Genomic DNA, 144,179 nt, shown 5'->3' with positions numbered 1-144,179 from the left:
AATCGATCACTAATTATTTTTATGCTCTTAATGAAGGAAAATATCGGGTTGACATGTACAATGATATGAGACAGCTTCATCAATGAACGTACGCCTCCCCCATTTACATTAGCACCGGTTGGAAGCGACATACAGTGTCTTCCGACGACCTTAACAAGGTCTGTCCACCTTATGGACGAACGTTCTCAAGGACCCTAAAGCTGAACCTTCTGCGCGCTATGTGGCCTACCTACTACCCCTTAAGCCTACCCAACCACTGGGCTTCATCGTTTGCTTTCCTTTGTCTATGTGACTACATTTTCTAAATAATGTACTAAAAAATATATATACATACATATCCTTTTACTAATAACATACAAATTTAAATACAAATGATATCATAAATAAAAACAAAATTAACTCAACATCAAACTACGGTGTTAGATCGACTTATAACTACACATAGTAACTTGAAATAAATTGTTTTTCATATAGAAATTCAAATGTTAAAGCTCATTACAACTTTTTTCTTTCCGGCGTTGTAGAGTAAATTTTCATTACATTTTTTATGTACATAGAATGTATTTTTATTTTGAATGTTCCACTCCCTCTAATTCGTCGCCAATGTCAAATTTCAAGCTGACATAATTTAATATTCATAAATCGTTTCCGTTTCTTCGTTTTATGTTTATTCAAAGAGAGTTTGGAGGTTTTCCTTTTTTTTTTTGTATAACGTATCTCAGTTCTAAGAGTCGATCATTACATTCTCATTACAGTTTCAGTTAAGATATATAACGAAGTAAATTGACATACTTTTTTCAAATTTTTTTACCAAAAAGCAATCATAATGTTGAACTTATTCAATAACTGACCCTTTTAGACCTTCCGCAGGCTTACGGTTCAACTATTTCTTGTGGTTAAGGCTCACTTAAGTTAATATATTCATCAACTTAACAATGTTTAATGTAATGATGCTTTAATTAATAAAGATGTAATTTATGACTAGATTCTCTCATTGTTCCTTTCAGTAGTCAACATATATCAACTTAGCTGGACTGAATTAAATGTAGACGTTAATAGTTTCAAAATTTTCATATTTTTCTTAAAAGATTGTTTACGTGTTTTATTAATTTCGTACAGTTTATAAGAAAAAGAAGATTATATCTCCATATTTATGTATCAATTTATTTTAATATCGACCTTTGTATAAAAAATCACGTTATATTTCATTGTCGTTGGAAGCGGCATTATCAAATTTTTAAGTATGTTATAAGAAGGTAACTGTCGTACAGTTTTGGCAAAGCAAATATATATCGGTTATAGTGAGCGGAGTCGAAGTGACCTGGAAGGGAGAAAGAAGAAATAAGTAGCGAAGAAATCGAGATAAAATAGTATATATAGAATAAGTTAGTAAGATCTCTGCGTCGAGTCATTTTTTGTGTGAGCGGTGATAGGTAATCCAGCGTTCCTTATCCGTCCTTTGTCAACTTTGTCGGCAATTCAGATCATTTTAAATAAAATCAGAATTTTCTCCGACCCTGAATCTAAATTTCTAACTATATTATTATTTCATTCCACATATGAATCTATGTATAAATGTAAATCTGCAAATATTAAAGTTTAATTCTCTGCAACGTCGCTCTATGAATGTATAACTTTGCTTGTCGTCTCCCAGATGCAACAGATAATTTGAATTCAAATTTGTATCGAGAGACTTATATCAAGATGTTAATAATAATGCATAAATATTGCATGTGCTTGTGCATGTTTGTCTCTGTATAAGTAATTTTTAAGATATTACTTACAGTAGTCTTTAGTAAGAAAATTATCAATATTTAGCCACTTCCGATTAGTGCCATACACAGAGTGTGCACTATCGGTGTAACATAACTGCTGAAGATGCCCCGTGGAGGGGTGAAACACGTGTTGAGTGAATTAACGGTGGCAGTTGTGTGATTCGCATTGTTTGGCGCATACGTATTTATCAACGGGCTGGCGGGCGATGTACTTAGTTGCACGACTGCCACTGCATGTGCGGAAGTGGCTAAATATTGGTCCTTTTCTTGCTTAGGATGGACTTCCGCAAGGTAACGCCTGATTCCATTAAATATTACAGTAGTCTTTGTAATAAATTTCAGACCTAAGCGACCGGCCATTTTTTTTCCTTTTGTGGTCACTGCCTCTTCAAATTGCCGATAAACTGGGCTACATCAACTATTTTCTATTGTTTAGGTGTCTTCTTATTCTCCTAATTAATTAGCTTGCCTATGACGCCTGGAGTAAGATATTATTTTTCTGTTTGGTATATCATAAGTAGTTGATACGTCTTTAGTGAACTGAATGATATTGTATTTTATAATTACTGTTCATGAAAGTGCCACATGATTTAAAATTATATCCCTTGCGACTTTAAAGGAACATTTATCAGATAAAGGTCAACTTAATAAGAAATTACCGAAATTAGTGATATTTCCGTCAAAGTGAAACTTCTTTACATCTAACTTTACCATTAATATTAATCTTGTCTTTGATCATAATATCTTCTCAGCCTATCTAAACGATGAGATTAAATCGCGAATTTACAACGAAAAGGGCAGCATTTTCAATTTATTTGTTGAAATAAATAATATTAATTCTGTTTTATTCATTAATATAAATAGAGAGACGAATAGACCTTTCTTTAACGTAACAGTCGACCAGATGCAAATCGTTCAAGTTGATTAATATAATATTCAAAGTGAATTAAAATATGCAAATACGATTCCCCAGGAGGTTTGCTGAAATATTATGCGTGTGAGGCGTGAAACAGGCTAGTGTGCGGCTATTACTCATATTATTCGCGAAATGATTTCTTTATTTTTGACCATACATGCTCTAAACGAAATTAAATTTAAATATGTATTTAGGTTTAAAAAACTACTTACAAGGTTTAAAAGAGTCCGTTACATTTTTTATGATAACGATGACTTTTATTACAATACGATTATTTATGTACAAGAAAATTATAATTGAGTAAAAGTTTTATAAAATAATTATAAAACTGTAGTAATAATCTTATTTTTTTTATAATTTAAGTCTAAACATGTTTATTGTAGATTACAAAACTTTATCTATTTTTGAAAACTTTAAATAGTCTTATTATATTTATGTTGTATTTAATTTAACTCTTCAAGTGGTCCAAAAAATATTAAAAAATTAATCTTTTGCAATGTTGCAAATAAAAGTGGAATTTCTTTCATATGCTCTTGGTTTAAATAAGTAATTAATTAATTAGCGCCTCTCGTTCGAAAATAGTTATCGTCTCAAATAAGGAAGTCACCATCGTACTAATTTAAAGGTAAACCTTCAAGTTGTCGCAAATTAATTAATTTAAATCTATTAAAACCTCCTTTTTGTAATTTGTAAAGCCGCAACGCGCCCATCACAGTATGCCATTGGGATCTTAAAGTTCTGGAGGAAAAAACATGGATTGACACAGTGTCGAACTTCAACCACAAGGTAGGATAGGGGACCTTGTTATGGTCGCCAGAAGACGCTGGATTCTTCCAACTGGTGCTAATCTTTGGGCGATTGACCACCATCCAGCAGCGGAGGTCTTTTGGCTGAATTTACGATAATGATAACATAAAGTATTAATTATATGGTTTCATTTTTGTGTAATATTCTCCTTCTACCATAAAATCTTATAACGATGTAAATTTACTGTATAGTTCAAATATCTATTGTTAAATCAAATTATTTAGATCTTAGATGTACTCAAAAATAAATTCAAAACTATTAATATACTTAGAACTGCTATTAACTATTCAAATTTGATTAAAACGTTTAAATTTAGTGGAATTTAGTTAACTAATAGATAGCGTTATTGTAGGAGAGGGTTCTGAAGGATTTATATTAGGGTAACCCTAGTTGTGGTCTCGGCCATACATAAATTTATCGCTACACGAGATTGCAAAACCTTGATGATATTTAGAGAAGAATCTCCCGACAGCTCCATACTAACGACACTGTTTAAAATTTCTCGTATGTTGACATTTCATTTCATGCGAAGAAAGAAGAAAGGAAATTTTTCTCTTTATTTGTCATTTTTTTAGAACGGAACTTCACATAGTATTTAGATTTGACGATATGTAAGTGCTGTTGGTATAACACGATTTTTTGATGATCCGTATATAAATATACTTGATGATTTATTCTAAAACATATCGCTTTTACACCACACACCAGTGTATTAATATATTTTATTATTATTTTATAATATAATATATTACATTATTATGTATATTATTTATAGTTAATAATAAATGTACATAAAAAAGCGCAGTCCAAATTCAGATCCACCATATAGCCCGGACATAGCGCCAAGTGATTACCACCTGTTCCTGTCCATGGCGAACGCCCTTGGTGGTGTAAAGTTGAACTCAAAAGAGGTTTGTGAAAAGTGGCTGTCCGAGTTCTTCGCAAATAAGGAGGGGGGCTTCTACGAGGGAGGTATTATGAAGTTGCCGTCTAGATGGAAACAGATTATCGAACAAAACGGCGCATATTTGAACTAAATCCGATCACTGTAACACTTTTTATAAAGCATTGAATAAAGAGCAAAAAAGCGGAAGAGAGATATTTGACAACCTGTTATTAGATTTGATCATTGTGTACTATCTGTTACTGAAAACGTGTATTAGTCTGGATATCGCATTATTTATAGCGATTTCTAATAAAAGAATTAAGGTAAAATTTTTAAGAATACTCATTTTATGCAGAGCGTTAATTGTAAATAGGTGCACATTTACTCGGTTAACTTTTACACCTAGAACTAATCATTTTTTATATATTCTACTACTTCTTTATAATTTAATTGAAAATTTAAATGACTAAAATACAACAGCGAAAAAGAAAAGGTAAAAGCATATTAATAATTTCTTAGTCTTATCTTCATCTCAATCTTAATCGGATTAAAATATTAAGTTCATTGAATCAACATACAAAAACACAAAACTTTATATATATATATATATATATATATATATATATATAATTATAAAAATTATATAAAAATATATATAATATAAAAAATTTAAATACTTTAATTAAAATCAATAATTATTATTATCATTATTTATTCAAATTATCTACATATGATCATTTTTTTCGGCCCCGAGGCCCACTGCAAGGCATGGGCTTCTCCCAAAGTTATCTATGGGGGTTATATCATAATCGCCACGTTTGGTAGGGGGGTTGTTGATCGAAGGATAGTATTACGATACGCAGAGGGCGCTGCTGCCTATCCTCTGGAACCTGGTTGGTAAGTTATGGATATCCTAGATAATTAATGTACTAAGTGTGAATTATGTAAGATTGTATTCTGGGATTCGAACCTGTGACCTAAGATTGTAAGTCTCGGTCCACAACCGCTGGCTCGGGTCCAAATTAACGCATACTAAAATCCAATTGAACTTTCCTTTAAAGACATTCTTCAGTTCAGTGGTAAGTGCCGAACTTTCCGTTATCTTAGAAGAGATGATCTGAGATTATTTTTAACAACGGTACCTGTCAAAGCGATTCTTTTAAAGATTCTTTACTCCTATATTATAAGTTACATACTTATCGTTATAATATCAAATATTTTTTATATATACACGTGCAAAATATCAATGTGTATTTCTTGAAGCATATAACTGTAGAATTTAAATAAGTGTCGATAACATTGGTTCGTCGTTTTGGCGAGTTGAAGTCATTCTGTTATGGAAACTTTTGTTATAACGTCGCGAAATTATTCAATATATAAGAGCTATTAATTTTACTGTTGCATTGAGTTTACACCCAGAAGTTATTTTAAAATGGCTATGACCATTTCATATTAAAATGGCCTAGTGCTTTTTTAAACAACTTCTGAGAGTTTTCCAATATTCGACTGACAACGTAACAACGTCTTGAGAGATTTGAACACTACAATAGTTCAAGCGATAACTCAAGACTAATAACTGATGCTGCCGTTAGTGCATTGTTATTTTTACCCAGTTACTAACAAGTTGTAACAAATTGCTCTTTATTCGTCTACTTTCAATATTTAATTGTTAACAATTTGTATTAACTATTATTATCATTAACACTTTTTGTACACTATAGACAATAAATAGAGTGAAAAAAATAAGAAACAATTCATATGGTATTAGATACAAATATTTTTGTCAATTATGTATCTAGCCGTGCAGTCTTGTTTTTTATAGCCTTCGTTACCGGGAACCTATCGTACACCCTCATCTGGGTTTGGACAGGGCCTTAAATTTTTTATAATTCTTTTCATGTAATCTTTTATTGAAATACTCTTTTCAATCATTATTTACTCTACAATTTCTCTATTATTCCTTTCCAAACCAATATTCTTTCCAGCATCACCTGTCTTCCTTCGCCTCGCTCCTCGACTATAACAGGTACATTTATTTATATATCACAGATTATTGCATCACTTTTAATAATACTATACTGTTTATTCATTTATTTTTTATTCGTTGTCACATTTTATCACACTTTACATTATTTCTATAATAATATACGTTTTATTATTATCTTCACGTTTTGTTATAGTTTTATTTTTATTTCTTCCTGTTTTACATGCCTACCCTTTTCCGCCCTGGTCAGTTCTGATGCCTCCGCTACTCTCGTTATGTGTCACCAGCCACCTCGGTGTTTGGCGGAGTGTGAGCATTTATTTACTAATAGTTTTGATGAAATCTATCTATTTTTAAGGAGCGTCCACGAGAGCGATTGCCTTATTTTTCAGTATCCTCATTACGGGTGATATTTCCAATTGACTTGAGAATTCGTATTTCCATGTTCTACGATAAACTCTATTTTATATTGAGTTCAATCTTCAATAACTACGCTATTTTAAAACGCAGTTATGACGACAATTTTTAACGAGTCAATACAATTACTATATTTTTTAAAAACAGAACTTTGATTATTTTCGAGAAATATATTACAGCAGTTATTTATTTAGTTAAACAATACATAATAATGTATTGAATTCACACAATAAAATCTGTTTAATAAGAAATGTAAATAAGCGATAAACACTAAATTACGCTGAATAACGTATTCTCGTTTTGAGTGTTGTGAAAATGATATACATATGAGATACAGCTCGATTATTCTGAATGGAACTGGGAAATTTCGTATTCATACATGCAGCATATTAACGCCTTGTGTTAACAAATACATTTGCGACGAGCTCTCTGTCTATAAAGATTATTGGAAGATTTAAAAGGAGGGCATAAATATCAGATATTTCCAAAGTAGTTAATATCGATCTCTGAATCGATTTAAGCAAAAACTGATTTAATAGTTGACAATTACTAAAAGTCGACTCTTATATAAACATCATACATAGTAAAAAGCGTGGTTTTAATTAGTTTATTCACATATTTATTATTTTTTGTACACCTTCGATTATTACTAAAAAAGAGAAATAAATCATCTAGAGGTACACGAGGCGGTTTTATCGTGGCGATCTTTACCAGACAATCTTTGGAAAGGAAAGGGCAGTTGTACATATACATACACTACACACGTTTATGTATTCAAAAATACTTATATGTATATATACACATACACATAGTTATGTTCATAAATATGTGGAAAAGGTATTACATAAATACGAATAAATAACAAATGATACACAATATCCTATTTTAGAGACCTAGGAAGTAATTTTTTACAAAGTGAGAAGTGATTTTTATAAATGCTGGCGGCGATTTAGCGCATCTTATTGGTTCTGGAAGCTCATTCCATAACCTGACAGCGACACCAGTAAAAGATTTCTCCATAAACATAGTAGAATGAGCAGGCATAGTCAATTTCAAGTTCTCTGATGATCTAAGCTATAAGATGAGTCACGTAAGAAAAAAAATCAACTGCACATATTTAACAACACACGCAGCTCATCATATTTAACAAGAACGGTAGAATGATTTAATATTATTTTGCTTTTTTTTAATTTCTTATTTTGGTATTATTACACAATTTGTATTAACCCGGGCAATACGGGTATTGTCATCCGGATTACCTAGTTAATACTGATTGTCCTGTAAACACTACATGTATAAGAATGAAGTGCGTTAATCCTTACGTTGGTACGTGTAGTTCTAATGCCTTAATAATTAATAATGCACAGTATCAAGTTTACTTTACGGATGGTTAAGCAAAATTTATAAAGTAGTAAGCATTTTGCTTTAATAGGAAATAAACTAGGCAAGGATTTTTACAGCAGTTTGGTTATACAGGTTTGAGCATTAGTTCATTTTGGAAAAGGTATGTCTTAGACAACAGTTTGCGAATCCTTGATTTTCACCACTTGACGATCACCTCTGTTACCTTAATCATGACATATGTAACTCGAGGACGACTTCGTCGGTTTTAATCATCTTTTTTATAAGCCTTAATACTTTGCAGAAGGCTGTTAAAGAAAAATAAAATGAAGTGTTTGTAAAAATCTCCGAAAATGCTAGGAATATCAATATTTTTATTTAAGAATTTTGGTAGTTTGACAGTTTGAATTGAATTTCGGTCGTTTATCAGTTCGATTTGAACGTGTGCCAGTTTACCGCTGCAATATTTATATTGTCGTTTCACATCTGCATAGGTCAGTTTTCGAAGAAAAGATTTATTTAAAAATTTAATATTTAATAAATAGTTAAAGTGGTTTGTCTTAAATATGTTACATTAATTTATTTTGTCTATAAGAATAAGATAAATCTTTTGATAGTACATAATCTGTCAAAGCAACTATTAAACAATAAAAAAATAACTGAAAAAACATTACACAGTGACGTTAGGATGTTCAATAGTCAACTTAATTATGCTTAGCAACGACCTATTTAAATATATTATTAACTTATCCTAAAGAAAGATATGGCTACTCTGTTATAATACTTGGAAGTTTCCCAAATATTTTTTTCTTACGTTAGATGTAATTATTTTTATTCATTCTTTTGATCAGTAATTCGGCGCTAGTACAGATATTATCTCTTTCGTATTCGATATAAATTAGGTTAGATGGTCTAGACTTACCTATATGGAATATGGTAGTAAATAAATTCTATAGAAAACGATTGTGATTTAGATGATGTAATAAGTGTTTTAAATTACACGCAGATAACAAAATAATTTTATTAGGTTTTAGTTAATCTTTATTGTTATGTGGCGTGAAGACAGTTGTTTTTATTGGGTGGCTATATATTATGAACTGATAGATGCAGTGTGGGTAGGTCATCTGGAGGAGACGACATAATTAAGGTTGCGGGAAGTCGAAGGAAGTCGCTGGAGATGGACAGCGTAAGACCGATCATCGAGGCAATCTTTGGATCTTTGGATGGCATATGCCAGATGGCATAGTAGTCGGCTTTCTGTCAAAAAGAAAGAGAATATTTGGCTAACTTAAAAGCTGCAAAGTTTAAGTAAAATATCATAATACTATTGCGAAAAGGTTTACTCGAAAGAAAATGAATGGTCATTTTCTTGTTCAGCTACACAATCTCTAGAAAAATATCCTTTCACCCCCTGCTGTGGACCGCTGGGTGCCTTCTTGTAATGTAATAAGTCACCGTGGCTTCTATTTTTTGTAATTTGAAATTGTCATGGAAATTGTTAATGATTTTCGTTTTGATTTCTGCCCTGACCTGTATGATTTATTCAATCGTGTGAATACAGTTCGAAATGTATCTCACCTTTTTTAGGTCATCCCAATCATATTTATACAATTGTATCATTCATGGCTGTCTTTTTAGCCTCCTGTTGCGGTTCATGGGACAATCCTTGCTGTCATACTTTTTTTAAGCAGTGTTAAAAAGAAATTTTGCGATATATAAATATTGATAGTAATTTAATAAAATCCTCCCAAACACATTAACAAACAAATAACATCGTCATTATTTCAGTCACAGGATGTTAACTGCAGGAAATAGGCTGCCTTCATTAATTATTAAAATGACATAAACAACAAGAAACGACCTTTTGTCGCAAGGTCTTATAGTTGTGGAGAAGAATCAGAAAGGAACTCCACAACAACACATCTTTTAAAAAGTTTTATAGTACCGTGTTATGTATGTATTTTTTCTGATAGATATAGAAGAATGGAAACGAAATAATCAAGCGACATCATTGCCAAGGATTCTTGTCATTTAAATAATTATTTATTGAATAATAAACCTTGCATATTTCGACATATGAAAAGAAACAATGAATATTCAATGGTACAGTACATAAATACTCTTTCATCTTTTATTTAAAATGTTTTGTTTATGTAATATATCCTGGACGAGCCCCCAAATTTGTGGTAATTGGGATGCAGGGATTGAATTTTAAAGCCCTTCGTGGGGCACAAATATTTATTTTTAAAAAGAACTCCTAACCTAAAACTGTGCACGCTCCTTCGTCGTTCAACCGTCGTCTGTCTCCCTTCCTCTTACACGCCTCTCTCTTGTACCATCTGACGTTTCTATTCACGCATGCTCTTTCGTTCCATTCCACATATATAGCTATTTGAAGTTCTCTATTTAAATTCATAATTTAATAATATTTCGCTGCTTAAGGAAGCGGCTGACGACAGGCCGTCGTATGCAACATAGTTTGTAAATGGTACTGTCGTCAACGATATGTCAGAAATAAATTAATGATAATTTATAAATTTAACCGGTTGAGTGCTGCGAGGCGTAGCAGAGCTTTTGTTGTTTGTTTTGTGATGTAAGGTGTTCTTCGTAGGAAATTATAAAGTAATGCAACGATGATGCTGAAGAATTAAAAGTATCTCTTATAACTCTATTTGTGATACGTTTTCTGGATACCCAAGAAACTAGATTTTTTATTCTGCATATAAATTAAAACAATTTTTTACACTCTAATGTTTAATTGAATAAAAAAATATGTATTCCTGCTCGTAATAATTTTATACTAAGATTATGTATACGATACCATCAAACGTCTACCAATAATGACATATTACCAATTTTTCAGTAAAATAATAAATAAAAATACTTAGTTTTTAATTTTCAAAAGCATAAAAAATCTTCTTGTTTAACAATCTCTAAAACCTAATAAATCTACTTGAGGGTTCGTTATCTTAAAGACTCTTAAATTTATTTATGGTAAGACAATTTGTACTTTTTGGTAAAATTCGGTGAGGTAAAAAGTGTAATTTCGTTGTCGTTTCATTCCATAGATGCCCACTGCAAAGCTTAGGCCTTTCCCACATATACCTTTGAGGGGATATACCACAATCGCCACGCTTGACGAGTGCGTTGGCTATCGCAGTATAGTATGGTACGCAGAGGTTAATAAAGGGTGAAGCGTGTATAAGTCTGTTTTCCGGAAATCGAACCCGAGACGCGCGATCGCAAGATTCAGTCCTCTATCGCTGGGCTACCACTGCTCGGAAAAAGTATAACGCATATAAACGTTTATCATTCATTAAAAATAAAATTATTTGTATCGTTTTCTTCTTTTAAACTCATAGATACCCGCTGCTATATATATCTATGCCTATAGACCTTCTTATAGATCGCTACGAGATCCTTATACAATACTTAACGAGATCTTAATTAAATAATCGGTTTACCTAGGAGGGAACCTTCTTTGTCTACCCGCTTCACCACTTGAGAACCTTTCTGTCCCAACGATCATCGGTTCTAGACGCAATGTGCCCCAAAAATTCCTACGTTAGGCTAGCAGTTGTTTGAGCCGGTAACCTTGATTTTTTGCGGATCTCCTCATTTCTTATTCGACCTCGCAGTGAAACTCGACATAGCCCTCTCCATTGCTCTCTAGGTGAACGTGAGCCTTATTGTAAGGCCTATCATAAGCGATAAAAAGTATATCATCACTAATAATAGATATGGTCAAATGTCAGTGCCTTCAAATATTGCAGGACTTTGAACGAAAAGATGTTTCGGAGCTTCCTAGACGCTGCTATTTGTATAAAATCATAGTATTCTTTTCTCTCAGTGAAATGTAATTCTGTAAATCACACAGTCTTTAAAAAAAAATATTCGAATAGAACATGTCAAATGTAAAAGTGAAATATGTTAAAAAAAACTGTGGGCAAACGATTTTCGGCTGCCGCTCGACACTACACTCTCTCTCTCTCTCTCTTTCTCTCTCCTATATATATATATGTAGAAGAATTTTGGTCGTTTACAGTATTACACCGTCGTAGTACACCGCTCTGTAATATTTATATTGTCGTTTCACATCTGCATAGGTTAGTTTCTATTTATTTATTTATGTGTGTATTTAAGAGAAATCCATGATGATCATAATTTTATATTCAATTCTGTTTATGTTTATTACTATATGACTCCAATTTTTATTTTATTTTATCGGAATATTAATAAAATGTTGTACCACGACCTAGTTAAACAAAATAATTCAGAATAAATTCATAGTTAACAATTACGCAGTAGAGTTACATTTGCGTATAAGAGCGAAAGGCATAACAGCGAAATCTATGTAACCTGCCATTGATAAGATATAAAATGTTAAGCCTATCAAGAGCGAACATCACTTTATTTCTGTACGAGTTGTAAAAGCAGCAAAGGATCATTTGATATCTGGTTAGGAAGAGACAGCAGTCTAGTCGGTAAAGGTGAACGTCAATGTATTGTAAGAGGCTTCATTAAACCTGCTGCTTGAGTCGTTAGCCCCGAGAACCGCAATCGGCTCTTCTGTCTATAATACGAGTATAACAGACCCGGCATCTGGATTCCGTCTGTTATATATTTTATTTTACGTAAATTTAATTTATAATTAAATTATCGATTTAAGGTACTTATTTCTCTATTACGCAAATAAATAGTAATATATACAGGCGTTATATTACATAGACAGTAAAGAGGGTCTGATTGTCGGTATAATATAAATCGTATAATTACAGTTGTAAGACCATTAATTATACCTTCAATTCTACATTAATTAATTGGTGCTGGGTCTAGGTTTTGTGACTTCGTCTTGATAGTAACAACGCCTTTGTTTACCAAATGGTAGTGCGTTAGTATTCCAATGTTTCAATTCGTAGATGATGTACCTAGCAGATTTTATAAGTTATTGACACGTAAAGTTTTATTTATTAAAATGACGAACAAAAATTGTTTTGTGCAGGGTTTTGTAATTCAAAAGCTTAATTGTTATCATTATTCCAGTAGTAAGTCGTCAACTGCTGGAAATAGGCCTCCTCATAGATTTCTAATACCGGTTAGAAGCGCTGTGAATCTAACGTCTTACGATGAACTAAACTTGTTCTTCTATTTACCCCTCCAAAAGTTTGCGTACGACATAGTTAAGAAAGCTTTAGTAAAAAATATACAGAGCAAAAATCGTTTAAAAAATTTGAGCAAAACTTACGTTTTTTTAAGGATAACCGTCCCACACACACGTCACACGACCAAGAAGGAGAAAAGCTCAAAGGTCATGGTTCTACGCATTGGCCGGATCAAATCCGCTCATATTTAGGAAGTAGTGGGGATTACAACTCTCAGCAATGAAGATAATTATGCGAGGAGAAAGAAGAATATAAATGCAAGAGCCCAAGATTCCGCGAGATCATTTTACACAGTTCGAACCAAAAATGTAACCATGTTAAAAAGTAACGTGGTATAGCTAAGACAGATATTGTTTCACACCTGCCCCAGATCTAGGACAGTGCATAGTACTCAAGAAGACAGGATTATAAAGAAAAAAACTAACACGCATACATTTTTAATAGGGTATATATTTAGACTAATCGATAATAATTTAGCTGTACAATCTCCAATATACACCTTCTATGCATATCTAATAAGCCTATACATAATTTGTTGTTAAATTAAAAATCAATTACATTACTCCACTTAAAGTTTTAGACTAAAAATTGAGTTTCTATATTTTTAAGGTGAATATAAAGAACAAAATATCTATGGCTAATTTACATGATTGTTGGTAAATGTATATTTGCAGTGACATTTACACAAAAGGTATCACCGGCATGTAATATAACAAGTAGTTCCTTAAATGCACAGCGTGACTTAAAATATAAAAGCATCAGTTTAAAAATACGTATTGTTTAACGAACACTCTCTCAACTTTCTTTGCAAAAAGAATTTCGTGAAATCCGTTTTAAGGTGAGCTGTACTCGGCAAAAGAAATATTTCGTCCAGATTCAAAATTGATTGTGATGATTATTATATCTCTTGTATATATTGTTTATACACATGATATACCAAAAATCCTTCATAATTGCGAATAAAGTAAACAAATTGTTTAATTTTTGCCCTTGAAACTAACCGAGCACATAGCGCATCAAAACTTTTGAAACCTCTGTTGCGAACAACGGTTAATTATGCAATAAAGCTTAATAAAAGTGTCTCCTGAACTTAAATAGTAGTCTCCCCTAAACTAAATTATAAACAAACTCACCTAATTTTAGTCTAAAAGGCTCTTAAAATTAAATTATGCCAAAAAATTGATGAATTTTAAATAGTTATTATATTTATATTTATATATATCTTTGTACATAGTGTATATAGTGTCAATTTCTTTACAAAGCCTGATTTATGGCCGCACGGTTTAAACAGGTTTGCTGAGTAAGAGATGTACTAGAATCTATGTTTTCTCGGTTCTTTATATGATTTAATATTATGTTAATAAAATTCAAATATTAATTATTTCAAATTCGCTAAATTCTTGGTGACTGGTATAGTTTAATATAACAAAGACTAGAGGCAAGCTTCAAGAAGCAAACTACTGGACGCTTGGGATCTTGTTACGATAATATTTTCATAGTTATATATTGTTCTAGAGGAAATAGAGACGAAATTTTGAAAGGACAAATTTAATTTATGTTTGAAAATTAAATAACAACGTAAGGCTTAAACTAATTTTATTTGTAAAAACAAAATTTTATTTTTAATATCAATTTGAAGTCTGTCGAATTAGGTTTAAAAAATTATTTAGTGCTTAACTACGCTTAAAAGGACGAGCAGGGGTATTTTAGCTGTAAATTCTCTAGATACAATCTTAGATAAATCACATTTTGTTCATTAAAACCACTTCTTACTCAACTTAAAGCCACTTCTCACGCACAACTAAAGAATAGCAAACAACATCCCCAACGAACCGTAACTGCGTTCGCCAACCCACTTCCCAAGCGATTATGTTATATCCCCTCGTAGATATCTTTGAGGGAAGCCTATACCCTATTGAAGGCGTCTATGGATTAAAATGACGATTTTTAAACATGATAGTAATGTTTTATTTATCATATTGCATTATGCATCTGTATACATATACGATATACCATAACTAGCAGACCCGGCGAACGTTTCGTCTAACAATCAATAAAAGACCAGATTTCAAATTTTGAAATTCATACTAATTCAAACTTTGTGCGAAATCGACCACAGTTTTGGCTAATTTTTTGATTGTTATATTACACGGGGTGAAAAGAAATTCAAGACCACAAAAATTATAAAAATTGATCAAACGATTCTGAACTTATATATGTTGTAACTAACACGAATGTATTTAAGATACTTAATATGTTATATATTGTAATAATATAACAGATTAATACACAGTAAATACTGTTTTTAATACATTATGAATTGTGTATATTAATTATTCATTAAATATGTTAACGTTTATTTTACAACAGGTATTCGGGAACGTACGATTAAAATATATTTATTAAATTTAATAGTTTACTTTGTTAAACGTTGGTTAACTTGTTAAATTATGGAAATAAATAAATACGTTAATATTAACCTGTAAATACTTTTTGAAGCGATGCTTAATAACTGTTTTAGTTAATAAATATTAAATCGATACGTTATATATTTATTCGAAACGCATTATTACAAATTAAATTGTAAGTACTTACCAAAGCCAACATTTTTCAGCTGTTTCTACCTCCTAATACTAACGCGGAATCATTCAGATTAAAAAAGGAACACCAATAAATTGTTTTGTTATAAATATTTTTGAAAATTAAATTTAATTATGTTTTTATAATACACATAAATATCTAATTTAAAGTATATTAGTTAATTGTTAACTAAATAATGTGCTACGGCTAACGTAATACGTAGCGGTTGGCCGGTTCGGTTCGCGTAGCGTGCACTCTGCGAAACGACTGGTTATCAACTGGAGCTACGCGATGTCTACGCCGTAGTAGCGTGTATTAAGATGAAATGAAACTCGTGAGAAAACAAAGTCGGGCAGTGATTTCGTTACTTTTTCATTAACTAAAGGGCAGTGAAGATTGGCAAAGAGTAAAATAAACATGCAAAGAGTGGAAACAAGAAAGATATTGCTTCACTTGAACACTAATATATTTCAATCATTTTTTTTTTGTTACATTAAATTTTTATTACCAAAATTGATGACGATTTTTTTTTCTTTTCTGATGATACACGCCCACTTTAAGACTAAGGATTCCCCGAAGATCGCCACGATGATCGATCTGTACTGCCCTCGTCTAGCAATTTCCCACGACTTTAACTTTGTCTTCGTAATAGTAAGGGAGTTACCCACGCCGTATCTACGGGCTCGTGGTCGACACTTTAGAACCTTTCGGCCCGAACGCCCTTGGACTGCATGAGACAATTGATTGATTGAAGGCGTTTTTATTTATCAACACCCAAGATTTTAAAGTTCAATATTGGGTCGAGTCTAATTATTACGTAGATTTTGTACAATATTCTGCATAAAAGAAAAAAAGATATCCCGTCCGATAGGTCCAAGACTACAAACAATTTAACACCCTTTGCTATTATAACTTACGTACTTTGTAAATAAGTAATCAAATATTACATGTTCCTGTCTTTATAACAGAAGAAAAGTTCTCATTTTAAAAAAAATATATAAACACGTTAATACACAATTAGTTTATTGCTGAAACAAAAGAGTTCATATTATAAATATATTGCGCATGCAATATATTTATAATATGCAATTATAATATACATTGCGAAAACATGTAATTGGTGTATAGTTTTTATTTAGGTTTTTATTTGTAGTTATAAAACACTGTTTGTTTTCCGAATAAAATAAAATAAATTAATAATAAAATAAATAATTAATTATTTCCATTAAAAGTATGGTTCTTTTTCAATCATTTTTATACTAAATATTTGAAAAAAGTCTAATTTATTTAAATTTTATTGCAACATTATTAACTATTAAGTACTTCTATTTAAAGAATAAAGTATAAGAATTCCAAGATATTGTAAGTATCAATATCATTAAAATATGTACAGATCATAGAGTTCGCTTCATACCAAAAAGGGCATGTAACACCGGTCTCAGCAAGAATTAATTATGAAGTAAAGAAGGCGACATATTTTTAGGTACACTTAACAGCGCTAAGACGTCTTAATTATCCCCTAAGCTTTTGTGAGAATTGAGTGCTTTTTTGCGTAACTTTATGTACATGGTAATATCTACATATGTATATACTTGTGAAACTAATGAACTGATTTTTTTTAAATTTAATATGGGTAAAGAAGAATTGAAAATGGCTATGTTATGCGAAACGGATATTAATTCTGTGCGATAATTGGATTATTTCCAAAGGAAATAAAGAGCTAGCGGCCAACATGTGATTGTGGGTTGAAATACGTTGTGCAATAAATTAAAACACGGAGTACTTATGCGTTTATATACTGAAAAGAATACGCCCCCCCAAAAATCGTCACAATGACCAATCTGTTTCAGTCTACCTAGTTGGGGGCTAAACCACTCCACGTCTACCTGCTCGTGATCGTCATTTAAAAAGTTTTGACTCCAATGGCCGAAAGTTGCACGAGCGATGAGCTCCGCCCTCTACCATTTCAAACGAGCACTTCTTTGTGCTATGGGTCACCTAACCTTAATTATACAACAAGTACACAATTAAAAGTTAAAATACAATGGTTTTTCCAGCTCATAGACGCCCATTACAAGGCATACTCTCGCTAAAAATCTATGGGGGTATATACTATAATCATTACGTTTGCAGGCGGGTTGGCAATCGCAATGTTGGTGCGCAGAGGACGCTGCTGACCATCCTCTGGAAGCTTATTTATGAGCAGTGTCAATAACATAATTTATTCTTAAAATGTAAATTATATATGGCTGTATCCCGGGAATGAAACCCGCGACCTACGACTACAAGTGTCAGTCCTTACCTGAGCTACCACTGCTCAAATAAACTAAACACACTTCTAAAATACCATACATATATGCAATAAGCATACATACAAAGATTAAACATTACAGTGAACGAAAAGGGTGTGGCAACGCGTGATTCTTTACTATTCTTTTGAAAATACAGATTTGACCTTTCTTACCATCGTATGCATTTAGTCACTCAAACGTGCAACTTGATCAAAAGATGTAAAAATAAAGAAAGTAAAAATTATGTTTGGTAAAATAGCTTCATGCCCAATTGTTACTACTTCCTGGTTGTATGAACAATTAACGTAAAAATTTACGCTTTCACCACACGTTTTCAATCATTCACTTATGATTGTATGATACATAAGAATGTTTAAATATAATGTTACATATAAATAGATTTATATAAGCTTTAGTTTAAATTTTAAATTACTTATGAAAATAAATGCTAATGTCTTGGTATCTATCTAGCAATTCAACAATGTTGTACACACCGTTGTTGAATCTGTTGAAAGAATTTTCACTTGGAGCATCACGTAACCGCTGAATGCTGTACCGATAACATAACTCGACGCGCAATTGCACACGACCTATTGACCTTCAAATTTTTTCTTTGCTTTTCGAATGTGAACCCGATTGTTCCAATGTGACATTTTGATTGAAAAATCCATAAAAAATAAAAGCAAACACATCCTCTTCTTTGCTTTTTTGCTTAACAGTTATAGAATTTTTTTATTTCTTTAGTCTCAGTTTTCTACCACGTGGTTACCAATACTCGGAGAGGGTGTACTGTAGATTAATCGTCAGAAAATTATTTATGTTTTCGCCTTTTTTAAACTTTTTTACCTACCACTGCTCGATGATGCTATGATATTGAGAGGTTTAAATGTGTCAGCTAGTTATATAGAAATATCGGTGTTATCTTTTCGCTTCTATCGGTTGCATACAAATTCATTATGAAAATAATATATTTTTCTCTTAATTATCTTTGGGTTGTTTTTTTCTAGGTAACGATTTAATTAATACTACACGTTTCATATCTGTTAGTGACATACGTAGGTTTCGGGTTCGATTTAGGCCATGATGTAATTTATAGCCCGTGCCTTTGTTCACTATATAAATTTAAACGTACACTGAAATCTATTTTGAGCGTTCTTTTTTCGTGCGGTGTATGAATTTTTAATTGGTTGGTTGGTAGTTGGTAGGATCTTTTAAATCTGGCTCACGAGACACCTAAAACATAAAGACATAGAACTAATCACCGATTACATGATAACTGAAAAACATCATCTATAAACGAGTGCAAAGTATTAAAGGGACTGGAAAGTAAAGCCGCTTTTTTAAGTTAAATTCACACGACTACATTTAAAAAAAAATTCTAACTTTTTTATTTCTCAACAACATATACACCTTCGTTATCGACAACCTTTTGCCATATAGTATACAAATTTTCAATGCTGGAGCGGAAAAATCAATCCGATTTCTATAAAATAAGTCGACAGAAATGACATTACTTTCCGGTCCCCCTAATGGTATCTTCAATTGACAAAAGCGATTTTTCACAAATTTAATACAAAAAATTTCGCATATTGTCAGATTATGAAAGATAAAGATTATATGTTTTAGTAATTTCTAGTTATTTTATAAGGTTTTGTGTAATTTTCTCTATCTGATACTTTTTTATGTGGTCGCTATTCACCGCATAAAAACTTTAAATTTTATTGCGAAAATTATTTTTTATCTCTCTCTATATATCTCTTGAAGTTTCATTGCAACTAGTTTTTTAACGTTTTTTTTTTATGCGAACCGTATTCGTCGCACAAAACCAGATTTTATTATGCAACACATTTATATCCTTTATAATATCCATATTTACTAAAAATATTCTTTAAAATGTGCTATTTTCTATAGAGCGAGTGAAGCATGTTATTCGATCTATATTCACTGAAAGCTTTTCTTGTTTTCTATAAAGCATAACTTGAATGCTATAATGACAGTGGCTTTGAGACTTCACTCACGCTGTCATGTTCTAGTTTAAGTTTTTATATACAGGATGGTTATAGGTGTAAAAGTTTTAAAGGTGTGAATGTGTAACTCATTTGCTGTTAATAAATTTACGTTACACCCTATCTAAAAATAAATAATGTAATGATATTAAGTAATAAAAAACGTTTTCAAAATTCAGATTACTACTTATTAAAATTAATCATTGTTTACTATCTGTCTCTGTAGACTATGTGCTACCATGAGTTACTGGCCTATCGCATTCAGATACAAAAAATTAATAGATTAATGTGCAATCTAACATATTTTAGAGTGATCACTTTATACAGAGTGATTGCAAATAGGTATAAAACCTTTGCATATAAACTCTTTTGCAAAAAAAAAACGCCTTAGACAAAAAGAAATGTTATTATCACTTTTAGTTCGTTTGATGATATCAACGAGTCTTATTTGTACACTTGTGTGAATAAATAAATAAATAAATCTGAAATATTATTTATCATAAATTTTCGATTCATTTACTCACACTTATTTTTAAAACTATGCTTGTAGTATAGTTAGTTATATATAGTTCACGGAATTAAATTCAAGTACGATATTTTATATATTTTTTCTTTCATAAAGTGCAACTAGGATAAGCTTGGTACACCTCGATTAAATCATAGCATTCAGGGCATGGTAGCGAGTAGGGGCGGTTCCAAGTTTTCAGAAAAAAAATTGATGCTCTTTCATAGAAGAAGACAGATTTACTAAAAAGTAAAATAAATAATAAAGCGACAAAAAATATACAGGCAATTTTTAAAATTAGAGCTTTTTAAGTTATTTTGTGCTTTGATATCATTACGATATTTAATATCCCAGAAACCATTTACCTTTGGATTGAATGTCGTCTGTTTTTATCGCCTATCAGCAAAGCATTTGCCTCTTGTCTCGCCTTAACTTAAGCGATGTCGAAGTCTACGATGCTACATGTTTGCTTAGAAAAAACTTATTCACTCTCTTGTTGATGACTCCTAAGTTATAATTAGCTAGAAACAACGACGCCGCTAAGTTGTTCCATACCTTGGCTGTTCGCTATAACGGTAGTATCAAAACGCTTAGTGTGGGTTGAAGGGATTTCCACCGTGTATGGATGGCTTGTAATTGTCCGATGGAAGTAAGGAGATGGATAGATCCTCCAAAATCTACTCTCTATAAACTTTACAAGCTCTGAAGTGTAGCGCTCACTGAAGCATGACCAATGAACCTCTTGATTTATCTCTGTATAAAGTTCAAAACTTCGAGCTAGGTAAAAGCCTCCCCTGAACATATCTATGGGGGAATATACCATAATCGCCATGTTTACTAGGCAATTTGGCAATTGCAATATGCTATTATAGTTCGTAGAAGACGCTGCTGCCCGTCCTCTAAAAGCTTGTTTATGGACAGTTCCAATCCTATATAATTAATTCACAAAACGTGAATTATATAAAATTGCATTCCATGAATCGCTTCAGTTACCTACGATCGCAAGTCTAAGTTCTCTACCACTGGGATATCACTACTCGGAGAGGATGCACCATACATTAATCGACATAAAATGAATTATATTTTAAATATTTAATGGAATCAGGCGTTACCTTGCGGAAGTCCATCTTAAGTAAGAAAAGGACCAATATTTAGCCACTTCCGCATATGCAGTGGTAGTCGTGCAACAAAGTGCACCGCCCGCCAGCCCGCTGATAAATGCGTATGTGGCAAACATTGCGAATCACACAACCGCCACCGCCACCGCCAAATTACTTAACACGTGTTTCACCCCTCTACGGGGCATCTTGAGAAGTTATGTTACACCGATTAGTGCCAAAGAAAAACAGAGTGTTTGGCACTAATCGGTGTAGTCCAGAATTATATGGTGTAATCCAGAATTATATTGTCAACTCTTTGAAGCTTTTACAGCTATAACAATCATTCTGTGTATATTTTTAAAATTCAAACTGTGTAAGATTTCTGTCTTTTTTAAATGAATTCTTTTTATAAAGACACACATACAAATTAAAACATACCTTTAGAAATATTCGATGTAACAAAAACATAAAGTCTTTTGTTGAGATAGCGACGAAGTCACTGCCTGCAGTACGGTATGAATAAACAATAAGATAAGCTCTCTTGATGTCGGTTCCAAATGGGATACCCCGCAGTGTTCTCATTTTTGTATAACTTACCAAAAACGAGCTTGTTGTTATAATTATTAAGATAAAAGTTCAATTTTACAGTTTTAGATCAAATAATATATATTAATTATTGCATTAAAATGGTTTATTTTAATTTTGGACAAACGAATATAGCGCTGCACATAGCGATCATATTTCATTACTCCATTTGAGTATATATATTAATTTGTTAAAGGTGTTAAATCTTTGTTGAAACAAGTTTCATAAATAACTAGTTGACCTAACAGACGTTGTCCAGTCTTAGATATGAATTATTAATTCAAAACTTCATAAATACACAGTTTGTTTAAAAATATTGCATATTTTAATGATTTTTTTTAATCAAAGACAATGTTCGTTCTGTTTTTTGATGCATAAATAAAACGTGTTTAGATATTTCTAACTTACTACATTGGGATGCAATTCGCCGTAAACAGGTCCTATTTGAATTCTAAGAAGGCATATGTCTAACAGTGGTCGTGATATGACTGAACTGAGAATATGCAACATATGTGCTATGTAAAAACATCGATTTTCAACTGGCGCCAACAACACTGACTGCCTGTCGGGTTTATTACCAAGCAACTAGCAAATCTTTATTATTGTGTTAATGCTCTTGCGTCTTCGTTTCAGATAAACGATTTTCCCACACCGCGCATGCGCTGTGACTGCCCCCGCGCATGCGCTGTGACTTCCCCCGCGCGACCATGATAGTGACCGCAGCGCGAGCGCCGTTTCCGCACTGCGTGGCGACAAACAGTGTACGTCATGTTGAGGAACGCACGCTACTACGAATTCCTGATCGTTTCTATTTTATAAGTTCATCTCAACCTAAAATTATAAGCTATGGTGTTCGAATAAATAGCTGTTTTAACTCTTACAACTCCATACCACAACATACACGCTCTAGCAATTTATTTATTAATTATTTATTATTTACCGACATTGCAAATTATCATTTTTCAAGTCTTTTTTTTATTTTTTTTCCTCTGGGGGGAGGACAGGGGTATGTGGGATTCCTACCCACTAAAACCGCTCCGGTGGTCGCCCTCTGCGCTAAACGGGGGACCGCGGTATCTCCCGGTCAGGGATCGCCACGCGGTCTTCCCTCGCGCCGTGCTATTTTTCGATAGCCCGTCCCGGGGTATGCGTGGATACGCTACCCCCGAAACCCTCGTGGTGCTATCACGATGGTTCGAGACCACGTCGAACCAACGTCCGCCTCAGAGTCGCCGAAGCTAGTGGGAGTTTAGGGCCCCCACCCTAAACTCCCGCGACTCCGAAGGCCCCGTTTATGGTAGGGGAGCACCATTCATCGGAGGGATGTCTGCGCTAACGGCGTCGTCTCCGAGCGGGATCTGTCCTCTGCCGATCATTTTTCAAGTCTTCTACGAACCTACCACAACACTTCTACAAGGTACATTTGACCAAAAGTAGTTAATAAAGTCAACATTTAGTTAAATAATACATATTTTAACCTTCATCTTTAGGATTATAACATGCTACCGTTGGAATATTGTATTCTTGCAACAAAGATTTCGTTTCTGTCGTAAATTATACAATGCGGAAAAGGTGAAACTTATGCGCAGTTTTATGCAAAATATATTACATTAAGAGTATTTATGAATAAAATAAAGTGTATTTATATTACTGTATTTGAATATCTCATTGTATTTATATCTTTATATTAAAGTACCGTATAAATTTTAAAGCTTTAGACACTTTTATGCAAGTTTTGTTTAAAGATAAACTATTAAACTAATTATGAGATTTTAATATTCACGTTACTATAAAAACTAGAATCAAATTGAACATACACAAACGCGCCTTGATCTGTGAAAAGGTCATTACAAACACAGAGAGTTTTTTTTCTTATATCACCTTTACAATCACCCTCAATATAAAAACTTAAGTAATTTATTCCTAAGCTTTATAATAACTAAGAATGTCATAGATTTTTAAGTATTTTCTTAATAAACTTTTATATTGCATTGTATGATAATTTAGATACATTATACATAGAAGACAGGCAGCAGAAGTAGCCCAGGGGTAAGGACTGAGACTCAAAATCATAGGTCGCGGTTTCAATTCCCGGGATGCTTGGATCTTTTATAATTGACACTGTTCATTAGTGATAAAGGATTGCCACTGTTTACAAACAAGTTTCCAGAGGCTGGGCAGCAGCTTTCTTTGCGTACCACACTGCGATCGCCAATTCGCCTGCTAAACTTGGCGATTATGTTATTATATCCCCCCGTATTTAACTTTGAGGCCTATGCCTTGCAGTGGGCGTATATGAGCACTGAAACTAAGATACGGAGAAGTATTGTGATAGGGTATACAATAATGAATTAGTAGTTTTATAGAGGCAATAGAAAGGTATATACAAGCTTATCTTTATATTTAATGTTAACCTTATGTGCATAGTTATTTATGTCTTAAGTTAGTCGAGTGTACTAAAATCAAATAGACTTTTGCTATAAAAAATTAGTATAATGACTTCTTAGATTTACGTGAATATTGCTTATAAATAAAATATGGTTTAATTTTTTATAGTTTCGAAGTACTTTGCATCTGAGTCACGGGCAGAGCTAAAATATTCAATATTCATATATTGAATATTAATAATATAATAATATAATAATATAATAATATAATAATATAATATATAATAAAATAATATAATATAAAATAAAATAATATAATAATATAAAATAGATAATCTCTAGTTTGTTAATCACTGTTGTTGGTTTCATCTTAGAACGAGTTAATCGTATCTTGAGGTGTTGTATTATGTTTGGTTTTAAATTAAATTTTGTTAATACTAGATTCCCAAGACGACGGAACTACCTAGACATCTACAGCGTGACCAGAAAGTAACATCATTTCTGTCGACGTTTTTTTCAGAAAAAACCGATTGATTTTTACCGCTCAGACATTGAAAATTTGCATACTAGATGGCAAAAGGTTATTGATAAAGAATGTGAACATATTGTGGATTAGAAGTAAAAACTTGTTAAAAATGTAATCGTGTGAATTTAATTTAAGAAAGCGAAATTATTTTCCGATATATATATATATCATTGGCCGGGTATATTTTTTTAATTTCAACCTTTTTAAGCTAAGTAAAAAATATGAACTCACAATATGTAGATAGTTTATTGAAAATATCAAATAATTTACTGTTGGTGTATATAAAAGATGTTAGATGCACGCCGCTTCTAGAAGGTTCTATTGGAAATATATCAGGGAGACCTATGCTCTAGTTCGTCCTACGGTTGAACTGATAATGATAAGCAGGCTGGTTGTAAAGCACTGTGAATAAGGTTCATCTAAATCAGAAATTTCATTACCATCATTGCACAAGCGATGAAATAGTATAATTTTGCCTTCGTAAAATTGTAGGTATCGGTGTCCTTATTAGCAGAAAAAACTCTCTAATCTGATCTACATTTGTTATTGGTGCTGTCAACTTCCACTAGCTTTTTACAGCTTCGTCAAACTCAGGGGCTTAGACTATTTAAATATTAATGTACGGCATCTTAGCCTTTGGGTAATGCCTTCTCTGTTATAGTAGGGAGATTGCAGTTTTATCAGACGGGTGAACTGATACATGACACCTTAATTAATGTTGCGATGATACTGGCGAGGTAATGTTGCAATGGAACTGGTTGCGAAGCATGATGAAGATGACGATTGCTTCATATTCACAATCATCAGCAGAAAACTATGCAAGAAAGAGGCATATAAGCTATAGATGTGCATTACGTGTTCTTATAATAAATAAGTGCAAAGCAAAGTAAAAAGTTATTTTAAAACATTTGTTCGAAATCTAGCAAATTGTATAAAACTCCATCTTGCAATATCCAATAAGGCATCAGTGTACACGCTCGAAGTCATATCACGCTATACAAAATGCATTATGTATGGAGTTATTTCTAACTTTCTTTAACTTCTGTACAGATGGCATGAGTTGCGAAAACAAGTTAAAAAAAATTGTTTTTTAATCATATTCAATACTTTTGTAATAAATATGTGTTTATATTTTAGTTTTTTCTGTTATTGGCATAGAAAAGTGTTTGTTTATTACTATTTTCTTTCCTATAATTATTTCATTTACATTTGGCGCTGTGTCGAGTACGGCCCTGCGATGTGACTAGCTCACGCGCAGCTCGTACGGTACGACGCGCGCTGTCATGCCCAGACGGTCAAACGTTCCAGTTTTAAATGCACGTTGCTCGCGTCACGACCCTCATAGTCGTGACGCGATCGTTTCGATTGCTATTTCTCTATTTTTAACTGTTTGACTCGACTATTAAACTTGTATATCATTTGTGGAGATTTTCAGTTTCATTCCAAGTAGGAAAAACACATAAGCAAACTATCTCCATGTACATAAAAGCCATCCTCAAGCTTTACCAGAGATGAAAAAGGCGAATTAAACGAGCCGATCTATCGGTGTGCACTTAACAAACAAATTTACGAATGTTGAAACGTTTAGGGCAAGCATTTCACGACTAGAAGCAAAAAGATTTAATCTAACTCTCTTATAAACACTGGTACGGTTTTTAATAATTAACCATCATGAAGTAAATAATCACTTGAGGTGACAATGGCGTTAATATTTCTAGCCTTACCGGAGATTATTCGCTACTTGCTACGGTAACAGATAGCATATTATTTTTAGCTTTTACACATAAATTTCTCTACTTGATCACAAATCTTCCTCTGTGGTTTCTGTTTATTTATTTCTATCGTCCATCAACAAGACATAGATCAGATGAAATAGACAAAAAATTAAGCACAAGGTCTTGTCGCAAATGACAATTTCTTTCAGACAATTACTAACTACGAATGACTTGGCTAATAATGATAAACAGAGATCATTAAGTGACAGAAGTGGTTGTAAATGGAGGTACATACCTATAAAAGATATTTATAATACAAAGTATTTATAATATGCATATCAGAAACGTATCTATACTATTATAATAAACAAACTACGCAGTTAAAATACAATTTTAATTTGAGTAAAAAGATAATTGAAGTCGTTCTCAAGTTATAGCGCGACCAAAGAAAAATGGATAATTTTTATATTATAATATATAAGTAATCACTTTGTATTCAAAAATATTTATTTTTTGAACATAATCCTGTTTTTTTAGAGCCAAAACTTGTACAACTGTATCTAAAATAGCTAGCTTAAAGCGTGAACAAAGTATAATGCTAAAATTAGCACATAGTAAGCAGAAGCTTTGTTACTAATCGAATTTAAGTTACGCGGCATCATGACATTTAAGACGAGCGCAAAGCCACTAGATCTAAGACCGCGATGTTTTATCTCCTTAGTAATAATATTTAATAACAAAATCTATTATATGGCTATGCTATCTAAGCTTTCCTATATCAAATCCTGAAGAAGCTGTAATATAACGAAAGTTTCAAAGATTAGCATTACTGGTAAAGCGTATTTTAAAATTTAGTGGTGGTCAAATGTGGTGCTGAAATTGAATTTAGCGGATTTTATGGACTCGGCGCTAAAGGTATAAAAGCACACCTATTTCCAATCATTCTGAATAGTGCAAGTAATGACTTTAAAAAATTATATATATATATAATTTTTCAAAGTTTTTTTAGAAAACAATAATTAATTTTAATAAGTAGTACTCCGAATTTTACAAACGCTTTTTCTTTCTGAATTTTCATTACTTTATTCATTATATATAAAAAATTGATGAATAATATAAATTATGTTATTACAATTTATCATTAATTTTTGATAGGGTATACCATAAATTGATGCAAAACAAAATGACATCTCTAATCAGTTTCTCTTTATATATAGTTTAGTCATAAATATAATAATATAATGTAAAACTATTAAAATACATAAAGTTTATTCGAAGCAGTCTCCCTTGACTACAATATAGTCTTTTAAAGTTGGGACTGTTTATCAATCGTCAGTAAAGAAATGACCAGTGCAACTCTGATAAGAAGTAAGTCCAAAGATATGTTATAAAATTTTCGATATGTTGTATTTTCGATGTGTTTTCGATATGTTTATGTTACTATCTTCATCTTATGCTTATGAAGGGGATTTCTTAGAACACCTGACTGCTTTGATCGCTTTTTTTGATTTATCTACATTATCCCATTACATTTTAAATCACGATTTTTTTAACAATATATTTGCGCTTAAATAGCAAAATAAAATGCACAATCGGATAAAAATTAGAGATACTAATTTCAAAAGTAATAGGTTTTTTTTTATTTTAATTTATGGCAGTGTAAATGGCCAGACTAAGTACATTCTTTAGGAGATTGGAATGAAGCAATGACTCTCAGAAATTATTCACTTTAAAATTGTAAAGTATGACAATTTGGCTACGTTACGTAATAGTTTATTATACGTGATAGAATGAATGATTTCCAGAGGATGCTCCAATTCAAAGACAGAAAAGTGGCAGAGGACTGTAGAAAGTGCCGTACAGCTTTCTCTTCGACGACTTACGACTTCTTCTTCTGTACCAAGAACACGGAAATGTGAAGAAGAAAATTACAACGCATTAAAATTATATGAAACGTCTCTTTGGACCTTATATAATACCATAGTTGTTAAACCAGCCATAAAGAGAACTTTGCTTGACTTTTGGCGGTTGGCAAGTCACTTAGCGCGTTTAACGGAAGGTTATTGTGACATTAACGTTTTAAAGTGGAGACCATGGGCCGATAGGGAATACATTCACCCACTTGGTGGACATACGACTTTTTTTAACGTAGGATGCAGGCCGCTTCAAACCAGTCTTATCAGAAATATTAGAGAAAGGCATATGCCCAGCTGTGGACCTCCCGTGGCTGAAACGATAATTAAAATATGGTGTCGGCCTATGTTGCCTCAGATATAGACGGCATCTAAACAGAATTAAAAAATTAAACTTCATTCAAACCAACAAGCTACTGAATTTCTACGACTGAAATGGTGAACATTAATAACGACGTAAATTATTTATTTTCGATTTGATTTCGGTAGACATTCACAACAAAACAGCCCTAACCCTATATTTTCTCATTTAAGCTAGCCAAATATGTGGATATGTATGGAATATGTGATCTTGCATATAAACAACACTGGTACGTAAGCCTAAAAGCTCTTAATGGAAGTTGCTGGCCCATTAAGTCGAAGATTTTATTAACGGATCGTTTCCAGTGTGACGCATACAATTACACGACTCGTGTATTTTCGAACGGGTACATTCATGCCAAAGCTTTTCGAGATACTGATCACTGTTTAAGTACTCGTTTAGGTGAAGTAAAGATGTCGCTTAGACGTCGAATTTTTAGTAATATAAAAGCGGAAACCTACCCGCCGTTCGTGAGCCCGATGCGGCTCTATGAAGGCGTACATGTACAAAATTAAAAAGATGAAATTTTTTTTAGTCAAGTAGCCCGTTTTTAACCGTCGATTATTTAAACTAGTCGTTACATTTTTAACAGACAGACACAATATTCATGTATATTAAACATCTGATAATATTTTCTAATGACTAAGTTAATTAAAAAAACAAAATAGTTTCAGCTCATCGACGCCCACTGCAAAGCCATAGGCCTTCCCTAAAGATGCCGCTAGGAGGATTTACCATAATCGCTACGCTTGGCAGGCGAGTGATTACACTGTGTTATTATAATTCGTAGAGGGCGCTGCTGCTCATCCCCTAGAAACCTGTATATGTTAAGTGTAAATAAGGCTATAAATGACCCAGGATTCGAACCTGCGCAAGACTCGTTCCCTTACCGCTGGGCTACCACTCCTCCAATAAAATTAATGATATAATCAAGCAAAATTACGAAATAAAAATAAATGTCGGATTTGTACAACGTGTAATATTGATTGAGAATGATAGAAAATGTGAAGGATGAAAGAGGGATGAAAGAGAGAGGGTGGAAACAGCAAGGTATATATCCTTATCCCAAAAATAAAATGGGGAACGAGCAGTTCAGATTCCGAAATCATCACTCGTGCGTCTATCAAGCACACAGATTTATGGAATCCATACTCACCGGCTTTGCACCAAGCAAGCCTATAGACACAGGCGTAGACTTCCATAGCGACCTTAAACTCCCTACGGTCCCAAATACTTTCTGGCTTGCTCAAAAACGTACTTTGAGTCGACCTCCACACATCCTAATACCCTAATAGCTAGCACCTGATACTACTCCCCCCCGCACCCCAGTAAAGACCAGGAGACGTCCTAAAAACGTTCTCCTCACTCCCATCAGAGAGTTCCCACAGAACACTCACCACACCGCGCCCCCTGCAGACACAACACTGCAAGCGCAAAGCACTTAGTAACATCAGCAATTACTGCACCACCAACACTTTACACAGGTCGTCGCATTCTACATAACAACAAAACATCACCACCACGCCACAACACCCGTTTTTAGAGAGCGGCCGCCCGCTCCCTAACCGCGAACAGCGTGGGCGGACCGTGGTTGGATCCGGATCCCTTTTCGGCTCACCTGTGGTCCACGCTGCCATCCCAAGCCGCAAGCATACTCCAGCAACACACCCTGTTAAAGCTCTACCACGAAAAGCCTTAGCAACATGCGACCGTCACCGTGCAACTGGTAGGCGGCCTACCAGCTTTAGTTTTTTACTTTTTAAATCTGGTTCACGGACCCTTCCGCTCCATGAATTTAGCACCGATGAAGCTGTAAAAGCCTTAGAGCTGACAGCATTAATATCATCAAAGAAAAAGCAAAAAAAATGGGCGAAAGAGATGCCTTCAATAACAGGGGACTATTAAAAATATATATCCATTGAACAAAATAACAAATTCACTTATTATTATCTACTCAGGATAATCACTGGTGTACGTCATTAATGGTAGGACAAAAGATCGGAGAAGAATAATAATTTAACGTGAACTAGAATCAGATTGAACTTCTCAATAATGCCACTCTTTTATTTAAAAATACGAAAAAAATAATAAACAACCTCGGCGTGCTTATAAAAATTAAATCTTGCTGGTAGATCGCACGATTTAAATCTACTATTTTATTTAATAAAAAATCTCGTCATGATTAATCGGAAATACTAAAGACCGTATCTTTTAATAAAATTTCATTACATTTCAAAGTGTAAAAGATGATTTTATGAACATTAAATAGAAGTCGTTTAGTATCAAAATATTTTTTAACTTGAAATCTTTCTTTGTAAAGTGGTTTATTTTTTGAATTATATGCTAACAATTTCGCAGAGGTGAAGTTCGAATAATAAAATTTCCAGTAGTCGTTTCTCAGCGGAAAATATTGCGGTGTTAAATAACATTACATCACGGGAAATAGCTTTACTACTAGCTTAGTTGAAAGTTTTCTTTGCAAGAACGTTTCGCTACGTAAACACAATAAGCTGTTTACAGTACTTTCATTTTAAAATACATCCTGTATAAAATTACCAAAAGTTGTCAAGTTTAATCACTACATAACACATTCTCGAATCTGTAACAAAAATTTAAAATTGAATTTGGTAACGTATCAAACCATGCATTTTGTTATATATAAGATCGTAAAAATCGTCATAATCATCAGTCGCAGGATGTTCACCACTAGGCGTATCGTTTTTCATAAATTTTCTATAAGACCGTTAGGAAATCTGCATCAAACCTGCAAACGTTAATTTGCTGTCGAAGTTACTGCCCATAGACGCCCTCTGTAAAGCCTATGCTTTACAGAGGGCGTCTATGGTACCCTTTGCCCAGGTCTATGCCTCCCCCAAAGATATTTATGGGCGCTTATATCATAACCGCTATGCTTCGCGTGGTAATACAGTACGAAGAGGACGCGGCTACCCATCCTTTCGAAAGTTATCTGTGGGCAATGAACCACACTGCGATCTCCATCCCGCTTCCTTAGCGTGGTGATTATGCTATATCCTTCCATAGATATTTGATGGATACCTATGATCTGCAGTGGGCGCCTATGGGAACAAAGAATGACGACGACACCCTACACAAAAATCGATGGTTTTAGAAATAATAACGTTATTAAAGTACAATAAGAAAACGAGTTATTAAAAGTCGAATTCTACATAATAAAATTGGTGAGTTCAATGCATAACATAGAGAATCGGTAGTAGCGGAGTGCCGATCTACGCTGCTGCCATTTGAATATGTTGCCTTCTAGACGTCACGTAGGGTCATAGAGGAACATAATTGAATTAAAAACCGTTTACTATCCGTCTGTCTATCGTGGAAAAATATTATAACCTAATACTTAATTTGATTAATACTTTGTCATAAGTAATGAGCTATACTTTTATCTCTGTAAATCTTTTATATCTTTCACCTATCACCCTGTGTAAACACAACTCACGCAACTAGATACTAGATTACTGCATTACACAAAAATAAATTTCCACTATACTAGACGTTTTTATATTTTATATCGCCACCGGCTTATTCAAATTGATATAGTTTAGATAATTACTAGTTTACAAACAATATTTTAATGGTAATATAATATTTGGAGCGAACGTGAATTCTACTTAAACTTATAAAAGAATTGACTCTAGGAATACAGACACTGATGCTTACTGGTGCTTAAATGTATGAATACAGAATACACTGGATGCAGCAGTTTCCAACCGGTTTTATTGGAGATCTAACGGAATTCCCAGCTGTAGACAACCTGTAGCTATATAGGAATTCATGTAACTCTAGAATTTTAATTTTATTTATTTCATAGTTTTAACCGCAAGTTGTCTTCCGACGACCTTAGTAATAAAAAAGATAACTTAAACATGGTTATTAAGCACTAGTTCTCCAGGCACCTTACTAAAGCGTTCTCCGATGTTCTTTGTAAGGTAAGCGACAATCCAAAAAAGGTTTTAAATACTTTTATTTCAATCGATCTTAATAAGATAAACTACGACATAAAAAAAGTTTTTAAATACTTCAGTTTTTCGGGAACCTTACAATGGCATCTTCCGGCGATTTTAGTAAGGTAAAAACTAAACAAGGCTTTTGAATACTTTGGTTCTCTGGGCACCCAATTACAATTATATATCGTTTTCTTCGCCAAATTGACCCCTTCATATTAGAAACAGTTTTTTTATTTATAGCTAGGCTATTAACACGATAATTAAGACCCGTCAAATACAGGCTAAACATTAATCATTGGAGTTCTAGTTCTAGCTAATTGTACGGGTAATTAGGATCATTTCAAACACTGAAGTTGTTTCTCGTAGTTACATTACATTTCTACATAAACTAGTTATATGCTTTTTTTAACTCTCTACCTAACGACAACCATTCTTAGGCCGCTACTAATCGTTCCTATTGAAAGTGCTCGGGGAGAGTAATGCCCAGCAGTGGACATATTACTACTGAATTAAAAGATGATGAAACGTCCAAGAAAGAGAAATGTTTGATATTTCTTAGGAGCATCTTTGTTGTAACAAATTTAAAATATATATAGACTGTCCACAAGCAAGAGAAATAAGGTAATAAAGACATAGTTTTTTTTTTGACAAACGCCTATATAATGAATCTATAAAATATCCTAACGGGTATGGAAAGAAACGTAACACAGACATTCAAACAGAACTATAAAATGTTTCTGCTGGATATTGAATTATGTGTTAGAAATCATTACATAGTCTTCCCCGCCGTCGCTCGCTCTTGCTTGGGCGTGTCGAGTAAATTTGTCGATGATTAGTTTGAGTGGCCTTTTTTGTTTTTTTTTTGGAAGACATTTTTCGATAAGTAGCTGGCCGCTTGAGCCAGTTGTTTCAAGTAGTGTACGACTTCTTCAAAATATCCGTGATCGTAGCATGAATACAGAAGAAGTAAAAATAGCGAGTAGTCGACGTGTTACATAGTACGTGACATTCATAGACGAATGTCTAATTTTGAATAAATAAATTTGATCTTATTTTGGCTGGTCTGCTTCGTTAATAGTACTATAATGCGATTTAATAAAATATAAATTTGGAGGTTGAAAAACGTTTATTGAATAATTAACTTAATTTGTGCCCGGAAAATGAATAATGCGCCTACGAGTAGTTGCGCATCGTTCCCTAGTTGAAATCCGACTCCCCGAGAACTCCAACAGCCGCGCGCGCACGTGCTGCCCCTTGGCTACCTGCCAAGCCGCAAGCAAGAGCGCGTATAGTGCACGCCGTGCGAGTGAGCGAGACGAGTGGGCCAGACGAGCAAACGGTTGAGCGTTGTGACGACTTCCGCGGGAACTTTCACATATGGCGGCTTTTTATGTAGCAATATTATTACAAAATTAATTAATTGGTGTAAAATTGCATAATTGGGGTGTCTAATTAATTGAATTTTGTGAAATTATGATCCGCAAATTTGATTTGCAATTACACATTTTTCGTTGTTTGTGTTATGTGGGAGGGTATCTATAAAAAGACGAATAAAAAATCAGATTTTGTAATGGACTCTTCTCAGACCAGTTCGCGTTAGGAAATCTCGTAACTTGACGTTTAGTATATATATATATATATATTGTAAACATATGTATAGTAAATAAATATAAAAACAATAGTAATATCGAAGGTTCGCAGGCTTTCAAAATATAACCCCTGCAAAGTGTACATAGTAAGTTAAATAATATAATACGTAAAACGTTCCTGTAATTTTATTACACTTGGAGCGGCGGTCAAAAACAAATTAACTAAGCTTGCATGTGACACGTAATCATATATCGCGTTTTGTTATAGCGAAAAATTTTATAAGGCATTAAAATTAAAAACCTGTTTATGACAACTTTATTTACTGTACGTTTGATTTTTTATATGATACATGATAATATGTTGATGTCAGAATCAACATAACATTCTCAATGTTATTAACAATTAAAAAATTCTTTTCTTCATTTATTTATTAACTTTATGTGCCACAGACTTTTCCATCCGCGCCTTTGGCTTTACAATAGCAATTAATATTTTCATTTTTTTTTTGTTTATGGATCTGCATATCACGGTGTTTAAGTTATTCTAGTGAATTTTTAAACTATTTTTGAAATAAAACCTTAAAATATTTTAAACTGAATTAAACATTACACAAAATTTTATTAATAAAAATTAAAAATGTTGATTTATTAAATTTTCGACACTTCAATGTTTTTAGGGATTTTTTATTTTTTAGCACCGCCAACATCGCTATGCATTAAAAATTCAAAATATCTTTGATAATAGGGCACAACTATGTCATCAGGCATAAGAATAAAAATATATTACACATATCCTCGATGCTTTGAGCAAATCCAGAATAAATATTATTAAGCAGGTACTAGTATGTGTAAAGATTTCAAATATCATCTGTCTGGACAATCTGTTACATGCATACCTTTGCCCAGTTGCATTTACATTTTCATCGACCTTGAGGCGTTTAATCTTATTTGTTTTTGCAGAGGAAAACCTCTGTATATGCACAAATTACCATGCTCTTAAGATAGAGGACAAGGAAGTAGATTCCTACACATTTAAATCCCATCAGTGCATTAGAAAGAGCTTGGGAGAACTCTGTTTGAAATGCGTTATTCTCTACGCTGTACACACGCAAAATAGCAAATCATTAACGCTATTATTCAATTTGTAATGTGATAGATAAATACTGTCATAGCGGAACGTTCCGAAAAAAAAATGACAATACACGTATATGATAAATGTACCAATATATATGATAACCTTACTTATATATGTATGTAGGAATATTAATAAATAAAAGCTATGTAAAGATAAGTTTATTATACATTTTGCTGCGCTTCATAAAATTAATATTGTTTATACTTGTGATAACAGTGTACAGTTTAAAACACTGTAATGTAATGTTATTGAATTATTACGTAATAAATTTTAAACGATGTAAAAAAAACTTGTAAAATCCTTTCATTGCTCATCTATTGATATTGCGCTGGTACTAATATGAATACATAAAATACGAAAACAAATTTATAAATGACAAGAATCCGTAGCAATGATGTCACTTGAATATTTTGATTTAATTTAGGCTATATCTGATAGCGTTTAGTGTATTGTAGAACTTTTTAAGATATGTTGTTGTGTGTTTTCTTCCTCCTTCTTCTCCACAACTATAACACCTTGGAAAGCAGCATGGAGTAAAAAAATAAAATAGATTAAAAAATAAGCAGATAATAAGTCGACGATCAATAATACTTCTGTTAAAGATTCCAGTGATGAATGAATTTGTTCCAGGATTTTCCCAAGGCTCTAAAGGAACCTCTTTAGATGAAAGTTAAAGAATGACATTAGGGGTGAACTCAAAGTGATTGTACATTTTGTCAATGATTCCTAGTGAATTTACAAACTAATTTTAGAAATGTAAATAAATGTAGAATACAAGAAGAAAAGAAAAAAAAGTACTACAGACTATCCAAGATAAGTAAACATTTCAAGTAAGTGCTTCAGATTCCGGGCTTTTAGCATGAATGAGGAATTCAACCTGACTTATTCGAGCTGGGTAGCTTGTAGAACGTAGAAATATTTGTAAAATTTAAATTTCGAATAAGGTGCGATTTCAAAAGAAAGTTTTTTGTTCAATTCATAAGATGGCCATTAGACCGTAAAATGGTATCTACATTACCATCGCTTAACTGTCATTTTTATCATAATTTTGATTTTGAATCAATAATAATATCATCATAATAATATCTATTTATTACATTTTAATTTTGGTTCCATTTCTGATTTTCTTTTTGATTTAATTCGATTTGAGAATGGTTAGTATACGAATGTCGTGCATTTTAAAAAGAAATATAAATTTTAGTTAATAGAGACATAATAACATTTTTAAAAGAATATAAGAGGTTATATTGTCACCATACCTTGTAAATAACAAATAAATAAAAATATAAAAATGGTGAAGTAACCGCTATCCATCGCTGTGAAAGAATAAAAAACCTAGAATGCTTAACATACCTTACATCGCAAAAACCAACTTTTTGTTACGTAAATCCTTACTTATAAGATAAAACAGGAATATTTTGGGTTCGTATGTTATTTGCTTAGGTCTTATGTAAATAAAAAAACCGCTTACTCAAGATTTCTGTTCATCTGAGTTCGTTAGCAATGAAAAAGGGGTTCAAATAGAGCTAGTACTTACGTAGTACTTTTTTAATTTCTATAGTTTTATGATTCTATATTTGGGTATAAATCACGGAATAAGAAGCGCAGTATAAGAGGTCTATCTACAAGTTAGAAATATGACCTTGTCAAGGTCGTCCAAAAACGCTGGATGTAAGCTGTTTCGAATCTATCTCTCTCTGTACTTTGGCTGAAATAATCGTGATAACAATTAATAAAATTTACTTAAAAAAAAGCTTTTTTTTTGTTATTATTAGTTTTTGTTATTATTACTTTTTTGTTATTAGTTTTGGTATATATTTGGAATTAACAGCTTAACCAGATTTGAGGTCACTAAATCTGGACTCTTTTACAGTAAATATGCTCGGTCTACAAACGAAGCGTCGTTTTGAGCCTCTGTATTGCCTATATTATATATAAACTATAATCCTATAAATTATAGTTTTAAATTTACAGTAAAAAACTGGTCAGTATTTATTCATTTAATAATTGTGGTTAGTATAAGACAACTGCGAACTTAATTTTTATTATTCTCTACTAGTTAATGAAGGTAGGTGGAGGCAAATATTATTAAAGAGTAGTATGTCCAACTGGTCCTTTTGAAAATCTTTGTATAAGCTCTACGTTCAGTAATGGATGTTTTACAGCTGAATTAATGATGAGGATAAGAAATAGAAAAAAAAGAAAATAATGCAGATATGAAAACATAGCATAAATATTCTTACTACAATATAATAATGTATAAATATAATGTGATAGATAAATTAATATGTATGTTTATTTATTCGCTCCTTATCACATATATCCTTATCCATATCCTAACCACATAATAAGAAATCAGATGAGATGTCAAAAACTAAAACAAAAATTGCGATTTATGGCAACGGTGATTTCTGAACTTGGTTAATAAGGAGTTGGTTAACATACATATTTATGTAAATATTACATATAACATAATGTTTATTGCTTATCGGTATTCGTACGAGGACATACGGCATAGTCTAGATCCCGGGAAGTCCCTAAATGCGGGCAACGAAAGACCAGTAATACTGGTGATCATGGGTGGAGGAATATACCTAATAATGGACGTCCATGAACTGACATCATGTTAATGTTGATGACCTAGAAGTCTAATTCAATAAAGGGTTAAGTTTTATTTAGTATCCTTATTTTAATTTATGTTTTTAATATTACTCCTTTGCGATGTTAAAAATAGCCCTCGCGAACGCTTTTTTCTCACAAGAAAGATGAGACATTTGCAAATGTAATCCCTAATAAAACAAAGGAGAGTTTTAGGAAAAGGGTTTGTAATTTACTAAAAGTTCTTTATTTTAAAAATTCTTTAGTCATTTCGTTGAAATATATAGTCAAGGATTTATTAAGACACTTTGCGTTTGTTTTTACTTTACTCATGAATAATTTTCGTTGGTGTCAAGTAATCTTGAATAATTATTGTATTATGCTATCACTTTGTAAGTATTACAGTTATTTAACCTATATATAGAGGTCAGGCTACACGGCGCGCAGAACAGATGTTGGAACCATAAGGTTCTGGTGTGGAGACCAGGTACAGGTAAGTGGAATTTCCATCCACAATGTGGACCAACGATCATGTTAAGGACTTCGGTAGACTTTTTACGCTGGCTGCTTTCAATCTCTTTTTAAAAACACGAGGCCTATATCTAGCTACCTAACCTATACGTACAGATTACACGATGATTTTCAATTTTTATTTTTATATATATATTCATTACTTTCATATGAAACGCACCTAAAATGTGTTCTCTCTAGTTGCGTTATATCGTTCACTACTGTAGATCGTGACACTTTCTGGAAAATTTGATCTGAATCTTTTCTGGTATTTACAAGGTGTGTTTTGCTTCAGCATAGTAATGCAAGTAAGCTGTTCATATCTGATCGATCCATTGAGACTGCAGCCACGTGTTTGCCGTTGAAAAGTTTTAAATAAGTTGTCACCGTATTTCTTGTATTTGTGACCAAAAAATCCTTAATCTGGTTTATGTGTTGTAGAAAGGCTAGTGGACACTCCAAGTTCCATTGATATCGACGCGATGTTTTAACGATCAGTACAATTTACAAAGTTAAAGTTTAATCTGAGTTTAATTAATTTGAAAGTTGAAAGAAATTGTATAACCGAAGCTTATGTATGGAGTGAAGAATTTTATTATGTAGTCCAAGTATTTTAAAACAAAAAAAGCTGAATATAATGAATTAATATAAGACATTGACTTTTATTTAATTTTGTTACGAACTTGTTCTGAAAACTAACGAAAACGGTATGATACTTGTTTTCAGAATTCATTAGTTTTCAGAATTTATAATCACATTTGTAATCCTAGGACAACTTTGTGAGCTTCGCATTTGTATATTATTAAATATATTATACTTACTCTCTATAGTTTGCAAAGTGTAATTTTTTGTTGAACCCTAAAATAAATATATTAATAAACTATTATAACTTTTATGACACTTAACTAAATACTAAAAGTACATTTCTTCCTTTATTTTTAAAATTTCTTTATGGATTTTTGCCTTTAGTGTTATTATTATTAGTGTGCTTTGCAGTACACACATTACTTGTTATCACATGCCATATTTTTCTTTGGTTATTAGCTATATAATAATGGTAAATAAAAAAAGTCGCTAAATTTACTAATGAACCTTGCGGTATTAAATTTTCGCTTTTCGACCAAATGTATCCATGTAGAAACAACACTTACGAATATAAATAATTAATCAAACAAGTTGCTCGAAATATTTCAAAAGTCGTTTAAACGTGTGTTTTAAATTAAATAGAAGGGTCAAAGCAGTCCTAAATACGCGCACATTCAACACGAATGTGACTCGTAACTTCTTTATTACAGAGAGTCACGCAAAGACGAAAACTTAGTGGCCCATTAACGTTAGGGTCATTAAAGGCCTGGCCGATTGCGTACAATAATTTAGACTTTTCGACTCTTCCTTTGTTCTCGACGCAATTTAGTTTTGTTTAACAAAACATAGCTTAACAGTTATTTGTCTCCTAATTGCTTTTAGGTTACTTCCGCACGCCTCCCTGTTACTATCAAATGGATTATATGTGACCTTAATAAGTCGTATTATTAATGACTTTCGGGGAATATTGTCACTGTTTACATTTCACAAAAAACAACGAACTATATGATGCGCACTTCTTAGAATAGATCACGTTTAGAAACTACGTAATTTAATTTTTAATTCCAGTATATCATTACAGGGGATCTCTATTTACTAGAAAGACCGCAGTCGTCAAATAGATGAATCTGTGAAATTACAGTATATTTTTAAAGATACTCTTTCGATATTTCGTAGTTTTATTACCTCCGTTTGTATATAAAGTTCAAATCTTTCCTTAGAATACAATATGAGTCGTCTAAAAAGATGACACAGTTTTTAAAATAATATACGCGAGTACTGGGAAAACAAATGTTTTAAATAATTTCATTTGACATAGCAACTAGTTTAGTTGTTAGCCGGCACTTATGAATAGATCAACGTTCCGAACTAATTATAATGTTAAAATAATAGACGATTTAAGCTGATGTAGGTTCAAGTAGGCATTTATGTTTGAATAAAGATATTTTTAATTAGAATTGAGTTATTACGAGAAAAATCAATATCAGTGTTCAAGAAATATGGCGAATTTTGAAATGAAGAAAAACGATACAACAATCTCAGAGACTAGAAATCTTACTAAAGGAGCAGAAAGAGGTTTTACTGTTGAATTTGTTAATACGGCAGATGTATCGTATAATAGTTGTATGTTAGTATTGCAAGTATGCGATTGTGATCTACTTTATATATAATGGAGGTTTTCCATCATTCATTATTTATGGTACAAAAGTGATCACTTTAAATGAACTAAAGTTTAAAATACTATTTTACTTACCGCTGCCTATCTCATAACTAAAACTATTAAATATGAATAAAATGGACAGTGTCGCTTAACAGTTGCAACATAGTGTCTTTCTTCTCTTATTCTTTTACTTTTTTACCCATTAATTATTAAATACATTCACCAATTAATAATTTATTGCCATATATCATTGATAAATTAATATCACATCTTTACTATGGTGCATTTATGTACGATATAATTTTATACTTTTCCTTTTAATATGCTCAAACCTACGCATATCTATGGTAGATGTAATTTTTTTTAAAAGTAATTCCAAAGCGAATTCCCAGGAAAAAGTCGTTAGTTACACTAACATTACCGGAATAAATTGGAAACTGCACTTCAAAGAACGTTTCGATGAAATGAAAGGCCTTAATTTTGCAAGCAATGTAAATTAAAACTTTCGAAAGATATTTTAATCAACGATTAAAAAAGCGATGTTCTTAAATATCGTAAAGGTATAAAAATAATATCATTGAGATATATTTTAAGGATGGTCCGGAATAAAGCAAAGGTTTGAAAGTTGTTGATTGACCAGCTGACGTAATCATCTCGATAATTCGATTTTATTATTTATTGTATATACATAAGTAGTATATGTAGATACTTAAATACATACATTATGTTATATCTATATATGTAAAAGAAAGTCGTTTTAGTTACACCACTTATAACTCAAGAACGGCAGAACAGATTCGGCTGAAAACTGGTAGGGAGGTAGCTTAGAGCCAGGAGATGGACATAGGATACTTTTTATCCCGTTTGACAGCGTTCCCTTGTGACTTGACATGAAACGTCAGTCACTATAAAACGTGGTGTAACAAACAAGAATCAGACTTGGAATAACAAAACGCAAATGACAGCTATGTAATTGACGTAAAATGACAGCTATGTATTGACGTATGGATGACAATTTGATATTTGTAAGAAATCAATATTAAAACTATTTCTATTAAATAAATAATTAACAAGTGGATTGAAGTGAAGTGAAGTTTAATTAATAATGCCGCGACCAAGACGATCGAATCTATCTCGACAAAGCCGTAATGCAAGAAGAATACAAAATACTGCAAATGAAAGGACTGAAGAAGAACAAGAAATTGCACGTGAACAGCGCCGCGATAGTATGGCTCGACTTCGTGCTTCTCAATCACGACAGCAAAGTGAAGCAGCCAGTGAAACAGCTCGGTTGGCAATGCAGAATCGTCGAGCGAACAACAGAAGGCAACAAATAGATAATGTGCGACGCAGAACAAGATATTTAGCTGATTTGAATCGAGCAGCGTTTCGATACGATTGCAGCAATGATTACAGCTTGCATCCTAGCGTTTGCATTGGGCAAATGGACGTTGTTTGCGAGTATTGTGGTGCATTAAAGTTTTCCGGAGAAACGCCTGGATTATGCTGCCTTAATGGTAAAGTGAAATTGCCAGTGTTGACTCCGCCACATGAGCCATTGTATTCATTGCTTTGTGGCGAAACACAAGAATCACGCCACTTTCTTGCAAATACTCGAAAATACAATAGTTGTTTCCAAATGACGTCATTTGGGGCAGACATTATCGAAGAAGTAGGATTTAATCCAACTTTTAAGGTATTTATTTTTGTACTTACATAGAATGTAGTTAAAGAATAACTTACTTTATCTATTGGTATGTATTATATTTGCTAATACTGAACTCTACTCTCCCACAGAAAAAGTGTTTATAACCCAGTTAATACTGTCTGGTTTTTATTTTGTAGATACAAGGACAGATCCACCATCGAATTGGATCATTACTACCTTTCGAAGATACACAGAATAAATTTTTACAAATATATTTCATGGGCAACATGGAAGAACAACTTGATCGACGCCTAGGGATCAATGCACGAATGAAGCGAGCAATTATTCAAGACTTGCAGTGTCTGCTTCATGAACATCATGCATTGGTCAGGTTGTTTAAGAGTGCTTTTGAGCAAATGCCAAATGATGACTATAAAGTTGTCATCAAAGCAGATAAACGACCATCTGGAACACACGAACGCACATTTAATGCTCCAACAGTAGACGAAGTTGCCATCCTGATTGTTGGTGAACAATTGGAAAAACGCGATAATGTGCTTACACGTCGCGATACTGGGCAACTGCAACAAATATCTGAAACTCATCGATCATATGACGCATTGCAATACCCACTGATGAATTGGCAAGGAGAAGATGGATATTATTTTAATGTTAAAATGATAAATCCATTGAATGGTAAAGTATCAGTATCTTAATAATGGTTAATTTCTATATTATTGGTCTTTGAAATGGTTAATTATCAAATTTTGAATTTCAGGTGAAGAAACTACAAAGAAAGTTAGCTCAATGAATTATTATGCATATCGTTTGATGATTCGTCAAAATGCTGACAACTATTTGCTGCGGTTTCGTCAATTGTTTCAGCAGTATTGCATTGACATGTATGTAAAAATAGAAACGGAACGTTTAACATTTATTAGGTTGAACCAAGCTAAACTGCGTTCAGTTGCGTCTCTGTTGCGATGCAGTTAGTACTGAAGGAAATGCAGCTAATATTGGTCGATTAACTATTCTGCCGGCGACGTACATTGGTAGCCCACGTCATATGCATGAATATGCACAAGATGCAATGACATATGTTCGTCATAACGGCCGGCCAGATCTCTTTATTACTTTTACCTGTAATCCAAAATGGATAGAAATTACTCAATTGCTGCTTCCCGGACAAACATCAAATGATAGACACGACATCACAGCACGTATATTCAGGCAAAAAATTCGGTCCCTGATGAACTTTATTGTTAAACAACGCGTCTTTGGAGATACTCGATGCTGGATGTATTCAACCGAATGGCAAAAGCGAGGCCTGCCGCACGCACACTTTCTTATTTGGTTAGTGGAAAGAATTCAGCCTGACCAAATAGATGATATCATATGTGCCGAGATTCCTGATCATGAAGTCGATCCAGACCTACATGATGTTGTTACTACTAATATGATTCATGGACCGTGTGGTGCCATCAATCCCCAATCACCTTGCATGGTCGATGGAAAGTGCTCTAAACGATATCCACGGAAATTAACGGCGGAGATTGTCACTGGCAACGATGGGTATCCGCTGCATCGGCGTCGCTCACCAGATGACAACGGTCGAACTGTCACAACGAAAGTGAAAAGAATGGATTTCGTTGTCGACAACAGTTGGATTGTTCCATATTCGCCACTTATTTCTAAAACGTTCAAGACACATTGCAACGTTGAATACTGCAATTCAGTTAAGTCCATAAAATATATTTGCAAATATGTCACGAAAGGCAGTGATATGGCGGGTTTTGGATTGCAATCCTCAAATACCAACGATGAAATTTCACGCTATCAAGTTGGTCGTTATGTGAACTGTAACGAAGCGATTTGGCGTATATTCGCATTTCCAATTCACGAACGTGATCCTACTGTTATACATTTGGCGGTGCATCTGGAGAATGGTCAACGAGTATATTTCACGGCTTCGAATGCTACGCAACGTGCAGAAACACCTCCAACAACTACATTGACCAGTTTTTTTGCAATCTGCCAAAGCGATCAGTTTGCACGAACTTTGCTTTACTCGGAGATGCCACGTTATTATACTTGGAATGCTTCATCCAAGAATTTTCAAAGACGGAAGCAAGGTGATGCGGTTCCTGGGTATCCAGATGTGCGTTCTACTGATGCTCTTGGTCGTATGTATACAGTTCATCCAAAGAATGATGAATGTTTCTATTTGCGGTTGTTGCTGGTAAATGTGCGTGAGCCAACTTCATTTGAGACACTACGAACTGTTAATGGTGTAATATTCCCAACATATCGTGCTGCATGTGAAGAATTGAACTTATTAGAAAACGATACCCATTGGGATACGACAATCGCTGAAGCCATTATCTCTGCATCTCCAAGTCAGATACGCACATTATTCGCTATCATAATTTCGACATGTTTTCCATCAAACCCATGTAACCTGTGGCACAAATACAAGGATAGTATGTCAGAAGATATTTTACATCAAAGTCGTGTCAGTTCCAGAAATCACGATATTGAGATGAATGAGGAGATACATAATCGTGCTTTACTCTTGATCGAAGATATGTGTTACCTCATGTGCGGTAATTTATTAATCAGGTTAGGAATGCCAGCGCCAAATCGTGAAATGAATGACGCATTTAATCGAGAATTGGAACGGGAACGTGAATATGATCACCAGGAATTAGATTTAGTAGTTCAAAGGAATGTACCCCTGTTAAATTACCAACAAAAGGAAGTTTATGATATTTTAATGAAGGCAATCGCTGATGAAAATGGTGGTTTATATTTCCTAGATGCCCCTGGTGGAACTGGCAAGACATTCCTTATGTCATTAGTTTTAGCAACTGTTCGGGCGAGATCCAACATAGCGGTTGCAGTTGCTTCTTCTGGAATAGCATGCGGTACGGCTCATTCAGCATTCAAATTACCGTTAAATCTTCAAACTATTAAAGAACCAACGTGTAATATTGCAAAACACTCAGCAATGGCCAAAGTTTTAGCGGCATCGAAAATCATCATCTGGGACGAATGCACAATGGCGCATAAACGTGCATTAGAAGCACTTAACCGAACATTAAAAGATTTACGCAATGACTCGAGATGTTTTGGAGGAGCAATGATTTTACTGTCTGGCGATTTCCGCCAAATACTGCCAGCAATTCCAAGATCTACGGCTGCCGATGAAATAAACGCTTGCCTCAAATCGTCAAATCTATGGCGCTATGTGAAGAAACTGCAGCTGACAACAAACATGAGAGTTACATTGCTTAATGATACATCTGCTGAAGATTTCTCGGAGCAATTGTTGACTATCGGTAATGGTCAAGTACCTGTCGATGAATCGAGCGGATTAATATCATTTCCAAATAATTTCTGTAGTTTTGTCTCATCAAAAGACGAACTTATCAACAATGTATTTCCAAATATTATTTCTAACTACAAAAATAATGAATGGTTGAGTGAGCGAGCAATTTTAGCGGCTAAGAATAAAGATGTAGATGACCTGAACTACATAATTCAAAATAAGATCATTGGAACAATGCATTCATTCAAATCTATTGACTGCGTCACAAATGAAGATGAAGCCACCAACTATCCAATTGAATTTTTAAACTCTTTGGACGTGCCTGGCTTACCACCGCACAATTTACGCCTAAAGGTTGGCTCCGTAGTAATCATGCTTCGAAACATAAACCAACCAATAGTGTGCAACGGTACGCGTTTGGTGGTTAGTAAATTGATGAACAATGTAATTTACGCTACGATAATGATAGGAAAATTCAAAGGTGAGGAAGTTCTCATTCCGAGGATCCCGATGATCCCAACCGATATGCCGTTTGAATTTAAAAGACTTCAATTTCCGATACGTTTTGCATTCGCCATGACCATCAACAAATCACAAGGCCAATCCTTAAAAGTTTGTGGTTTAAATCTAGAACATTCATGTTTTTCACATGGTCAATTATACGTGGCATGTTCACGGGTCGGAAGACCATCTGCGTTGTTTGTTTTTGCGCCTGATAATAAAACAAAAAATGTCGTGTATCACAAGGTACTTAAGTGAAGAGCAACCTATGTACTAAAATACAGATACACAGGTGCAATAATAATGAATGATTAATGTAGTTATTTAATTTTTTTTTGTAATTTTTCCAAAAAAAAAAACACAATCTGCTTATTTATTGCCATTAAGGCGGAACAAAGTTCGCCGGGTCAGCTAGTTTGTGTATAATTATAGAAAGTAGTACCCATTAGTATATATATAAGGTGTTTTTAAGTGGTTAATTTTCCTACCAATTTTCTTACATTTTTTGGTTGTATGATATTACATGTTTCACTTACCTCGATTGATTTATTTCTGCACTGCGTAACGGATAACTGGTAGAGAATACTTTCGGTATTAAGTTCGCGGTTACACATAAAATGTGTAAAAAGTATTTAATATATATACATATATGTATATATATATATATACATTCGAGTGTCTCAAGTCGTTATTTTTTTGATTCGCGCCTTATTTAAGTAGGTTATGTCAGACTTAACGAAGGTTATTCGTCATTATGTATTTATTTATTCATATTATTATAAACTTAGGGTCTTTTATAGTGACCACTTGTGTAAACCATAGAAGACTAGTGCTTGTTGAGACAAATTTTATAAAAATCAGATTCAAGTTAGGCTCCTGCATAATGACATCCTTCAACTTAAAGCTATGAAGGTACCAAATATGCACCGACGTGAGAAGAGCCTTTAACAAATCCCGAAGTGTTTTTTGTCGCCACTTTCACAATATATTACAGAGATAGAGAAATTTATTCCTAAGGTTTTCATTTCAAAATTCCATAACATTAGGTTGAATTTTATTGTATTTGTTTAATAGATTATTCAAATTTACTCCATGATATGAATTTATAATATAGTACACAAAAGTCCACAAAAAAGTTACTTCTAGTATACCACAGCAGGACCCTGAGAATAATTTCACCAGAATTTGAAAATAATCCGGTAAAATCTATTTTAAAAACTATACGGCTACCTTCTCAAACTTATCCATGTTAGAAATATCTTACTCTCTTTTCTTAAAGGAGGGTCTTATTGTACGTGGGAAATGTACTCACGAAGCCGTCACCTAATAGCTTTAAAGTCTATTAAACCTATCACTCGTGATAGCTTCAAGCACAATGCTAGTGTCATCGAGGTAATTATTAAATATAACATCATTTAAGCCTACGTTGGCTAAAAAAATTTATAACATTTTCTTGAAAAGGTTATAAAAATAGAGGAAAATTTGTTATTTCATTAAGCTTCGTTATAATATTTATTGAACGATCTTTTACAATTTATATAAACTAATTCAATTGCAAATGCCAGAGAAAATTAAACAAGTGATTTTTTATACGCTTCGAATTTGTACAGAAAAAATTGAAACAGATAGATAGACAGAGAACAGACAGACAAAGACAGACAGAAACAGACAGGGTTGTACAGAGAAAACTGAAAGATTATACATAAAAATTATGAAATGTTATTATTAATTAGAAAGTTTAATATAACAAGAAAATATTTTTGCTTTGTCCGGACACACGCTTTTAAAGTTATAACGCTAAAGCACCAAGTTTAATTTCCGGAGTTAAAACTAATGAAATTGTTGATTAAGATTGAATGTGATAAGAATATTAATTTGCAAGTCACAAAATCACTTAACACTAATAGTTTGAAGGTTACATTTGGCACATTCAAATAGGTTTCTCATCATTTTAGTCTGGTCTGATATGAATTAGCGGATATCATAAATGTTTAGACGAACGCGATTTAGGACGTTTACCCTCAAGGCAGACATGTGAACTTAACTTTAGTTAATATTTTTTTAATTTAACTTAAGTTTGGAAGACGCTTGATATGGGCCGCTTCCAGCTGGTCTTATTGAAAATGTGGGAGATCGAAGTCCAACTATGGACTTACTAAGACTGATTAATGATTATTAACGCCGCCACATATTTAGAAATACATAACATAGAGGTGTAAATATTAGATTAAATATTATTAATATTAAATTTTAAATACATTAGTTTTTCTTTTTTTCTCGTTCCTTTTCTTGCATTTTTTCTTCTCACATTCCTCACATTGTCTTTCACACTGGCAACGTGTATTAACATTACATTTATACTTCACCTTTTATGCTTTGCCACATTTTCCGCAACTTGACATTTTACATTTTGCATATTATTTTACATATCTTTACCATTTGTTTGTTCAATTCCTCAATGTTAAAAAAACTTTTTTTATTATACATGCTATCTTATATTTTATATTTACACAGTTGTGCATTTTCCTTACAGTACTTATTATAGTTAGTTTCTTACGCATGTATTTTTTCTGACTTCTGTTTTGGTTTCGTTTTATTACGTTTTTTGCTACTTTTTTGCAAAATTGCAGAAAACGGTGTCGATTCCCAATATATTTCATAAGGGAATTTATACCGCCGCTTGTGATCTATTCCCTCTTATATATATATATATATATATATATATATATATATATATATTCTCATTACCTCAGCTTTGTTTGGGCCAGGGATGTTACAATGCTGGTTTAAATATTTATTTTCCATTTTATATTTTTATCGCTCTTTCTACTTTCTTTCCTTACAAATTCCTTCTCTCTTTTCCTTATATGCTTCACAAAATTTTTCTTCTATATTCCTAATTACATTTGTTCTTATTGCGTAGCATATATTAATTTGTCTTATCTATTTACAATTTTTGCTTATACTTTATATTTATTCAATAAAACGGATAGTTGACATTGCTCTTTGTTATTTTGATTTACGTTTTGTTTCCTTGTAAATATATACACATTAGTTAGGTACGTAAAGAGGCGTAGCACCGTAATAGAATATAACCAAATGTCAATAAACCACTATTCATAGCATTGGGTAAGGTAATTGCGTCTGTCGGGTCAAACCATAGACTGTCACTTACAGAAACCAGAAGGATAATTTGGCCAATTTACTGATAAATTTACGATCAAATACACGACAATTTTTTATATCATTAGTTCAGCGTATGCATTTATTCAGTATAATTAATTAGATTGATATATGTAAGAATAAGTAAATAAATTGATTGTAAGAATATTAATAAGATGTATTACTAGGAGTTTTGAAAATAACAATAAGAGAGTTCAGTGATGTCGAATTGGAAAGTTAAAATAGCAGTGAGCAGTCTACATAGCTCGGAGAACAGATGGCCGCTAGGATCTAATTATCTAGGATCAAGGTTCTGGAATATATACTACAGACTTTTGTATGACGTCCACCCACAAGGTGGACATACGATGTTAATATTAAGGTTGTCGGAGGATAACGAATGCAGACCGAGTCTAATCAGTCTTTTTAGACTAATGTAGAGTGGTCAATATTTAGCCTTACATATATAAAAGCGCAGGAGGGCTTTTATCAGAATCCATGACACGTGGGCGTGGTTGTGGGAGGGTATGAAAATTTAAATCTCAAAGTAGTCTTACGTATATTTCAAAATTATTGCTGTATATTTTTTACAATCACTTTCTTTACACAATCAGATAATAATAAAGTAAGGAGATCAGAATGATTGACACGATATTGATCTTTTCGTCGCTGACGTGGAGTGCTGGCGACCCTTCGTTAAAAAAACTATCCCGATCCAAGATGGCCGCCCCGCTACCATAGGCACGACGCTCCGCTAGTGACTGACAAGTCAATCTGGACGTTGAGTTTGACAGCACGACGACGTGACTGGGCCGTCATTTATATATATATATATATATATATATATTTATATATATATATATATATATATATATATATATATATATATATATATATATATATATATATATATATATATAAATTTATATGTATATACCCGTCATTTATATATATATATATATATTTACATATTTTTGATACATCAGACATATCTGAACGTAATTATTTTTTTTATTAAAAATGTATATTAAAACAAAAGTTCATATGTCATTTTTCGTTCATATTACTTACATAATTTGAATCCACACTGTTTAAAAATATAAACAGAATCATTGGTTAGAGTATATAAAAATTACAAAAGGCCGGAAATATGAATCATTTTCTGTCGATTTATCACTAGATATAGATAGTACTAGTGTACACCCTATCAGAACAATGGTTGACTCGGTGATAGACTTGCGCGGGGTCACGGGATAGATTTCTGGGACACAATTTTATAAATTATTCACACTTTGTGCATTAATTACATGGGATTGCCATTGCTTACAAAAAGTTTCCAGAAGATGAGAAGCAGCGACCTCTGCGTATCATAATACTGCACTGCGATCGCCAATCGTTCAGCATCCGTTTACGCGTGGTGATTATGGGATGTTCCCCATAGATATCTTTGAGCCTTCCCTTTTGCCTTGCACTAGGCTGAAACGACGGCGACAACATTAGCGTATAATAAGCGCTTTAAATTGTTGAAATTTTATTACAGTGGAAATTTTATTTTAGGTTAACTTCCAATAATGATATTTAATCTAAAGCTTTCAGGAGAGTTTCCAACAAACTTTATTTGTGACCATGCCATCTTTTGTAATTGCCAAATATCAAACAGCAATCGAAACAGTGAAAGTCACTCTTAAATTAAACATTTTATTTATGTTTATAAATATAGGAACGTTTGAATGAAGTAATTTAAACTTGTCGCGTAACAGCATCACTTTTGGATAACATATATAGTGCTGAGTTAAATCCTTCACAGTTCTGTAGGAAATTCTGAAACTAACTTCCTAGACGTTTACTGTAATTGGTAAAAGTAATTAGGAGGCGGTAGGACGCGCTTTGACGCCGCAGCTCTAGTGCAATTAAATAACAATGGCTTTACAGCGCAATGCAATTAAAATTTTTCTCCTCTCGGACTTGAGACTGGATTAAGAGATTCTAGATGAGAAAGGCAGCATACCAGTAAATACGTGTACAGATTATTTTAGATCAACCAAGAAGAAACCAAAATAGTTAGATTTTTTAATCATCATTGCTATAATATTAATGTTTAATGGAATCAGGCGATACCTTGCGGAAGTCCATCCAAAGTAAGAAAAAGACCAATATTTAGCCACTTCCGCACATGCAGTGGTAGTCGTGCAAGAAACTGCACCGCCCGCCAGCCCGCTGATAGATGCGTATGCGGCAAACAATGCGAATCACACAACCGCCACCGCCAAATTAATCAACACGTGTTTCACCCTTCCACGGGGCATCTTCAGGAGTTATGTTACATTGATTAGTGCCAAGAGTCTCTGTTTGGCATATGCGGAAGTGGCTAAATATTGGTCCTTTTCTTACATAATATTAATGGATTTGAATAACTTTGACATTGACGATTATAATAACCTCAATTAGAACTGAATAATCATAAAAAACAAATGGACTAAAATTTTTTTGTTCTATTGTTTTCTTATACTTTATTGTACACTAAAATTGTATATAAAAATCAAAAAGTAAATGTAACAAAATAACAGAAAAATGACAAAAAAGAACAATTTATGTACAGGTACAAGAGGCGGTCTTTTTGCTCGAGGCGATCTCTACCTGACAAGCTTTGGATAGAGATAGAGATGAATAAGGACGCAGTTTAGGGTGGACATAATAAAAAAAAATACGACTCAAGAAGGCAGTGACTGTTGGAGTGGTAAGCACTAATAATCTTCAGAAATCCGTTTAAGTGTAGCGACTTAAAGGTATGGATAAATATAGTAAATAAACCAATAATAAAGCTTTAATTAAATTTCATACATTTATAATAAATGTGGGAACGGAACGTAAGAGAAAAGGAAGTGAGCGATTGATTGATGAATGAAGAGTAGGAATGAATTATGAGATTCTCTGTCAAGATAGCGGTCGGGCGGTTGATGTCAACTATGTAAGACGTGAAAAATTAAAGTGTTTTAAAAATATTTACATCTATTATTCGCCTGCGTGATTCACTCCCACATAAATAAACGATATTAATTTATTACAATATGATTCAATGAAATTGATTCTTATTTTAGGTATTCCATTTAATTTTTATTCAATTACTTAATGTATGGAAAGGAAAACAAGTAAATATATACTGCGAAATAAGAACCAAATTAATTAGAAGTGTAAACGAAGAAAGAAAGGCAACTTATGAAGGAAGATCTGAACGTGAAGCAATGAAAAATTTTGTGAAGGATATGAGGAACGAATAGAAGGAATTTGTGAGAAAAGAAAGAGGAGAGAGCAAAAGAAATATAAAAAGAAAAAAAATTACCCCGTTCGCGTAAAAGCCTCCACCAATACATGCGACGTTTCTCTGTCCAGCTAAATTTTGCCCCTGATTTCCTTCTCTTAGTCCCGGACTACTTTACTGACCTTAGGGTCTATCTATGTTCTTTGTAACTAGCTGAGAGATCCGCCTGATAGATAATGAGATAGAAACAAAAGTATTCTTTATTTGATTTTTTACTTTCTAGAACAATAAACATTCTTTAATAAAATATTCTATAATTTTAACTAAACATTTATTTTAATAATAAGTATACCTATTACACCGGTTCCGCCGACACAAAATTATCTACATTTATAATAAATCTCATTATTATTTCGTTTTATTTAAAAAAAGAAACAATTATTCTTCTTTCATTCTCCTGCTCTTATTTTGTATATAGGCATTTAATATCCGAACGAATACCTTTATAATCGAAATATCTTTGCGAATATTCTTACAAAGGATGCTAAAAAAATTAAAAAGAGTTAGCTCATTTATTCTGCGCAGTCTTCTTTTTCTAAATCTACGATGTCTGGTGGCAGGATTCGAATTTCAAATCCAAATTTTTTAGTAATCGTTAAGTAAGAGGAGGGGAAAGAGGGAACGTTAGCTACGATATTCGTGCGAAGGTTTGAACCATTATGTCGCATTAGACAACAGAAATCTGAATCTAAAGTGTCTGCGCTAGAAAAAGAAATTAATAAAATATTAATAAAATATACTAAACTATCTTTTTAACAGTTTCTGCCTTTCTTAATTTCCTAGTTACTAAATTACATTAATTTAATGGAATCAGGCGTTACCTCGCGGAAGTCCATCCTAAGTAAGAAGAGTCCTCTGTGTTTGGCACTAATCGGTGTGACATGGCTCCTGAAGATGCCCCGTGGAGGGGTGAAACACGTGTTGAGTAGTTTGGCGGTGGTGGTTGTGTGATTCGCATTGTTTGCCGCATACGCATTTGCCAGCGGGCTGGCGGGCGGTGCATTTTATTGCACGACTGACACTGCATATGCGAAAGTGGCCAAATATTGGTCCTTTTCTTACTAAATTACATTAACTTAAAGCTAGCTTTTATCGTCATTTCGTAATCTTAAATTTGTTGTCTTAATTATTTATGAGTGCTATCTATTAGTCTAATAAATAGCATTTAGCATGATGATATAGCTAATTATATGACCTATATGTGTCTAATTACTTTATTTCTCATCCAATTTTTTATTATCCTTTTTATTATGTATTTATACTATACCTTGTCTAACTTTTATGTTTATATTACACAGTCTTAATCAGCGACGTCTGATGACCTGCTTTATGAAATCGAATAGGAGCGATCTGAGTTTTTCATGTGAGATGATCTCAGTCAAACCGCCAAAGTCTAATCTTCTCGCCATCTTTGATAGAGCTCCTGTGTTAGTGCTTCAGACATCCCAGCAACAAGCTTAGCGTCCTCCTTTCCATCTCGAGGTCGCACAGGCAGGCCCGCGTGCTCTTCAGCTGGGATCAGTACAGGCTGATAACAATTGATAACCTTAACTTAAGTAACTGATAACCTTAGCCAAGTTACTTTTATATCACTATTTTTGGGTTATATTTAGGTTCTATAGCTGTACGATAAATTATCAATGATGTTATTGTTTTTAACCTTTAGTGTCCTATTTTAATGACTACAAGATATTGCGAATAAAAATTGCCGAGAGAATTCTTCAAAAAGATATGTAAACATTTTTTTAAATCTGTTTTTTACAAAATTAAATAAATAATTGATTTCTTTTTCATTTTATTCGTTTGGTGCAAGGCGCCTTCAAGTTTGTATGCGGCAATGTATAACAGGTATGTTTAAATAATGGCTATGAGCTATATAGCGTGCGATTTGTATCCGCTTTTATATATTTTTTAATTTATTTTCCATATTTTTTTATCACACCTCACATAACACGATATATAAAAAATTAAAAAATGCTTGTTGTGATGTGGTAAAACGTTTATTTAATTATTAAAACAATTTGTGCGCGGAAAATGAATAATTCGCCTACGCGCGGTTGCGCATCGAACCATGGCTCAAATCCGACTCTGGAGAACTCCAACGGCCGCGGGCGCACGTGGTGCGTCTTGGCTACCTGCCAAGAGCAAGCAAGAGCGCGTATTGTGCACGCCGTGCGAGTGAGCGAGACGAGTGGGGGAGACGAACAAAAGGTTAAGCGTTGTGACGACGTCCGCGGGAACTTTCACATATGGCGGCTTTTTGTATAGCAATATTATTACATTGTGATATTAAATATGGCTAGATGGAGTATACTGCAGCGAGTGACGATTTTTGTGACAGTAGTGTTTATTGTACCACGCTTTCGGGCGAGTTGCTCAAGCTCTACCCTAAGACTGAAGCACTAAGCCAATGCCGTTGAAACTTTGGTATTGTTCAAAAGCATTACAGTAGTTTGACAAAAGGTAACAACAAATACTCTGGTGTTTTAGTTTCATTTGCATAAAATCGATTCATTCTTTTTGGGACGGTATGAACGCTTCTTTAATAAAATCACTAAAGCTATTTTAAATTTGTTCCCGAATGAACTCAAAGCCAGTTATATGTTTTCTTCAGAATACACATGAGAGGTCTTTGAGATCATCAGATAATCTGAACCTAAAAATACCAATGCATTCTTCTTCGTTTATGGCCAAATCTTCTACCACGCAGGCCGTTCGATTGTGGAATGATTTATCGCTGAATATAAGACATGCTAGCTCACTACCTGTTTTCAAGAAAATTTTCAAGGTTAAGAACTATTTACTAGATCTATGATTATCAATCTGTTAATTCGTTTCTTATTCTTCCTCTGTTTCTTTCTAAGGCTAGTGCTATCGAAATCAGTTAGATGTTTTTATTTATTATTGTATTATTTTTATAATATGTATAATATCTTGTTTATTATAAATTTATCTTATATACATTTGTATGTACGTTTATGTATGTTTAAATGTCTATGTCTATGTGTGTTTATGTTCGTTTGTTTGAAAATATGTATTTTTTGTACACGTAAACAACCCATTATTAGTACTTTTTCCTTTTTTACCTTTTCCATACTATGGTTGTCTGTAACAGATTGCCTTATGTGATAATACCGCCCATTGTACTTTTTTGTATATTATCGTAAAACTAATTAAATATATCCTAACGTGTACAATAAAGAATATTAAACAAAAAAATAAATATTTTCTGACAATGTTGACCCATATCGTTAACGCGTCGTTTGGTTCGTTATCTTATCATGCGGGATATCGCGTCCAAAGACCTACTAAATGTCTGCGTGAAAAAAATTACGTTATTAATGTCTCGTTACATACAGTCGAGATATTTTTTTCCAGGAAGTTTATCATCATTTTTCTCCGAATTACTCAATGACACTGTTACACGAGAGTTAACAATCGTTACAAAAGTTTATAGAGTATTAATAATGTAATTTAGTATCGATTTTCAAAATAGTTCTCTTGATCTATGCGACGTAGCTTTTTGTGAAACCATTGTGAGAAACAGTGATCCTTCTTCTCTTTGATGGCTTTTTCCTGAAGAAATAATGCCACCGATGTAGCTCGAATAATTACTCGCTAGAAGTGCCAATGGGCTGGGCATATCGCTCGTGCAACCAAGCCGAAAGGTTCTCGAGTAGCTACCAAGAACATCGGTTCGAATGAACTCTCGGGAAGGCCCCTGATAGATGGACCGTCCCTTAGTTAAAGTCACGGGAAGCCGCTGGATGCCGGTGACGATCTTTGGGAAAGAGTTATACCCGCGGTTGGAGAATATCAGTTGAAATAAAGAAGATTCTTACGTAGCCTCTGGCATTTATAAACTGTATTCCGTGAAGTTATCTCTTATTCCGGTTAGTAAATGTAAGTCGAACAGTGCACGACAGTGACTGTAAGGCGTATGACTCATGAATTTCGTACCTATCATAGCATTGCGCGCTGATACGTCGGTAGAAATATACTTGGGCTGGTTTGTTGTAACAAATATTTCTCTACTGGTATATATACAAAATATTTCATTTCTATTTTAATCTGTACACGAACAACTCTACAATTTACATGATATATTTCTGTTCGTCTAGTTTATACATACAAAGAGTTACATTACGAGCATTATTATTAGATTTGTATGTGACATATGTTTCATTGCCGGAAATTTTTTTTTGGCCCCCGCTATTGTGAGCCTCTCGTACGTATCTAGTTTGGGAAAGGGACTATATTTACACATAATTTTTTCATAGTTTATTCTTTATCCGACACTCACTTTCATACTTCTCAATTTCTTTTATTCTTTCCTTTTATCCTACACAATATCTTGCAATTTTTGTTCTTTCATTCCTTCTTGCTTTCATCGCCTTCCTTTCCTCATCTTTTTACTCTTTGGTGGCTTGGTACCTTTTTATTCTCCAATCTTTATCTTTATTTTTTGATATCACAGATTTGTTTGGATTTTATCTTTTCAATACATTGCTAGAGTAAAAATTATTTTAACGCAGATCTTGATTCTTTGCAGTCAAAAACCATGTCCTGATATTAAATTGTGCTGGGTTTGAGTAGAAACATCTTTGGGCAAAATAGTCTTCAGTTAACCTTAAGTATTTTTTAGGTTAGAATAAAACACAAAGTAGAACTTGAATGTCTTCGTTACGGTCAAAATGACTTACATTTTTACTATGTTGTTTTTTTAGAATGTATGTATGTAAATCATTTACAATTTAAATGTTCTAAGTTAGAGACGTTAAACGATGATGCATATAACTAATCCCTCTGTAACTTCCTGCAGAACTTAAGTTTGTCAAGAACGAACATTTCTGAAAGGCGTTTCTAAACCAGTATTGATGGGATAGTTTAGGAGTCTAGTTGGTGAAAGTGAACGAATATATGTCGTCAGCTTTGAGCACCGAATCCTGTAACAACACTTTAAATCCATCGAAAGCTGAGATACTACATCTCAATTTTAGTTTCTGATCTTATTTTATTGCTTTTTGTATTGTTTATTTTTATTTTTTTCTGCGCATACTAACATCCTGAGCAGTGGTGATCAGACCGCTAGTTCGGTTTCCGGGGTACAATCTCACAAAATTTACACTTTTTCATTAATTATATGGGATAACCCTGCTTAAAAACAAGTTTCCGAAAGATGGGCAGTGGTATCTATGGGCTGAAACTCTGATATCGACATCTGAACATGATATATACTAAAACCTTTTAGCAGTATTATACATATTTAATACTTGTAGAATTAGCTTTAAGAAGTAAAATCCTGTGCTTTCATAATAAATTTTTTATAAGGAATGTTTGTGTACTATTTCAATTTTCCACTTCTATAACATATATCATTTTAGATTATATATATAGTTTATTCAGTTCTTATTATAACATTAATGAATCGGTATAGTTTTCATAAATAACTAGTCTTACTTAAATTAACTACTACGTAATGATGACCAAAAATATTATTATTTATTATATTACCATATTCACTATATTCGCTTGTACTCGTATTTTTAATTATTAGTTTATTTATTCTATATGATCACCTATCGGAAATCGAAAACGATATTTGAAGCATTAGTAATAGTGTAACACTGTAACTAGCCTATTTATTATGATTATACTAACAGTGACTTATCATTGCAAACATTATAATCGATACTGAGAAAAAACTGCGATCGACAATATTTTTTATCTGATTTCGTGACAATGTACATAAAATCTGTCTGCGCCTAACGCTACAAAGAATTTGATAACATTTCAGACAGTTTGCATAGATAACAGATTACATTTTTTTTTGTTTGTTTGTATTTAAGACATATTAATTTTGCCTTACATTATTTTCACTACTGCCACAATTAAGCCAAGTTTTTTTCTTTTTACGCTTTGACGTATCAACTGTATTAAGCTCCTTGATTACGAATAATCCATTCAGAAATGAGGAGATCCGCAGATGAATAAAAATCGATTTACAAATTGTAGTGGCCATACAGGGCGCGGGATAGATGGCCGCTGGGGCCATACAGTTCTTAAGTGGAAACAAAGCGCAAACCAGCAAACGCATCGGAAGTTCGCTCACAAGATCTACTAAAATGACTGCGTCTGGTCAAAAAAAATATTGTAAATCAATAAGAGACATCTACGTATAGAAGTGGCAACCTTGTAAAGATATCGTAATTTCTGTCTTAGTGAGAGGGTAAGAAAAGGACCAATATTTAGCCACTTCCGCACATGCAGTGGTAGTCGTGCAACAAAGTGCACCGCCCGCCAGCCCGCTGATAAATTCGCATGCGACAAACAATGCGAATCACACAACTACCACCGCTAAATCACTCAACACGTGTTTCACCCCACCACGGGGCATCTTCAGGAGTTATGTTACACCGATTAGTGCCAAACACAGAGTGCACAATAACGGTAGATCTGTTAACCTGTAACGGATGATAGAAGTTCCAAGCGTCGAACGCCTTTGTAACAGAGAAAACAGAGGTTTAGGTAACGGTTTCTCTAATGATCGCGTTGAAAAGAAGAGTCACACTGTATTTGGAGGCTGCTCAGTCGGGGCTTGGCCCGGGTACAAAAGTCACTTATAGACACAACTATGCGTCGCAGACCTTGGATTTCATTCATTTATTTTGTATTAAAGTACATCACTGCCGTATTAACTCAAATACGAGGTTTTATTCGTGCAATCATATCGATTGTAAAGCCTAAAAAAACATCACTAAGAACCGTACATTTTATGAAAAGCATCAATTATCTATAACATCGTCTACGCACAAATTCTCTTTTTTTAATTTTCTCATTACGTTACGCTACCATACACGTCTAAAATGTTATTTTAACCTATTTGAAGAATCAAAAGTAGAAACTTTTTTTTTTTTTGCATTACTTTTAAACTAATACTGATGTTAAGGAAATGAATTAAAATCTTTATAAAACACACATGAGAGAGCGCTACACTATACTGTACTATGTACATGCATTTTATTGGGATTGTGTTAAAGATATGTATTAAATAGGTACTAAACGTATAAAACTACGGAGCGGGCTATGTTTGCGATTTCTCTACGATCGAATCAGAAAAGAAAAGATTCGAAAACAAATTAAACTAGCCCACCAGACTGTCGAGTTGAAGTGGCAATAAGCAGACGTAAATACGATAGGCTTGCGTGTACAGCATAATCCGTTCCCCTGCAAGGTGAACAGACGACCTGGTAAAGGTCGTCGGAAGACACTGGATACAGGCCGCTTTGATCCGGTGTCGGGTCATTCGGTGATAGAGTAATAACATAAAACAAAAGAAAAATATAACGTCTGTGCACATAAACGTAAAGTTGGAGCATCTATGACATGTTATCGTACATTCATTTCATCGTAAACAGACCTCTTGGTCGCTTCCATCGATAAATAGATAAGACAAAGAACTCTGCTCTCTGTCTTATCTTTATATCGACATGCGTATAATTAATAATATGTATGTACGAAGTCGTGCATTTACACATACATACTCCCATAGATATCTTTGCAGAGACATTTGCCTTGCCGTAGTCGTCTATGGGTTGAAACGATGAAAGAAAGTAATTATCATTGCGGGAACATCAGATCACTAATTCATTATCTATTCCTATTTCAATTTATAAATCCTAAACAGGTAATAATATTACAAGAGTATATACACTCTTTTGATATCGCACGATACAGTTATGAATTCCATTCTTAATTCAAACTCTCATCTTACAAAAGGTGTGAATAAGAAAAATTACTTGTCATATATACATTCACGAACGTTCACAATGGGAGACGCTTCATTTGTATACGTGAATGTACATTTGAATAAATAGCACTAGCACTTGTGATGCATGGAAAATTTATTTGTACTATTCGTTTTATTTATTGCGTAATCTGTTATAAGTATCTGAATGCTTTGAGCTTTCATTATTATTATTATTTTAATTTTATTGTCGTTCTTGGTTTGGAAGCGGCCTGCATCCAGGATCTTCTGACATTTATAAGGACGTATCTTCATCTCATAAGTAAGCCAGCACCTAAAAGTTTTAGCGACCAATAGGCTAAGATAATAATGTAAAGAAATTAGAGTTGTTGGCGAACGTGTGGACTATATAAACAGATTAAATAAATGCAAATGGCGGTGGTAAAATAAGTATAATTTTACAAAACTAGGTAACAGTATAATAATACGTAACAATAGACTGACAGAACAAACGAACATGCACAACTGCATCGCGACATAATACAATACAACTGTCAATATAAAAAAGTATAAAAAACAAACGAAAATGAAAGAGGTTTTAAATGACCTAGTCAACCTGTAGAGCCAAGAACCGGTCAGATTATAAAAAAATAAGAAACAGAATAAGTAATAATGTAAGCTAAAATTAAAGTTGAAAATTACTAACTATATGTTATACAAAGGATCTGCTAATCAATGGAATAGGTGAGAAGTGACAAAAAAAATCTCCGACGAACGACTGCACACTATGCGGCCACTGCCACTTCCAACTTGCCAATCCGCTGGTCTCTTTCTTAAAGTTTATTTCATTAATTAGTAAATCATCTATATAAATAGTCGTCTAATGCCGTCTTGTGTTGCTAAACAAAAAATCAGAGAACGTATCGTCCTATTTGACTAATCTTTTTTCATATTTTTGTTAAGCCATAAGGATCAGTTTTTTAAGATTTTCATCATCATAATTTCAGTGATAAATTTCACAACGCCGTCTGTTAAACGTGTGGACAATCTACGCTTCAGTCAGACCTTAAGGATCCAGTGGTCATCTCTTCTACGCGTTATGTGGTTGCTACAACTTGCCTATACCCTCGGCTATGTCTGTTATTTTCGTACAGATAATGATATAGTAAAAAACAATACAAAATTAATGCTTGCTTTATCTATATCAGATGTGTCGCAGATATTACAACTGTGCTTATGGCTTGTAGGATCTCTTATTATTAATAAATATACATAATTTTAACATCTTATTGTAATTTATTTAAGTAAATAGTATTGTTTTAAACAAAAACATTACGCAATAACATTGTTATGTTATAGAAATATGATTCATGCCTTTACTATTCATATATAAACATAATTTACTTTTATTTAAACTTTCAATATAAGCCACAGCGTAAATCCACAAGTCACTAATCATACAAACATTTATATTGACCGCCATTGATCTATTCCTGGTAAGAGAGATCTATTTATGTAGTTTATGATTATATAATAAAATATTTTTGGATAGAAAGCTATATATATATAGCTACTTCCGCTATGTGGCATAGCCACTAGCTATATATTAGTCCTTTTCTTACATAGAAAGCTATTTACAACAATATTAAAATTCAAGAGTTTCCTTTCAACTACAAAAATAATAAATTAATACAAGAACAAAAAAGGTACTTTTCAAGAAACAACTAAAATATATTAATTTTTTTAAATAGGCTTTTGCTAAACACCTTCAAAAGTCAATACACATTTAAATATAGCGAACATATAAATAAATATGTATTTATATATAGACTTCTGCCAGTTTCGAAATGATAATTGTATCGAGAAGAATTTGTAAAGGAACTGAATATATTTACTCTTTTAACATTATTAATAATAAGTTACGACCTGCTCAGAACGTTTATATGCTATGAAGAGCCAACCAGAAAGTCAGCAGTTGCTCTTTCAAATGAAATTTAAAAATTTTCATGTGCACATTATGTATGTGGCCTCTAAAATAGGATATTGTGTTGCATTTGTTATTTATTCACCTTTTATGAGATACCTTTTCCATGTAAACATATATGTATATGTGTATATCTGTATTTGTTTGTATTTATTTACACCCTAAACTGCCCTCTCCTCATGTCTCTCATTTCCATTTAAAGGTTATCTAGTAGAGATCTCCTCGAGCGATAAGACTGCCTCTTGTATCAATATATAAATTAAACAATATAAAATTTTTTTTAGTTATTACCTATGGTCTACAATAAAGTGTAAATAATAATAAATGAGTCAACAAACCAGATTCCACACATTTCGATCGACTAAAACTTCTTGAATACTATAATATTTATTCATCAATATATTTTTAATTTTAGATTTTAAACTGAAAATAAGTTTATTTTTATTTCTTGTATTTATCATATGACTGTCACTAATACGTCTCCTATATTATCTTTAGTACAATCATATGCCCTGTTAATCATTCTTGCCTCAATATATACTATGATTTTTTTGTAGATTAACTTGAAATTCGTTGAAAATAAAACATTGTTTTCTTGCTACTAAGAATCATTTTATAATAAACTATATACTGCGTATGCATTTGTCACCAGATGTATAGGGGTCACGGGTCATTAGCCCAATAATTTTTTGGGCCAAATAATACGGTCATGTTTAATAACTGATTAGCGACAAGCGAAGAAAAGAGACGTTAACATACATGTCAAAATAAATATCTATGTACATATATATGTAAATGCATGATAGTGATATAATTATTTTAAATAATTTATATATTAGGAAATATTTATTGAGTACATGGTTGATTTTCAGTATAAGAAAATTTAACATAGGATTTAAACTAACAGTTTTTTTTAATAATAATATCTAAAAGATAATCTATTCATATAAGAGATTTCCGCTTATAAGAGACTTGGATATCTCGGCAACGTCAAGAAATAGCGGATTAAAGGCAATTCCTTTCGCAAAGGTGTTAAGCAGGAGTCCATTGTTGCCAATTTCAAATTATAGCTCTTTCTGAAAAACGTTGTTCTCTTCGCAAAACAGTTTAAGTATAACTTTTATAAAAATAGTCATTTATGTATGTATGTATTATGCAAGTTGAAGACAAGTTTCAGTACTATGCTAGTTTTATCATACACTATGATTTATATTTATGACCAATATTAGCCCAGCGGTAGAGAACTGAAATTTGCGATGTTAGGTCACGGGTTTGATTCCCGAAATACAATTTTATATTATTCTCACTTTGTGCATTAATTATATAGGATTTCTACCACATACAAACAAGTTTCCAAAGGATTGGCAGCAGCGTCCTCTGCTTACCTTAATACCACACTGCGATCGACAACCCGCCCTTCAGGAGTGCCAATTGTAGTGTATAAACCCAAATATATCTTTGGGAGAGGCCTATGGTCTGACACAACGACGAAGACTAGCAAGTTTTATATTTCTTTAATTTTAAATATTATATTACGATGTTTTCATAACAAAGAGTATTTTATATGTTTTGTATTATTTTTACATTTCATTTACACACATGCGAGGTTGTTATATCTGCACCACTCTAGATTGACTGGTAGACAATGTCTAAAAATCATTAATTCTGCCATTGCACCTAGTAAAGAGTAAAATAAATAAATAAATAGTAATTATATGTGTAATAATAATAATAAAAAAATATTTTTAAGAAATGAAAAATAAGCGTTTATTAAACTATTTTTTAAATTTATATATAAAATCACACATCACAATTATCAACTATGAAATATACAGAAATTATCACAGAAGGAAGACATTGCTTATATATATTACGTAAATTTATATTGTCTACATGTATTTATCACGGACTCGAGCGAACATTTCCCCGCTGTCTACCTTATCGGGGCCTTCATTTTTTCCGAAAAATGTCAGCTTCGATGTTTTCACAAGTCCGTTTTTACCGTCGGCTGACTTTCTCCAGTAAACTGTTTGGACTGCATGCCTTCCGGCGATGTATCGGGTCGCTGTTCCGATTAGCTGCATTTTCTCCATCGTGAAAATATTCTCTCCAAAAATTTCAAAACGAATAATAAGTTTTTCTCCGTACTATTCTATCTTATTCGTACTATTCGATTGATGCCGTCGCTACTGTAGGCGAGTAATGCGGTGTTTTAGTCATCCACGGCCGCTTTTATATAGCCGTCGGCGCCTGAACACGTATTAATAAAGCCATGTATCTATATTACGTATATCATTTGTATCATTTGTTTTGTTGACGTAGTACGTGTTCGTCGAAGCATTAAAAGAGCGCGTGCCATTATAATGCACTAGGCACTTGCGTCACTTTTTATTAACTTCAATAAACTCTTTGATTACTCTGAGTAGACCATATTTTATTTATTTATTTATGTACACATGATAATAAGTAACAAACATCATTCATAATCTCTGCTGTTTATTTAAGAATGAAGTTTCTTTGAACAGGCCTAATATAAAAAAGAAAAGAAAAATGTAAATATGTGTTCGTATACAATAATGTGTAATCTTGGTTACAGAGAAGATTTGTAAACCAACGCCACCGAGCCAATTAAAAAGTTGAAGTGGCAGGTGGCGAACCACATTGCACTCAGAACACATGTATAAAGTGGAGACCATGAGCCAATAAGCACAAAGTAAGACATCCACTCACAACTTGGACAGACGACCTTGTTAAAGTCGTTGGAAGAAGCTGGCTGCAGGCGACTACCTACCGTTCCTCTTGGAAATCTGTTAGAAGAGGTCTACATCCAGCTGTGGACGTTCTTAGGCTATAAGGATGACGATGATAATGCTCCAGGCTATTTTATTATTTGGCATGTTAATTAATTATTTTTTAACATAAAAGTCATTAATACCGAAATGTGTTACTCCATTATACATCACAACATATAAGCTCAAATACAACGACCGAAAAAAATATTGATCCATTTCGATATACGTATAAAATTAGATAATATAATTGAATAAAAGAATAACTGTAATTTTACTTAATATTATGAGTCCACAGTAAGTAACAGGACCTGTTTTCTGTACTTAGATATATCCGTGTTGTCGAGATGCTGCCTTTGTTTGCATACAAAGACTTAGCACGGCAGCGAAATAGTCTGAGTTAGTTTTAAATGAGCTGATATTTGAAAGGTTATATAAGCATTTTCGAGATATTCTAGACGGTGTTAACACTAAAGGAAAGATAAGCTCACTGCAATTGAAGCCCATAAACTTTTTTTTCGGTATATTCTCTTCCTGAGAGGATGCCTTTGTTCAAACAACAAATAAAAGTTTATATGTGTGGGGATGCAGCATTGAAAACATTTGATTTAAATCAAGAACTTTAATTAAACAAAAACACACGTACATTCGTCGTACATCGCATACAAATCTGACAGTTCCGGTGACATCCCCTGTCAATGTCAACCTTTACATCCTAATGTTGCCAACCATTTTTCTCCCACATATATACATAAATACTCATATAAAATATATCTACATTAGTATGTTAAATATTAAACTCTTTCTAAAGTTGAAAGAAATAAAACTGTATAGAATAAGGTACTTAATAAGCTCTGCACCAAATAAATTGCTAACCAATAATAAGAAAAAGAAAAAGAAATGTGTAATAAAGAATCAAGAAAGTAAAATAAATGTGTATATAAAGATAAATTAAATATAACATAAAATTAAAGAATAACAATAAATAATTAAAATGTACCTAGCCACTTTATAGTAAGAAGATGATGGAAGAAAGGCGAGGAAAGAAAGAAGGTATAAAAGAGCAAAACGAAAGATATTGTGACGCGTGAAAGAGAGTGATAAATAAAGAAAAGACTGAAAAAAAATTTTTTTTGAACAATAAAGCGGGGGCATTAAAAAAAACTCTTTCTAAAACAAGGTTTCATTTATTGATAAGCTTCATATAAACCTTGTAAACAAAAAGAGATGTATAAATGTTTATTGTTATCGATTTAGAACGCAAACTTGGGTTTTATACAGACCTTTAGTAATAAAATTAGCATGTAGTTCCTAAGAGACGAGAAACGCGAGCCGGGAGACTACAATAAACAGAAAACGACCCTGTACAATAGTAAAGATGAAAATTGCTTTCGCCTTTGCTGACTACTATAAAAGCGGTCTCATTGTATCCTGGTCTTTAAAGAAATAAAACTTCAGTACCGGTACTAAATAAAAATCAACTAACTTGTAAGTATTTCTAGTCGTGCACGACTACGACTGCATGTGCGGAGGTAGCTATATATCGGTCCTTTTCTTACTTAGGATGGACTTCCGCAAAATAATGCCTGATTCCATTAAATATGTAAGTATTTCTTTTTAAGTAGACCTGATGTTTGAAGAATTTTGGGGCGCCCAAATTGAAGGTTAGAAATGAAGTTTTGTAAGTCCACCATCATCATATTAGATGGTAGATGTTCACTGCAAGGTATAGGCCTCCGCCAAAGATTTACAAAATAACAAGTCTTCCGCTGCCAGTGGCTTCCCGTGATCTTGACCTACTCACGACAAGGTACATTCAAACTTGTATTAACAGTGTGTGTAATAAATCGCGATGTAATCTGAGAAGTGTCAATAAAAACTGTCAAAACTATTATTATGGTCATACAAGATATAGACATTATACTTATAAATATGATCTAGTAGTGTGCATCAGCAAAGATGGCGTGACCTTGAGGCTCCGAGAGCAATGGCGGTCGCCACCCCACGCAGGCATCGTGGACACATAGACCTCTTGTTCGTAAGAGCCTAGGTTTATGTATTTTATCACTTCATAGAGATACTTGGCAACGCTACTACTCTAGGAAACTCAGTATAAAGATAAAAGATAAAGATAAAATTATTTTATTTAACATTGTAACTTTTAACAGAATTCTTATTGATCGTCAATTTATTACTATGTTGTATCTATTTTACTTTTAACTCTACTCTGATTCGCTGGTTGTTATTGTTACTATACTGGAGAAGAAGCAGGAAGAAACTCCACAACAACAGTTCTTTTAATAGTTTAACATGGAATGTAGAATGTCTATGCCTAAAGTCGACAGACGACGATGATAAAGTCGTTGGAAGGCGCGAAAGCAGTCCGCTTCCATTCGGTCATATTTGAAGTTTACGGTGAAGCTTATCTAGTGTACGTTCTGCGACTGAGATAATGATGATTATTAAGTCTCTACCTGTCGTTTCCAAAACAAATATTGTAAGATATAGCAAATATTTAACCGGATACACGTTAAACTATGAAATATTAAAATCTAGCAAATTAATTTGCCTGTAGTAAAACAAACGATATATTACGATTTGCTTTTTGATAACATAAGTCAGTATTTCCTAATAATAATTTCGTTCAGAGAAAAAGCCCCTGAGTTCACTTACATTATTTAGATAAATATTAGGGTGACCAGGAAGTAATGTCGCTTTCTTAAGTTACATTTACACGACTACATTTTGAACTAGTTTTTATTTTTGTTAACAAGATATTCACCTACTCTACCAACAAACTTTTGTAATCTAGTATAAAATGCCGGAGCGATAAAAATCAATTAGTTTTTCTGTAAAATATGTCAACAGATACAACATTACTTTCCGATCCTCCTAATACACGACATCTCCAATACTATTTCTGTTAATATTCTTATGTTTGACTAATAGCGTAACATTGTATTTAGTTTAAAATCTTACACGGTTCGACTGATATTTCTCTCTTTGTATCGTCAGTGGGTCGGTATTTTTATCCACCAACAACATTATTTATATCCAAAACAACAACGACTTACATTCTACCGCAATAATTACATTTTAACAATCCTATGTTCCTATGGTCTCTCAATATGTTCCCTATTAATAATGTAACAATCACACTTGCCTGAGAGATGGTTATGCTTCCGATATGTTTACGAAATCAGTGAAAAGCCTTACGTTCTGGAATGGAGATCACGAATCGACAAACGCAGTGTGGGATGTCCACACAGAAGTTGGACAGACCACCTTGTTAAAATGATCTGAAGACGCTTAATGCTGGTTGCTTACATATAAAATGATCCTATATAAAATCTATCGGTAAAGTATATGTCTAGTAGTGGAAGACCTATGGCTGAAATAATAATAATGTTGGATCAGGTATTTACAAAACTCTTCCAATAAATTTTCAACAACTACTCGATCTTACAAATGCGATTACGTCGTCATATGTTATGGTACTCTATTGACGTATTTCGTTCATAATGCATTGTCATAATTGTTCTAGTAAAATGATGATGTAAGCATTGTTTTCTAAATAGTAAATTTTATTTCTAACAACGCAGATGTGGCGTTCTGCGTATCATATAATATAGCTGCGCAGAAATGTAAATGAAACGTAATTGACTTATTATTGAAACTTGTTTCATCATTTTTTGTAATAAAAATATATTGATATATCAGAGTAGTTCTTGACATAATACAAGAGAGTTGGGATATAATGAAACCTTATGAATTTCGAAGAATTATGTCTAGACATTTACAAATATTAATCTAATTATATCCGTTTCATGTTTAAAATTAAGGATTTAGGCAATGATTAATATTTACTCTTTGGTGTTAGTTTAGTATCTCGTTAATATTAACAAAATCAAATAACGTTTAAAATAGTCATTCAATTATTTTGCTAGCCATAAGACGTTCACTGCGAGAAGCGTTCTTCAAGCCACGTTTTCGATGACCGTAACAAAGACTTATACACCTTATGAGTGCGTTTCAACGCTGCGCTTACCTGTCTACCTAAATTCCATAGTTGCCATCGGTTTTGTATGCTTCGTGACCTGTTCACTGGTACTTCAACTTACCAATCCATTGGGCTGGTCTACAGGTATTCTCATTTTAATTCTATGTCATAATGACATCCCATAGCTGACACCTCTCCATAGCTTTTCTTTTTATGGCCCCCTATATTGGGGGCCTCTCGTAACCCCTATCTTTTGTGGAACAGGGACTTTTTGGGCAAATTTATTTAATTTTTGCTTAGAATTTTTTATTATTTTCTTTCTCTTCTTTCATACCTCACATTGTCTTTCGGTCTATTCTTTCATTCCACAATTCTACTGTCTTTCCCTTTTGCTCTGTATCACCTTTCATTCATTCCTCATTTTTTTTTACATTTTCTTAAATTACATTGTTATTTTATATCACATTTTTATTACTTAGATTCTATAATTATTTTATATCACAGTATTATATATTATTTTGCTTTTATTTTGTCTTAATTATCTATTTATTTGCAATATTTACTTTTTATTTCTTTCTATAGCATTATTTATAATTTTTTTACAGAGGGTGATGAATGAATTTTTGGTTTCTTTTTCGCTTATCAGGGAGGCTATTGACCCTTCTCTGATTCCTCTCCATAGCTTGTACAGCAAGTGTTAAAATAGACATTTATTCATAAATATTAAGGCCAAAAATTGATCACAGTACTAACTGTGTTTTAGCAGATATGATCATTAAAGAGCACTTAGTGAGATACTTTAATGAGAATAACGAAAAAAAAAATTACATCATACGATGCTACAGTATTTTTTAGAATCAGCTAAGGATAGAGACAGCGAAAACGATTAGTCCAGTATTTTAATATTAAACTTCTGAGTAGCATATGAATGACATAGTTTTTTCGTTAATATGTATTAATTGTTTGAAATAAAACATACCAATAAATGTACGATAGATAAGTATGTTCCGCAGTAAAATCAGAGTAGTGATAAAGGAATTATTTATCTTATTGAGCATGCACTTTGAATGTAGATTGTTATAATACTGTGACTAATTACTGCCATAAAATAAACAGCTAAAGAAAGTATGCGTGATGACTTAGAGAACTACTGATTAAATCATTGTGATGAAACGGCCCAAGCCAAAGTTTCCTGAGGAGGGCTCAAGCTAAAACAAGGTTTGCGCTAAGCGACCTCCATGCTGAATCGCGAAATATATAAATGCCAATAAGGCAACAATGTATATCCGTTCTAAATAAAAAATCTATACATTCATATTCTATTCTATTACAATCACAGATGGAAAATAAAAGGTCATATGATATAGAAAAAGCTGTTGATATTATGAGAAACTTCCATTATTAGCATCGTTGCATTGGTTCTAACTCAACATTATGAGATTCAATTGAAGAGTCAGACGATGTGATATTCCAAATTGGCAGGAAATGATACGACCTCTTGGGTATAAATAACTTGGACAATCATTCATTACAAAATGTATGGTTATTATTTACTATGTTTTAGAGTGATATAGGCGTAGTTACTATAATACATAATATAAAATCGTTTGTAACTGTAGGCCGTTGGGGCCGAAGGGTTCTTGAGTGGTAACAATGAACCGGTGAACGCGGCGTGGGTATGCCTTCCTCTAGATCAGTGATTCCCAAAGAGGTCTATATCGACCACTAGGGGTATATGGCAACCTGCAAGGGGTCTACGTCAGCGAAAAAAAATTTGGGGGTCCATGAAATGAAAATGGGGGTCCACGATAGTGGATCTCAACACATACACTGATAGTACCTATTTACTTACATCATACTATTTTATATAACAGATACAAAATTTTATTTTTGGTAGTTTTAATTTAAATTCAATGAATAAATGTATAAATTAACATGTGTTTTTACTTCAAGTTTTTAACACTAAACTTCACTACAGTTAGAAATTTACAGGAAATCATTATCAGGTAAGTAGGGAGTCTACCCAACACGGAAAAACATGGCAAGGGGTCTACGACACAAAAAAGTTTGGGGAACCCTGCTCTAGATGGACTGACGACATAGTTAAAGTCGCGGGCAGCGCATGACCGGTCATCGTGATGATCTTTGAGAGATCTATATCTTGCAGAAGAGATCTATCGGCTAAAAAGAAGACGTAATATATCCCTGTCCAGATTTTTCAGTGAAACATCATCATCATCATCATCCGCAAATTTATAGGTGTACTTCATTTAAGCAATCGCGTTAAGTTTTTGTATATATGTGAATTAGTTTTATGTATTTCAATACATATATTTAAAATAAATGTCTGCTAATAATTAATAACAAAACTCTGTGTACTGTAATGTAGTAATGATGGAAATTACTATTCTCAGGTAAACGTAAAAGTACTACGTCAAGAAAATTAGGATTATTAAATTTGTAGAGAATTATATTCTGTATAACATTGAAATCTTTCAATAACCTGCTGAAGGATTAAAGCTTGTCATGAGTAAATTCAGCACATTTCTGAAAGAGGCTTATAATGCAGCATAGGTAGGGTTATTTAAAATTTAGTTTATATAAGTATCCGGTTTAAATGAACGTTAAGTCATTTCAAGAAGGTATACCTAAAACCTGCTACGCGGATTATCAGCCCCAAGCAGGGTACGCGGCCCCTACAATGCGCTGGACCAAGGATCCTCGCGACGAATCCATGGCATACTAAGAATTTACATTTTGGCTTCAATTAATTGTTGAATCATTTCGATGTTCACAACAACGAACTTATGTGAATTATTTAAAGCTGCTTTAAAATATTTGAAATACAAACACTGATAATTATTAACTTACTCGCATCTGAAAAATTACAGAGTGCTGTCACCAAATAAATAATCACAAAATTTAAAAAAAAATGTTAAAAATATTTTGTTTATAATATTTAAATTCGTAATTGTTGTTTCAGCACGTAGACGCCCACTGCAAAGCACAGGTCCCAATGATATCTACGGGGGATACACCAGAACCGCTATGCTTGGTTGGTAGGTTGGCGATAGCAATGTGGTATTATGGTATATAGAGGACACTGCTGCCTATCCTCTGGAAACTTGTTTGTGAGCAGTGGCAATCTTATATAATTATTGCACAAAGTGTGAATTATATAAGATTATATCCTGGGAATCGCACCAAGTCTCAGTCCTGCATCGTCTCCACTGCTTACCAATGTTAATACAATACTATTATAAAGATTCTGTATTATAATTCATTATTTTATCTAATATATAAAATTCTCGTGTCACGGTGTCCGAACTTGAACTCCTCTGAAACGGCTTGACCGATTTTTACCAAATTTTATATGCGTATTTAGTAGGTCTGAGAATCGGCTACTATCTATTTTTCATACCTCTAAGTGATAAGGGTTGTTCAACCCTTAAAATTTTATTTTATTTTTTTGACGAAATTTTTTGTTTTTTTTTTATGATACAACATACAAAAATACATACAACCCTAAATTTTCACCCCTCTACGATCAACCCTTATTTTTAAATTGAAAATTAAAAATATTTTTTTTGCAAAACAACGTTTGCGGGATCAGCTAGTAATATATAAAAATTAAAATCTTTTTACGTAACTTTTAATTACTATACGGTACGCAAAAAAATAATTTATTGAAAAAATCCAGGAGTTTTGCCAGCCCTGATCTGAAGTATAATAAATCGCAGATCACATCTCATTCTATTTTTAATAAAACTTACCGCCCGGACTTTGTACTGTCAAAAGTTATTGACCCGTCGCGATCCAACAAAAAAACGAAGAGATCACAAATAAAAACAACGATCACTTACAAATATAACCTGACATATGTGTTTATTTCGTTTTAATTATCGTGGAATATTTTTCAGATGTGTTTATTTACGATTCTTATGAAAAAAAAAACTGATGTTATTTACACTATCTCACATATTTGTTTTATCATCTTTCCTTTAAAACCTGACTCGTACGGTAACGAAAGAAAATAAATTGTTAAATTGGTACCGCCGTACCTATTTTCCGAATAGCAACACGTTTGACTTTTTATATTTTTTTATAAAGATGTTGATTGACGGACAAAAGTTCCAATAACCTCTCCTTTCTCTCTCTCTCTCTCTCTTGAGTATTATTATGCCCATCTGATCATGGGGTCTGCTTTCCTTATCTTCTTTCTCTACCTCGCGCGATTGAACCAATTGGACAAAAGTTCCAATACTATTTTCACAAACTTTAAACATTTTAAAATCTTTTATCTTTTATTACAAGTTCATCACCATAGGTTTCCCAGAAGAAAGTTTGAAGGTATTGTGTTACGTCGACCTTAACAGGGTCATCTATTCCCTTTATACACAAACAGATGTCATACGCTCCACTTGCTGGTCTGTGGTTGTCATTCTAGAACATTAAGGCGCCAGCGGCAATTTATCCTGTGCACTGTAACTTAAGTTAGAAGTTACATAAAAGTATTTATTACGTATAACTTCACTTTATTATATTTCTACGGTAGTAGTATAGTAGTAAAGGACTGCGATGTAGTTACGTTTCGACGTCTAAAGTGGCAGCGGGCGGGACATATCGCTCTAAACACGACAGCCCTTGAAGCCGGTCATTATGGCGATCTATGTCTCTTTATCTTATACTAGTATGTAGCAATGGAAGTCTGTCGGGTGACGTGATGAAATAACAAGCACCTAACTAATAACAATGACCGGTGGACAAACTCCTTGATAGTCTGGGTCATTTTAAAAAAAAAATTATTCACGTGTCATAAAAATTGAAATGATTCGCTAGTATATATAACATATACGCATACATAACAACGAATTTCGAATGTCTACAAAATTATACTATTTTTTTTACATGCATGCGTAAAGTAAAAGTATAAATTATACACACACACATATATATATATATATATATATATATAAATATATATATTTAACAAATTTGCACTGTCTTTCATTTTTAATGTTGGTGATTCAAATAAAATTTTGATTCACATACGGAACATTTTTCATTTTTTTTTAAATGTTATACAAAAAATATGAAAAGGCAACTCGGGTACATTTATAGAGAGCCACAAATAATACTTCATACACCCACATTTGGCTCGCGAGCCTCAAGTTGGATCCCCCTGTCATATAACATACCAAATACACCTCATCTATTTGATTGATTCAACTGAGAATTTATATTTACATTCGTTAATATATTACGTAAGAAAGTTCTATAGACATACACCGACCTTTCAGATTGAATTGACATACGGGTTAATTTTGACGTATGCAATTCATCTACGTCTGCTCATTACATGACCTTTATATCAGCATATAATGAAACAGATTATTTAAGATAACTCATTTGCATAAGGATGTAAATGTAAATTATATGTCATTCAAATAAAATACACTTAAAAAACTTTTAAGTTAAACGGTTTTTTAATACCCATATTGTGGTGGTTGTGGAAAAATATGTACCTAGTCCACCATATTGGAACGGCATCCATCTTGATTTTAAATTTTGACATAATCATCGTGTTTTACTAGTGTAGCCCTTTCATTTGATACCCATATTGAGGGGATTAAGGAAAAATATGTAATCCGCTATTTTGTATCGGCGGCCATCTTAGATTTATAATGTTATTGACTTTATTATATTGTATTGTCATCTAAATTAAATGTGTGTACCAAATTTGAAATAAATCTGACATCGAGAAGGTGCTTAAATTTCAATTTCTAATTTTGACCCAAATAAATAAACAAATTCCGTATGTTCGAACTAAATAAAACCGTTTAAAAATCATCAAAGTCAGTAAAATCTTCCATTCACAGATGTACCAGATAATATAGAAAGAGATTAATAAAATGAGACGAACGAAGGTTTTATGTGTTTATTTTGTAACAATAAAAGTACATATATCAAGAGAGAATATTATTAAATAAAAATGTTCAATATATATTGCAAATTTACAGATGCGTCATTATAAGATACATCAGGACTTAAATCTTAAGTGATTAAAGATCTAATATCTCTTTTATTGAAAGTATGTAGTTTCTCTCTAAATGTTTAACATTACAGCTATAATTTATAACATAATTATCTTCAAAAATAGAATATAGATATTTAAAATATACTATACGTTACTGTTGAAGGAAAAAAAAAGCTCAAGGTCGCCCAGGAAGCTAAGGAGGGTTACGCTTAAAGCTTCGCTGTGTGATAGAAAATCCGCAGAAGAACAAAATTTACAACGTCGCTTGTGCCTTTTAGTTGTACACACGATGAATGAATGTTAATGTCAAAGAATGATTGAATGAATAAATACGATATTGTTCATTGATTCAACTAAAATTTTATATTAAAATACGTTACGTTAAAAAGCTATATAAAAGCTATATAACAATAACATCTTTTCGTAATGTCTCATTTTTAAATAATCACACTATAACTTTATCGTTTTCGACGTTGTTTCAGCCCATAGACACCCACTGCAAGTTCAACAGTGTGAATCTAAACATGTGTTTCAATAGAAACATTACGAGGTTAACAACAAATATAAAATTTCTAGAATCAATTGTTTATCTATTTATTTCATCATAATTTCAGTCACAGGAGTCCACAGCTGGACAAAGGTATATTCCATAGACTTCCAAAAGGTGTGGTTGGAAAGAAGTTGCAACAAGCGCCTTCCGACAGCTTTAGCTTGCAGCCTTATATTTTTTGGATTATGAGGATAATAATAAATAAAAACTTTGTTTTTTTTTTTATACCAATATAACGTAAATCAATCCATCGTTTCAGCCTGTACACGCCTACTGCAAAGCATAAGGCTTCTCGTAAGATATCTTTTAGGAAATATACCGTATTTTCCACGCTTGGCAAGCGAGTTGGCGATCACAGTGTGGTATTATGGTATACAAAAGACGCAGCTAACTATGCCTGGAAACTGGTTTGAGAATAATGCAATCGTATATAAATAATGCACGAAATGTAAATTATACAAGATTGTTACCCGGGTCTCTACTTGGCTACCTCTATTCTATGTATTAAAATGCATTCGTTCATGTAAGATCAGTTATTATTGAATTGTTTATTTTGCTTATTTTCCTGATACGGAACAAAAATCGCTCCAGTACCGACAGTACTACGATCTCTTGTACTTTCAATGTGTGTACACACACTGATGCAATGTGTACTCGGCATCCGTACGATTAAATGATAATAATGTCGTAATCCGGATTCACTTTGACCTCGCGTATTTACAAACAACACTATAACAGTCGATTATATGTTACCGTTCTCTTTTAGTGTGTTGTTTGGCTAACCGAGTTTGACGACCTCTTGTTCCTTTAATTGGACTAACGTTCTAATGTAACATTGATTGTGTTGACAAGTTCAATGATTCCTATTATTTTTTTTAAATTATTTTCCAAAACATTATAGATATAGAATACACATGCCAGAAGATGTCCATTTGACAGAAACTAAAATCAAATTGAGTAACTCTCTAACATTCCAAAATTAAACCCCCGTCCGTCCATAGACGTTAATTCACGACCGAGCATAAGATTTAATGCGGTCCGCCGGCGTGAATTCATGCCCAAATGTCTAAATTTTCTCTTTATTAATAAGATTATAAAGCCTTTATTTTTAACTACAATACGATAGCAAGTACTTATTCATAAAGTACAAAACCTTCTAGAAGGTATTTTCATTAGTAGTTTAATTTTTATCGGTTATTTATATCTGTTATAAGCATATTTTCGACGTCAACTACCGCGAAATGACGTAATAGCCGTGGGCATAAGGCGATAACATCCTTTTTTGTTGGTGGGCCGACAAAGATAAAAATAAACTTCGTGGGCTTTAAGAACTAAGAAGAACCCGCAACGAAGTCTGTAATCACTTTTACAAATGTATTATAAGAAATTCATTATCAAGGTGTATTATCATACAAAAAAATCCTTACGGCGTAGTAGAATTTCCTTATTTATGTTTAATAGGCAGTTTATATTGTACGAAGCCTAAAGATATAACAAACTTTAGTCATTTACAGTTCTAACCTTGTACATACCCGTGATTTTCGTGTATATGTAAGTATGTAACTATTCTTTTACACAAGGTTGTCATAAACACAAAACTTTTCAACAGAATCTCCTTAAATATCATATCATACATTAAATTTCGTAGCTCTTTTTGCAGCGTAGAATGTGGTCGGTATCGGCGACTTATGTATCATCATATCGTAACATCGCGGGGAATTCACACAAATCAAAATTTACCGAAAGTACATCTTTACATGCGGCGTAAGGTGTGATATAATTTACCTTTATGAAATTATTAATGATGTAGGTGAATTAATACTTATATATAATATTAATACCTTATTTTATTTTAAGTCGCTGCCCAAGCGCCATTAAATGCTAAGGTTTAGGTCAATGTGCCGGGCCAACTCATCAGAAGATTCTGCCATTGATTTTTTCTTGAGGAGGTCCGGTAAGGAAATGAACGGAGGCATATTAGGGTTTTGACATAAGAACACGTGGTTACGTCTTTTGGATACAAATCAGGAGCAGTGCTTGATTAAGTGGTGAAAAGTCTGTACTGTGGAGCCGTAACATGGGAAAGTATCGTTGTCGATTGTTTTAAAACGGTGCATCGTGAACAGGTTAGGTAAAAGAAAATTCGCTAGTCATTTCACAGAACAAAGGTTGGTCGACGTTCTATAACACAGGTTTTGATTAAACTTTGATAAATTCTTTGATATTTTTTGCTCAAACTAATGATTAATTAACTTCATAAATCATAGATTTCATTTTAAATATGATATCACAAACTAAACAGTGCATATGTATTTTTTTTTACTTTTTTTTCTGTTGAAATTATGTGGATTTAGTGAGATACATATATATATCAAGTTATATATAATGGTGTATGGAAAATCGATAAAAACATTTTATTCGTCACTTGATAGAACAAAGTACTTTAACCGCCGTGTCTTCCGAGCGTATTAGCTCTTAAATGTAAATTTCTAATACGGATTCGCTTATAAGTATGAAAACAATGAAGCTTTTCCAGGTACTCTCACCCCCACACTTTTCTTTCCGTGTTATCTAATCCCCCTTTCATAAAAAAACAACAAGCTATTCAATATACCTTGCTTTACAAAACACCCCTTTGATTTAATACATATAAAGGAAAATTGAAGAAGGATTTTTTTAACACCTTTACTTTTGTATCCTTTTCAACAAGTATCTTTAGGTATAAGATTATGGAATGTGTGAGCGCCTGACCTCTTTCGTTTTTGACATGACTTTTGCTAAATCAGTTCGTTTTACGTGTCAATGTTAATTTATGTTTTATGTATCATTTGTGTTTCCTTAAAAAATAAAGTAGATTCCTAATATCTGAATTTTGATAAGGAATCTACAAATGTTTGAAGACGTAGGTCTTTGATCAATGTGTGTTTCGGGTGATGACTTACAGGACCGAGATGTGGTCACTTAAAAAGGAGGTGGTTATGCTTGGAGTTTCACTGCGTGGTTCAACCAGAAAGGAGGAGATCCACAAAAGAACCAAGATTACCAACATAGCTTGATGAATCGTTCATCTGAAGCGGCAGTAGGAGCACGTCGCTCGTGCAACCGATGGCCGTTGGGGCGTTAAAGTTCTTGAGTGGTGACCACAAGCCGGTTGCAATGTGCCGCAATGTGCGGGCAGCGCAAATCAGTCATCGTGGCGACCTATGGGAGAGATATATGCCTTGCAGAGAGCATCCATCAGCTGTAAGGAAAAAGAAGAAGATACGATTAGATGTGATATATAGAAAAACACAAGAGTATCAAAATTATTTAAAGTATTGTATATAGAACATTTTACTGAATGACAACATTTTGATAGTATTTATTCTGCACGTAATATCAGAAAGAAAAACATGGAATAATAATAACATAAAAAGGCCAGTCTTATCACTTAAGCAATTTCTCACAAACATTGTATGGAAACAAAGGAAAGACGAGTAGCGATCTTTTTTTTTGCCACACATAAAGCCCCTTTCATAATCCGAAGGAACCGTTACACACAATTTGTTTACGTGCTGATATTAGGATTTGAGGATTTCAAATTTTATTTCCTCCTCGCTCTATATATACGAATTAATATGAGATTTTTACATATTTGATTAAATGCCAAATGGATGTAAATTACTTTATTGTTGTTTATTTTTTGGACCTAGTCATTTTTCTTTCCTTTGTGCCAATGAGAAGTAGCAAGTAATTGAGGAGTACAATAGTAAATGATACATAACAATAATTGTAACAAGAGTAAATGATACATAACAATAATTGTAACAACATATAATAAATTAAGATGAAGTTCGCACATGTTTGAGAGAGGGTAAAACAAAATTAAAACTTTATAAATAAATGAATCGTCTAGTATTAATGGCAGTAGTAGCCCTTTAGACAGTAGGTAGAATTCGATTCAGGAGATTCTATCTTATTTAATTAACACTCTGTTCTTTAATTATATAGCATTGCCACTACTCACAGTCAAGTTTCCAAAGCATGATCAGCAGCGTCCTCTGCGTACCACAATACCAAATTGCTATCGTTAACCCGCCTGCCAATCGTGGCGATTGAAGTATATACCCCCATAGATATCTTTTCGCGAGGCATAAAAGGCTTTGCAGTGGGCGTCTATGAGCTGGAATGAAAACGACGATGCCAAGTCTTAAGAAAGTACTCCCTGACTATTTTCATTATTTTATTTTTGAACGCATTACAGCGTAAAATTTTTTTTATAAAAAAAGTTTCCTGAACTTAAAATCAAACTGACTAAGCGCAGCGAAAGGCGTTTCCCCGCAACATAGAAACGACCTTGTTAAGGACATTGGAAGACCCTGAATGCAGTTCCTATTGGAAATCTATGGAGGTAGCCCATGTCCAGGACTGGACTAACTAAACTGATGAAGATGAAGCAGTTAACTATTTCGTAACACTATTATGAACAGGTGTAAATAGCCACATGCTATCATGTTTGTTAATGATTATTATACATGTTAGCTGTTAGTTTTCAAATAAAGAAATAGATAACTTAAATTATACAAAATTAGAATATGATACGGAATGTCTACGGAATTATTAGAGAGGAAAGTAAACTTATCTTAACGTATCTTGTTTACTATGAAAACAGAAACGAACAGGTATTTGACATTATCTGGTTGTGTTGTGACTTTATCTGACGGTGTTGTATTTATCTGTCTCAATATTGATAATTACTATATTTTGCGATTTCATTTGAATAAAGAAACTATAAAATAATGTCAAATTTACCTAGGTATATATTCTACCTTGTTTGTTTTTATTATCTCACTTCACACACATGATGCGTACGTAATAGCCAAAATTAGCATAAGAATATATCATCTAATATTAGACATTTAACTTTATGTACCTTTTTCTTGGAATTTCCATTTCAAGAAAAATTATATTAAAAATTGCAAAGACCTATAAGAGTATCAGTGTTTAAAAGTTTATATTCCATGTATAGCACACACATAAAATATTTCGAAGAAAAGTTATTATAACTACAGATATGACATTCATAATGAAATAAAGGAGTTATTTAGGTATCAATATCTATAGATGTCTATGTTATACTTTAACATGTAAAAGCTTTAAAAAAGCTAATTTAGCCGTTTTCAAATCATCATGTGATCTTTTTTTCTCACATAGTCGTGTCGATCGTAACGTTAATGTTTTACAAAGCAATGTCACGATATTTTGCTAGGCTTAGTCATGCTAGTGCATATAATATTATTCATGTATTATTATCTAGTCATACATATTTTTGAATATCACCTTTCGAACCCGAACATCACCACGACTGTTTCGCATTCGGGAGGGTCCGAATCGAGACCCAATGCCGATTAAGCGTTAAAATAAGCCAAGAAACCATCACCTCAATAATTAACGACGGACACAGTAGGCCAGCATTTCTAAAGTTTTGCGAAACCATTGTCTAACAAGTAACAAAAATAAATAAATGAAATTTATTTTGGGTGATAGAAACAACAAAATGCAGAAATAAATTATATTAAATGTTAACAAAATAGATTATAAAACCCAAATATCTGTGATAAATTAGAAAATAAGTGTACTGTGATAATGTTAATAGTATGTAAAAAACGAATGTAATTTTTTTTGTCAAAACTAAGAAGTGAGGAAACAGAATGAGGCGATGAACGAATGGCAATCAGAATGGAAAAGAAAGACAGACCGAATTGTGGTATGAAAAAAGACTAAAAAAATTAGTAAAGATTAAACCAAATCTGTCCTAAATTAGATAGGGGTGAAAGTATAACGAGGGCTAAAAAGACAGTCAAACATGTTGCTATTTAGAATAACAAATAAGAATTTTTTAAAAAGATTCTTATAATATAATACGTTAATGGTTATTTCTGAATGCATTGATTTTTCCGACAGTGAACCATATATTATTTGACAGCATTCCTTCATTTAAAACTGGAAAACCAATCATCCTGTACAATTGATGTAGATTTTCTAAATTATTCCGCTTTAAGAGAGCTCTATTACAAACACTGTGATAGCTGAATGGTAAAACGAAATATGTAAAGTACATTTAAAAATAAAAAATTGCACGCGTCAGACATCACGTGTTCCTTGTTAATGTGTTTCCATGTTCAATCGATACGATCGATGGACACGCCGGAATGCACCTCCAATGTCAAGGACGTGTATATTTCCACGATATATCAGTACAGTGACTGTGTGAGTGTTGAAACGAATTTATTGTTCAATACCTCAAGGTGATATTGATTGTACAGCGTGTATGGAACAAAGCAGCATTATTTATAGCGAGCTGTGTTCCTGGTTCAATTCCTAATATATTGATATTGGTATTAATGAATTTTTAAGAGGGAGGAGGAGTCTTGCGAGAAAATAATAATTAATATCCTAATTCAGATTTATAACATAAAATCTGACATGACAGACGTCATCTTAGCTATGAAAAATCAATTCAAACCTGAATAAATAGATTATAAATAAAGAATATAGTTTTTATTATAATGATCTATTCAAAGCATTTTGTCTTGAGGTATTTTATAATAGGGCAGTGTCGCCGAAATAAATTATATATTAATGTCGCTTTTCTAAGCAGATCAGCTTCCCCAACCGATAGCAGCTTACTATTTATAAAAGGAAAATAATCAACTATTTAAAAATGCGTGAAAATCACTGAAACAAGGGTATTTTTAAGCATATGGTACATAAAGCGCTAGTTTATAAAATAAAAAAATATTATAGCGCTCAATTTTATTACAAAAAAATATTTCTATTGTAAAAGCGATTACAAATTAATTTTGTATAGGTGGATCGATGACGTAGTGAAACTCTTCATTACGGAAATCTATAGTGGAGGCATATGCCATACAATGGGCTTCTATCAGCTGATATGATAATAAATATATTTCTTAAATGAGATAATTCTATAATACATATAAAATTATAAATATATACGTAGAGATTAAAGAACAATACTGTCAAGTCAGCCCTTTCGTTACAAAATGGTAAGCTGAAACAATCAAACAACGGTTTAGAATATAGACTATTTGAAACACACCAAAAAAGGTTTGTGATCTATGAACGTTTATTAAAGTTACATTGACCATGGTAATGAACTTGTTTTCAAGTTCGAGTACAGATTAAATATTGTAAATTGAATATAAAGTTTTTGTTTTTCGCAACGTCGTATCTATATGTAGCTTATAAATATTTTTATATTATACAATATCAATAATATGTTTATCTATAGTTTCGTCATTTACATCTCAGTTATCTTGTATGATGATTTATAAAAATACAATTACGTATTTACATACTTAAAAGATTATCGCTGGAGATTCGAAGGCAGCTTACGTCATATTTACTCTGTGTCGTCTTTTTTAATGACGACTTAAATATTTATTTAAACTTATTTGACCTAATGACTAAATAATACTCACAGAACAAACATAGGAGAATAAGTTTTTGTAAATCGGTACACCGGTCAGGTTTTTTGTCACGGTAATGCAGTGATGTCTTACGGATCCTTGAGGTCACGCAAAGAGCATTGGAGAGAGCTATGCTATCAAATGAAATGTAGAGGTACGTAGACAAAAATTAAGGTTACTGACGCAGCACGTAGAAATATCTGCCTGAAGAGGCAAAAGGTACATAGGTCTTGTAACCGATGGCCGTTGGGGCCAAAAGGTTCTTGAGGGGTGACCACGAGACGGTTGACGAAGCGACGGTCGCTGTAAGTCTTTGCATGCAGGCATCACAAAATTGGTCATCGTGACGATCTTTAGAGAATGCCTTGAAGTTGGCTTCTGTCGGCTGAAAGATAGACGATGAATGCGTTTTAGTATAAAAAAAACTTCAAATTTAAACGCCTTTTAAGGCCATCTTTTTAAAGTTTATTTACTTTTATCCAAAAGCACAACAACTACTGAAAGCTTTTATAGTGGTAGTAGGCAAATCATATAGACTTTATAACAAATGGCAAAGGAGACTTTAAGGCTTTAATGTGAAGACCACGAACCCCCAAGCCCAGTGTAAGTCGTCCACCGTATTTTTTTACATACTTATATATGTCCGTGTGTATAGTGTATGTTTTAACAATTACTATTGACTAAATTCGTTAATATTATTATACCTGTTTAGAACACTTGGTTCCTGTTTACCACTACGTAAAGATTTCCCACTCCTAAAATCTGCTACAGCTAAAATATCTTACTATTTTTATAGTACCTTTCTAACATAACCTCTTCCTTTTTCTTTACTTTGTGAAACAAATGACTTCCTTTATACAGTATATAGCATATTTAGTAGTTTATATAACAGACATATAAAAGGGCAAATTCCATTTTGTACACGAGTTGTTAATTATGTATCAACGGAAATGTTATACGATAGGTTGTTATGTCATATGCGATTATAGGGTTGACACATTGTAGATTGGACATCGCGTGGGAAAAACCAGGCATTTATTGACTACGTCCTTGAAATCAACGATAATATTATTCATAAGTGGCCTGGAAAATCAGTATGTGATAACGAAGTATCTATTAGAAAAAGAAATTTGATACGCTGATACAATTTTCCCGATTTATTCATATGATATTTTATGGTACGTGAAACCCTATTTCCTCATCAAACTAGCACGCTATCAAAGCATGCATTGCAGGCGTCTATGATGTAAGTTAGTAGTCTCATATCAATTCCTATGCATGAAATCTACTGCGCAATAATAGTCATAATTACGTTTAATACAGATGTATCCGATGACATGATTATTGTATCTTATTTAGTATGAAATAAATAATGTATGTAATATAAATGATTTATTAGAATAATGAATAAACAAATACAGAAACAACAGTAAATAATTAAATTAACAATAATGTATTACTACTATTTGATATTCGATAACTTTCTTGTATGTGATAGTAGCCCAGCGGTAGGGGATTGAGACTTGCGATCAAAGGTCTGAAGAAAGAAAGAAAGAAGAATTTTGGATTTCTTTTAGCTTTATGTCTTATTAATTAAATTTTAGCAAGACTATTCTTAACCTTATATTATACAGCAAATATTGAAATAACATTTTACAATGTTAATTATATTTGTCGAAATGTAAATTGTAGATGATTAATTAGAACTTTACGTGCTAATGAAGCTTCATTCTTTTGTATTTCTATTTACTTACGTATTGGTCGGAAAATTTATTACGAATATTTTAATTAAAAATTTATATGAATAACCGTTGAGTTATTATTCTATTTGTCCTAATAGTAACTGCGTTTATAAGATATATCTTACCATGAGGTCAAATATCTTTTTGAGGAGGATCTCGGAACTATACTAGTAAATTGAACATGAGGATTTGCAAATAAAATAAAATCTCATATAATTCACTCTTTGTGCATAAATTATATAGGATTGCCACTCCCCACAAGTTTTTATTCTCGATATCTGCGGACTATATATATATATATATATATATATATATATATATATATATATATATATATATATATATATATATATATATATATATATATATCTCCGCAAATTACAATAAGTATGGTTATTGCTCTGTTGTTCCCGATTGATCGTTTGATTTTTGAGAAATAATAATAATGTGAAATGAGAAAGAAACAATAAAAGTTTTTGCGGTCGTATAAAAGTAACGTCATATTTACGACTTTATTTTCGTAAATAAACTATCGATGAAAGGTTTACTGAAAACACTATTTCAGACGTATCATGTCCAACTGCTGTCCAACAAAGGTCTCTCCTTTAGATTTTCAAAAAAACTAACGGGTATTGGAAATGTTCTACATCCAGTGTTCTTCAAAGACATTAAAAAGGTTATCTATTACCTAATAAGGGGATGCCTTACGGTGTACTTGCCTTAAGGACCTATTGGCGATCGGTTCTGCGATAGTTCTTAATATAGCCTGCTCGCTACCTTCCACTTGCCAAACCGAACATTCATCCGTGACAAACAAAGCCTCTTCGTAAAGTAATATTTCTATAATTAAATATCCAAGCACACGCTGCCTTTACGAGTGCAATTTATTATTTAAGAAAATACATGAATCAAGGATCACATCAGCATCAGCACATCAGCACATTGCACAATGTTGCGAAAAGCTATTGCACTTTTATCGATATCAATTAAACCAAAAAGCCAAAGTGGTAAGAGGCAACGTAATAGTTTTTAGAAGATAAATAAAAAAAAATTCTATAATGAAATGAAAAATGTGATTATGATTAATGTTTTTGTCTATCCAAAAAAAAATAATAGCAAATACGCCATAATTTAAATTTCATATTTTTTATTTATACGATCGGGAATCAAACCCACGGCAAGCGATCGTAAACCACTGGATTCGCTGTCCAATAAAATATGTAATCATTGATTCGTCTATATCTGTACAAATTTATTACAACTTAATTACTTTATGTATAATGACAGATCTATTCGAGAAGTGAAATGAATCTTAAATAATTAAGAAAATATATATATACGAAGACAGCGAATCTGTCCAGTTCAGAAATATTAAAGTCTATGGGTAGATATTTTTTTATTGCGCATTTATTTCGCTTCTTAGAACAGTTTTATAATACTAAATTACAAAAGAATTTTTTTCTTTTAATATCTAATAAATAAATTAGCCACTGTTGTAGATCTTGATGGAGACAGTCGTAATAAATAGCAGTGAGCAGACCTCATAGCACGCTATACAGATGGCCGCTGGTACCATCAGCCAGGTCTTGGAGAACTACAGACTGTCAGCGTACAACGTTCATGTATAAGGACAACAGGCGGCCTTGCAAAGTTCCTCTGAAAAAGCTGGATGCAGGTGGCTTTCAACTGGTCGTAATGGAAATCTATGAGGCATTTGCATACCAATGGACATATATATCAAAAAAAAGAGGAAAATTTCAACAGCACAGAAGCAGCTTAAGAGACGGTAGCCATGGAACAAGAACTGCTTCCTCAACACCACTTTAATGAATGAGGAACAGTGTCACCATACTACAACGATGATGAAATGAACAGGAAGAGGTAGTAGTCGGAGATATTTAAATTTTAGCTCAAACACCGTGACCGACGAAGCCGTAACATCTCTACAAGTCTCCCAACAACGCTGATATGTAACAGAAACTAAAGACAGGCTTAAATAAGTCATGTAAATCACAAAATTCAAAACAATTACTACTTACTTTAAAGACAAATAAATAATATTATTTATTGTTTTCAAGTAGAACAAGAGAATAATAGTCATCTTGTTTTTGTTTGAATAAAACTGGAGTAAATAATGCTTTATGAAGTCAATATATCAAGAGTATTAAGGAGACAAACACAATCATTCCTCTATAACAGTGTAATATTTTCTTCGAAACTAAATAAAAGTTGATTGATTGGATTTAGATTCCAGTCGAAGCTACGTTGGGATAATCTCAAACAAAACAACGAAAAACATTCTTCGAATGATAAATATTTATATAATTCTATTTGACATTGCTTCTGACTTTATAATTTCATTAATGAATATTGAATATTTCTAACATAATTTGCGAGAATTTCAAAAATAAATTGGAATATCTTCATTCAAGTCGACATTAACACGCGCTTTTGGACCATCCATTATTATAACATTATTAGTAGTAAACTGCAACAGTTCGGAACGCAGATCTGTTTAAAAGAGCCAACCAGAAACTCAACTATTGCTCTTTTAATTGAAATTTAACTTATTTTGATTTACACACAAACATTTCGTTCAACTAAAAACTCTTGAATGCTATAACAAGATGTATTTAATAATATATTATAATATGCGAATACGGGGTCCTTTTGCAGTGCATTGCGATTTCTTCATCAGGATTGATATTATGCAGGCAGTCAGCCTCGAGGGCGCTACCCTTCGCCTCTTCCTAAAACTCGGCAATCGTGTGGTAAATCTATGAAATGCTGAGAAGCTACGTCTCTAATTAGCAAATATAAATTTAGATACGCATACAACCTCAACCTCTATAACAATAAAGGTGTCTTTTGTATGAGAACAAGTTTTAATTATTTTTTTTTGTCTTTTATCATATACTAGAGGGGTTAATCTGCGACTCACAAGCCACATACGGCTATTTCAAAGATATTAATGGTCCACAATTGTTGTACCAGAATTCCCTTTTCATTTTTCTGATATGTTTCAAAAGTATCAGTGTTCCGTATATTTTAAAATGTCTATTAAATTACTGATAACAAATATAAGACTACGTGAAGCGTTAGAACAAAATAAATTTCCGTCCAAGAATGATATGAGTCATAGAAAATTACACGAACCAACATACAAACAGTGGCGTTGTCGTTCGTAATCTTCTGACTCTAGACCTTTTGAATTTATAAACTTTTACTGCAACGTACAGATGACATTCTTCTCTGGTGGTAACAATTTTTATCAATACTCCAATAATCTCATTTCCTTAACATAATTTATTTAAAATCTTTTTTATATACATTTAATTTTCATTTATTTAATTGCATCTGGCCTAAAATTTTAAATTTTTGAAAAATTTCTCAGATCATCAAAACGCTTGGCGTCCTCTACCATGTACAATAAGATTTATTAATTTATTTTAAATGATCATGTGCACTTCTAATTTATCGTAAAAAATGGAAATAATTTAATGAAACTCTGAAATATACTAAACAACAGAAAAAAAAACTCACGTTAATTTGTTCTTAACACATGTGGTACTAATATTAAATGGTTAGTCTATAAGTTGACTAACGTCTTAAAAAAGATTATAAAAATAGCTTTCAAGCCGGGAGAGGCACCTACATTACATTGGACCACCTGATGATAGATAAGGTCACAGGAAATCGCTGAATGCGTGGAGGTAGAATGCCTTGCAGTGCTATGTACATATTAAAAATATATATCGATCAATTAGATGCCCTGTGACAAATCACTAGCAGCCACCGCATAAACCACGAGTGCCTAATACAGATCAGATTAGACATAAAGTACAAACTATTATGTCATAATGTTTACAAGCAGTATTCATGGCCATGTAAACATATTGTGAACGCGTGCCGATAATGGGTGTAGATTGTTTATTGGCGTCATAAACAAGATAGCGGGAACAAACATTATTTTCCACTGAATACGATTACGTTATGCCAATAATGAACGTTTAATGTTAAAACTAAACTTTACACTTCTGTTTAATTTATCTCGAACACTTATTTATTTATTTACTTAAGGATCGTAGGTGTACGAAATTAACTGACATATCCCAGCGGATTGGCGAGGTGAAATGGCATTAGGCAAACCACGTACCAGGCAAAACAGATGGCCACAATCTTTGAGCCAATCCTATATCTAACAGAGGTGGTCGACTGGTCGACCAGACCGTGTTTGACGTAATATCGAGCTGTTCCTTATTCGCAAGAGAAAGATGTTAGTGCAAAGTGGAACTGGAGGCAAGGATAAAAACGCCACAACAATGTTATTTTTAATTATTATAAAATAATAAAGAAAGTACAGGATAAAAATGAAACTAAATTTAAAAAGTTAAATATGAGGTTTAGTGACAAAATAATTGTACAATAAGAAATATATGGTCTAAAATTAAAAATTGTGAACTAAATTGTGATACTAAAAAGTGCGACGTGTGAAAGGATTGTTAATGAAAGATATGACTATACAAGCAAATGTAAAGAATGAAAGAAGATATAGTAAAAGAATTTATTAAGGACGACAGAAGAGAACGCTAGTAAAAAAAAACTACTGAAAATTATTTGAAACTAAATTTCCTGCCATAGATGTAAGATAAGAGAACGAGAAAAAAACACAGTGCTAGACGTCCGGTTGCTGAAATTATAATGACTTACGAATTTTCAACAAGGGATACACATCCATACATATTATGAGTAACATAGCTTCATTTTTACAATTAAAACTGCATCGTGTTTGTCAATTACCGGAGACTACAACATACAGACTCAAATAAGGAAAATTAAAAAAGACAATTTAAAACATTCTTAATAAAATATACAGGTAAAATTTGATATCTATAACTGTTATGGTTAAAAATTAGCCAACATATTGATACAAATATTTCTGCAAAATATCAAATCAGGTTTTAGATATATAACATGTGTATGTATATACATGAATAAATATATCGATTAAAATAATATAAGTATACATAATATGTTTATGTACATATCAATATAACGTAAGTAAGGTCAACGATAAACAGATTCGTAGGGAAATATTCCATTAAAATTATTTGATTGAATGATATCGGAATAATATTGGAAAATTACTCGTTTCCGCATCAATATATTTTTATAAACAACGCATATATTTATGTATCTATTTTAATCAATATTGAGATTAATATAAAGCGTGCTTGCTTTTTGTTTGAGGTAACTTTCCTTTAATAGATAACCAAATTAAATTAAGTAACAATCAAATAGAAAATTTCATTTGACGGCTATTTTAACCAGAAACGATCTTAGATTAGAATGGTTAATCTTACATACTTGACTTCGAGTATCTATCACACACATGTCTATAAAAGGATTACAAGCACTCAAACAAACAGGTAGAACTTATTCTGGATTTTTATGGAAATAATATTTTGTAGATAAAGCGATAAAGAATGTCTGTGATAAAGAATGTGTGTTAAATCATGATTGCAAATTATTTATTTCTATTGGTGCTGAACGTAGTTTAGCCTTTTTGGCTTTTACAATTTCTTCGAACTTAGGGCTCTGGCAGAAATCCGATAGCTAATAATTAAAAAAAAAACTATGTCAGATGTGTCTTCTGATGTATTATATTGACGAATTTACATATATTAGGTAAGAAAAGGTTCGCAGCTTTCTCCGAAGACATTTTTAGCTACAAATTAAAATTCAGTATAGATCTTACAAATTTAACTTCCTATCATTTTATTAATTCATCAAGCGAGTGCCAAGTCTATAACATTGTGGGGGGAGAGGCCTTGTGTGATACTCGGGGCTGATGATCAAATTTAAAGTTGGTTAAGGGCCACCGACCTTTCTCCTCCGGGATAATTAAACTTTTGACAATACCAATTCTACTTCAGAACTTCGTTCCAGAAATTAATTGTGTCCGCTCTCGGAAAAGCTAAATTCATAAGCAGTTTATGGAGGGATGTCGCTGTTATGTCGTTGACTAAGTCATAATACTATATGTTTTGTATCTTTTTCTGCAGTCTTTCTACTAATACACTAAACGATTCTTTCTTTCTTTAGATCATGGATTTAAAAGTTAAACATTTAACCAGCTTTAGTTCTTTTCTTACCTACAACATCTGTCACAGAAGTTGTTGGTTTAATCAAAATGACCCTATCACCTTTGTAGAACGCCACATACAAAAATGGAATGTTAACTGTAATGTTTTATTTAAAAAACCCAATAACAAATTATTTATATCAGTTACTAAACTAATTATGACTTCTAAAAATAGAAAGAACATTACCTAATCTTCAAAATTATAACTAAATATAATGTGGACATACATGTGGTCTTTTTTTATTAATTTAATTCAATTAATAAATATGTGCGAAAATTTTCTAATATCATCATTCCCTTTATACCTCGGACGTGTAAGTTAAACCAGTATTGCTATCGATATGGGACTTGAAACCTGTAGGTGTAGGTAAACAATTGTTCCACGCTACCAAACATATTTGCATAGAATCCAGTGATGTGGGGGAATTGAATGAATATTTATGAGATATGTATACGACATCAAATAGAACTACGCCTAGAAATAGATTTAGTATATACAACGGATTATAAATATGTTTTCAATACCCAGAAGTTGAATATTTATCTACAAAGTTTTGGCATATTGTGGATATTACTTTTATATTAAAAAAGTGAAAAGACAAATAACAATACTTATTACGATGATACCTAATTATAAAATAATTCCTTTTTTCATTTGTCAATTACCAACAACTGAATCCTCATCGATGATTTTTTAGTTCAAACTTGTAAATCTTTAATCGATTTGTAGCTATAACTAAGTGTAAATTTTAATTGTAGGTTGCAGTTTAAATGTGTGAAAAATGTAAATTGCGTGAATTTTATATTTGTACTCTTAAAGCTGAAGTAAAACGTAGTATTAAAAAGGCAAAACATTTAAGCCGTGCATCTATACGCATTTGAGAAGAAGTTTACATTCCTACTGTTAAAACAGTTTTTATTGGGTTTAGTAAATTGACAGTTGATCAAGTCATCATCAGTACTGTCACGACAGATATTTCGAAATGTCCAACAACAATAAAACAACAACATTTTTATGTATCGTGTATGCAACATCGGCATCATCACTTAGGCATCAAGACGTCGACGTAAAGGTAAACTGGACTTTGGTCACCTTTAAAGATTTCCAATAAGACCAAATGGAAGTGGACTGTATTCCGTCTTTCCACAACCTGCCTGTGTTATTTGATGGAAGTTATGTTGCTAACCGGCTTTTGTTTTACGCAGTTTCATCGAAATTGAGTTCGCGGAAACAGGAGGTCTGCGAGCGAAACAAGGCCACCTACTAAGGTTACTAAGATCGAAGACCTGAACAATGTCACTTTGTGGGTTGACAGCTAACGCTGCATTTTCTCCATTTCAGAACATAAGGCCCCACCAGCAATCGTTAAATGGTAGTACTAATGACTGCGAGCAATGTGGCGCCCCCACTGCCTTTTGCCAATCCGCTGAGCTATTTTGATTATTTTCATCTATAGATCTTCTCAAATTCCATTACGTAGACAGCTGAGCGACCGTGATCGTGACGCAGCAAGCCTACGTTATTAATACAATGTTAAGAAAATTCTTAAAAATTAGACAGGGTCAATAATAACAAAGAGACCCTGGTGGAGGAGAGAAATTAAATGAAAAAAATACACGCAAGCGGCCTGACATGGGAGGCCGCGTCAAGGTAGACCCTGTTAGCTTTAAAGGTTCAGCAGATTTTCTCGAATTTTCAAAAATCTGATAAGATTAATCTAGAACTTTCCTGAGATCGTGAGCTTCAAGCCAGTATCAATACTGTTTAGACCTATTTTCATTTATTTAATCAAACGAAAATTAATCATGTGAAAATGCTACTGAAACAAAATAAATTTCAATTAAATTCAATCATTTCACTAGATCTCGATCATCAATTAACTGTTATCTGAGATAATTTAGCTTTCCAGTTCGCGAGCAATAATTGAAATGCCAAAAAGCAATGTGTTCATTTTGTAAAACAATATTGTTGATATCTAGACCCAATTAATTCCAATGTGGACAACATTAATTATTTCATTACTATCACTAGATGTCGCTGTTCTCCAATTTACTTTAATAGCTATATTCCAGTAACCAATGAACTAAATTAAAATTATATTAATTAAAAAATATCTTAAAATAAATATAACACACTTGGAGTATTAAAACGATAGAGACCTTCAATATATTGACACGGAAAATAAGCTTTTTCTCACAAAGCCATATTGAATTTACCGAAAAAAGTATTCTATTCAAATCATATGTCAAAGAGAATCGAAATAAAATCTTCTGATAACGGTTTTAGTCAACGTTATGATACTAACAAAAAAAAATGTTCCGTATCTAGTTAAGAGATCGAAGTGATCTCGTGTCACTACAGTATTAGAAAGTATTGTTAGGCGCTTATGTATTCTATAAAAGATCCTGAAAACCGTTCTATGTACTTAGGACGAACAGCTAAATACTGAAACTCCCCTAGGGGGTAAAAATCTCATCTTCTGTATTATATTGTTTACAGAAAATTTTCCTTCAAAATGGAAAAATAAGCTTTGCAAGAAGCTTTGTATATTCTGTTAAATTGTAGTACATAAACAGATTAGACTATAGTCCAATCCGAGAGTTTCTCAGGTCTTAAAACAGCTCTGTTTACAATACTTTTATTCTCAGACCATTACTGACTTAATGGTTTTAAGAAATATGATGAGAGTTGTGTTTTTTAAATTTTATTATCTCGTAATATCTTGCGCCTGTTTTTTACCAAATTCTTCCCACGAGGAGAGTTGAAAGAGTGTTCATTAAGCTTGCAAGGTGGACGAACGACATCTAATATGTCTTATTTCTCGATTTTTGTAAAACAATAGTAAAACGTGTTACAAAGCAAAAAAGTAAAACAATGTAATAGAAAAAACATAAAACTGTATTAAAATGTAAACTAATGTACACAAAATATTTTATAATAAATGAATAAGAAGGCGATGTATGAATGAGAATGAGAACGAAAGAGAAAGGTAGAATTAATTGTTGAAAGAAAGAATAGAACGATAGATTATGTAAAGAATGATAGTAGAGAATAAAAATGAAAAAAGACACTGAAAAATTAATTAGACAAGAAACAATCCAATCTCAAGCAAGGTAGGGGTGGAAGCAGATGTCCCCAATAACGAGGCCAAAAAAATTTTGTGTATGACTAGCAATTTCATTCATTTAAAAGTCTCAATGATGTGTATAGGAGAAACTCATAGAAATATTTGTTTATTTGATCATAATACTCTAATATACTTCACTTTGAAACAAAAATATGAAATGTATAAAATTTCTCACTGAATTCAAATTTTAACGTATTACAATGTATCTACTACGTTCAGAAAACTCAAATACAACTATATTAATGAATAAAATATTATACTTAAAATTCAAGTGAAGTTTATATAATATTATAATTCAGAATACAGATTTGCTTTTTCATAGTTATGACAAGATTTAAAAGCTGCCCTATTTAAAATGCGTTTTAAAAAGTGACCCAACACAACTTTTATTTTTTATCAATGCCTCAACTGAATTCGTTATCAAAAGCTTTTATTCATTCCGACGTTTGATTTGAATTGTATAATTTGTTCGATAAAATTGACGCAGACATTGATTTGAAAAAACACTTTTCAACACATTGTAGGTCTGTAACGTTTCAATTTATATAGATCGTTGTTCGTGGATTTTGTATTTTTTTGCTATCACAAAACTTTCATTTATTTTGTGAGTGTTATAAATTATTTATGAAGGGTAAATATCGGCGTTTATTGAACGATTTAAAAAAAAGTCTTACGTTTTCAATCTCTCGAGGAGAAATCCTTCATGGGATATCCTTCCGTTGACGGTACAACAAAATATTTGTACCAGTCTCCCACTAGTAAAATTTCTAGGTTTTATTTGACGCCCTTTGTTAAAACTACAGAAACAATATCGCAAGCCGTGGTTATGTTGACCTCGGTGGTCTAGTGCCTCAACATCTTAGAGCAAAGCCTCAGACACCCACTTGTTATTATAAATCTACGATAATAACTAAATTGCAAGCACATGCGGCGGATAACTGAGAGATAGCGAAGGGTGAGGGCTACTTCCTGCCATATGATGACTGCCTGATTTTCCTTTGACGTTGATTTATGGAACATTACGTGTATTAACCAGAGAATCAAATGCAAAATACGTACTCTAATCATAAGGTAACGCTGTGTCTATCGTATTAACTACCCTGAACATTTATTAGAAAAATAACAAAGGTTTCTTTATTTATTTTCAGGTATATGGTATAAGGAATAATCTTGCTTATAAATCGTGAATTCGATTTAGATTTACGATAACGAAAACTCAATTTCCTAGAAAATAAGTACGCGTCCTTCTTCAAGTATTAAGGGAGAATATACTTTACAAAATTACAGTTGATTAATTTGGTTTTTATGAGTTTACCGATAATAAAATATATTTTTACAAAATTTCCTTTGAGGTTTTTTTTTCTAGTTCAAGTCAAGTTCAGTTTCAAGTCAACGATCACTGCAAGGTATAGGCCTCCCTCAAAGACGACCACGATGACCGGTCCTGCACTGCCTGCATTCAGCGACTTCCCACAACCTTACCTATGTTGTCAACCTTGCTTTTAGTTATTCTTTCGGAGTTAATGCAAATTTGAAACGCCAGTTATTTCAAAATTAATGTTCTGTAATTTATTTAGAGGTAGTAGAAAAACTGATTAACAAATTTTGTATAAATTTAGGAAGTAAATTTACCAATTTTAGTAAATTTACATGCCTTTTTCTTATCATAACACATTCGTACACACAGTTTAATTTTTAATATTTCATTCACGATAAAAACGTTTCAATAATCCTATCATTGTAATATAAATATATATTGAATTTATATCAGAAGTTGATCTGAAAATCCGTTTTTCTCTTTTCAATTACTTCTTTAATTTTCTCTTTCAGTCTTTCACATAAATGATTTTTCTTATATCATTCTTATTTAATCGACTATTTTTTTTACAAAATAATTACTTTTTTCTAATAGTATCTTTATTCTTCAAGGTACTTGTATGAGAAAAAGCGTAGAAGAAGACCGCAGAGCTTTAGCCAGTAAGGGTTCAGTAAAACCTTTTCGTTGCCCACGCAACACTATGGTGTCCCATACAGGATTTTTGAACATGACAAAAAAACAGAGAATTCGTTGGCTTTTCTTTATATATACTAAATTAAATCATGTCAGTTCAAAAATTAATTTATTTGATATGGATTTTCCAGAAACGCACATTTAAACAGGTAAAATGAACAAAATAGTATCATAATATTTTATTCTTTCACAGTATTTCCTAAAATATTCGTCCAATTCAATAAAGCCTTCGTTACGTGGCGGTCCTGCTATTTATGTGTAGCAAAAATTTAAATAGCAACATAAATTATGTTAAAAACTTCAGAAATGTGTAAAATGCAAATTTGAGTAATGAACGGTGTAGAAGTACACTTTTTAATGTTATAACTCATGAAATATAGCACAGTCTCTGAAATTTTATTTGTGCAGGATTATTAAAAAACTTATCCCATAACTTAAGACTCGGTACCGTTTGCTCTAAGGTTTGTTTTTTATTATCCTGTAGTCTTTATTTATATTTAAACTTAAGATGCTACTAATAAACGAGCTAAAGAAATTATTTACTATAAGTTAAGTTTTATCTCGTTATTGGAAACAAAAAAAAACATATTTTATTTTTTTAAAGCATGTATTCTGAATTATTATATATTCATTTGTACTGCTGATCTGCGCAAACACAAACTGATTTGGCATAGAGAACAGATTTTAATACTGGTTGATTAAGAACCTTTGAAAGCATAAAACTTTGTTCCAATTTTTAAAAAAATATTTCTAATTATTAGTGGGCAACCCCACAAATGACATTTAAAATTATAAGTAAGAATAATAACATAAGAACGTCAGTGCGACAGCAACATAATAAGCATCGGTCAAATTAATTGCGTTCTGTGAAATTTATTATTAATAATTGAAGCACTCCACAATCTCCACATATTAATAGTATGAAACTCACTAATATCATAGACGTAGCTTAACAAAATTTGTATTAATAGTTGTTCTGAGTAAAACAAACACACTTTCAATGTTAAACGCTTTCCAAAGTAATATATCCGAGGCTATGACATCACTAAAATGACAAAAGTAAACAGTTCAGGAAGTTTCATAGTCCTGGATGCTTAACTTTGTGTAAGCGACATGATAAGTTCTGCAGAGAATGTTTGCTTATGAAAGCTACACTCGAGTTCACTTCAAGCTCTTCATAAACAAACGACACCTTTCAACTTGTTACATCTTTGTGCAATTCTTTTTATTGTAATTTTTTTCACACCAAAAGTATAACGTAATACAGAGTAATCAGTTATAAATGTAAAAGTCTTGAAGGGGATTAAATAGAGATAGATAGCTAGATTTAAATTTCATTTTTCTACAAAAACCTTTAAGCTAAATCTGAAAAGTTACTAATAAGTTAGTCCAATATTGTGTCCTTACAATATTGGACTAACTTAGGTAGTAAACAATAATACGAAGTAATCAAATTTTAAAAACATGTATTCTAACTATGTTATTATCATTACGTTGTTTATTAATTCCGAAACCATTGATTACATTAATTGGCAGAAAATGACCTTTACATTCACCTACTGTTTACCTAATTGAACTCCCAATAAATTTATTTAAAAGTAAAATATATTTTTAAAATGTAAATGTTGTACATTGTTAGTATAGAGGATCAATAATACCTGTATAAAAAGTTTTTAATTACTGTAACTTAAAAGAAAAAAGATACCGATATTTTTGTGAAGCGAAACTCAAAAATAAAATATGTAAAGATTGAAATAATGTTATATTTGTAAAACGTCACCTTGACAAGGGTCCGATGGGTTTCGTAATAAACGAGAATGTCCTTCTGTGAAGAAAATCTTCATCCCCGGTAAATGTGAAATTTGTATACATCTTATATAACACACGTGATATATTAGTAAATTTTTGGCATCTTACTCATTAGTAATTAAATAAATCTAGAATATATTTCTTTTCAGCCGAAAAACACCAACTGCAAGGCATAGACCTCCTAGCGCAAAACTGGTCATCCTGTCCACTTCAAGCGACTTCCAGCGTCCTTAACTATGTCGTCGATGTACGTACTGGAGAGCTTACCCACGATGCGTCTACAGCAAAATTCCCCAAACTTTTTTGTGTCGTAGACCCCTTGCCATGTTTTTCCGTATTGGGTAGACCCCCTACTTACCTGATATTGATTTCCTGTAAATTTCTAACTGTAGTGAAGTTTAGTGTTAAAAACTTTAAGTAAAAACACATGTTAATTTATATATTTATTAATTGAATTTAAATTTAAACTAATCAAAATAAAATTTTGTATCTGTTATGTAAAATATACGTAACATTAAATAAACAAATTTTTTACTTCATAGGTACCTTTATAAATAATGTAAATGTTTTGATATTATAAGATAGTATGATGTAAGTAAATAGGTACTATCAGTGTATGTGTTGAGATCCACTATCGTGGACCCCCATTTTCATTTCATGGACCCTCAAATTTTTTTGCGCTGACGTAGATTATTAGTAGTAAATTAAACTAGTAAATTAAATTAAATTATTTCTGTGTCAATTGTTGTTATCTATAAGAGAATTACATAATAATCTGAAAACCCACTTAGCCATTTAACTTAAAATACCGAAACCTGTGAAATCAACCAATCCACTAGTGGCACGCGTGATGGATTACATGTGTACTCTCTCTTTGTGAGGACGCTTGTGATACAGTGAGTGCATTTCAACTAACAACAAGTACAACTAGTCATTGATCTATATGTACAGACGTAGTTGCTATACCTAACCTGTCTTTAGTACATGCCTTTAGCTCCGAATGTTATATTAATAAAAACGCAAGTAAACTAATTTGCGTATATTATGTTTTTCTAAAATTAAAAAAAAATACCGCTCGATATCACTTGATTTTTAATAAACATCTATATCTTTTCTTCATATAATTACTTTTTAGTTACTGGATACTAATGATGAACACATAAAAGAAACAATAATCTCCGAAATGATGACGTCATCTGGACCGGACTTATTATTATTGAAATGAAAATAAATATACCTAAAGACCACTGAACTAAGATAAATCGATAATAGAACTAGTCAACAAAATAACTAGGAATAATTATTTAAATCATAGTGAACTTGTATGCGGTGAAAATAGAAAAGAGAAGTAAAAGAGCGTAATATCTTTATAAATTACTTAAGAAATGCTCTTTTATCATTTTTTTAAATGGTTAAAGAGCACTTCCTTCGCTTCTGAAATAGGATATTGTGTAGTATTTCTGTGTGTATGTGTGCGTGTATAGTAATGTATATATTTGGATGTATGTATGTTTATATTAATAATTATATACATTTGCGTTGGTATGTTTGTATATACATACACCCTAAACTGCCCTCCCCTTTACGTCTCTCATCTTCATCCAAAAATTGTCTGGTAGAGATCGCTAAGAGCAATAATACCGCCTCTTGTATCATGTGAAATGTTTCCTTTTTATCCTCTATTTACTGTCTGTTATACAAAAAGTTTTAATAAATAAATAAATAAAGAACTTTGGTCCCTCAGTCTTGCAAAGCAGCATAATTAGATTTATGTAAAATAGAAAGCTGGTAGAAGTCTTTGGTCGGTGAAATGAATGCAAATGCATTACAAGAATGGTTCCTTAAACCTACTACAAGAGTCGTTAGCAACGCAATATATTACTGAGAAGTTATGTCTTCGTATCTATTAATATTGTACGTTATTGAGGTTTTGCATAGGCAATTAACGCATCGATAATATTTTTTTATAGTAGACAGGCTTTTGCTTACACTAATGAAGACCTGTTTTACTTCAAAAATCATCAAGAGTCAGTGATTCAGTTGTTTTTGTATCTCTGAACGAATGAGACAATGTTTTTTTTTTTTTTAATTACTCCTGGATTTTTATTCAGACTTTTTGATGCTGCTAGCAAATAAATAGTTTTACGCTATAATATTGCATTAAAAAATCTACTAAAATCTCTAATAAAAAACATGATGACATGACAAGAAGATGTTGTTACATTTCTTAGCATCTTCAAGGCGACACCTTGTATTTTTCGTAATTTATTATATTTCAAAATTGAAATAATTACAGAATATATTCATTATAACAAGACCGTATCAATATCGCTGAGATATTACATAACAAAGACAGGCATCTATATAGAATCGTTACGAAATAAAACAGTTACTAAATCAAAGAACGTCATTAAGTCTTTACTGCAAAATTATTTTCTTAGGTAAATTTCAAAATACAGGATGATCAGTTTGAGGAGCAAAAACTTTAAAGGAATAAATTTATAGCGCATTTTGTGTCCTCTCATGTATGGTATAGTCTATTAAAAATCAATGTTTTCAGATATAATATAAAAAAATCATGGTAAAATAGTAAATAAGTATTTTAAGGTCATAATTCGGATAGCTACACACTTAAATTAATTATTTAATACAATGACACATGACTTTTATTAATAAAACTTAAACGAACAGAACTGTCTTATGTTACGACACACTTTAAAATATACAAAAAAATGTGATAAATTTACTCAATTATACATTGGTTGGTACATTATTTTATTTCAGGTCTTTACTTTACCTTTTACTATCAGAAACTACTAAAAAGTTGCAATCCAGTAGATAAATAAATTAATATAATTTATTTCAAAGTGATCACTGATTGGAAATGTTATTGGAAATAAATGTAAAGTAAGTTTTTTACTGACAAATGAGCTATATGTACGCCCGTTTTTTACACGTATAACCAATCGCTCTGTATATGTAAAGACGTAAAACTGTATGTTTAATATTTAGAAACCTGAAATATACGGGGATAGGAATAATATACTTTGAGAGTATTGATTACTTCACGGCTTTGATGTGTCCTTCTTTGAAGTGAACCTCTTCTGTGCGTTTCTCTTGTATATTCAATATTTCGCAAATAAACTATATTAATAATTTGTATCCATTAAATATATTTTAACAACAACTAATTACACAACAATACCGTTGTTTGCAAGAGATATGTAAACACGAAGTACGCCCAAAGCAACACCTGTATTCATGAAAGCGACTTGTAATTTAGATACCTATCTCGGTATATAACAGTGGTTTCCAACTTGCAACTCGCAAACCACACGCGACTCTTTGAAGGCTTACAGGAAACGTATGCGAGTTCTATTTTCATATTTGTGTAAGTATGTCTTAAAAAACTATTATTTTTCAGGTCTAGTTTCGAAATGTCTTAAAAATTACTGAAAACAAATATGAAAGAATTAGTGCGATTTTGTAACAAGTACACATAATATGTACTTTTATTTATATATATACAATAAACATACTTTGGGTAAAAAAGTTTCAAGTCTAATTCGGATCGAGAAAATTAAAAATTTTATGGTAAATAGCTCGAACTGTGATGGAGATTGGACGTCTATTTCGTACCATATACATATATCATATACAGGGTGATAGGTTACAGGTGTAAAAGCTTTAAAGGGGTGAATCTATAGTTCACATATTAGCGAAACGCTTTAAACTTTTTACACCTGTTACCAATCGCCCTGTATATGTGATGACTAAAATATGATTTTTTTTCTATTAAATACGACAAGCTTATTACTTCTGGTAATACAAAGTCTACAAGGACAGATATCAAACAATAGTTAATATTATTTTGTGGTAATCCGAGTTCTTATAGTGCTTTTTGTTACTACATTATCATTACATTATTTATTATTTCTTGAAGCTTTGATTTTTGTGTCGGTGTACCATATACAATATATGGTACACCACCACAATATATGGTACACCGGAAGACGTAGCATTAGTACGCCTTACGATCTATCGACTTTATATCTATCTACGATCGACGGCAGTACAGGATCGTGGCGGTCTTGTTGGCCATGCAGTGGACGTCCATCGGCTGAAAAGAAGTACCAAACATTGATAGAAAGTAAATACGTTTAAATCTTTTACACGCATAAACAATCACCATGTATAGAGTGGAATTAGAAACGTAAAGTGATGCAAATAATTTGTTTTATATATTTTTATTATATTTCTTTCAATCAATGTTTATTCCTAACATATTATTAATTGCCACTACAGTGCCACAGGGTATATATTTACAAACAATATTACCTAAAATAAATATCGTAATACACTTGAAAACAAAAATATTGCAAAGGTGATATACCAAAAAGGAATAAAAATCTTACTGAAAAACAGCTTCACTTTTATAGATAACTTTTTTTACTTATTACAACATACATTATCTTATGCCTGTACTATTCTTATATGGTTCAAAAAATGATAATTTTCATCGTTTTAGCTCCTTGTCGTTCACTGGAAGACGGGCCTCCTAATGATGTTTGAGGGGATATACTATAATCGTCACGCTTGACAGGCGGCTTGGCAATCCCAGAATGGTATTATGGTAAGCAGGATATACTGCTGCCCATACTTTGGAAACTTGTTGAGCAGTAGCAGTAGTAGTAGTATTGTGTTAATTATATAAGATTAAATCCCGGGAATCAAATGGGTTACCGCTGCTTGACACTCGACCATTTGTAAAGTTTTATTCTTCTTTTATTATCTCTCAGATATGTGTAACATGGCTCTCGCAAACTTCATCCTAGTTAATTATATGTTGTTTTAATTATTGTTGTGTATTTTCAACAATAGATAGAAACCGCGACCTACGTTCGCCATGATTAGTCCTCCACCGCGAGGCTACGACCTAACAAAACGAACCACCTAACGCCATAACAAAACGAAAATAACATTCATTGGATTATAAATTACAAGTTGTCTTTGACAGAGCGATAGAGAAATCTTAATACAAAATCTTGTGTAGCACTGCATATCAGATATTGTGTGTTTTATATTGCTTACGTTAAAACAATAAAAACCTATACAATACCAACACAAAATATTATTATTAATTCGTAAATTGAAAACAAAGTACAAAATCAACCAAACGCTATAATTAAAGAACAATGATAAATAAAGAGTCTGTAACTGACTAAAGATCAGTAGCAGTGCAGATGATATGCGTCAGCAAAGATATTATAAAAATTATATTACTAATGACAGATGACTTCCGGCTTTGAAATGTGGTCTCTTTCTCTCATTGAAACTCCTTGTAAGCTCACAATCGACCAACGACTGGAAGCGACTCGTAATACATGAAAGACTAGATTTTTTTTAACACGCAGACAAGTAATCGGCGGTTGTATATACGTAGCTTCAAGTGCGGTACTACCAACATTTAGTGTATGAAAAGTATTAATAAAATATTTTTTTCATAATAAAACACTAATGCGATTTCTGAGTATTTTCATTTTGTTTTATTATTCATAGCTGCGATCACAGAAACATTTTCGATGAATGTTTTTTAAATAATTCAATAGTTATGTAATAAAATATTTCAAAACGCTGAAACAATTGAAATGTTAAACACAAAAGCTGCATGTTGTATCAACATCGCGCAGGGGACTCGATTTCAATAATCGAGGCGCCTTTGTGTACATTCCGCATGATGGATTGTTTGCACTATAACATTTCAATGAGTTGTTTCATGACAGATTTATGCATTGAGTTTTGTTTTAGAATAGATCGAATCGCTTCGACCTTCATTATGTGTTATTTTTTTTCTTTAAAGGCGAACCCTCTTTTTATTTTATTATTAACTTCATACGTATATATAGGTCGATCGAAAATTAAATCTTTCATAGTCATCTCTCTGAAAATCTATTAAAAATGAATTGTCGTATAATTTCTGGCGGTAAAGTCTGCAGGGAGAGATAAAAATACATTGATTTTCAAACGGTTTTATTTAGTTTGACTCGTACGGAATTTATTTGGGTCAAAATTAGAAATTGAAATTTAAGCACCTTCCCGTTGTCAGATTTATCTGAAATTTGGTACACACATTTAATTTAGATGACAATACAATATAATAAAATCAATAACATTATAAATCTAAGATGGCCGCCGATACAAAATGGCGGATTACATATTTTTCCTTAACCCCCTTAATATGGGTATCAAATGAATTATGTCAAAATTTAAAATTCAAGATGGACGCCGTTCCAATATAGCGGACTAGGAACATATTTTTCCACAACCACTACAATATGGGAATCAAAAAACCGTTTAATTTAAAAGCTTTTTAAATGTATTTATTTGGTAGTGAACTATACATTGATTGAGTACAAATTGCAACTATTTAAAATCAAATTCATACCAAAATATTCAAAATTAAAATGTTCTTTATTAGAACAGGCTCTTACAGGCACTTGTGTATCTTCAATCAACAAAAAATGTCGGCATTGTTGTCCCTTCTTAGTTCCACAGGCTTGGAAGGCGGTTCTGCTAAGAGCCGGCGAGAAACTTAACAGTTGCTTAGAATTATGGTATAATAAAGAATGCTTTGCAATAATTAGCTTCCTGAGTGAGTATCGACATTTAATTTCACACATTAATATCAGTATAGTATTTCTTGATAGAGTGCCTATTTAAAATAATATTTTCTTAATATTACTTTTAAGTCTCTCAATTGGCAGATTTCAAAATTGACTGTGTAATTTCGACACAGACTTCTGTCATAAATGTAAATTAAATCATCCCTTATAGGTGAAGTTATAGAAAATTAGTTCTGCATGCTACATTTTCTGATTACTACAACTTCAAATTATCAATTCGCAGAGCTATGTCAATTACTTTTGTCCGTCTACGAAGCTCCCTATTCTTGATTTGATCTAGTAGAGAAATCCCGAATATAGCCTTCTTGGTGTTTTAGTGAGCTACTGTGAGCATCATCATCCATAGTAAGAGAATTATGAGAATTATTATTAATGTGCATTATATAGATTTCTAAATAATACACACAAGTGAACATTCATGGTCTTCCTTTCGGCCGTAGGATGTCTACTACTAGACATAGGCCTTTACTATAGATTTCTAACAGGGTTGGTTAAACGCGGCAAGCATTCCGAGTCTTCCGACGACTTTTTGAGGTCGCCTGCCCACCTTATGAGTGGACTTCTTTCCCTCCGCTTGCCGGTCCGTGAACCCTTCAAAATCTCTATCTCTCTTCAAGATCTCTATCTCATTTATTCCATTTACAGTATGTTAACAAAGGTAAAATAAAAAAATGCTGACACGAATTCAATTGCGGTAACTATTTTTGCTAAGAATCACGAAAGATGTATCGTATGCAAGAAAGATGCTCCGATAGCGGATCAGGTTTATTATTCTACCCTCAGCCATAACTTTGTCAAGCGGAATATTCTTGTTTAATATTATCAGCGCCGACGTATTTATCAATAAAGACTCACAAATTCGTTGAGACACATCTCTTTCTCCGTATCTTCGTGCCGTGAACACGTTTATTTATTTTTTTAAAATTACTTAACTCCAATCTCTGGCATTACTAATAAGATCACGGTTAGAGAGAGAGAGGGGGAAAATTAATATTAAATGTTTCAAAAGTAGAGTATTCTCTATACTAACAGAAATGAAACACTATTGTTTGAAGTAAACTGTATAAGTTTTTGACACTCACTTTTACAGCTATTAATAATGAAAAAAATATTTTTAGTAAGCTAAAATATTTTAACAGTACAAAGTCTACATTAAACAATAAAATATTTATTACGCAGTCTTTAGAATTTTGTAAACGCTTTCCTTCATTCAGTTCATTATATTATAATTACGTTGTGAATTATTTCGGAAACCAAAGTTTTTTGAATAGGATGTACTTTACTTTTAAATATTGTTGTCAGCAAATGTAATATCTTTAACGGCGTGCATATATAGCATGTCCACGCCTTTAAAACTATTACTCCTATTACCAAATACTCTTTATATCTTAACTGACATTATGTAAATGTAAAAACATAAAAAAATTATATCTGAAATTCGAGGTAAACATAAGCGACGTCATATAGTTGATTACCAATTTTAATCCATCAGCAAAATGCTTTCCTATCGCAATCACGAATGATTTCTCTGGTGACTTCGTAAATACGGAAGCCTCATTTCTAAGCGTTGTCTTAATTGCGCTGCTAAAATTAAATGGTGAATTCAAGTGAAATTTTCTTTAATATCCCATGGCTCCAAAATAGCGCTTTAGTCTTTACAATGTTTTACATGGTGACTTGTGGAGAATTAATTGATCTAGTTCTAGTTTCAAATATTCAAAAATAGAATTAATTTCTCCTTGTGGTTATATCTTCTCGTGTTACATATTAGCTTGGAACTGTGCAGTCACATCCCACCTCCTTGGTTTTAAAACAACAGAGATAGCTGTCATAAATGTCATTTTTTTAAATACATTTTTGGTTCCCTACACAACTCATATTTAAATAAATTCAGGTTATATGCATTAGCAGGCTATATATTTTTAAATTACTTCCTGTATCAATGCCTCCAGTCTAAATAGGATTCGTCCGACATTTCGGTTTTTATTGTCATCGTCGTCGTTACAGCCTATAGACGTCCACTGCAAGACTTATGCCTCCTCCAAAGATATCTATGGATATACCATAATCATCACACTTGGCAGACAGGTTGGCAATCGCAGTGTGGTATAATATTACATAGAGGATGGTGATGCCCATGATCTGGATACTTGTTTGTGAGCAGAGGAAATCCTAAATAATAAATGCACAAATTGCGAATAATAAAACATTGTATGTATTTCGGGAATCGTGCTTCCGACTTATGATCACAAGTCTCAGTCCACTACTACAAGGCTATAACTACCCAGCTTCTGTACGAAGCTCTTCTTTTATAAAACAAATTCAATATTAAAATAAACTATCGGTAAACTAAAAATACATATATGTACTATAATTTCCTAACCGTTTTGTTTTAAATATTCCTTTGGTACACTGCAGCGCTGCAAACCAGTGCAAAATGTTCTTTTTAACCTAATTCTCTCTACGCGGCCTACAGTACCCAGTGTATGATGTTTTATTAAGCAGTAAGTTTTAGTGGCTCCGTTATAGGTGCTTCTCGCACTCCTCTATCATATGTAATCCATATATGTCTCGTACATCTCTACGATTTAAAACTAACGAAAGGGTGGGATAAGATATCTCGTGGAACTTTATTATATATACGTACATGCAGACCCATGAAAGATTTGTTAAGTTTTTAAAGGTAAAACTTCGGCGATACGAGTTTATTTTTATTTCTTGTATTAGGGGAACCGGAAAGTAATGTTGCTTTCATAAATTAAATTCACACGACTACATTATAAACAAGTTTTTATTTCTTATCAACAATATATTCACCTTCGTTGTCAACAACCTTTTGCCATCGAGTGTAAAAATTTTCAATGCCGGAGCGGTAAAAATGAATCGGTTTTTCTGTAAAATATGTTGACAGAAATGACATTACTTTTCGGTCCCCCTAATATTTATCATGTCAATATTTCTATAAAAAAAAAAAAAATTTGACTCTCAAATAATATTTAATCAATAAATATTGAGAAACAATCGTTAGAATACCAATTTTTTTACAACATTCCATAGGGAAAGTCTAGCTTTACAGTAGCAAAGCTCACACACACACACCTTATATTCCATTATATTCACAGACCTTATTAAAAATTCTTTTCATTAAACACTATTTTAACAAATGAGGTTGTATTATATACTAGCTAGAAATGTATGACAATCGGCCCACTGTAAAATCGAACTTTAAAATTGAGTGAAATTCAGACTCCTGTCTGTCAGAACAGAAAGGGTGGCCATTCTCCTGGGCAGTCAGAGACACTTTTTTAAATTATTAATTTTTCTAAAGCCGCAATTCGATGCTTATTTAAAAGTTAAGCAAAAAACATTTACTTTACAGCAAGTATTTTTTTAAATGTTTCAATCACCGTATATGTAATATTAGAATAAATGCTTTTTACTACATGCATATGAATAACCTAAAATTCTCCACTACATATGTAAACTAAATATATTTTGTTTAAGTTTGTCTGTGAGTCTGTATGTTTGCTCCGGTTCTCTCTAAAATGAAGTACTAGCAGGTAGCTGATGCAATAAGGCGTGACTTAAACTACTTTTATAAAAAATAACTTATTAAAAAACTAAACGAACTTAATTATTTTTGGTAAATTCCATGCAGAGGGTGTCGCGGGCATAGCAGCTATGAATAAAAGTACAAAATATTCATACAAAAATTTAAAATGTTACAAATTATTTATGCAATGCTCCCGATGATTTTAACAAATAAATCTTTCACTTACAATAATTTAGGGCGTTAGGTGTATATTGTGATCCGTATTTAACTCTAGTGTATATAATACAAATGAAACTGTAGTGCGTTCCCATATTGGTAATGATCGCGGTGCGCAGGGCCAAGTGCCAAGTGGGACTGGCAATCGGGTGCAGACGGGTACAAGGCTGCTTTCCCTTTACCCCAGCGACACCCATGTACCCGTCCCTTAAACAATAGAGTCCCGCATCTGTTAAATTTAAAACAACACACGTCCTACAAACATTTATTTTAATTCACCTGATAATTATTTAAAATTGGGTAAATAATTATTTATTGGCAGTAATTTAAACTACATTTTGAAATATGTACGAATCGACATTTGGGTACATTTATCGACAGTCACAATTAATCCTGTAAAAAGCCGCATGTGGATTTCAAGCTGCAGTTTGGTACTTCCTATATGGTATATAAGTAATACGTAAGATGAACAGTAAGTAAATTTGTTTAATCATTAATTGTGTTTCTTTCAGTATGTATTTATCTCTTTAATACACTATTTGACGCCAACTGTAAAGCCACAAGATAATGTTTACTAAACATTACTAATAATACTACACAAAATGTAATAACACCATGTTAATTACGATCGCTACAGTCGGAGGATAAAAAAAAAAACAATTTACTTATTATTATTTATTGTAAAAATAATTTACAAAATAAACTTATTTCCCAACTAATCTAACCGTCCACTTCGAATTGCGAAGATGGAGGGTCTTCCTCAATATCTATTCCTTATAACAATACTTCTAGTCATATAGTGGCATCAGCAGTTAGCGCCTTACTTTCTCATCGTCTTGAATGTTGAATGTTGAGATAGTGTTGAATGGCACGTTGATGTTATGTAAGGCGATTTCTTAGACAATTCATATTTAAACGAGAGTAAATATAAGATAGAATAATGTTTATAAGTAGGTAAATTCCAATCTATGTGTATCCTCGTGACTATTTTTTAGTCGCAACCTATAAGGCTTTCGAAAACATTGGGTGTTGTTATTAAGAAAAATATTTCAAATATCAAATAACTAACTTAAAAATATATAAATTATAATGGACTTATGAAAGACAACGATCAATAAAGATGCCAAAAAATGTATCATAAATGTGAAGATAGGAAAAATTAAATATGGTAAAAATTTACGACCGCACTCTTCGCTTCAACGGCGTTATAAATATGGCGCGTAAACGCACGAGTTTTATGATGCATAGACAAGGAAAAGATTTTTAGTATCAAGAAGCACTGATCAAGCGAATTCGTTTTTTTTTTAAATATGTTATATTTTTTTAGAGAACAACAATCATAAGCTAAGCGTTCACCTGATTGAAAATAATAATAAAGTATTGTAATAGAAAATTCTGGGCTAACCCATATTATAATCGCCGAGGTCATACATATCGTTTCATCACGTTGGTTTAAAATAAATGGTGCTACTTTTAAATGGAATTTTATTCTTAGTACGGAATTCAATCACCAATCCATCAATACGCATCGCAATCGCATTTAAAATCTATCACATTCCGTTACCCAGTTCGATTGAAGCTTTAAAAGTAATAAAATACTGAAAATAAGTTTATTTCAATGCACATAATTTTCCACGTATTAATCAGTTCTCTTCATAGAAATATCTGAGAGGGTTTTATTATTAAGTCCAATAAACTCAAAATTTAAATTTCATTTAGGAAATTATGAGTAATAAGAAACATAACTAAAGCGACGACTTTATAGAAGTGAACACTAACACTACATGCAATTAAAAGTTCCTCCTTTAAACCTTTAAAAGAGGAACCTTCCTCAATAGGTGGACCAACGTCATGATTAAGGTTGCAGGAAGTCGTTGGATACGTGCAACGCAGGACACTTCATTGTGACGATCTCTGAGGGAAGCCTATGCTTTGCAGCAGGTGTTCATCGGCTGAAAACGAGAAGAAATAGTTTTATAATCATCGCCGTCATTATCCTTTCACCCACTTCTACTGCCTGACATAAACCTTCCCTCTAGATTTTCCAGCGTCTTCCAACGACTTTAACAAGAATAAGTGTCAACCTTGTTGTCGGACGCCCTACATTGCGATTGCCACTCTGTGGTCTCCACTCCAGATTTTAATGGAATGAAAATCATCATCTTCGTCATTATCCTTTCATCCACTTCTGCTGCTGGACATAAACCTTCCCTCTAGATTTTCCAGCGTCTTCCAACGACTTTAACAAGAATAAGTGTCTACCTTGTGGCCGGATGCCCTACGTTGCGATTGCCGCTCTGTGATCTCCACTCTAGATTTTAATGAAATTCAAATCATCACCTCCGTCATTATCCTTTCACCCACTTCTGCTGCTGGACCTAAACCTTTCACCATAGATTTTCCAGCGTCTTCCAACGACTTTAACAAGACTAAGTGTCCACCTTGTGGTCGGATGCCCTACATTGCGATTGCCACTCTGTGGTCTCCACTCCAGATTTTAATGGAATGAAAATCATCATCTTCGTCATTATCCTTTCACCCACTTCTGCTGCTGGACCTAAACCTTTCACCATAGATTTTCCAGCGTCTTCCAACGACTTTAACAAGACTAAGTGTCTACCTTGTGGTCGGACGCCCTACATTGCGATTGCCACTCTGTGGTCTCCACTCCAGATTTTAATGGAATGAAAATCATCATTGTCGTCTTTATCCTTTCACCTACTTCGGCTGCTGGACCTAAACCTTTCACCATAGATTTTTCAGCGTCTACCCAGGACTTTAACAAGAACAAGTATCTACCTTGTGGACGAGCGCTCTGCGCTGTGGTTACCGTTCTGTGGTCTCCACTCCAGATTTTTAGGTAAGAAGACCACGGGCAGGGTTGCGCACTAGTGGGGCTTAAACTGCCATTACAACTTGCCTATCGACTGGGCTTTGTAAGTTACTTTCGTTCGTCTACAAATCTCCTCACTTGAGAATAGAAATGAGTCTTTAATTCGTGAATATAATAGTAAAGAAATATTCTCAGGTCTTTTATCTCAAACCATAATATCCGAAATAATTACCAATGGTCATGTTTCAATTAAAAATCGGATCGTCAAATTATTGTAACAAATTTATTCCATTTTAATATTTAACATGGTATTGCTGACGTGAGTTCTGAACTTCGTATCGCAATTGAATAGGTCGAATTCTATGCTGACCAATCTCTGATTAAATAACATTAATAATTGAATTTACTAACAATGTAATTTACCGGAGGGTAAAGATGATTAGGGTTGTCTCATGTTTGAGTAGGACGAACTTTGTAGTGGCTTTCAATGTCTGATAGTCGAATTAGAAGCTTTTTATACTAAGAGATATATTATAGCTTTTTCTTTTATTTTACAAAACATCTATGGGCTGTAATTTAGGGTTGTCTAAAGGCAGATTGACAAATGTTGTAGAAGTAATTTAGTTACAAAAAATATTCTTATCAGTGAGTGTATATTAACTTAAAAGAAGAAGAAATACACTTGATGGGATATTGTCTTTCGTCTTGATGTAATGAAACAAAGACAGTTAATGTTGATTTATATAATGTTTTGTTCATAGCCCCCATCATTGGAGACCTCTAGTACATTCCCCTGTCTTGAATACGCAGGGACAATTTTACAAATAATTTATTGACTCTCTCGTTTTATTTACTCTCTTCTTTTTCCTTCTCATTTTCTCTCACTCGTTCCTCTTCTCTCACATAATCGTTCATTCCTTTTCATTCCATTACCGTTCATACATCCGCTTTTTTCCTTTACCATTTCCTTCTGGGCAGCTTTTTTATAATTGTAATCTGCTTTTATCATTATAACTTATATCAATATCACAATTTCATTGCTTATTTCTTTATCACAGGTTTCTTCACCTTTTCTATTGCATTTTTTTGTCTTTTATTACTCTACTTATCAACTTTGTGCAATGTTCAAGGAAGGTCGGGCACTTTTCCTTTTGTTCTATTATGGAAGTGATGACCTAATTTATTCTCTCCTGCAACCGAAACTGGCATTCCACTTGTTACGCCACATATGCTAAACAGCCGGTGATCAGGCACGCCACGATCCCTTGAATAATGTTACGCGTAGCGTAGTTTACATAGATCCACAAGAAAATCTAGAAGAATCGAGAGAAATCAAGAATATCGATTTTTCTAAGTTCGGTCGAGTCTTCAAGTAGCGCACGTAAAAGAGTGACCTGGGATATTGAATATTAAAAATAAAATGAACGAGGAAGTCGCCAAACACAATAAACTGTTTTAGTGACAGTTTTACATATCAAGCCACCAAGTGCTAAATGTACGTATAAATTCCAAATGCACAATTAAAACTTAACTAAGTGTCGTCTAATATATACATTATAGGTACCCGTAGCACAACACATTATTATTCATAGCTTAGCTATTTTCTACTTTAATAGCGATTAAATTTATTTCATTTTGTCTTCTTCACCTCCCGCCAGCAATGCGTAAAGTTACCACCAAACCTGTATAATAATCATCTATAATATATATATTTTTTTTAACTATTAAATCACAATAAATGTTAAAAATATCTTGTTTCTAGATAAATCTATAAAATAAAGCGGCTTTTCATTTTTGTAACTCAACTAAGTCGTCTGTCGTGTTCGTATCAGAACTGATCCTATGTCTGAGCTCCTCCGACGTTCGCGAACTTACTACCGAGATTGTTAATGGATTTAAATCAACTTGCAATAAAACATATACGTGTCGTAAACATGCGGAAAATATTTATTTTATATTTAGAGATAATTTTTTTAATAAAAGGCGGGGGCGAGCATTCTTAATATTTGACATCGTCTTCGTTTACTATTACAGAAGAAAAATAATCTATGGTTGACCCAAAGAGCAAAGATAGAAAACTGGGGTATGTCACTCTAAGCAACTGAATAACGAACAAGTACAGTCACTAATCACGGAAATTAATAGTAAATTCGTAAATAATAAGTGTTCGTAAATAATAGTAAGTATTGCGCAAAGTGTGAATTACATAAAATTGTATCGCAGGAATCAAACCCGCGACCTAGCGCAAGTCTCAATCCTCTAACCCTGGCTCACCACTGCTCTTATGAGCCTATCTATATACTACAGTTGGAAATAAATAAACTTGCAGAAAAATTATGCTTAGAATTTTCACATAAAATACGAAGGATTTTTCCCTAACCTATTATCTTCATTTGAACCAGTAAATAAAATAGTGAAAAATATTTTCCCTTTGAATCAAAACTGAAAATTGTTTTTCAAAATTATCTGCAATATAATAAATATATTATAAAGTAAATTAAATTCTTGTTAAACTTTTAAGGTTAATAAACCTCAAAAGCATTTCTATAAAGAAGATAGTAATAATGAGCTTGAACTTTACTTAATTTATTTGCACAAATATAACAGATGTGTAGAAGTTTTGAACACGCATTAATATTAAAACTTTCGAAGATGTCGCAAACAAACACTCTTTATTCAGATTATTTATAACACTTTATTTGCTCATTACTTTATGTTCTTACTTATTTTCTTCAAACAATAAATAATGAAATCGTTATTATTATCACAACCATGGCTAACACTAAATAGTAATAAAATCATATAATTATAGAATATTACCATTTCATGCATCCCATATTATTTATCCTCGAAACATAAATTTTTGTGTTCTGAGTGCGAAGTCTATTGTTTTGTAGGCAGAAAATCTGTATGGTTTTAGGGAACCTCCTTGCAATGTATTGGTATTTACCTTTGCCGACTTGTACAATTATTTCCTTTTTGTAAAATTATTGTGTAAACCAAGAGTTTTAAAACCATTACACTTTTCTGCGCTTTTGCAAAAAATTTCGAATTAAAAAAGTTAATACAGACGAAAACAAGTGTGGTAAGTATAATAAGGAAAAATTTAAAACGTAAAATTGTGGAAAGTGTGGCGAAGGAGAAAAGATGAACCCTAAATGCAATGTGAAAATATGCAGCGAGAGTGAAAGAAATTGTGAATAATGAGAAAAAGAGGGTGAAAATTAAAAAGTAAACAAAAAAAAATGAGGAAAAATATATCTTTGTCCCAAAAATAAGAAAGTGGAACGAGATTAAACAAAAATACTTAATATTGTCTGACATATAAACGACTATCGATCCTACATACGTACATAAATTCATGAGATAATTTATAATAAAGTTTAACAAATGAAATATTAAGCAAGAAATGTTGCTCTGTATACAAAGAAACACTATTTAATGTACGTGAAAGCGCAGGAGGACCTTTATCAATATCCATGTCAGTTGGGCGTGGTCGAAGAAGGTTATGAAAATTTTAAAATTATTCTTGCGTATGATTCAAAATTATTGCTGTATTTTCTTTATAATCACTTTCTTAACAAAATCAGATAATAATAAAATAGGGTATTAGAATGATTGACACGATATTGAGCGATTCGTCGCTGACGTGATGCGCTGGAGATCCTTCGTGCAAAAACGATCCAAGATGGCCGCCACGCTGCCATAGACACGACGCTCCGCTGGTGACTGACATGTCAGTCTTGACTTTGACTTTGACAGCACAACGACGCGACTGCGGCGTCATACGTCAATCCATATCTGTTACAATATTTATTTATCTTTGCAACAATTTAACAAGGGCAAATATTTTTTCCTTTTTGAACCTTCTAACATTTGTCAACCGTTATTGCCACATATAAAACTGTACATCAATATCATAATCGTTTCAACCATAGCAGGTTCACCGCTAGATTTAAGTATCCCCCATAGACTTTCAGCAGGATCGGTTTCAAGCCTGTTGAATCGTAGTAGCAGGCTGTGGTGTGTAGCGAATGTCCTGCACTACGCTGGCATACAAGAAGTATACATTTTTTATACCATAAACAGGCAGATGGTTAGTGAACCTTTTTTTACTGCTTTTGGAAAGTTATAATGAGATGCACACCTTTTGGAAAGTTATAACGAGATCGAAGATCATACATAAGTTCTCCAGTAATGTCAATAGGAGTTCCCGAAATCATAAGGTATTTTCATATGAAAGTCTTTTTAATGATAAATGGATTAAAAATCACTTTCATCAGCTTATTTGGCGTATACACAAAGCTCTTCATATTTGTCCTCTTTTTAATCGTATTTTGTTAAAAAAAAACTATTTATTTAATAAAAAAGTTGTTTAAATGAATTAAGATTATTAAAAATTGTTCAAACATTAACATTACCAACCATTAAAATGTTTTATAAAGATACTAAACAATAAGAACACTCAAATCTTTTTAGAAGTTAAACAAGCGAATAATTATAAAAGTAAAATTCGTGCAATTTAATGAACTTGAAAACAGAGTAAACAGATAAGTATCCTTGTGAAATATTGGATTTTTATTTCGTCGAGTGATAATTTAAAATCTTCAAAGATGGAAGTGTTTCCTTGTTATTTAAGTATTCTTAAACATTATTAAGTTCTTGCTGAGATAAAACCTATGAAACATAAACGTTATCAAAACGGACTCAGTAGTTTAACTAATGGATGCATGTACAGAGTAAATATTATATATGTATCTTTATAGAGTACTATGTATCTATTAGAGCAAAGATACAAAGACAGAGAATATAATAATAATAAGATGTATATTGTTCATTATCATAAATAAAAGATATATTGAGTATAAAATAAATAGATAATTTTTCTGTCTATAGAAATCTTAGATGTACATAACATAACGAGTCCGGTGGCAGAATTTGGATTTTAAAATGAAAATTTTTCATACCCGAAACGCAAAAGAGCAGAAAACAAGCCTAAATATTTGTGCGGATTTTTAATCATGTTTTATTCTTGCACAAGAAATAATGAATGTTTGGGATCGGAGCTTATTTAAGGACTAATGATTCGTAGGCAATTGCGCGAAGACTGGTTTTTCTTTAAATATATAGTTATATATTTATTTATAGCAGTTTTTGCAACCACCGGGTCTTCCTTTAAAAATATTATTATTTATTTAATTAACTACCCAAATTGCGTCGACGAAGGATCCATTACACGTAACATTTAAAAAAATAACACATGTATTTATATTGTGTCTTGTGCTTCGAAAAATATCAAAAATTTCTTATTATATCAACTTTAATTAAGCATAAAGTAAACTAAAGTTTATAAAGGCTTTTTATGAAGATTTCTTTCTGTAATGCACACGTGATAGTCATAAATATCTTATGTAAAATTTAAAATACAATTCTTCATATCTAGCTGACCCAAGAAACGTTGCCTTAGTTAAAAATAATCAATTCCAAATTTAATTAATAACAAAACGGTTATTTCGTACAAAACATTGTTTATATTGTAATGCTTTTCAATACACAAATTAGTATTATCTTTGTACGTAAATAAATAATTTGATGATAGTCCAACACGGAAACAAACGAAACCCTAACAAAAAAATAATATTGCAAATGAAATTCGTAAAGGGAATTGTAATCTTTTCCATAATTACCTTTTCTGTAATGCGTTGTCTATTAGAAAACTTCCGAAAAAAAACACAACATTACCGAATTCGGTAAAGTAGTTCACTAATAAAGGCGTAGCAAATATGTAGGTACAAATCATTTTATTTTTCTTTTTCGTGTGTAAATAAAATTTTTATGTTTATATTTATGAACTAAAATAAATACTTACAAAAATATATTTGAAATCTTTTACAGTAATATATGCTCATGTTTACTTACTAAATTATTATCATTTCTAACCATAATCTAGCAGAAACAGTATCTCTACACTCAAGCCTGAGAGAAGTATTAATGCACTAAGTTTATTTGGGTTCTTGAGAGAAATTTTTCAAAGAATGTAATTTTAGCAATTTTTCATCTTCTCAGACCAATGTAGGTGTAATATCGCTCTGCTTAAACAACACAAGCATATTTCTAAAGAATAACATTATGTGACAAGTTTCGAGTCTCAGTAAGAAAGGCAAACTTTATCTATTTTCAAAACAATAGGAAAGCTTTACTGTTTTTGACTTTATTATCTTTATACATCTTATCACTGGATATACGAGTATACTTTTTATTATTATTATTTAACTGTGTAGCTATTGTTTAATGTTACGTTGTTATTTGTGTTGTATAAGAAACGCGCTTTGCAGAACCACCAAATAAAATATATTTGATTAAAATACTTTAAATAAATATTCAATTAATTTTCAATAATTTTATTTATTTCGTTCATTTCGGAAAAGTTGTGCTTTTTGAGCGTTTCGTATTTGTTGCTTTTACATCAGGTGCGTAAATAAATAAATCAGGTTTTCTGACACATGAGCAGACCACATAAAGCTGTCCATGTGAGAAGAATGGATTCACCAAATTTAATCCACAAACTTGCACCGATTGTTCTTGCGCTTTTTTAATAGTCATTGCGAGAGTCGCACCGTTTACAACGTTTGAATTCGAATGGCATATCTGTCAGTACATCATGAACTTTTCAGTCTTGAACTACCTTTGAACTTTCTAGTCAAAAATTTTGCTCCAATAACATTGTTCGTCATTTACTTGACGGATAGTCTAGTTCCGTTGAAAATTCGAGGTGGATTTATGTTTTCTCTATTAACATAAGATTTCTAACCCCTTCTATTGCTTGATGACGGCTCGCTCTTTTCTTCCTTGGTAACAAAATCTATCCAAAGGTTGAGGAGCAAAATCGCTCTTCATCTCTCTAGCATCTATATTTTTTTCCTGTGTGTTGCATGCATAATTATGAGCAAAATAATCAAATTTTATGTTCGAATCATAAACGAGGAGATCCTCAGAAGAATCAAAGCCACAGGCGAAGCTTTGAGAATTCCTCGCCAGAAGTAGCAGATACATTGCTCGTGTAGCCGACGGCTGTTGAGGCCGAAAGGTTCTCTGGTGGCGACCATGAACAGTAGACGCGGCGTGGGTCTCTCACTTGGTGGACCAATAGTTAAAGTTGCGGAAATTTACTGAATGTGGGCACCGCAATAGCGGCCTCGTGGCGATCGTTGGAGGAGGCCCATACCTTGCAGTAGGCGTCTATTGTCTGAAAAGAAAAATAAAGTTGATGGTTTTTAAATTAATTATGATTATTATTTAAGACCAAAGGCACAACGCCAAACCGTAACAAAAATAATAATTTCTTCGTTTATGAACTCACATACATACAATCACAATAGGCAAATATATTTCAATTTAAATAATATTATTTAAAATTTTTAAAAATATGGTTTAAGTTATATTATTATTGTACCTAAATAAAAAAAAATAATATTATCTTCGCTAGTGACATGCACTAGTTTAGAAACAGCCTATTCATTTTTTTCTTGAATGCATCCGAATGCATATGTACTGATGCAAGTATTCTTTGCTTTATGCATTTCACATGAACGCTCCGTTCGCGGGGTATACGGGAATTGTCGACAACAAAAGTCTACGTAAAAGCTGCTTTCAAATTAATATTACCATATTTCATAAATAAACTTGGGGGTGGTGGTTGGTACGGGCCCCTCGTCTCTTAGTTTACCTACTAGTAATCCAGTGTAAGCGAAACTCATGCCGGATGGTTTATGCGTATAATAAAATATCACAGCACACAATCTCAATCTGAGTTAAAAGAAATCTTTTGTTACTTCGCTTCACAGCTGTGGTGTAGCGACGCGTCTAGCCGATAGTGCAGCGCATCAGAGAGAGAGATACACGGAGTCAAAAGAGAGAGTAGAAATATAGATGCGTTCTTAAATAATGAGTTTGGGTACGTTTTAGCGCACGCCACAACCTTATGCATTCTTTCTAGCGTACTTTTGTAAGCACGTGAAAGGTATACATGAAATGGGCGACAATTATAAATAAACCTAAAGATTATGCTCAGCTATTTTCTTAAATTATTCTCAAGTAATCAAGGTATAAAAATTTGAGCCAATATTTTTCATAATTACCCGGATTATGATAAATTTCACATTGATTACACTATTAACAGGTAGAATTTCTACGTTGTGTTCCACAGCGTAAATGCTTGGTTTCATTTGATACAATTTTCACTCTCACACTTTTAGTTTTAGTTTTTATATTCAGTATTTGTTTAATTTAGAACCCTTTATTAATTTTAACTTCCGTGCCATTGTTGTGTAATTAAATACAGATATATTAAGTTTTTACAACATATAATAACATCAGTGATATTTATTTTCTCGATAAGTGTACACTTACAAATTTTCTATATGTTACCGCATCTTCAGTTTGTTAACATTAAAAGTGCGCAATAAATCGTATTTTCCGATTGACTCGTCGAATATTGTATATATATATATATATCTTTAGGGATACAAATTTCAATTTAAGAAACAAAGTTATTCCCAGAATATTCTCTATTTTTTAATTCGGATACAATTTATAAATGTGTTATAGATAATAAATTAAGTAATTATCATTATAAATATGCTTTAATTATAAAATAAAATGTGTAATTTTTCGTATATCAACTATTAATCTTGAATTTTTAAAAAATACAAGTCAGTTCACTACATCTAAAGCTTAACTATTAATCTTGAATTTTTAAAAAATACAAGTCAGTTCACTACATCTAAAGCTTAATGGTCAGAAGAAGTAACAAACTTTACCTCTTAGCAACATTAGGATAAATACACTTGACGTGATTTGCTAAAAGTCGGAGCGCAGTCATACATAACTAGTAAGTTTAAGAACTTCTCCCATTTAGCTGTAAGAGCAGGTTCCCTCTACTACACTTTACTACTCTTCTTATTTCAGATCTTAAACATAGTGTAAGTTTAAAATTAGTCTGTTCCGACTTTCTTTTAAAATTTTCTAATCGGTGTGACGCAATGTGTATAAATTTATAATAATACTAGCTGATCCCGCAAACGTTGTTTTGCAAAAAAAAATAAAGTTTTTAATTAACAAATGTAAGATAAGAGTTGATCGTAGAGGGGTGAGAATTTAGGTTTATATGTATTTTTGTATGCTGTATCATAATAAAATAAAAACCAAAAAAATTGTTTAAAAAATTAAAAATAAAATTTAGGGGTGGACCACCCTTATCACTTACAGGTATGGAAAATAGATAGTAGCCGATTCTCAGACATACTGAATAAGCATGTAAAATTTGGTAAAAATCGGTCAAGCCGTTTCGGAGGAGTTCAAGTTCGAACACCGTGACACGAGAATTTTATATATTAGATAAATATTAAAAAATAATTTTTACTTATCTAATTTTAACCACATTAAACGGTTTTATATTATTTTCTATTTTAATGTAATCATATCGCGAATATTGTACACACCTTCAATAAGTGGGTACACCGGAATTATTAATTTCTTTTAACACGTAATTATTATAATTTAAACGCATGTGCTTCTAGTGTAATTGACACAATAAGGATAATGTCTTTTTCGTTCTTATTACTATTTATTTTAAACTGTCCAAAAAGGAAGTTATAAATGAAAATCCATATTATTTTATTTTATTTATTACGGAAAACATGCAGCAAACAGGTATTAACTTAGAGATATTTTTATCTTTGTATTTTAATAAAGATAAAGAAAAAGAACATTGTGTAATTCCTAATGAGTAATCTGCGCGCTGTATCCGTATCGCATTTATTCCCATAAGGAAACCACTTGTAGAGATTAGTACGACAGAGTATCGGGGATTAATGTTTATGTTATTCAGATAATTGGCTCTCTGGTCGCAATATACGCAGTCGTCAATGAACTAGGACTGTGTTAGTTTTAACATCGTATTAGCCTATAATATCTACGTCGTAGTTTTATTCTGTGGATGCAACTGTAAGGTTTATGTATATCCAAAGATATCTATAGGGAGATACACCACTATCGTCACGCTTGGTAGGCGGGATAACTATCGTAGTGTGGTATGACGATGCTGTCCATCCTCTAGAAACTTGTTTATGAACAGTGACAATCCTATACAATTAATGCACAAAGTGTGAATAATATAAGCTAATATCACAGAAATTGAATCCTTGATCTTCGATCGAAAATCTCAGTTCTTTAGTGCTGCCACTGCTCTAGTTTAGTTTAGGTTATATAAGTTAAAAATACTTTTAGGTAAAAATACCTATTACAGCGGTATGCATGTTCGGTATATTTTACCGATGTATCAGATATTATTATATATTTTAATTAACTTACACTAATAAAAAAACTCAGGCACTCGTTGGTTCGATAGAAGAATCAGTACTAGTACAATACGAGAATACATTAATATACCAACAATAATAACTAAAGCGCTTTAAGAATTTGTAATTGGTGTGCTAGAGAAAAATGTTGATATCACAATATCGGCGCTACTATTAAGTCTCTATTCTCTGGAAGCTAAAGATAAAGCAATGCGTTTCGAGAATCGTTTAGCCAAAGCTCTCAAACTCTGTGTTTGGCTCTAATCGGTGTAACATAACTCCTGAAGATGCCCTGTGGAGGGGTCAAACATGTGTTGAGTAATTTAACGGTGGTAGTTATGTAATTCGCATTGTTTGCCGCATGCGCATTTATCAGAGGGCTGGCGGGCGGTGCACTTTGTTGCACGACTACCACTGCATGTGCGGAAGTGGCTAAATATTGGTCCTTATCTTACTTAGCCAAAGCAGTTCTAAGTTTGAAAACGAATTTCAAATTTAGAACTGTTAGTTAACTAAAGTAATAACTACTTTTTTGAGGATTCTTAATTTTTTTTATTTAAAGCTAATGTAAAGAGTACATGTGTAAAACAAGTTTTTGCAAGAAAATACACACGAGTTAAATTTGCAGACACCAAATGGTAGCATCTTCTGTATTGCGAATTTTACAAATATGGATGAATGAGTAAAAACTTAAGCGAACGTGTTAAATTTAAATCTTCATTTGTTTTTATGTGTGTGTATTTTGTGGTTGTCGCAAATTAAATAACTTTGTTTAAATTAAGCATAGCTAATTAGTTAATTATAAAGTTTTACAAGTTAAAGTGAAGCTAAGAAAATCTTAAACGCTTAAATATGTCAAAGTTAAAGAAATCCTTTTTTAATTAATTTTATAGTCACTAAAGATTTCTATTATAAGCAAAGTTTAATCAAAGTTTTGAGCGGATTATGAGCGGAAATGTTTTATAACGATTTTTAACAATCTATATTCCACTAATAAAGCTTATTTTTTATTTATTGCCAACGAAACATGTATGCTCAAGGTAAGTAGCATATTTTTTGAATTTACGAAAGCTTTATAGGAACATTTATTAAAATCGAAATCAATAAAATGTTCATGTAATTAGTATGTTATTGTGTCGTCGTTTCGATAAACTGTAAAAGAATTTTCTCTTTGACTTTCTAATTTTATTTTACGAGTTTTATTCCAGTTTGTTTAATATTCCTCAGATACGAGTACATGCATTGCTTGTCAGTGGCAGAAGGCGGGCATGTCGCTCGTGCAACGGACAGCCGTTGGGGTGAAGGGTTCTCAAGAGGCGACGACAAACCGAGAGATACAGCCTCCATCGGTACATGCCTGGTTTGACAATATAGTTGAGGTCTCGAAGAGTCACTAGTTACGGGTAACGTAACACCGTTAATCTTGGCAATATTTGAGGGAGTAAACCTTACAATAGAAGTCTATTGGCTGTCGTCATGATATTCTTTCTGCACTTTTCGAAAAAAAGATACATTGTACTTATACAAGTATGTCTTTATCATTTTAATTTGCGCTGTTTCTTAATCTAATTTTCAGTTTGTCATAATACATGGTATTTGTTTCTGGAAGTAACAAAGTCGACAAAATTTAATATTAATTTCTATATATAACAGTCTCTGAACTTTCTATTTCAGTCGTCATACAACCTTATCTTCGTTTACTTTTCGACAAAGATTTAATGAAAGTCTCTAGACTTAAAGGTGTAATTAAGGGGAATACCATTTTCTAAAAGTGTTCTCTCAAATTTACCACCTAATATAGCAAGGGTTGCAAAGCTCTTTTATTGTCCAAGCCAGTTTCCAAAAAGTATTTAAAACGTATTAAAAATACGCAAAATTTTATTATTTGAACCATAAATAATTACTAAATATTTCTTTTGAACATATTTATTGTACTTCATTAGGTAAATATATCAAATTTAAAGAATAATTGAAGACAGCGGTAATTCTGTTTTATCGTTTGAGCCTATAGACACCCACTGCAAGGTACAAGCCTCCCTTAAGATTCGTTTAGCAGGCGAATTGGCAATCGCAGTGTGATATTATGGTACTTAGAGAACGTTGCTGCCCATACTCTAGAAACTTGTTTGCGTTATAGCAATCCAATATAATTAATACACAAAGCATGAATTATATAAGATTATATCACGGGAATCGAACTGGCGACTTTCGATCGCAAGTATCAGTTGAGCTACCAATGATATATTCTTTCATGTGCTGGTTAGTTAATACTAATCGATGCTCTAGTTTCATTATAATAGTTTTTTCTTTTTAATTTAAAAGCATACAGTGAAAAGTAACTAACCATAATTATTGAGAGCCACAAATAATCATTCAAAGAGCCGCATGTGACTGTCGAACTGCAGGTTGACCTCCCCTGACACAAAAACAAATAACGTACAAATCGATTTTTAAGCATCTTACGAGCTGCGATCATTACAAATTTTTATTTTATTTCATTGCATGTTTTTTTAATGAAAGTAAATTTTACACTTAGTCGTGTTAATGATCCTCGTTACGATAAGGCTAACGACTCATTAACAAAGGCGAGGTCATGTCTTTGTCGGCCGCTTTTTATAACTTCAGATAGAGTGCAAAAATATACCAGAACAAATTATACTTCTACGAGTTTCACATGATAGTGAAGCAATAGGAAATCGATTTATGAATACTTAATAAACCAAAGCTAAAAATGATCGAAGTATGTTACCGGTGATGCCTTACGGAAGAAAATCATAGTCTGTAACGTTTTTTTAAGGCCCCCGCTATTAAGGACCTATCGTACAACCCCTCTCTTGAGTTCACAAAGGCAGTCACGCTTAATCATTTTTATTTTATTTTCTCACTCTTCTTACGTCCTTTTTAATATCTCTCAATTATTCTTCTTTTATCCGTCAAATTATTTTCCATTTCTTTCCTTTTTTACCCTTGCTTCATATCCCTCACCGTTCCTCCTGGACTTTACAATTTCGTTTCAATTATTTATTTATTTTATTTCACATTTTGTTATATTTCTATTAATCATTTTATTACGGTCTCTGTATCATGGTATTGTCATTTAATTTCTTTATCATATTACTTTACATTACTGTGTTTTATTACTTTATTTACTACCTTGTGGCAATAATCCAAGAAGATCTGGCGGCTTTCCACTTTACTGATCTAGGAGGCGATGTTGCCTTATTCTATTCTGTAGCGCGCCAAATGCGAGATAGCTGGTGAATAGGTGCGCTATTGTCTGGTCTACCGCAGGGTCACAAATGCATGCGGGATTCTTGTTAAGATTAAATCTATGCGGATACTCAGCAAATACCCAGTGCCCCGTGAACATTTAAATCAGAACCGTATTCCGCTCCAACCAGTGAAGCACTCCGTTGTGCAGTCTGTCACTTTTGGCCTCTTTAGCAAACTCTCAGTTGCTCTGAGCCATGAAGAGGGCTATACTATGTATAACTTTACGTGATCGAATCAGGAACAATTGAATCCGTATACGAAAGTAACGGACATAGCACTGCAGATTAGCATGTGACAGAAATGAATGTGAACCTACAAGCTTTGCGCAGAGTGAACATACGCGAAGCCGCATCGAGACGGCCTGCACTGAATGCGCTGACGCAGAACCTTACCCCGCCTCCCGCACCTCAAGATCTTTCCCACTAGCACGCAGGCCCGACTAAATCAAGACCGGACCGGAGGAGACAATACCCTCCCTGATAGGCGGAGAATATAAAGAATCATTCCTATCCCTTTGCAAAGAAATAGCGGAAAGTGCAATAAAAAGAAACAAAACGTAAATATCGGAAATAAATAAATAAATATATATTAAAAAATTAAAATAGAAAATATAATTATTAACTATTAAAATATATAAATCTGTAAAAAAAAAATTATTATTGTATAAGAAACAAAAATGTGAAATAAAAATAAAAAAAAGCTATTGAAAATGTAAAAAGCAAGGGAAGAATGATAGATGATCAGAGGAAAAGAGAAAGACAGACGAATTGTGGCATGAAAGATTAGAACAGAAAGAAAGATTATGTGAAGAATGAAAGAAAAGAGAATGAAAATAAAATAACTAAGTGAAAAAATTTAATGCTTGTAAAGTCCCTATCCCAACATAAATAGGGGTTATTATGAAAAAAAAAAAAAAAAAAGAAAAAAAAAAAATCAAGACCAAGGGCACTCTCTCTCGAATCGGTACCTCGTAACATAACATAGATAGTTGGTAATAATCAGTTGTAGTTTGTATTAGTGTTAAAGAATGCATCGTCTTACGTGTTTTTTTTCTAACCTAACCCTACGTGTTACGCTACAGTCCATTAAATTTCTATATGAACCACGCTTCTGTGGAATACGAACGGAGACGCAATACTGCACAAAGACAAATTTTAAACCGACAGGCATAACGCCTAACACATCTAACGCAATACCCTTCAATCACATTCATTAACAAACAAGCTAATAATACTCATACAAAGCCATACAATTTAAAATAACCACAAGTGATTGCATACGAACTATGCTTTCTCGTAATTGCATTTGCACATTTATACAACATGCAATTTTAATTGAGCAACGCGTACGCAACAGCCGGAGAGATTAATGGCCCGTGCTTTAAATGAGGCTCCCGATACGATACGTTTTGGTTGTGCTACTAATTAAAGTGCTGCCATATTTTAAAATAAATTAAATATGTGTTTTAATTTTTTAATATAACAACACTGACACTATTTTAACTGCCAGTGAACCTAATGTTCTTTGTGATCTTAAGTCGCGGGTTCGATTCCCGGGATTCAGTCTTTTATTCACACTTTGATTATATAACAAGTTTCCAGAGGATGGACAGCATCCTCTGAGTACCATAATACCACACTGTGATCGACAATACGCCGGCCAAGCGTGGCGATTATAATATTACCTACCTACTCTTTGGGTGAGTCCAACGCCTTAGAGTTAGCGTTTTTCGGCTGAAACCGTAAACCTAAAGCGGTACATTAATAACATTTTCAGTATGTAGGTTCTATATAATACTATATGTATTATTTAATAACTGAGAAACAACTTTTTATTTTTTATCAGCGGGCTGGCGGGCGCTGCACTTTGTTGCACGACTACCACTGCAAAATTTCGGCACTTTTCTTACTTAAGTTGGACTTCCGCAAGGTAACGCGTGATTCCATTAAATATTTATCAAATTTAACATTATATATTTGATGTTGATGTCAGTGCCGTAAGCCGTTATGTTTTGTACAGGTTCATCAAAATGACTCCATAAAGGCCAGTTCATAGCACCAACATAATTAAGATTAGCATCGAAGACGTTTACACGAAGATAGGCCGTGCTCGTATTGAAGTGAAGTTGAAGTAGAGTGCGAAGCAAAAGCTTCTCGGTATTAACATTATATTCAATTATAAAGTTTTTCTGAGATAATAATCAAGATAATTAATTATAATATAATTCTAACTAAAACCAAAAATAATAACTTAACTCTAAAAATATCATGAGATCACGATCAGACTAAAAATCCAGACACTAGGCAATAACGATAGAACGATTCATCAAGATTAGGACCCTCGATGTGACTGTTTTTATAAAAAATGCTTTTGAAGTGGTTTATAAAATACGTGATATAAATATTCAATTCAAATTTGCCTTTGATGCTTAATAAAGTTAAGTATTTTACAGATACAGCTATGTAGAGCGGTGGTAGCCCTGCGGTGGAGAGCTTAGACTAGCGGATTAGTCGCGGATTCGATTTATTTATTTATTTTTATTTTGATTTATAAATAAAACTAATAAATTAATTTATTAATAATTGTATGGAAGTGCAAAAGAGTCAACATCCTACATCAAAGAAAGTTACTTAACAATCTTCTATAATATATACATATATTATAAAAAAAAATTCTCGAGATATAATCTTACTTAATGTCAATATGCATTAATATTATAATTATATAGGATTTTCACTGCTTACAATAAGTTTCCTGAGTGTTAGTAGCAGTGTCCACTGCGTACCATAATACCACACTACGATTATGGTATGTCCCCCCATAGATATCTTTAGGGTAGGTCTGTGCGTTACAATGGACTTCTAAGGGCTGAAACGACACGAAGACGATATAGAGCGCTTTATAAAAGGTCAGAAATTTGGAGGGTTATTTTTTTTAAATTACACCTGTTTGTTCCGCTAGCAGAATATTTTAAGAAAGTTCAAAGAAAATTAAAGGTTCTTCTTTATGTTTTTATAGACGTTAATAAAGAAAAATAAAAGTATGTTACTGTATATGATAATAACATTAAATCGACGACTAAAGACTGTCGAAGAGCCAACAAAGACTGAGAAATATTTCACTGCAAGTATAAACTTCTGAAATGCTATTACACTGCCAATGATGACCTTTCCCAAATCAATACTATCATTTAAGGCTTAGAACGTTCACTGCTATACAAAGCCTTCACCTTAGATTTACATTATGACCGGTTAGAAGTGACTAGTATCCAGCATATTCTAGCAGCAAGGTCACCTGTCCACCTAGCGGGTGAGAGTCCTTCACTGCACTTGCAGGTCCTTGATCTCAACTCCAGGACATTAAGCTTAACTTGAACAATACTTACTGCTTACTAACGGTCGTATGTCGCTTAAATTTGTATAAAGTTAGTATAAGTCTGCTGTACAAAATATTCGAGAAGGCTTAGAATAGATTGTTTACTTATTTAGGTACATATAAATTAACATTACATTAAAAGTTACCGTATTAATAAAGGTTCTGTTATGTATAACCTTATAGTTGACACAACATTAAAAATGTACTTTATACAACATTGCAGAAAGATCAGACCACATGAAATAAAAAAAAAATTGTTACGGCTTTAGACACTAAAAGTGCTCTTAATTTGAAAATGTTTCTTCGTAGATTATAGACGACAAGACATCTTTGTGTCCATCACGAGGATTTATATATATATATATATATATATATATATATATATATATTAATGGTAATTATTGGAATGAATTTATTATAAAACAAATGTATATAAATTATAATAAAACAATGTAGTAACAGCAGACACGTGTTATGACTAAGGTTTGAAAAGATCTTTCGGAAACACTATTCGCACAGAATTCAGCGAAAATATGTATGAATATTAATAATGTAACAAAGAATTGAATATTTATGGTAAAAAATATCACCAAAGTAAAATTTAAAATGAAACTACATAATTTCGTTCACCTGTGAGAAGACCGAAGCATTACTATAATGAATAACGCTCATACGAGCACACATACACGTACGCATGCACAGGCAAACACACACATGCACACGCACTTTTTGTTTTAATATCTTGAATCTATATACATTATTTTTAATATAAATAAATTCCATTAAAATAAAATTCTTGCCTACCCTTTACTACGTACTTAAGAGCGGCACGCAAAAATTTTAAAAATTTCAAAAATTTCTAGGGCTTTCTAGAATTAATTCTGGCATTTAAAATAATTACAAATTTCCTACAAAAAGGAAGTCTTTAAAATTTTTAACAAAATGACGATAGCAATCATTAAACACAATTATGCAATCGGTAGTAATTGTAAGTCTTATATATTGATACACTTTATAGGCGAACAAGTTTGAGAAGAGTTAAAATTTAATTGGCTGTGGGAGCCAACGCAATTACACGGAACTAACTTTCACGGAACACAAACAAAAGCGAATGCTACAATAAATCTTTCTCGTTTCTCGACGTTGTTTCATATTGAAAATTATTTTTATTCAGCAATTATGAGGTGGAAAATTGGCAGTATTGTTGTTTAATATTTTGTAGTATGTATTTGAATTTCATGAATAATTAACACACGCGGATATTTCAACGAAAAGTAAAAATCAGATATAAATAGTCGTTGAACATCTATGAATATTTGATATGGAGAAATATCTTTACGTCAGTTTTACTCTAAATATAGTACGAATGCAACTTACTATTGTGAGGCAAATTTACATAAAGAACTAATAATAATTAACTTACCAATCATAAAAGATCGATTTAGGATTAATAATCTAAAGGTAATTCAAATCACCACCATTCAGCGTCACAAGAAGAGAGATTGGAGCAATTGTCTATTGTCTCATGTGAAGTTTTTGCTGTTAGCCTTGCTGCTTTTACAGCTTCATCGGAAACGAGTTCACGGAATGGAGGGGTCCGTGAACTATATAAAATTACAGGATTCGAGTTTCCGAACCCGTATCAGTACTCGCCGGGGAGACGAGGAAGTCACGAAGGTAGTGGCCGCGAGATATTAGCAGCGAGGCTCACCCAGCCAGCCCTCGAGGACACAACCCCAGCACAACCCAGTCGACCAGCAGAACTCGCGGCTAGCGCGCCTGTCTGGTCAGTGTTACTCAAGTATACTGAATGAGGGGTTAAGTGTGGAGAGCAGCGTGGACCGCTCGGCAATCTAAGGAAGGATACTGATCCTACCTCGGATCGCCCACGCTGCAATTAACTGGACTGTCACTACTGCTTATATGTTTTTTACAGATTGCATGGGTTTTTATGGCACCTGCTTTTCTGAACCTATGGTACAACCCTTGTCTTGTGTATGCAGGGTTTATGTAACCAATAAATTTTTTACAGACTGTTTTATTTTCATTCTCATCTTTTATCCCCCACATTATTATTAACACATCTTTCTTTTATTCGTCACATTCTCTTCCATACTTTAATTCACTTTCTTACATCGTCATCCTTTTTCGCCTTGATCTCTGACTATTACTTTTATATTTTTATTTTCGTTTCATTTTTATTTATTTAATTTTTCGATTGCGGGGTTTTAAGGTAACAGGACGAAGAGATTGCCTAAGACCTATTTTAAAGAGGCGAGGCTTGAAGACTTCCGGGAGATCCTCGGCTCGAGCTGTTACATACTTTTATTATGTTGTTTAATTTACCAGATTTTTTTTATTTTTTTTTTTATACTCGTACCTCTAATATGTTGGGATCAGGGTCTTTGTTTACAAATAAGTTTTTTCAAAATTTTATCTTTATTCTTCACTCTCTTCCGTACTTCTCAATTTCTTTTATTCTTACCTTTTTTCCTTCACAATATCTTCCATTTTGTTCTTTCAATCCTTTTTGCTTTCATCGCCTCCCTTCCATCATCTTATAATTCTTAGGTGGCTAGGTACATTTCTTTTATTCTTTATTTTATTACTTATCCTATTTTATATATCACAGTTTTCTTTTTTTGAGTTTGAATTTTTCAATAAATTATTCATTACTACACTTTTCTTATTCTATTTTCCTAATATTAATTGACTAGTTATTTTATGTGCAGTTTAATTGGTACCTACTTATCTAGACTGTTTTATTCCTATATTACCAGATTGGAAGGCCGCCGTGTTATTTGGTCACTTCGGTGGACGTTCTATGGAGTGACAAGGCTCAAGGTCCCTACCAGAGGACTTAGCCTTGGGTTATCTCTCATCGATAATACCCGCATAACATTCCTACACGAAAAGGCCAAACCTGGGCTTAGTCGGTTACTATTGCTTGACTAATATCACTACTATTACTTCGGAAAGCGTTAACGCTGGGAGGAAAAGTGGCGGAAGAGATTCCAACCACGCTTCTATCTATTATGATTGAGGGTTGGTATCCTTGTGATATATATAACCTGACCTCATTTCTGACAATACTGGTTAGTTGTCGAATGGCGACGATGACGTTTTCCAGTGTGGCTTGGCTTATAGACGTTGCGTCCGAACTTGAGTACGTATCTCGGTCTTAGGACGGTGCGGCATTTGAATTTACCAGGTTTGATTGTACTATAGGTGTTGGCAGCTACAATCAACGAATTTGTGTGTTTTTTATACTAACAAAGTCTCATTATTTTTCGAGTTGACTAGTGGAAAATACTTAGGCATTGATAAAGCTTAGATAAATGGAAGCTTTTAACATTAAAATTTAAATGTAATAATGTCGTTTTTGTACGAAAACTGTTATATAATTAACAGCAGGTTGCTGTGTGAAATTCGAAGAAATAATGAAACACATTTTAATAAACTGGTATCGTAACGATGAGTTTTCGGATTACATTGCCATTGTTTAATGTACGCCATCAATTATGGCATCTGTGATCGGTCGCCATTGTGTAAGTTTCACATAATAGATTCCCTGCATCGTCACATATCGACAAGATAATCCACAACCAGTTTACGTGACAATGAAGAGGAAGCACTTCATAAGCATTCAATTAATTTTGTTAATAACTTACCATCCCGACAGATTTAATCGCAGTGTAATAAAAAATAAATAAATTTTATTTTATAGTGATTATTTTATAATTCTTATCAAACCAAAATATATTTATGAAACTAACAATATTGGAAATGGGGTGAATAGTTGCATAGAACAGTCGCATTTGTTTTAGCTTCATTATTATTTTAAATATAAGTTAGTAAAAAGTAAAACTGTGTACTTTTTACGTGTATTTACACACATCGTTTAATGTATTTACTTTGGGGTTTAGTGCTTACCCTCTCTCTCTCAAATATCGAATCCTTATGCCTGCTCCAACTTTTGGTCTTACCCATCCGAGCTTTCCTTTCTAAAGTTCTAGAACGTTCAATCTTTCCCAACTTAATGGAGTCCTCTCCACAAAACGACTCTTGAATCCGTTTACAGTACTACCTATCCTACCTCCTTAATTCATGGGACGGAAGATATCAGATCTAGCATGGGGAAGGAGAAATTCACTGTATTAGCTTTACCTAATTTCAGTATATAGTGTATTTTTCTGTGTATATTTTTGTTTACAAAAATGTAATTGTACCTCGCACAATAAGACCGCCTTTTGTACCATATGAATTGTTCTATTTATTATTTTTCCTCTATTTATTGTCTATGATGTACAAAAAAGTGTTAATAAATAAATAAAAAAAATATTGATCATATATTCCAAGAATTCGTTTTACCAATAAAGGAATATATAAGTAATATATTAAACAAATACAACCTAAGGAGACAGCTAGCTGACGCAGTCATGAAGCACAAGTTGTCTGCCATAACAGTTTTATATCACTATAAAGGAATAAGTTAATTTCACATTAATAAAACGACTTAGCGGAGGCTTTGAACAAAGATAAATACATATCTACTACAGATTGGAACCGGTGTGCCGCGCTTTAAGTGCCTCTTCCATATATCGAAAGAAATTATTACATGCAATTTTTGACATGTTGATGTTTTAATTCTTTGTAATTTTATTCTTAGCTCTAGGTATATACTAGACTTCATAAAAAAATTTAATTAATTTTTGTGTTACAAGGTGTTCCAACTGATTATTATATGTTTAAATAAAATGCGTACTAAAGTTACCAAAAAATACATAGGATTAAATAGTTATATAAGGAAAGCATTTGAAGTTTTCATCTTTACTTGTGATTAGTTTTATGTGAGGAAAAGTAAAAAGAATAACAAAAATAAAAATTCATTGGTATCTACAAAAACATACTTTAAAGTGTGTTAAGAAAAAAGATATAGCTTTAAATGTAAACCTAGACAAAATGGATTGCCCCATTTCCTTTATCAGCATCGAACAGGACCCATAAAACTCTTGTAGTGCAGAATTTTATATGAATTACTGACCAATTACGATAAACTATTAATAAAAGCCTTTCTAGCAATTTCTATTGAACAGATAAAACTTAACTATTTTCCATAATTTAAAATTAGTTACAAGAAAATATTATTTATTCCCTCACGGTTGAATTAAATCTTGAACCAAAAAAAAAACAAAAGTAAAGGAAATATACATTTTGAGACAGTTTTACAATTGACGAAACATGACTGTCCTCGTTGTCAACCACCGTCGCTCAACAAGCTTTCGAAAGCACTATGCTCGGGCTTTCTCGAATAGATCAAGTTAGTATTGAAAAGAATCTTAGACGAAATAGCTGTGAGTTGGCTACATAGCCCGTAGAACAGGAGACCGCAGCACAATAGATCAATACCATGGTAGGGCGGACTAAGGCCATGCCTGTTGATAGAACTGGTAAGGCTTAATTGAAGTTATTCTAAGTAATTTTTTCATAAACCTCGTAGTTTAGGCAAAAAAAGATGTTTTTTTATAGAGCTGAACCAAAAGAAGTAATTTACTCCTAAGTTATAATCGATCAACTTTTGTAACTTAATGTACGTTATACCGTGCGTACACATAAAAGTTTGCCTTTAGTTGTCTGTTAAGGAAATAATTAAATCGAAGAAATTTTAAAAATATGCTGTTTAGAACCTGAACGAGCCTTAAAAATTTAAATTATTCTGACAACTGTTATTTTAACCTACTTTGACAATTAAACTCTTTTTAATATCGAGTAAAGTTCTACAGTTAAAACAAACATTTCCATCAGACACTACAGAAGTTAAAAATGAAATGACAAGTAAGAAAAGGACCAATATTTAGCCACTTCCGCACATGCAGTGGTAGTCGTGCAATAAAGTGGTTCTTTTCTTACTTAGGATGGACTTCCGCGAGGTAACGCCTGATTCCATTAAATGAAATGACAGACAGTCACAGTATTTATTTTACTGTACCAATGGAAGAAAAATAGCTGTGATCAAGAAAAATATTTACATATAAACCATATTTTATTATACATTCAATTTAATACGTAGAGCGGGAAATAAAATTGTGAAGATACAGTTAAAATGGTGATGCTGTAAAATGATCATTGCCAAACGATACAAATGATAAATAAATAATATTCTTTTTATTTTAAACTATCAAAATGTAAAGCTTTAAGAAAACTTTTCTGGTCTAATGCCAATACTAACAAACAGCCGTATACTCATTTTTATATGAGTATGTATGAATATCGTAAAGATAAAAATCAAAACCCTAGTATAACAAAAATCACGGGCAAGCATCATTTCTTCGGCCCATAAACCCATCCTTGTTTACGCACAACGTTTATGTCGCCATGGGATGCTTCCAGTTATAAAATTTCTCCCATAATCTCTTCCATATTTTTATTACCATGACTTATATGTAATTAATTTGTGAAATTATTAGCTAAGCCATTTTTTTAATTACTCGACGATAAAATACTTTAGGGAGCAGTTTTAAACCTAATAACGTTAGGTTGTAATTTCGCTGTATAACGGTACAGTCATTTGCAATCTTATATTGGGGGAGCATGAACCAGGCGCCAAAGCAAAAATTCTACTATAGAGTAAAACAAGTTTTAGTTAATAATACTTCTTAAAAATTAGTTGTTCTAATTACTTAATTAAAAAAAAAAACATTTTTTTATTAAAAAAACTACTATTTAATTATGCTTTTGAGTCCTCTTATAAGATAAATAATGCAATTATAGGATAATGTAACATCAAATAAAATCTAAAAATTTCATTTTAGTATGTAAAAGATTTCTAAGTGATAATAAAGTTGTGCAGTAGTCGATTACGATGGATCTTATAAGAAGCTTCAAGATTACCTAGATAGTAATAGAAGAATAAAAAATGAGGAGATCCGCAGAAAATCCAAAGTTATCGTTTCTTGTTAGAAGTATTACTTGTCTGAATTGGCAGTAGGTGGGGTACATCGGTAGAACAGCCGATTGCGGTTGGGGGCGAAAGGTTCTCGAATGGGAACCTGGAGTGAGTAGACGCGGCTATGGTAAGCCCCATATCAGGCAGACAAACGACATAATTAAGGTCGACTCCCCTGTCAGTGAATGGCCAAATAGAGGGCCTATGTGGCTTTAATATTCTGGAGCGTAGACTATGAAACGGCAAGCGCAACGTAAGACGTTCATCAGCAACATAAACAGACGACCTCGAAGACGTCAGAAGACACTAGATGCAGACCATTACCGACCAGTCTTATTATAATATCTGGGTAAGGTTTATGAAGGTCCAACAGTGGACAATCTTACGACTGAAATGATAATGGGTTCTCCCGGCACTTCTATGTTGACATACAAAAGTGATTGCTACAGTTAATACATTACTTGACACTTATATGATTTGTAATGAGTAACACCTATCAATGTGATAGTAACCAACAACAAACGATTATTTTTAAGTTAAGAACCGTATGTAAATACATAAAAATGTTTAATTTTTTTTGTCATGAACGGCCATGAGGTTTCCTCTTCGTTTACTCTAAGGATAACATACATAAAGGGCGTGTAAAGATTCCTCTCGAGTCCCACCGGCCGTGATGCTTCCAATGTTAACACGGTTTGGTTCTCCCAAGAGGTGTATAAAACACCGTAGTTCTAATGTTCTTTGGCCTAAAAACCTAAAGTAGGTTATAGCAGTAATAACATAAAGGTACTGTCAACATGACATTGTTGACCCTCGTCAAGATGACATTTTATAAATTTATTATAGTTCAGTCTTCATAACTACGCCGGGAATATTTTCGACCAATGCGAAGTCAAGAAAGATTTACAATATTAAATATATTAACTACTTTTACCTTTGTGTTCTGCTCGTACGTTTTATTATTTTGTGTTCCATATTATTGTAACTTTTTATACTTTATAAGCCTTAAGATTGTGGCGACACTTCCGTCTACTTAATATACAACGTTCTCAAACGCAAAATTAATGAACTATGACATCATTTGAAATATCAAGCCGTTCAATTTTATTTTAGATTTATGTAACACTATACAAGTCAATACCTGCTATCCTAGTTTCGTTTCACCAGAGCAGAAGACCATATATAATCCCATAATATTAAATTAATAGTAACTTATTTTTCAAAATTAAAAGTTTTTTTTTTAAATCCTGCTTTCATAAAAGCTATAATTGTAAACATCAAAATTCTCTCAACATAAAATCTTGGCAAACCTAAAGTTTCGTATCGCTTGTATTGTATTGCAAAATTACTGCGAACCAAAAATATAATGATGAAAAAAAATAGATAGATATTTTTAACGTCATATGTCCACAGAATCAATGTTTTACTACCAAATAATTGCTTTCAATCGGCACGCGTACAGGGTTTTTGTTAAAAAGCGTAGAGTCTTTACACAGGTAGGATTTCTAAGCTTTATTATCAATTAAAAATCTTTCATAATGTAATAGGATCATTTACATTTTTTTGTTTAAAAAGCTTTGTACATATATTGTAAGATATAGTGCTCATATTACGTCATTTAAACGTTGGTACAAAGAACAATTATTACTAAATAATGAATATTGTTTACAAATTAATGTTTGCAAAAATAAAAAAAATCATCGATCACAGAAAAACAACAATAATTATTAGCTTATAATGTTAAAATAATTAAATGTAATTGCCTGCTTAAATAATATTTTGAATTTGGATTTACAAAGTGTACCACGATCGCGTTAGTCGTCATCCTTAGCCACCAAGCTTCCACTACAAGTAAGAAAATAAAAATTAACTTAAAAATTACATTTAATAAAATTTAGTGTTATCTCTCCATTTTTAATAAATAACAATTTGATTAAAATTTTCTATTATGGTATCCCCGTAACATTTTCAGCGGTACTGCAATTTTGTTTGGAATGTTATTAATTTTTAAACGAAAAGCTCTGTAAAACTGAGCACAGGAAGATAACAAAAGGCAACATTGAGAATACCCTCTGGGATGAAGATTTCTGCACTTATTGACATTCTCTACAAACTCTTTTATTATAACGTGTAGTCCCTGCAGACATGGAAGCGAGATTCCATGACATAGTCGATACTTTTGGCAACGAAATAAAGGGATAAATGTATATTTAAACAAAGTATAGATTATAATAAACTTACAAGGTTAAGGAATCAAAATGATTGTATTAAATCTTTATATTATAAGGAACATACAATCATTTTTTTGTTTGGTACATAAAATATACGTGAGTATATATCATCATAAATTGATATTGGCAGCTTTAATAAGGTTATTACTAAATATCACCGCTGTAAAGTTCAAATTTGGTGTATATGTAAGACTTGTGTAAATAAATATAAACAATTTTTTTTTATCACTATCATCATTTCAACCAAATGTCCTTTACTTAGAAACGATTAAAAGCCTCTTCCAACGATCCTTAACCCTTAATTAGGCGCATGGGGTCAGGGCCACTTGAAATTCAAAAAATTATGGCTTACAGTCTTCAGAGCGTACTAACGCTCTTTCTAGCTTCCTCAATCCCCCCGGGGTACGAAAATTAGTCACATCCAGAACATTAACGCATGTGCATGCATCGCTGTCCTTTAGAGAGCTGACCCCATGCGCCTAGTTACGTTACATTTTTTGGCGAAGGCAAGTTTTTACTTTTGTTGTTTTTTTGTGTTTATATTAGTATATTGTTTACTATTTATCTTTGTATGTGTGTATTTTGATACGGTATGATTTCTTTATGTATTTTTAATGTTTTTCTATGCTTTTTCTTTTTTTTTAATTGAAATGCCTAACGACCAACAAGTATTGCAATGGCTGGATGAAGTACTTGATGAAGAGCAAGATGTCGCTGGTTCGGATTCGGAAGACGAAACTTTAAACGATGCTGTCATTGATAGTGCTCATAATTCAGAAAGCGAAATTGAGGAGTCTGAACATATCCAAGACATCGGAAGACGGAAGATAATTATTTTTTATCTCGACATATTCAGAGAAATGGCCCGAAAGTGAAATGGTGTAAAGTACCACCATCGAACGCAGTAAGGACCCGAGCACAAAATATTATTTTACATTTACCTGGAGTATATACATATCTGGCATTTGTCATACACAAAGCGAATATTGAGAAGACTTTGACATATTCAAGACGGATTTTCTTGAAGAAAATAGCTGCGGCACTTGTGGAAGATCACCAAAAACGTCGCATACAACTACGTGCTGTACCAGCGACACCAAAAAAGCGGTTCCATGAAGTTTATAATGTGAACAAGGCGGTTTATCAATCGACAGCTAAGCGCGGGCGCTGTTCATCATGTCCTAGAAAGGACGACAAAAAAGTGCCAACAAAATGTTTCAAGTGTTGTAAATTTATTTGTCAGCAACACTCAAGCATTTACTGCGTCGGATGCAGAACAGACGATTCCGCTGATGAGGCTGAATAAACTTTATTTCTTAAGTTGATCTCGGCTATGCCAAAAAAATTAGTTTGAAGAGAGGTTTACTGTTTTAGTTATTTTTTAATATTTTTAATGTCATAGTAAGTATTTGTTTCTTAAAGTTAAGTATATTAAAGAACTTTATTAATTACTATAGAAATCCATTAAATTGTATTCCTTTTTGATACTCCTTTCCCAATGTTTTTTTGGGGTCATTTAAGACCCCATGCGCCTAATTGAGTGATTTTCTTAATGCGCCTAATTAAGGGTTAATAATATAAGGACGAAGTTCCTACGTTGTTCTTGTCAATCTGTGGTATACGCTCCTAAGAAACCCATAGATATTCTGCGCGCTATGTGGCTTGCCTACTGCTACTTAAATCTACAAGTCTGCTAGCTTAAGCCAGTTAATTGTAACATTGAAAGGTCCCCAAAAACGGAAGCATTTTATAAAGTACATTAATCAAAGAAATTGCCTTAACTAATGTATAACTAATTTTAATGGCTCATTCACATATGCACCCATAATCGAAACAATTATGCGTCTAATGTATATATGTGAGTATTATCCCTCAAAATTTTATAAAGGACTTTTTTATCATTCTTTATAGGTAGTAATAATCAGGATTCTGATACAAAGATACGACTTTTTTGATTGACCAAATTCAAATGCATTGTGAAACCGTATACAGTTTCTACCAGAAGGCTTACTGATCATGATGTCTATACGGTGTAAATGTTCGCTTATATAAAAGTGACGACTTAAAAGGATTTTTTCTAATATAGCTTCCTGTACATCAAACAACATAAGCAATAAATAAGAAGTACTTAATCTATGAAGTCGTGCGTACTGAAGAGTGGGTGTTAGCAAGGCAGTCAAAGACTTTTCATAAACGCTATTAACAGCTAAAAATACTCGTTATTTGGTTATTTATTTTCGCTAAATGACATGAGGTAATATTTTTTTAGCTAAAGCGCCAGAACTAAATTATCTTCAACTTTTTATGACAGCTTAATCTATTTATCTTACTAGATGATGCTTTCTCATATTTATTCAAAAATTAAATGAGTTATGTATTACGTTGTTGTATATTTTGATGCTGTTCCTGTAACAGTGTATACTGTAGTAGTTTAGTATAATGTAGTAGTTTTTACTGATGTTGTTGGAGTTTTAGTAGCATTAGTTTTTGCCGCTATGAGAGTAGGAGTAGTAGTAGAAGCAGCAGCAACAGTATCAGCGACAGCTTCAGCGGAAGCTATGACAGAAGCATTAGAAGCAGTAGCAGCAATATTAGTTGCAGTAGTAGGAGTTATTGCATGCCTAGTTGTGATAGTAATTCTAAAGTTAATGGCAGGAGTAGTGATAGATGCTGTTGTGACGGTTATAGTGATAATGATAATTACCATAAAGATAAGAAAACGATTACAAAAAAGTTTACAACTATTAATTCTTTGGATATGAAAATTCAAACTGTCAATTACTTAAAATCGAAGAACGTATTTAGATTTCAATTAATTGGGGGAATCGAATCAGAAGTACGAACCAAATTCAACCACGAAATTAGCGAACATTTGATCAGAATATCACAAAGCGAATCCATTAAAATCGCTGACACAAATAATTTTATCGGTAATTGAAATCATCATTCTAATATAATATCATATCGTAATTGAAATCATCATTCTAATATCGTTTTTTTGTTAATACACTTTTCAAAAATATATCTATAGTCTTGGATTTACATTTCGACATTTATTTATTGTGTATTTTGTCACATACTAGTTAAAATTGATATAGGAAAACGGACGTTGCTCAAAATTAAATATACAAAATAAATGTAACATTCACTAATTCCCTTGGGTTTATGTGGGGGATTATGTCCCGAACTCTCTGAAAAGAATTCTGTGACCTGCGTGTGTTTGTAGCAACGAAAAAGTCCACCGACTTTATAATGTACTTTTAAAGGAAGGACTAACTTCTCAATAAAGAAAATAAAGGATTTTTTTATCTCTTTTTTAATACAGGTTAGTGAAAAGGTTGTTAAATTTATTACGTTTTACAATTCATATTAGACTATCTTATGTTTTGAATTTACTGATGCAAAACATAATACACGCAAATTTAATGAAAAAACATAATCATTTTTTTAATTAAAATGTCAAATAACAATAGCGTGCAGCATAAAGGTTTTAGTTTCAGTATAAATTAAATTTTAAATGTTCTCTACACGGTAGATAATTACAACATAAATATAATCTAGTTTGCCCAAGCCAGTGTTATAAAATACATTGGAATATTGTATAATAATATAGCAAAACATTGTTAAAAATAGAAATTCTGATTAACTTGGGTAATAATATAATTAAAATTGAATAACACATTATTATCTTATTAGTAATGAGCAGTGGTAACACCGTGCCGCAAGTTCGGTTCCCGGGATATAATCTTACATAATTTATGCTTTATACACTAATTATACAGGATTGCCACTGCTCAAAATAAGTTTCCAGTGGATGACTAACATACTGCAATCTGCAACCCGCCTGCCAAATTTGGCGATTATAGCTTTGCAGTAAGCAATCATGGGCTGAAGCGACGACGATGATATTGTTAGTAATATATTTTATATCACAAATATATGCTTAGTAATAATTATGCGTAAACTTTACTCATTATAAATCGCCAGAATTATAATTTAAATGTTTTGTTATATTCTTTTTGTAAGGTATCCAATGTTACATAAATATAAATTTTATTACACCGGTTTCGTGCGCAGACTTATAATGGAAAAAGTCTGTAAAGTCCATTGGAGCGGAATTAATCCTTACCTTTTTCGACTTCAGGGTGAATAATTTAATAACAGAGAGAGAGAGAGGGACAAATGGCATCAGAGTGAACTTGGGGTTGAAACGAATATGTTACATATGATACGACAACCTTATGTAAATTTACGATTGGTTCAATCGTCCATGTTATTACTTTTGTATCTTTACTCTAGGGAGCACAAAGTACAAATTATATTTTCTATTTTATCTGCAATATTTATATTTTTTATTAATAATAAATGGTGATTAAATCATTATTATACTTATATAAATTAACTGGAGATTCTTTAGCGTATTTGTCACACGGTTTTTTTGTTGTTACTTTACAATATCATTAACACAGTAATTGAGAAATTAATTATCAAGTTTTACTATCGCTCTTTTTAATTTCGATTTCTTTTCGATCGAATTTGAATCTTTTATAAAAGTTTTAACGAAAATAAAATGCTTTTTATAAATTTTTCATTTACATTAAACATCTAGATTTAAGAAAACTAATACGATAATATTATAGACATAATATATATTTAACACAGTCCAACATAGCTATATCCCCCAAAAGAATAAATAAAATTTTTTAATAATTGCTATATTCATAAGGAAGTACATTGTAAGATTGCGTTAAGACATACACTCGTGTACAAAATTATTAGGGTAGGTGACAGTAAATTATTTTATTTGATTAAAAAAATATTGTACCAATGTTATGTAATTAATGCACAAAGTCTCAATTATATAAGATAATGCCGCTGAAAACGAACCTACGATCTACGATCGGTAAGTTTCAGTCCTCTATCGCTGGGATACCACTACTCTTACAATGTCTCTGACAATCTGTGAAATAAGTTACACTCGTTAATTTTTTTTTATTCTAATGTGACAAGCCATTTGTCTGTTATTTATAACTGTTATAAAAATTGTTTATTGGTAAATTTTTTTAAAGAATTGTGTATATAGCTCACCTGAGAGCAAAAAGCTTAATATCTTTTACAGCTATATAATGAAACTATACCAAGTGATAACACTATTCAAATGCAACATGCCAATAACGTCTAAAAGTAATATTTACCCATATTAAAAAATTAATTACTTTTAATATGTGGTAATCCGAATTTTAGATACGAATTTAAGATATTTATTATTATTAAAACGGTTTTTTTTTATAATATATGTAATTTATTGACGACAAATAAGCTATAGCTTCACCTATATTAAGCTTTTACAACTATAACTAATCAATCTGTGTAAAAAAAATTATTGAAGTAAAAAATATTTTGATCATTTATATTCAATAAATGGATTGAGGCTTCGACTGATGCAATAAATATTATTAAAAAAAAAAGTCAATAAGTAGTAAAGAGGAGCTGAAAATCTCCGCGAATTATTAGGACGATGATTGAATATTCCGCAAACGTCGCGGCCGAGAATTCAGGGCGCGGGTGGAATTTATACTTATAGTCACGAACTCGACTCCACTCGACCAAGATTCCCTAATAAATACCGCTCCGATTCGTAATGATTAATGTTACCTGATATCAGATCAAGTTATTAATACCTCGTACAATTCAAGGAAACTTAAATAAATACAGGTTTAAAACAAATTTGTTTAGTTGTACATAAAGACGAGAATGTCATCGTGACAATCTTTGGTGGAGGCTTAGCATTGAAGTAGGCTTCTATCGGCTAAAAAAAATTAGAATTGTATATAATTTAAAAAGTGGAAGTCATCAATAAATATTTACTCTGAATCACTATGAAATATGTGACATTAATATATATGCGACAGGTAGTCTGTAGGGATAAATAGAAGACTAATCAATTTTAAAATGTAGTAATTCGAAATAGATAATCCGAATCTTTAAAACACTTTTTCCTACTCTGTTATCATTATTTATAATT

The 144,179-nt window shown here is 32.5% G+C and overlaps 1 protein-coding gene across 1 annotated transcript; it reads left to right on the top strand.

Moving 5' to 3' along the window:
• Positions 1-42,462: 42,462 nt before the first annotated feature.
• Positions 42,463-126,045, top strand: LOC137918508 (uncharacterized). The gene is made up of 3 exons (XM_068761329.1): positions 42,463-42,604; positions 43,952-46,311; positions 125,932-126,045. The coding sequence occupies exons 1-3, from the start codon at positions 42,463-42,465 to the stop codon at positions 126,043-126,045; spliced, it is 2,616 nt and encodes an 871-aa protein (XP_068617430.1).
• The last annotated feature ends 18,134 nt before the right edge of the window (positions 126,046-144,179 follow it).

This window comes from Battus philenor, unplaced genomic scaffold, assembly GCF_028537555.1.
Source record: "Battus philenor isolate CCGP_79_NKW_IND1 unplaced genomic scaffold, ilBatPhil1.0.hap1 SCAF_14, whole genome shotgun sequence".
In the NCBI taxonomy this organism is placed as follows: domain Eukaryota; kingdom Metazoa; phylum Arthropoda; class Insecta; order Lepidoptera; family Papilionidae; genus Battus; species Battus philenor.
This window is presented reverse-complemented; position numbering and strand designations above follow the sequence as displayed.

Coding starts and splice junctions, on each gene's coding strand:
- LOC137918508 (XM_068761329.1), top strand. CDS start 42,463: ATGCAAGAAGAATACAAAATACTGCAAATGAAAGGACTGAAGAAGAAC. Junction 42,605..43,951: donor GCAGCCAGTGAAACAGCTCG/GTTGGCAATGCA, acceptor GTTGCGATGCAG/TTAGTACTGAAGGAAATGCA. Junction 46,312..125,931: donor TGACTATCGGTAATGGTCAA/GTACCTGTCGAT, acceptor AGCTTTGCGCAG/AGTGAACATACGCGAAGCCG.